At 40.8% G+C, this 128,181-nt stretch overlaps 1 protein-coding gene and 1 long non-coding RNA gene across 2 annotated transcripts; one reads left to right on the forward strand and one right to left on the reverse strand.

Moving 5' to 3' along the window:
• Positions 1–20,027: 20,027 nt before the first annotated feature.
• On the reverse strand, positions 20,028–54,630 carry LOC125094768 (uncharacterized). The gene is made up of 3 exons (XR_007125685.1): positions 54,491–54,630; positions 27,135–27,165; positions 20,028–20,167 (listed from the first exon to the last, which is right to left on the reverse strand). It is a non-coding gene; the product is annotated as an uncharacterized LOC125094768 (long non-coding RNA).
• Positions 54,631–55,765: 1,135 nt separating this feature from the next.
• On the forward strand, positions 55,766–116,540 carry IPO5 (importin 5). Its single transcript, XM_047720269.1, has 29 exons — positions 55,766–55,850; positions 56,248–56,326; positions 65,814–65,924; positions 71,713–71,806; positions 78,038–78,118; positions 80,773–80,965; positions 83,653–83,755; positions 84,866–84,962; positions 85,183–85,287; positions 87,471–87,593; positions 87,684–87,804; positions 89,563–89,650; positions 92,084–92,190; positions 95,840–95,964; positions 96,056–96,145; positions 96,264–96,437; positions 98,765–98,983; positions 100,057–100,140; positions 101,536–101,668; positions 101,755–101,876; positions 104,984–105,080; positions 105,851–106,023; positions 107,469–107,580; positions 107,667–107,722; positions 108,708–108,830; positions 109,959–110,178; positions 110,976–111,204; positions 112,983–113,124; positions 113,986–116,540. The coding sequence occupies exons 1-29, from the start codon at positions 55,799–55,801 to the stop codon at positions 114,070–114,072; spliced, it is 3,540 nt and encodes a 1,179-aa protein (XP_047576225.1). The 5' UTR covers positions 55,766–55,798; the 3' UTR covers positions 114,073–116,540.
• Positions 116,541–128,181: the final 11,641 nt, after the last annotated feature.

Here is a 128,181-nt window from a genome sequence, read left to right on the forward strand (position 1 = left end):
ATTAGAATGACTGAAGTCCAGAACACTGGCAACCACAGCTTCTGGTGAGTCTGCAGAGCAACAGAAGCTCTCATTCATTGCTGCTGGGAACATAAAATGGTAAACCACTTTGGAATACAGTTTGGCAATTTCTTAGAAAGCCACACATAGAAACATGGCCTTACCATGGATCTGTCATGACACATCTGTGTATTTACCCAACTGATTTGAAAGTTTATGGCCATTTAAAAAAAAAAAAAACTGCACTTGAATGTTTAAGCAGCCTTATTTATCACCCAAAACAGGAGGTGCCCAGTGTCCTTCAATAAATGACTGGATGGATATACTACCTTTGGTCCTTTCAATGTATTCATACAATACAGCGATAAAAAAGAATGAGCTATCAAGCCACACTGACATGAATGTGTCTTAAATGTATAGGGCTAAGTGAAAGAAGCCAGTCTGAATTGGCTATGTAATTACATTTATATGAAATCCTGGAAAAGCCAAACTGTAGAGATTGTAAATAGAACGGTGGTTTCCAAGGGTTTGAAGGGAGTAGGGAGAATTAAAGAGGTGAAGTATAGGGAATTTCTTAGGGAAATAAAACTACTCCACAGGATACTGTAATGATGGATTCATGATACTTCACGTTCACCAAAAATATTTTGGTATTCACCAAAACTCTATAGAACTTTACAACACAGAGTAAACCTTAACCTATACAAATTTCAAACATTATTATGGTGGTCAGAGTACTCTAGGAAGGAATGGGGAGTATGACAAAAGATTCTGTATCATAAATGTATAAAACCACCTCCCTAAAATGGGTGGAAGGAAAAGGTCTTTACCTACATTTGGAAAGGAGTCGAGTCTAAGGCAGAAGGCACTGTATACAAATACGGTACTTTAGTTGAAAAACTTATTTTACATGGGGATACGGGTTAGTGGTTCTGAACCCCTATCCATGGGGTACAGACACCTGGGTAGCTCAGTCCAGTAAGCATCTGCCTTTGGCTCAGGTCATGATCCCAGGGTCCTGGGGTTGAGTCCTGCATTGGGCTCCCTGCTCAGCAAAGAGCCTGATTCTCCCTTTCCCTCTGCTGTTCCACCTGCTGCTCTCTCTCTCTCTCACTCTGTGTCAAATAAATTAAAAATAAATAAATAATAAAAATCTTACATGGGGCACAGGAATAGAAAAATGAAGTAAATGGATGGTGGGAGCCAGGTTTCTTGCTGTTGGACTGGGAAATTAGAGATAAGCAGGGGGAGGAGACTAGACTGATCCATGTGGTATCATGATGTCAGCATCAAGTCATGTTTAGCTTAATATAGAAACAGATGGCTATATACAGCAATATTTATAGAAATGTGCATATTCACAGGTTATTACGCACACCTCTATTTTCTTAATCTGTTAGCTGAGAGGACCTAGAAGCAGTGACACCTCAGTGGCCATGAGCACACCCAGTGCCCAGCTCTTGGTTTCTATGAACATTCCCCAATAAAAGAAACCACTTCTTGGACTGATTCCAGGACTAGAGCAGGACCATCTTATAGTGCCAAAAGGCAAGATAGTGCTTTTAAAAACCCCACAATATTAGCAGTACGTCAAAGGGATGTGGGAGCCACAGAAAGAGCTCTTGATGCCCAAAGCTGGCATAATTTGAGCAGCAGTATAAATAAAGTGGGTTTTGAGTATAACCCAAAATCTAAAATAAATATTTAGGATACATATTTAAATATATCATATATTTAAATATTTAAATATATCTAGGAGAAAATATAAATATATTTACATTTATATAAATATAATGTAATATAATATACATGTATAATGTATACGTAATGTATACATGTAATGTATACATGTATAATGTAATAATGTAATATATAAATAAATATATAAATATTTATATAAATATAAATATAAATTTACATAAATATAAATATATTTGTATGTATTTAATATATAAATAGTATATATTACTTGTATAAGTAATGAATGAATGACAAGAGACAAAACTCCATGTAGAAGAATTCCAAATAATTTTTGGAGATAAAATGGGAATATAACTCCTACTCCTTAATTATGGGCTGTGCACAGTGATTTCCTTCTACAGAATACAGCATGGGAAAGGAGGAAGAGTAACTTTATGAAAGAGACTCCCAATAAACACTACCCCAGCCAGGTCGTCAAGGTCAATATCAATATTCCTTTCTTCTTCTTTTTTTTTTTAATAAAAAAGAATTATTTACTTATTTGACAGAGAGAGAGACAGAAAGAGAGGAAACACAAGCAGGGGGAGTGAGCGAGGGAGAAGCAGGCTTCCCACCAAGCGGGGAACCTGATGCAGGGCTTGATCCCAGGACTCTGGGATCATGACCCGAGCTGAAGGCAGACACCCAACGACTGAGTCACCCAGGTGCCCCAATAGCAACATTGCTAAATCATGTTGATAATATGTACCCTTGATGTATGTTTTCCCCCTCAAAACCTATAACCCCAGTGTAATCGTGAGGACAAGATCAGAATTTCAATTCTATAAACTGTCTGACAAGTACTCCTCAAGAACAATCATGAGGAAAACCTATCACAGCTAAGAGAAGCCTAAGGAGACAACAATGACTAAATGCAATGTGGTGTTCTGGATGGAACCGGCAAAAAGAGAGAGAGAGCCATTAGGTTAAAAAAAAAAAAATCCGAATGCAATATGGATTTTAGTTCATAATATGTCAATATCAGTTTGCCAACTGTAACAAACATAGCCTACTAATGTTAAGATGTTAATAGTAGGGGAAATTGAGAGTAGAATATATGGGGAACTCTATGTGCCACTTTCACAATTTTTCTGTAATTCTAAAATGAATCTAAAATAGACTTTTTTTTTTTAAGTCCGCTGGGCTAAAGAGGTCTCTCACTCGCCAGGAAATCTTCCTTTTTCAGAAAAAATATTACTAAACTATTAATGTATACCAATTAACCATCTATTCCTCAAACTTAAACCTACTAATAAAATTACAACTTCTCTAAATCTAAATACATAGGCCAAACCTCTGTTAACAATGTTTTATGTAACATTTGCTAATTTGGAAAAGATGAGAAAGAAAGTATGCGCCTTACATAAGAGTGTTAGCAAAGGAAAGTAAACAAAAGACTTAAAATATGGATGTAATTATAGTAAAGAGTGGGTCATTTGTATTCATTCATCAGAATCCCATAAGATTTTAAATGTCATAGATGGCAATGAAAAGTGACTAATGAATCAGCAAGAACCCCATGTTAATAGTATTAAGGGTTTAAATCAAGTGAGGGAGTATATGTGTATTTTATAGCAGGGACCCAGACTTAATAACCCTTTTTCCTTCCCTGACATATGTAAATAAGGTCAAATAGTCTACCTAGGCCAACACAGCAGTATGCACAAGACCCTGAGTGTGCTGATAGTCCTACTGTGACAATGAAACATTGCTGTCCTTTTGTTTTGCCATGGCTCTGTTTGACTTTATTATAGGCTACCTGATGGATAGGACTGTAGTAGTAGAATTATGCTGCCCTTGGAGGTTCACCTGTGGAATAGCTCATGGGAATGTCTTATATAAGGATATCTTTCAGAATTCTCTCGGATTATATCGCAGAAAGCCTACTTATACAGTGCCAGATTGTTCTCTACAGAGAATAGTTTGGTGGTCACATCCATTCAAATATAAATGACTTATGCATTATAATCCTAAACAATGAGGGAAGTTACAGAGTGTCCTAGGTTAAAACAAGGTTGCTGGATGTCCTCAGATGCAGATGAGTGGAGTTAACTGCACAGACAAGAATCAGCCTCACCTAAGCCATGAATTGGTGTTGTGTAATCTGAAAAACTATGAAAAAAAAAGCTAAGCTACCTTCCCAGAAGAGAAGAGGAGAGAAGGTCAGAATGACCCTTGGATTGCCTAGAATAAAAGAATTGCCTAAGTGCCTAAATATTCCATGGGAGGAAAATGTACAGTTTTTCCTATATCCCCTGGTCAACCATGACTGAGTGAATAGCTTGTCAGTAAACTGTAGGCAATCAACAACACGGGGACGGGTGGCAATGGAGGAGAGAGGGTGCTTTTGGCAGTTGAGATGGGAATGCATCCAGGGAAAGTTGGGTGGAGTTCACTGGGAGCAGCCACATAATGGTTACATATGGTGAGGGAATACCCAAGATGCTTAGGGTTTCCAAAGACTCTGACTCGTGTGGTTTCTTTGTGAGTTGACCGCAACACCCTGAACCCTCAATAAGTAAATGGCATTCACCTCACCACAAAGCTTACTTCTCCACAGTGTCCACCTAAGTCAAAGAGATTACAACACCCCAACCACGCAGGACCTATTTCAAACTGTGAATTCCTTGGAGTTCATGGGTAAGGGATCCATGCCACTGAATGAATGCCCCAAACCACAGCAAAGAGTACTAGATGATAGTTGTTATCTGCCGCGTTGATGAGAACATTCTTTTTAAGAAGAGATTCTTCTAAAGCCAAACGTTCTATGAGAAGCAGGCCAAGGGTAGAACCTTGGGAGACATACTGAATATAGCACAGAGGTCACCAGGGATCTGAGAGCTCTGGGCAGCTGTTCAGCTTTCAAAGACCCGAGTCCTCTTGGATATTTCTGGGCCAGCATTCGTACCCATGTTCTGTGTGTCCCCTTGTGTTGTTTGCCTGACATTCTTCCTGCCCTTTCTGAGAAAGTGGCTGACCTGAGTGAGGGACAGACATTCCAAAGCATGCCATGCTGGGCTCTTTCCCTAAATAGCTGTGGTTTGTCTTGAGACTTGCACGGAACTACGTAGCAATAGCGGATCACAGTTGATCCTAGTAAAGGAAATGACTGGACTAAGCTAAGCCTCTCCCCTTGAACTCTACATCGAAAATTCAATGGGTGATATTAGCACTTTGAAACCTAGAATTGTCCTTGGACTAATGGGAAGAAATAGTGTGGTGGAAAGATTGCTCAACTTGAATCAGAGGACTTTGTGTCATTGTTGCTCCTAACTTCATGACCCTGGGCAGGTCATCTAAACTCTCTGAGCCTTCATTCTTGGAAGCTTTAAAAACAGGAGTGGGAGTGTCCTGGATGGTGTCCACTGACTCCTCTAGCTTCCCTCTCCATTCTTCCTCCATCCTGCCTTCTGTCCTGGGGGACTGGCTTGCGGGAATTCCATTAGTCTCTTTTGCCCTCTACCTTCTGGTTGGGGTCTTGCAACCCAGGAGACAATTAGAAGGAGGACAGTGAGACTGGGTATTTACCTCCTTCTCTTCTCTTTCCTTGGGGTCTCCCAGAGGTCACTTCTCTCTCAGGGCAGCTCTCTGTCCAGTCTTCTCCCTGCTGCTGGTCTGCTGGGTAACCACACCATTGTTACTAGCCCTGAGGGACTCCCCCATCCTGTGTGGCTCCCTAGCCCTGCCTGTGCTTTTGTAAATGCTCTCATTAAGTTAAGTTTAAGCTCCCTGCAAATGCGGCTGTTTCCTGCCCAGGCCATCCATGACTAATACAGTGAGCTGCGTCAGAGGCATGTGAATATCATGGGGTACTTCTGAGGTTCAATTTGCACTTTGACTTGAATCTTATGGATGCTAACTAAGTCTGGTAGAAGAATGAAACCAGACTCCAGAGCCCCAGTTACAAGTTTGGGGATTTTTCAAAATCCCCTTGACTGTTCTCTTTGATTGATGCTATCATAAGTCAGTAGAATACATTTCAACTTAAAGGGACATTTTATTAGCAAAATTCTACTTTGTTTTATATGTCCGTGTCCTATGGAAAAAAAATTGTAAGATTTTATTTGAGAGAGAGGGCCCATGCCAGGGGCAGAAGGTGCAGAGGGAGAGGGACAAGCCGTCTCCACACTAAGCACAGAGCCCAAGGCGAGGCTCCCAGGACCCTGAGCTCATGACTTTAGCCAAAATTGAGTCCGACGCTCAGCCGACTGATCCACCCAGGTGCCCCCTTTTATTTTTTAAATGATTTTTTAAATTTATTTATTTATTTATTTACTTGGGAGAGCAAGAGAACAGAGGAAGGTAAAATTCTATTCAAGAAAAGAGGCTTTACTGCTTTAAAATGTTTGATAACCACTGGTAGATGGCTTCTAGGTCCCTTCCAAGATTCTAAGACTCCAAATATTACAGTTTGAGGAATTGGGCAAGACCGAGCTTCTGGGCAATAAAACAGGATGACAGCCATTAGTGGCCAAGTATAGAGAGAATGCTACAGACCATTTCCACCCTGCCCAGGGTGACAGCCACCGGAGATACCTAGCAAGGGCGGTAGAATGCAACTGTGTCCCTCCCTGCTGCCTTATTTCCTCCCCTGAAGCAGTAAATTCTTTCCTCATCAAGATGTCTTAGTGATAACACAACAGTACGCATTGCCACCTACCATTTAACAGACTATGTGTCAGGCTCTGTATTCTGACTTTTATATTTGCAACTGCTCCCTGACCTCACCACTAGTATACCCAAACATAATGCTCACAGCCCAGTTCCCCTCCCCAGCAGGAAAGTCCAATCCTTACCCCTCCATTCACCAGAGTGTTACCCGCCGCCCCCCCCCCCCCCCCCCGCCTGACCCCGCCCCTTCGGAGAACTCTGCCGAGCACTGGTGGGGGAGGGGCTTCCCACCAGGCCTCCCTGCTCCCATCTCTTCCCAAGGAAACTCAGTCAAAGGTACTTCACCTCAAGCTAGGCAGCATCCTCTTTCAGCTTATTCCCCTGAGCAGCCTCCTCTAAGGTCCAACTCTGTCCTCAGGAGGGCTGAGTAGGGATACTTAGACCGTAGGACAGCCTCCTCAGAGACCAAGAGACACCTGAACCCTGCGTGTGCTCTTCACTAACTCAAGACTGCGGGCAGCTCCCACCAGCCCCCACATGTCACACTCCTTTCTACCCAATTGGTAATTTTAGTTCCGGGTCTTTATCACCTTGTCCCTGCTAGAGTCCTCCTGAACTTTCTGGAAGAGTGTGCTGAATTTTGACTCTTGGGGACAAGGGGTTAGGATCTTGGTCCCTAAGGTCCAATGCAGTTTATGCAGGATGTTAAAGGTTCTATCCAGCTCTCTGTTTTCCACAGGGCAAGGGATGGGAGAGGCCAACCCCGCCCCCATTCCCTGTAGTAAGTTAGGTCTCCTCCAAAGTGACATTTGCAGTCTCTACCAAGAGCTGGCCAAGGTTTTAGGGCCTGAATCACGTAGCACCAAGCACGACACACATCCTGTTGACTCATCTCCCTCATCCCCATGTCACAGGAAGCAGAAGCTCTGAGAAGTGATGGGCCTTGCCCAAGATCCCCCCACAAGTGAGGCCTTAAAAGCAGGCCAGCTGGGTTCCAAAACTCACACTTAGTCCACAAGGAGACTCTGTACTCTAAGTACCTCTCCTTTTTCCTTTAACATGGCTGCAATAATTGCATAATAATGATGGGTGAGCTTCCCAGGCCACCATATAGGATGGCCCTGGCCTGGCCCCCCTGGAAAAGGCTTATCTGCATCTTCTTCTTTTAGGACAGAAGAAGACGCAAACAGTCCCTCCTATTTCTAATTTCTATTATGAGCAGAAATCTCTCGAATAAATCCTACTGCTCTGACTTTAAATTAATCTCGTATTGTCAGGATACCAGACTCAAAATAGAGCACTTAGGGAGCCAGGGGTAATTTTAGAATCACAGTGAATTACAGAGCAAACAGAGGCTCAAAGTCAGAGTAAGGCAAGTGTCTCAGATGAATGAGTTAGCAAAAAAATTTGTTCCACTTCAGTTCAAACCCCTGAAGTCAGACTGTGCTGTTTTTAGAATATGTAAAGGTTCTGCTAAGTTCAACTCAAGTTCAGTGGTATAAAAGAAGTGGCACACTCAGTTGTTACAAGACTGGGGGAAGGAGCTCAGGCTTTGGAGGCAGGAAAGGACTTCAATCCCGAGGCTGCCCTGGGCGCATGATTTCCCTTCTCCAAAGCTCAGAATCTCATCTATAAAACAGGGACAATACTACCTATGTTGTTGGGAAGAGCCGAAGAGATAATAAATCCCCAGTCTCTGACTAATCCTGCCACATTGAATAAATATTGAATATTTAAATGAATAATGAGACAGAGCACTGATACTCAGAAGTACTCAGTGAGCGCTGGTTCTCTAAGTTAAAGCCTTAGGTGTCCCTGAGATCACAGAGAGAAATAATAAAGGCTAAAAGAGAAGGGCCTAGAACTGGACAGCCTTGAGCAGGACAGACCAACCAGGCAAGGTCATGACATTGACCCAGGAGGAACTTCAAGGAGGTGGCTGCCCTGTGAGAAGGACCGGGGAAGGCCCAGGGAAGAGAGATTTATAAATGCAGAAGTGTCGGGGCGCCAGAGTGGCTCAGTCGTTAAGTGTCTGCCTTCTGGTCAGGCCATGATCCTGGGGTCCTGGGATGGAGCCCTAGGAGTTCAGCTCCCTGCTCAGTGGAGAGCCTGCTTCTCCCTCTTTCTCTGCCTGTCTCTTCCCCTGCTTGTGCGCCCAATCTCTCTTTCTCTGTCAAATAAATAAAACCTTAAAAAAAAATAAAAATTAAAAGAAGTGTCCATAGTCAGGTGCTGAAGATGAGCATTGAAATTTGCCCAGCTGATCAGGAGATGGGGAGGTTCTTGGAGAACACGGTCAAGGTTCCCACAGAAGGCAGATGGCAGCTCCGGAGAGGGTTTAATAAGAGACTTTATTAACAAGGCTATGGGCAGACTTCTGGGGATAAGATTCAAATGCCCTGGGGCTAAAAATGGCAGGAAACCCCTACCATCCCCAGGCTTGAAAGAGACCCGGGAACAAGTTCTCTAGGACCCAATAGGAAAGGTAACTGCAGGAGGGGCCTTCTGACAAGAGCCTGGGGGTCTCGGGAGAGGAGGCAGCCACTGCCAAGCCCAGCCCTTCTGAGACAGGTGGGAAACCGGTGCTGTCACTCGCCCTCTCCTCTTTCCTGTCCTACCCTCCCTTCACACCGCCCCCCCCACTCTTCCTCTACTCCACCTTCCCTTCCTCCCTATCTATTCCCCTACTCCCCTCTCTCCCCAAAGGCCATCTTCTCCACTCTTCTCTCTCCTCCCCCTGCCCTTCCTCCTCCCCTGCCCCCTCCTCTCTTCCCCTCCCTCCCTCTCCCCATCCCACCCCCAACAGTGGAAGCTGGAAGTCCGGGGACTCTTGGGGAGGCTATCAGCAGGGGTCAGCCTGCTGAGGGAGAGGGCCTGAGGGAAGGGTAAAGAATAGCTTTAGGGCAACTGAGTAGCAGGGAGGTGGGATGGGGGTTGAGGGAGGGGGAGGTAGACAGGCCCTCAAGGGACCACCCTGTAAACAGCTTCCATCTCTCTCTCTCCCTGAAAGAGAAAGAAAACACAACCGGCCTTTCCCCAGCTGGCCTGAGCCAAGTTTGGCTGCCTGTTCAGTCACATGGTGAGCTGCAGAGGAAGCACACAGTTAAGACCAAACAAAACACCTCTGTGGCTGTCCCACGGCTGTGAGTCCCTGCACTATTGCCTTCAGAAACCGTAATTCCCAAGCCTGAAAACGACTTGAGAAAATACTTGAAAAAGGGAGGGGGGGCGCAGCTATGATGTCTGCTCCGCTTCTCTCTCTCTCTGCGTCACCCCTCTGCAGGGACAAGAACTATTTCAGCTCCTTTTGTGCGTACAGATGTGCCCTGACCTACCTTCCCACCCTGACCTCCCTGAGCTATCTTTGAAACTGGGTCTGCACTGGGGCCCGCCTGTCCTCAAAAGCCTGGAGTGAACCACCAGGGGCTGAGAACCGGGGCATGTGGATTTGTTTTTCAAGCTCGCCTACCACCCCTGTCCACCCCCAGGTGCATACGTGTGCGCACACACATGTGCACACACATGCACACACACACACACCAGGCCACATTTCACAGTGCAGTCTGCAGTGGCCTCCGAACACGGAAACCCTAAGCATGTCACCCCGCCGGGAGAGGAAGCCAGACTTCCAGGAGGAAGCTAGAGCTGCTTCCCCTCTTTCCCACCTGAATGGCCACAGGTTGGAGAGCTCAGACTCACAGATCCAGGAGTCCCAGGGTAGGGAAAGGCTGTGCAGCTCGTGGACACCCCAGTCAGTACAAAAACTCTCCAGGTACTGCCCAACGTGTATCAGCAATTCTGACAGCCCCTGGCTGGGCCCATTTTCCTCCAGGCCTATGTAGAAACATCTTTGCAGTTTCCCAGACCTTCTAAAGGTGAGATATGACAAGGGAGTCTTAGACTTACCCTCCCTCTCCCGGCAGGGTTCCACCAGCTAACTTATGAATTGAACTATATAAAAGTGCTGTTGTTGTTCTGAAGTTAAAAATGGTCCAGTGTTAGCATTCATGTAATTCAACCTGGATCGTCAAACCAATAGTCACAGTATTCATTTTATGAATGGTTTGGAAAAATGCCTAACAAGACCCCCCCAAACAAGTCTCTCAGTGGGGGGAAAACTGGACCAGAAGTGTATAACTGAGGCCCAAGTGGAATTTCCAGTTGTCTTTGCCTAGAACTGATGGCCAGGGCTGTGATACACCTCCCTCCAAAGTATAGGGAGAATGGGGGTCCTCCCCAAACTGGGGTACCACTCACTAAGGCGTGCCTGTGGCCCAGGGGGACTCCCCTGGAGGTGACAGAAACTGGGAGGGTTGTCCCTTTTCCTCATTCTAAACCCTAGATAGGGGCCACCCCTATAGGTTGGCCTACATTATCCTGGGATGTGAACAAAACAAAGTAAATCTGAAAGCACAACATGGTTGTGATGGCTCATTTTAAGTCAACCCGACTGCACCCCAGGGCCGCCAGATTAAGACCATTGCTGATGAGTCTGTGTTTCCAGAGAAGGGTAACTTTTGAGTTGGTGGGCTCAGTAAATTGCCCTCCCCGGTGTAGGTAGGCAGCATCCAATCCACTGAGAGCCCAAATGCAACAAAAGTTGGAGGAAATAAGAATTTGTACACCCCCCCATTTTTTTCTCTGCCTTACTGCTTGGGCTGGGACATCTCATCTCACCTGCTGCCCTTGGGCTTGGATTTACAAATGTTGGCTCCCCTGGTCCTCAGGCCTTGGGACTCAGACTTCTTTTTTTTTTTTTTTTTGAGAGAGAGAGAGAGAGAAAGGGAACACACATGAGCCCAGTGGCAGGGGTGGGGTGCGGAGGGGAGAGAGAATCGTAAAGGAGACTCTACCCTCAGCTGGGAGCCCAACATGGGCTCAATCTCATGACCCCAAAATCATGACCTGAGCCGAAATCAAGAGTCAGACCCTTAACTGCCTGAGCCCCCCAGGCACCCCTGGACTCAGACTAAATTACACGATTGGATTTCCTGGGTCTCCAGCTTGCCGGTGGCAGACTGTGGGCCTCCTCCTTCTCCCTAATCATGTGAACGAGTTTCTCCTAATCTTCCTCTTGGCACTTTTTCTCTGCAGAATTCTAATCCAACGGTTCAGCAGAAGAGCCCCTAGTATTGTGTGTTTCCTGGGTGCTTATGCCTTGCAAGGCATAGGTGGAACTGAAGTTACCGTGGCCCCTAAGTGGGGACTCAGAATGCAGCTGGCTAAGCTAGAAGAAGCATTGGTCCTGCTGTGCTGAGGGGAAAAGCAAGCAGCAGCAGGGGCCTGGTGTAGACTTCCTGACCACGAGTCTGATGGAGACTAATGTAGAAACTTGGGGTTTCTAGAACACCAGCAAGAATCAAGGGCAGGCTCTTAGTCTCTAGATAGCTGTGAGAACAGATAACACATTTTTTAAAAATATTTATTTGTTTATGTTAGGGAGAGAGCGCACGAGAGAGCATGAGTGGGAGGGGCAGTGAGAGAGGGAGAGAGAGAATCTCAAGCAGACTCAGCACAGAGTCCAACACGGGGCTTGATCTCACAACCCTGAGATCATGACCCGAGCCAAAACCAAGAGTCAGGGGGTTACCTGACTGCACCACCCAGGCGCCCCAGAACAGAACACATTATTAACCACCAAGATTAAGGATCCGAATGTGGCAACCAGAGCTACCAGGTCCTAACAAGTTTCTGTAAGTCACCCCACACTCCATGCATGCAGAAACCATCTCAGGCTGGTGAAAGAGACTAGAATAGAGGAGAACCCAAGCAACCTTTGTACAAGACTCACACACTGAAGAAACTGCTTACATTTACTAGCTAAGACAATGTTTTCCCCCACTTCTCTTTGGGCAATGTTTGGGAGGAAGAGGAGGATAGCTAAGGAAGAAAGTCAAGAAACTTTATTTGTTCTGACAGCTGAGGACAGCGTGAGGAAAATCTGTGACCCTGTTACACGCACTTCTTCAATTAATTCTGAAGAAACAAAACTGAAAGAGCCTATACCCCAGTTTTTACTAGAACTTGGCGCAAGCAACTATGGATTTCGATATATACCAAGTATCTATCTCATCTGAAAGGTTCAAGATCCAAGACAGTAAAGGATTCAATTATTGATCCCAACTCTTCACTCTTCCCTGTGGCCATGCCCCTTGTCACGTAACTTCACAGTTAACATCTACACAAGACTGTGTGAGCTTCCCCGCCCCCGCCATTCTCTTTAGCCCTGTGACTTGCTCAGACCAAAGAGCTGTTAGCAGGGACATGGCATGTGGTCAAACTGAAGCTGGTTCTTGATTCTTCCATCACCAGCAAACAAGAGGCTCTCGCCTGCCTGCTGATACCATGGGAAGGATGAGAACCCCATGAAGCAGAGCCACCCCAGTCAACCTGCAATGGGAAACAGAGTTGTCTCAGCTGACTCATACATTCATGTTTATCACTAGATGAGATTGAGAATTTGATGTTGGTGTGCTGCTATGGCTGAGTGATACCAAAGAAGACTTTAATGGGACTGATGTATCAACATGGACCACAAACACAATACTGGAAACCACAGTACATTTCACTGTATCCCTGACCAGCACCGTTGGCGCTGTCAATAGAGGGAAACGATACATCCAAGTAATAGAAATAGAATATAGATAAAATTTCTTCACTCCCCCACCATCACCACAATAAAAATAAATCTTACTGACAGGACTTTTCACTTCACTAGAAAAAGGAAGAACTGTCTGAACTTCAAGTCTTTCCAATGAAGGACACTATTATGGGCGATAAGAGTTATCTCAATGAAATCCGTGATATAAACTCACTTGCAAACTCTTCCCGACTAGGCAATTTCCATAATATATGGTTCTGGTAGGGAAAAAAAAGAAAGAAAGGAAGGAAAGAAACAGGTGGGTAAAACACATTTAGCATGGAGCGCTGGAACCACACACCATCTGAAACAGTGAGCTCCAGAGGGAGGGAGGTCAGGTGCTGGGAAGGAGAGACTCTGAGAAGAACCAGGAGGTGGGGCTGGAAATCTCTACGGCATGGGAGCCATTACCTGGGCTTGAGAGCCTGCTCTATCACCGACTAGGCACGTGATGATGGCAAGTGATAGAGCCTAGCGTTAGATACCTTGTCTGTAAAATAGAGATAACACTTACTTATGGGGATTGTACTGGAAACAAAATAAAAACCATATTTGGAGCAGCTAGCTAGCACACCTAGCTGGCACACCCCACTCCACAAATGATAGTTTCCATTCTATTGAAACATGACTGGGGTAACGCACATGTATTCTTCCTCTATGGGAATGGACAATAGTGAACTGGAGGGAAAATGAGGGAGGAGCCTAATGTTCAATGAGAGGAAATGGTGGAGTAAATCCCCCTACACAAACTAGGTGGGATATGAAGCCATTTCAAAAGAGGTATGAGGTCCATAAAAAAACTTAAAAATGATTTGTCTAAAAACACAAAATTCTAGATGTACTCTGATTATGTAAATACATGGGCTGCACAGAAAAGACATACAGAAAAAAAAATAGAGTTCTAAAGCTATGGATTTTTTGGTAAGTTCATTATCATGCTCAACATTGTTAGTTATTAAGGAAATGCAAATTAAAGGCACAAAGAGATCCCGATTATACACCCACCAGGACACCTAAAACAGGTTACTAGTATTAAAGAATTTAAAAATTTCAATCACACAAAAATTTACAAGAAAAAGTCAAGCAGAATTTATTTTATCGTTTTTCCCTTTTTTTTCTTTTTTCTTTTTTTTTAGTTTGGAGAATGACCTGCTGTACTCAGTGGGAATCCACTTCTGAAACAAAAGCAGTTGGCCATTTTTAAACCATTATGCAAAGCGTAATGCAGTTAAGTCTATTTTTGACCTTTTTTCTTTTTCATTTTACTTTATGACATTGGACAATCTTCTTTAGAGATACTTCTGAGCTGTAGTTTGTAGGTGGAGAATTCTCTGTGCTTCATCTGGGCCGTAAGAATTTATGAACAGGATCCTGCTAGCATTCAAAAACACTTTGAAGAATATTTAAAATGTTTGACGTGGCATTGCAGCCCAAGCTACCCTACGTATTAGATGTGTGTGTAGATTCTTTTATGGTTAATGCAATCTTTTTTGTTGCAAACATCTCCCCTTACTTAACATCTATCTTTTGAGTATAAATCCTTAAAATTAAAGTTTCTGATGATTTGGTTCAAGTCATTGATATGTCTTTAGTAGTTTCTTGAGCTCTAAGAGTAAAATTTATGTAGAATGGAGTTCCAAAGTGACACACTGAGCCTCAAATTGTAGCTTATCTGTGCAGTTTATGTTGCTTGGTAGATGCAGCAAGAGGCTCGTCTGCAGAAATGTCTTCTCTGTGTGCTCAGGACTTGCCTTTGCACAATCAATCCCAAATATTCTTCGATCCCAGAATGTCCTTCAGAATCTGCCACCACCACCTCGCTGATCCCCTCTGCTCCAGGGCGAGGAAAAGTAGGGAAGCGGTCCTCCACATGTGTCTGATGGTTGGGGCACATCCGGACGGCAGTGACCGCCCCATTACGGTCTGTGACAAATTGGAATGGTTCCATAGTGGAGTCATTTCTTCGGTAAATTCAACTTACATCACATCATCCAACACAGAACAGTTACTATCCAGTTCCCCTACTGAGATATGTTTTCCCCTTTGGGGACAAGAAGTCCTAGGAAGCTTTTCCTCTACCTCTGGGGAGGGGGTGGCTGCCCCCCAGCCCTCCTCCCACACTATTCTACCTGGCATCTGTCAGGTCTGGAAATCTCCCCGCCCCTCCCTCTGCCCTCACTGCTGCTGCTTTCCACATTATGTACCCTCTGCTACTTCACCATATGACCTAGAGTCCAAATAATGGTATTTAGAATTCCATACTGATTTGCCATTAAAAAGAATGTAGGCCTATGCCCCTTGGGAATGAGAATTGCTTTTATAGCTTGCCATGAATGTATCAGTCCTGCATTAAGGGAGAATTTCCAAGGTTAAGAAATAATAATAATCAAATCTTTCAATAACTATGATCACAATCGTCAAAGTCAGATCACCAGACGAAGAGACTGATCAAAGAATGGTACTGACGAGTTTTCAATCCCACAGAGCCTCTTCCACAGCTACAAAGAGTCTGGGCTGAAAAGAAGGTGTATACATCACCTCTTTCTGTGGGCTCTTCCTTACACACCACTTGGGCAGCTGACCTAGTTCACTGTCGGAAACAAGGACATGAGCTCGGATGTGGTATTTTTTCAACATCTGTGGGCTTGAAAATAAACAGTTTTGAAAACCTGCAGCTCAGCACTTCGCATGTGACCAGAACTTTCGCAACTCCCCAAAGCCAAATCTGTTTTCTGTTCCACCACGGGGTGCCTCATTTATCTTTCACAGGAGAAAATGTAATAAAAACTAGAGAATTTGGGTCAGAGGATATATAATGGACAGTTAAAATGATCCTCGAATAAGTTTCTTCTGAAAAGTGTATCAGGCCTAAGTTTTTCTAACAACACGCATAGAAATGATATTAATGTAGCACCCCAATTTTTACTCTATTCGATCTCTTTATTAGTAGATTAATAAAATGTCAGAATTTAAATGTTCATAAATTAGTAGATTAATAAAATAATACAGCTGACAGACAAAAACCACCTGTCTTTTAGTATAATTATTTGCAGAACCCTGAGGATAAATTTCATGGTATCATGCGTATCATGCCTCTATGCAAGAGGGGACAAAAAGATCTGATAATACACATCTTTATTTGAAAAATGCATTATTTCTTACCAGAAAAGTGAAAAAAGTTGATTTGATACAGTCTTTTTAATTAAAAAAAAATCTCTACAATGGGGAAAGAACTCAAAATAGTCTTATTTCTATATGCTGAAATCTGAAAGTATAGATTTAGACAGTCCTTGAGTGGTCAGATTTATTTCTATGAGAATAATCTGGAAAACCCCTATCATGGGACCGGGAGTGACAACAGGCCTGACACAAGCCTGTTAATTTTACACATGTGCCTGTATTATTTTGACCAAAACATTAAATGCTAGCAAAATGTTTAAAAATGTTCAAAAGCAAATTGTCATTTCCGGGCAGGCCTGCAAAATGGGATGCCTGGCCACCTTGGTCACCGGGTTTGTCAGTGGCAGAGGCTCTCCTCTGTAACCATCCGAAAGCACCCCACTTCTGTTAAGCAGTTCACCCAGGCCTTGGAGGGGTCAAACAGCTGTTTGGCTGCTTCAGCTGGCCCACAGTGCCGCCCAAAGACAAAGCAAGAGAAGCAGAAGCTGTTATCCCAGGCTAGGAAAAGCTGCCTCCGACAAAGAATGTCCCCACTGACCCCACCACTCCTTTAAGCAGGTAGCAATCTGTCACCGCCTTGTGGAAAACAAAAGGTAATTGCATACGTGTCAGTCCCATTGAGCTAACTGTCCTCCTGCCTGTATTGTGCCATAAATTGTTCTAGTTCATCAACAAGGGGGAAGGACAGACTAGGATGTGCCTTGTCCCTGGAGAAATCTGCACCACTGTCACCTTCCCACAGGTCAACTTGGAAAATGAAAGAGCTTTGGCTAAGCTGGTAGAAGCCATCGGGGTCAATTACGATGACAGATGCGACAAGATCCACCATCACTGGGAGGCAACATCAGAGTTCCAGAAAAATCCAAGGCTGTTACTGCCACGCTGGAAATGCAAGATCTCTGCCCACCAAACTGGGATAAAAGTACAATGTTAACCATTCTGTACATCAAAATAGAAATTATCCTTCAAAAAACTTCAATCTCCTCATGATCTCTTCCCAACCCAAATTCACACAGTACTACACCTAGAATAAGCAAACTCGTGCATGGATACTTATGGCTGCATGTTGTTTTGTTAATGGGATTAATGTGGGTGATGTGTCTTCTCTAGCCAAGTTACAGTCTACAACGTATAATCTCCCTAAGTTTATGAAACATTCTTCACCACTCTACCTTGTACTTTGGTTACTTGATGGGAGTCCTATCTCTCCAACCAGACTGCAAGTTGATTGAGGGGAGAAAGTGTCTGTTACTCATCCCTGGCCTGAATTGATTTAGGGCTAAGATCAATTTTTTGTTGTTCATAGCATCAAAGTTCTTAGAACAATTCTGCTCACACCATCTCATAGTTGGAGGCAACAAGCAATGTCAAAGTACAGCCCCCAGGAACTCCACCATGTGCCCACAGCTAGAGCAGATTCAATCTCCCCGCTTCTGGAATTACCTACCAGTGTAATTCCAGGGTTAGTAATTCCAATTCTACCATGGTCGTCGGATGACTGACAGGAGTCAGCGTAAGACTAGCCTGTGCTACAGCAACACATGCCAAAATTTCAAAGCCTTATCAAGGCAGGAGTTTCTTTCCTATTTTATAAGATGTCTGATATAGGTGTTCTTGATAAAGACCCTGCTTCCATCTGTGGCTCCTCTACGTCAACATGGTCACCACCAAAGGGAAGAAGATTATGAGACCTATGCTTGTTTTTAACTGCCTTGGGTCAAGAGTGACAAAAATCCCTTTGACTCATGGTCCATTGGCTTAATGTAGACCCACAGCCCCTAATCAAGTACAAGAAGGCTGAGAACTAGAGGAACCCTGGGATATTTGGTAGGTATTGCTATCTCTCCCAGGCAGCTGAGTTTTTTACAAAATGGAACCGGGGGACCAGTTACTGAATGACACTTGTAGTGAATTTTTCCGCCTTGTCATTTTGTCCAGATAAGAGTATATGAAGGAGCAAGTAAAATATTAAAAGGTGGCAACAACCCCAGGAAAATATGCTTTCAGAAAGTGGTTGATTTTCTGTTTCTAGAATTGCTGTTCTTCTTCTCTTCGATCTCCCGTTGGGTTTGTAGGTGTTTGCAATCTTTAGATAAGCTATCTAGCTGATCTCCTGCTACCTGAAGTAGTCTCAGCCTGCTACTTCTCCACCATCTTGACTCCTCCCCCTGATGTTCCTCCCGGAATGACACTTGTATAGAGCGATGGCTGTACCAACATGGTCTGTGACAATAGTGCCATGTTTTACGGTAGCACTGAGTCAAGAGCTTCACCACTTTCACATAACAGTAAGACCCGTTTTTATGTAATTGATTTTCTCCATTTTAAAGGAAAGCAAGTCCTATAAAGAAAATGTGTTTTCTACTTCATGCAAAGCAATGAGGTATTATGATTTGGCTTTGGAAAAAAGTTCTTAAAATAATATTTCAAGCTCATCTGTTGAGGCCATCCCTTCTGCAGCAGCTTGCTATTGCCCAGTTTTCTATCGCTTATAATAGTAACCAGCTTTGAAGCCAAAATAAACTCTCTAGTTGTTCTTCAGAACACCCCATCTGCCTCATCCTTCAACACCAGGACTACTTCCAGAGCCCTTAATGGCTGTGGCAGCAAATACTATAAATCAATTGTCATGTGGCTTCATTCCATTGAGGCTAAAAAGTGTGCCTACTTCATCACAGTCGCAAGAATACTTAAACTTTTTAATTTCACACAGCCATTTTTCTCAGATCACTAGCTGAAAGGCCATCTTTGGGATGGCAAGTGGAAATAGTTCTTTCCAAGCAAGAAAAAAAAATCTCATTCTCTAAAAACATCCCTTTGGGATCAAAATAATATCCAAAGAGAATAGCCACAAAAATAAGTTTTGCATCTATTAACAAATGCATTTATTCTATTTATATGCACACAATAATTATTTCCTTATAACTCTTAGTTCATTTCACTAGAAAATAAAAGAGAATGGCAAGGCTCTATTTTTGTAACTTATAATTAATGTTTTTATAACTTATAATTCTAATTCCTTAAAGGCTGTGACCAAAAAAAAGTCATAAAAACCATATTGATGTTCTCCCAATACTCAAAAAATTTTGAAAAACAAAGGTAAACACATAATTAGAGAATGGAACGCAGTCAACTTTGGTTTCTCTTCTTGGTTCCCCCTGGAGAGACGAATGTAATTTTTCTTCCAGAATCTCTTCCAGGTGTTTTGTGATGGCATCACATTCAAATCAAAGAGAGAGGGCTGAAAAATGCCAGCAGCTGGCAAAGGCACCAGAAAGCAACTGAAGTTGTCCTCTTCTTGTGGTTTTTGCAATCACTAAAATTGGGAAATGGTTACCCAGAATCAGAGTGAGGTAAACACACACATACACACACACACGCGCACACACACACACATAGCAGCAGGTATACTCTACAGAAAATCCCTATGTGGGCTCTTGTCTTTTTACTGGATCCACCCCCTGTATCAGTTCAGATGCTTTTGCAAGTGTTTTGAAGAAAACAGAATCCACATTGTTCCAAACAGAAAAATTGACTGACTCGTGCCATTTTACATCTAGAGCAGCGCTTCACCAACCGTGGTGAAGGAGAGTGGGTTGATTGTTTCAATCCAATGCACATTGCTCCATGGTTCTAATGCACGAGATGTGTACACAGTTGGCACTAAACTTGCAACTCATCCCTTTGTTGGACAGCACTCAAACTGGTGTCTAGCCTGTCCAACTACACAAGTCCGCTGGTCACACACTTACATGTCTCGGCCATGTCAAATCACTACAGAAGCTTCTCAACACCACTCTCTGTTTCTGTGCTCATATCAGCACAGAAAGGTGACAACGGTTCACCCTACCTTTTGAGTAGCACTGGTCTAGACATAAGGTAGGCATCTTATGTCATTCATACTCCATCTTCCTGACGCTCTCTAGGCTGCCTTCCTCTGTGTTCCAGCTGCCTGTGGGGGCTGGTAGGTATGGAGCTGTATGCCATGGTTCCCGTCTGTGGGAGACAGGGACCCTTCAAAGGTATACCCAAAAAAGCAAAAAAGAGCTCACCCAGGAAGCCCTAAAAAATTTTCCACATATTTTATTGTCCTTAGCTGAGGCACATTCCTGATCCTGAATCTGTCACAGGCAGGAGAATGGATTGCTCTTGGAGTAATTCAGCCTACTCCCAGAGCTGGGGGTACGGTTCCACCCTTGGGGCACATGGGTTACACAGAAGAAATAGTCTATGAGAAATAAAATTAGGTTTATGTGGTCAAGGAGGGAAGGAAGTATAGATGCTTGATAGGTGATCAACAATGCTGGAAGCATTTAAGCTAGACTATGTGCATAATCAATAGTCAAAGGAGGGTTATTATTAAATAGTCATTAATTTAGTTGCTATGTATTGAGCTTGGGCAAGCAGAGAGACTGACTTGTCCTAGAATGCCAAGCGCCTGTGGAGGGGACCCTGTGGACTCAACTTTCTCCAAACACCTGCAGCCGAAAGATAGGGTTGTTTCATAGACCAAATCTGGCTGCTTAAGAGAGGTGTTTGAAGGAATGGTGTTGGGAGGGAAAGGTTGCCCTTAAGGATTTAGGGGAGGGAAGTTCCCAAGGAATGGGGAATCATATGAACTGGGTAGATACCACAGAAAGTGTCTCCTGAAATTTAAAAATTTTAAATTTAACTTTAAAAATTTTAAAATTTAATTCAAAATTTAAAAATTAACTCCATGACTCCCCTTTCCTTAACTTGCTTCCAAAAAGTTCAGTATGGAAAAGGAGAGGAAAGAAGAGTAACTTAGCAAAAGAAAAACCAAACAAACACTCCTCCAGCCAGATGGTCAATGTCAACATTGATAGTCATAAATAATGTTGATTAGTAGGGTCCGTTAATATGACATGATGAAAATGGTGCTTTATGTTGGTGATCTCCTTCCTTACACTTTCTCTAGTCATGAGAAAAAAAATGTTAGACATATTCCAATAAAGGGGTATCCTACAAAATACCAGTATGCTTCAAAACTGTCAAGGTCATGAAAAATAAGAAAAATCTTGGTCACAGCCAAGAGGCACCTAAAGAAACAAAACAAAAAAATGAAATGTTGTATCCTGAATGTGATCCTAAAGCAGGAAAAAGTTATTAGATAAAGACTGAGGAAATCTGAACGAAGTATGGACTTTAATAATTTATTAACATTGGTTTGTTAATTATAATAGATGTACCATACAAATATAAGGGGTTAACAACAGGGCACAAGGAGATGGGAACTCTAATTGCTCAAATGGCCTATAATCTAAAACCCTTCTAAAAAGTAAAGTCTTTTCATTTTTTTAAGTGCCTGTTCCTAAATAACTGGCTAAAAAATTAACTTTAAGAGACATATCGCAAAGGAGCATATCTAAAATAGCCATTAAAAATATGAAAATGTATTCAAACCTGTTAGTCATCAAGGAAATGCAAAATAAACCACATTGAAGTATCACCCACCCAAATAGTAAAAATTTAAAAGATTGTCAGTTACAAGTGTCAATGAAGATATGGAGAAATTAGAATTCTGATACACTGCTAATGAGAGTATAAAATGGTGCAACCAATTTGGAAAACCCTTTGTCAGTATTTATTAAGGCTGAACCTATGCCTCCCCTATGGCCCTGCAATTCCACTCCTCTGTGTGTCCATGCGTATATTCGCTTATGCGTATATACTCAGCAAAACACAAACATGTGCGCACGATAAGGTAGATAGAGTGTTTGTAAACATAGTCAATCTAAAGAAGTGCAAACTACCCAAAAGTTCACCAACTGCAGAATAAATGAATAAAATTGTATGGTATGCAAATAATGGCATGTGGCAATGAAGTACTATGAAGTAATAAAAACAAACACATTCCTGCTACACACACAACATGGAAAATACTCATAAATGTAGAGTACAGGAAGTCAGACATAAAAGACCTCACACTGTATTTCCAGTAATTCAAAACAGGCAAAACTAATCCAAGGTGACAGAGGTCAGGACAGTGGCTACATTTCAGTTGTGACTAAGAGGGGCTCAAAGGGGGCTTCTAGGCTGATGATAATGTTCTGGTTCTTGTTTGTTTGTTTTTTCAGAGCATGCGAGTGGGGAGGAGGGGAGGGGCAGAGGGAGAGGAAGAGAGAGAATCTCAAACAGGCTCCTCCATCAGCATGCAGCCTTAGGCAGGACTCAATCTCAGACCCTCAGATCATGACCTGAGTCGAAATCAAGATTCAGGCGATGACTGAGTCACCCAGGTGCCTGGATCATGTTCTGTTTCTTAATCTGAGTGGTGATGACCTGAATTTGTTCACTTTATGAAGCTTTACCAGATCTACCATATTGGGTCACTTTTCTGTATGCTTGCTGTACTTCAATAAGGAAGGTTATTTTAAAAATAATCATAATGAAATGTTCACCAGTGGATGATGGATAAGCAAAATATGGTACACGTATATAATGGGATATCACTCAGCCCTTAAAGGGAAGGAAACTCTGACACATGCTACAACATAGATGAACCTGAGGACATTATGCTCAGAAAAGTAAGCCAGACACAAAAGGACAAATATTGTATGACTCCACTTGTATAAGGAACCTAGAATAGTCAGATTCATAAACACAATGGGTAGACAGAAAGTAAAATAGACAGCAGTAAAATAGTAGCCTGGGGGCTTGGAGGGAGAGCAGAAATGAGAATTTAGTGTTTCATGATAGAGAGGTTCAGTCTGAGAGGATGAAGTAGTTCTGGAGATGGGTGGTGGTGATGGTTGCACAACCATATGAATATTTAATGCCACCAAACTATACCCTCAAAATGATTAAAATGGTAAACTTTATATTTTACCACAATAAAAGTAACAATAAAATAGGATATATATTATGGTGGCAATATTACTCAGAAATGAGTAACTGAGAATGAGTAAATGAGAAATGAGAAGAACAAGGAAACTTTCCAGAAATATGCATAACTTGAAGTCCTTCTAGAAGAAAGAGGAGAATTTGGCTGAAAGGAAGTGTGGGCGACATTTGGTCCAACAACACTCTAGGAAGAACTTGGATTCCAATGGATTTTGGATTTGAACCTGCTTGAGTTGGGCAAGCAGAGCTTGTTCCCTAACACTAAGCTTACAGTGGCCCACCGCTCTGCCCACACTTTTGTAAGTAAACTTCCCTGGATTACCTGAATTTGAATGAGCCACCTGTGTCTTGTTGGGACCCTGACTGACCCATGGAATCAAATTATAAGCAACCAGATTTGGGCTCAGCCTTGGGCAAATTAAAAAGGCAACCACAGATCACATGACACTCAATGAGAAGACTTAGAGAAAGTAATGTGTTGACATATAATTTACCAATTCAAAAAGGTGCTGGTTATTAGCCTTCTTGGTAAGATGAGAAGACAGAAATAGTCAATATAGGTCAGCCTTTCAAAGCAGAGAGCAGGACAGGAAAGGTGAAAGGTAGATCTAAAAGGGCAAAGGGAAGCTATTCAGCACATTCCATGAGGAAAACACCACAGAAGATTGTGAGGTGTGTCAGTTGTGATACTCTTGGCTGTGAGGAAGAGTAGACCCAGTTACTAGAAGTTTATAGAAGGTATTTATTATTTTACAGAAAGTCCAGAAGAGAGGTAGTTTCAAAGCTAGGTAAATCCATGGTTCCTCCATGTCATTAAAAACAAGGTGCTTTCCATGTCACACGCATGAAAGCAAAGTCTCCTTTTTGAGCCACAAGATGGCTGTAGATGTTCCAGGTGTCATACAACCACCCAACAATATGTAGTCAAGAATAAGAGTGTTTTGCCTCCATGGTTGTCTTTATTGTAGTGAAGACTAAACTCTTCAAAAAGAATACCCTCAGATCCCATCAGCCAGAATTCAGGCCTAAACTGTTCTGTAGCAATGTAATTGAGACTGTCACTTAAATTCATCACCATCATGATTGACCTCCAAGACTCAGTGGGAGGGGAAGAGGGGGAAGCCATAAACTCAGGGCTCTGTCAATAAAGGGTGAAATTTTCTGAGGGGTAACAGCCAACATGCTCATCTCAGGAGAGAATAACATAACACTCTTTGCTCAAAAGATGGGCTTTCTCATAGCTTCTCCCTTCTTCCCCCAAGAGAGAGAGATCCCCAAAGTCAAGGTAAAACTTTTCAGTGAGACCGAGATTGGAAATTTCTCTTATTCTCTGTACCCCTACCTTTAAGAAAGGGTATTATAGGGTATTTACTTAATCTTCTTCCTTGACTCACTCATTCAACAAACATTTGTTGAGAACTTTTGTCCAACTTTGGGAATACAACAAAAAATAAGACAAAGTCCCTGAATTCTAGGAGTTCACAAGAGATGTCAAGAGAGTGACCCAAAAAGGAGGAGCAGGTGTTTGTTGTCAGGCAATAAACAAATGTGGTCAGGAGCTAGCTTCCACTCTGGAGAGCTGGATAGGCATTGGTTGTAAATAAAAAGAAGCCCAGGAGATAGTTGCTTAAGACTTAGTTTAGACTCCAACACTAGAAGGGAGAAGAAAAATCTTTATTAGGATGATAAAGTGGCAAGGAAGTAGGACAAACTTCTTTAGGCCAAGATTGTGTAGTTGACAGAAGCCCTCCCTGAACTGTATCTCAAGAAGCTGAGCGGGTGATGGTGACTCATGCAGGACAACCCTTCAAAACAAGGCAGGGAGGAGCATGGCTGGACATCTTGGCCAAGGGACATCACAGGAGCAAAGGCCCAGAGGTGGGAATCCCAAAGCTGAATGCATGCCACCTATGAGATTATCCTCCCTTGCAGTAAAACTTTGTGGTTACAGAACAGAGAAAAATGTGATCAGAAACTATTAATCATGCAATTCATTCATAAATGAACAATGTTAATGATGGCTGTAATAAAGGTGACAATGATCGTGGTGGTAGCAATGGTGACCCCAATGGGAACCCTCACGAATGGCCAATTTTAAGGCCCCTAGTTTAGTGTAGGTGTTCCCTCGAATACTCTTACAGTGCCACCTACAGGGAAACTTGAGAAATACCTGACACGTTTGACGGCCCCACAAATCCTGAAGACCTGTTGGATGCTTTTTGAGAAGGATGTTGTTAAATATTAAGCTAAGAACTTGCAATTGGATTTGCACCCATCCCAACATGAGCACTGTATCCTGTCTGAAATGTTCCCACTTCAGAAACTTGTACCACCCCACAAGTTAATGAGCTTTTCTATACATAGTTTCTTCCAGTGTATAATTACTGGCCTGGCTTTATATTATTTTAGGATAGTGTCAGCAGCTAATTGTGGTACAGTCTGAATGCTCTGAAATGAGCTCGGCTGAGTATGAGAATAGCTCAGCAAATTTAGGGCTGTGTGTGCATCATTTTCAAAGTCTATTGTTTAGTAGGACACTGAACATGGCAGATTAATAGTGGCGTCCAATTCAAAGGGCAAGTGACTATAGAATATGACCTGCCTCACATTTCACTTTGAACTTCACATTCCTTGGTACCTACTTGCCACACTCAAATACCATTGCACTTTGGGTTGGCCTAAGTGCATATGGAAGCTTTGGGTCTTTCCATTACCGAGTCCCCAGAAGTACTGCAGGCTCCAGCACAGAAAGGAGCATGCATTCTCCACCTTTCCATTCTCCTGGAGGCAAAAATACAGGAAGAATACCTCTGGCTTCTTTTGTCTTCCTTATAGACTATTCTCTTATCTACTAGGGTATAGGAGTAGAGTATCTGATGATGGTTTTATTTATTTATTTATTTTTAAATGCATGTGCTTTTTTTTTTTCTTTTTAAGATTCCATTTATTTACTTGAGAAAGAGAGCAGAAGTGGAGGGGAGGGACAGAGGGAAAGGGAGAAACAGACTCCCGGCCAAGAAGGGAGTCCAATGCAGGGCTCAATCCCAGGATCCAAGGACCATGACCCGAGCCGAAGGCAGATGCCCAACTGACTGAGCCACCAAGGCAGCCCTCTGATGGATGATTTTAGGGAAAGGAATGAACATTACTGCCTCAGCCACTTCCATTCACTCTTTCCATACATTCCCTTCTTTTGTGATAGATTCTGCTGTGGGAAGCAGCTTCTAAAATGGCTCCCAAGGTCCCCACTACATGGTATTCACTCCCTTGTATAGTCCCTTCTTCTTGTGTAACCAGTGACTTGCTCCTGGCAAAGAGAACATGGCAAAAGTGGTGAGCTATCAGTTCCAAGATGGGATTATAAACACCTATGACCGCCATCTTGCCTATATTCTTTCTTGCTTTCTTGGCTTGTTTGTTTCAGTGAAGCAAGCTGCTGTGTTAGAGATGCCCGAGTGGCAAGGAGCTGAGGGTAGCCTCTGACCAACAGTTAGCATGAAACTGATGCTTCCTGCCAACAGCCCACGAGGAACTGAATCCTGCCAGCAACCGCATGAGTGAGCTTGAAAGGGGATCTTTCCCCAGTTGAGCCTTGAGATAACGACAGACAGCCCCGACCAGTACTTTGCCTGCAGCCTGGAAGAGATCCTGAGGCAGAGGAGCTGACTAAGCCTCCCCAGATTCCTGATCCACAGATTTTTGTGAGAGAATAAGTGCATGTTAAATAACTACATTGTGGGATTATTAGTTATGCGGCATTTATTAACATATATCTTTCTTGCCTCTTTCATCGTTGGTCGAAGCTTTTTTTTTTTTTTAAGATTTTACTGCTCTGAGAGAGAGAGAGAACACAATAGGGGAGGGGGCAGAGAGAGAGAGGGAGAAGCAGGCTCCCCACTGAGCAGAGCTGTGATCCCAGGACCCCGGGTTCCATCCCAAGACCCCGGGATCATGACCTGAGCCCAAGGCAGACGCTTAACTAACTAAGCCACCCAGCCACCCCTAGTCAAAGCATTTTGTGGATAACTTAAATAAAAACAGAGACCAGCGTGACTCACACAAATTTAGGATAGTTTATGGAAACACAGCAGCTACTCACTGTGCAAGGCAGGCAACGTCCTGGTTTAAACCTAACTCAAAAAAAGAAAGAAAGAAAATGTTCATGCAGGTATCAGATTCTAGTATTCCAATATCTTCTCTCCAGTCCTTTCTGAATGCTGTCTGCACTGTCATATACAGAAATGTGTTCCAGAACAAGGTTGTGGGGGAAGAGAGGGGGAGCAAAAGATGCTTAAGATCCCTTCACTACCCACCAGTCATCCCGCCAGCCTCGACTCTCCAGAATTATGATTATTCACTCACCATTTAGGAAGCATTTGCTGTTCTGACACTATTGTGGTTATGGAATTACAGCAGAACACAAAAGAAACAAGGCCTCACAAAGGTCACATTTTAGTGACAGGGGCAATAAACAAACAAAAATATATATTGTAATGTCACATAGAAATGCTATGAATAAAAAGGAAATGAAGTAAAAAGGTAGTGAAGGACAGAATGGCATTGGGAGGAGAAGTGGGTAATCCAAGAAAGTATCTCCACTAGTAGAATATTTTAGCAGAGGTCTGGGAGAAATCACAAAGCAACCCATGAGAAAAATCTGACTGAAGAACATTCTAGTCTGATGAAAACTCAAGTACAAAAAGGAAGGAACTTGGAACATCAAGGAATAGCAAGAACACTAGCAGAACTAGAGCAGAATGAGCAGTTAGGCGTGAGAATGAGGTAGGAAAGAAGGGGAAGGACTTGACTATAGAGCTTCATTGGCCATTGTTAAGAGTTTGGGCTTTGAGCACGAGGAAAGGCTGTAGGGAGTTTGGGTTTAGATGATTCCAGATTACCTAACTTTTGTACAGGGAGAGAAATGGGCTCCTAACAGTCCAGGATATCTCTGGTGGGAGGGTTAGTTGATAGAGAGCCTTTGGTAGGCTCTTAAAAATTGTGTGTACTCTACAAGCTGGCAAATCTATTTCCAGTATGTATCATGGAGAAGCCACCACACATTTGCACAAGGAAACACATACAAAGATGTTCATCGCAGTATTGTCTATAATGGCAAGACTGTTGGAGTAACAGGGAAATTGGTGAAGAAAATAAGGTGCATTCACTGGAGAGCTATTAAAAAGAATAAACTAGATCTATTTACGTGAACATGGATATGTTTGAGAAACAACGTTAAGTGGAAAAATGCATATGTAAATGGAGACAAATAACATCATTTATGTAAATTGAAAGCAATAACCCATTCACAAACCAGTAGTATGTATTGGTTGTAGATACTTAACTATATGAAAAGAATATAAAGAGTTCACTGAATGATAGTGGTGGCAGGAATAAGACTGCAACCTGTGGTCAAACGTCACTTAGGGTTCATCTGCTCTATTTCAATTTCTTACAAAAACAGAAAGACAAACTAAACAAAAATATTCCATGTGAGCTCTGGGTAGTAAGAAATGTGTGCTTTTTAGACTACTTTTTTCTACCTTTCTATCTATGGAAAAAATAGCTCAGCTATTCTGTAACAAGTAGTTGGAGCAAAAGGAAAGTTATCTTGTGGACTTATGGCCATATGAGATTATTTTGCCTTGAGCAGATGAAATCAGATACCTTTTTTGGACTCAAGAAGAGAGAATGTTTTCCAGCCTTTGGGTGGGTAAAGTAGGCCTCTTAGAACCCACATGTGGCTTCTGTGACTTTGGATCTTCACACTCTCCTCCTGGAAAGGCTTTCCAGAAGCCTCAGACCCGGGGTCAATGGTGCTTTCATCATTTTATGTGAAGAGGTCTGTTCACACAGTTCTTAAATCCACATCCGATCAATTAATTTAAAAGGAAAAAAAAAAAAAAACCCTTCCTCCCCATCCCTGGGATGAGGTCCAAGGACTGAGACATCCTGTGGGCTGAGAGAAAGTTCAAACCAAAGTAAAGATTTAAGCTTTTAATCTATTGATTTCATTCAGCGAGGGGGCGTCCATCAAAACTCCCTCTCATCTCGTTGGTCGTGAAGACGAGAAATAAATAAGCTTAATTCCCTTTGCACCACAAAATGGTTGGTCGGTACATCCTCCTGGTGCCTGAGGGAGAGACGTGGGGAGGAGGGGGAGATATGTCTTCCCAGGAATAGGCCTGTGGGTTTGCAGGGCCTCCTGAAAGCTGACACAACTTCACCTTCTATTGATGTTATAAATGGGCGCTCACCTTCCTTTGGCTCCCCTCAGGCCCCTTTTTCCCAGATCTTAAGTTTCTTTATGCTAAGATCTCAACCCCTGAGCCTGCATCTATCCCTCACCCATGAGCCCTCAACCCCATCTTTCAGTCTCAGGCAACAAAAATGTTTGCCTCCTCTTCTCTGTGGCAAGTGAGACACTTCCTCTTCGACCCTCAAATATGAGAAACTTGACATTTCTCTCTTCTTCTAAGTCAAGTGGATCACCTAGAGTCCCATCCAGCCCACTCCCTCAGTGAGCCTGGCGAGCCTAGTTGGGAGAGGCTGTCTCCCAGCTTTCAGAAAAATATGTGAGAATCCCAATTCCAGAAAACAACCAAGAGAGGGGCTGGTCCGGGGCCTTGGCTTCATTGCTGGGGCTCCCTCTGGGCTCCCAGAAGCCAGGGTCTCTTGGCAGCCCGCCTTGGGGAACACAGGATTCCACCCACCCCAACCCCTCTCCGCTGTTGGCCTTGGCCATCTGCAGGCTTTCTGCCGTGATGACCATTTTTAAATGTGCCAACAAGTATCTTCCTCCAGGAAAGAATCCTGAGATATGTTTCTCAAAGCCTAGGCGGTCACCCAAACTCAAACTCCTCATCTTCTACCTTTCTATTGCTGCCAGAGCAAGGGGGAGAGCTTCTGTTTCCCACCCTCTCTGAGACTAAGGAAAAATGAAAGAAATGTGGATGACCAAATCACATCCCAAAATTGAACTTTAACATTTAAATGTCTTCTCTTTTTTTTAAAGACTCCCACACCAGCGGTGATAAATGAAACAGATACAAAATGTTGACATGGGTGCATAAATAAATCTAATTTTTTAAATAAGAGAACAATATATTTTGCAGATTTTGACATGTTTCTATCTGTCCTGGCCTTCTTCCTTTTTCTGACCTTCCTTTTTCCAAACCATGCCTACCACCCTATGTCTGTCTCCCCCAAACAAATAAGAGTGCCACAGTTACGAGACCATTCTGGAGTAGCCTAGGTTGTATTAATTATTTAAATAATTCATTATCAAATGTCAGGGCTTTATTAGAAATGTAAATAATTTGTGGCATGTCTGATGGATACCACAAAGACAATTCAACCACATCTCTCCTGCAATATTATTTCAACCTTTCCCTAACCTCTACACCCAGCCCCAAGCCTGTTTCTCCTTCCACCTTCCCCACAGCCCCCACCTGCTTCCATTTCCTGCTGGGCTACCGTCCCATCCTTTCTCTGGCTCTCTCTGAAATGCCAGTGTGACCAAGTCACTCTCTCGTGGCTTCTGGACTGCCTTTAGAATAACAGCATGATGGAGCCCCATCCCAGGAATGGGGTCTGGAGTGCATGTCCACCACACATACACCAAGCTCCAACCAGCCCAGATTCCCCTAAATTCATTCTACTGTCTAACAGCCCCTATTTCCCCCATGGCTGTTGATTCTGCCTGAAATACCACTTCCTCTGCCTTTGGTCTTCCCAATCCTCTCCCTGCCCCCAGCTTTTGTTGCTAATTTATGTAGTGTTAGCACACCTGGACTCTCACGTCAAACTGCTCGGGTTCAAAAGCCCACTTCTACCTCTGCTGGACCTTCAGCAAGACCCTTCATCTCTCTTTGTCTTAATGTCCTTACCTACAAAATTGAGATAACAGTGGGTTAATAAAATGTTAATTTAATTAGTGATCAATTGATTATGAATAATAATAGCAGCACCTATTCCTAGGAAAGTGTTAAGGATTTGATTAGCTAAAACCTTTAAGTGTTTGAAGCAATGGCTGGTACTAGGGACGACCCTACTAACAACTCCTGTCCGGCTTGATCTCCTCTGAGACAGCCCCCTCACTCCTTCAGACTCCCTCCAGCACTTGCCTCACTGTCCTGTGATGGTTTGCTTAGCATTACACAGTGGGTTGCCTCTGCTGGGTGATTTCTTTGTCATTAGCCCTGTGCCCATAGCGGCTCATATTACAGTGAAAACATATTGGAGTTCAACCAAACCAGTATTTTTCAACACCCACTGCACATTAGAATCGCCTGGGGAGCTTTTAATACGCTGCCTGGGCCCCAAGCCAGACCAATTACAACAGGATCTCGGAGGATGGAGCACAGACTTCAGTATTTTCTAAAACCTTCCCTCGGTGATGAGGATCCACTGAGCTGAACCCAGGTTTAAATCTCAACTCTTCCACTTCCTAGCCCTAGGAGCCTGGGCAAGTTATTTGAGCTCCCAAAGTCTATGACCACATCTGCAAGATGTGAAAGAAAATGTCTAATTGTAATAGTAACATTCAGAGGGACACCTGAGTGGCTCAGTCAGTTAAGCATCTGACTCTAGATTTCTACTCCAGTCAAGATCAAACCCCGCATCAGGCTCTGAGCTCAGCAGGGAGTCTGCTTGAGATTCTCTCTCTCCCTCTCCCTCTACCCCTCCCCCTGCTTGTGCATGCTCTCTCTCTCTCTCTCTTTCAAATAAATAAATAAAATGCTCTCGCTCTCTCTCTCAAATAAATAAATAAAATCCTTCAAAAAAAAAATTGTGACATTCAGAGTGTGTCCCCACCACTCCTATCCCCTTCACCAATCAGACCTCTGCACACAGAGGTCAGGGTATTTCTTTTCCTACCTGCTACCCCAATAGGTTATCAGAAATGCCTTGGGTCCCTCCATCAAAGGCCAATTCTGTTGGGCAGTCCCTTCCTACAGATAGAGCCATGTACTCCATGTTCTAGTAACCGCGACCTTCCCTAGCCTCTTCCAATACAGGGGCCATGCTGGTTTCCTACTCTCTCCTACTCTCTCCTTCCTCACAGCCCTTCAGTTTCCTTTGTTGACTCTCATAACTCTGCCCACGCTTTTATAAATAATTACTTTATTAAAATTTCCCATAAACCCATTTGAGTGTACTGTCTATAATACTGCCTGATGATAATAGGAGACAAAGCCCTAAAGAGGGAAGAGAAAAAACAAAAACAAACACAGGGATGCCTGGGTGGCTCAGTGGGCTAGGTGGTTACCTTCAGCTCAGGTCATGATCCCGGCGTCCTTGGATCGAGTCCCGCATTTGGCTCTTTGCTCGGCGGGGAGCCTACTTCTCTCTCTGCCTCTGCTGCCACTCTGCCTGCCTGTGCTCTCTCTCTCACACAAATAAATAAATAAAATAAAAAAAAAAAAACAAAAACAAAAAACAGAAAAAGAACTGGAATATATGGTTACATTTTAGAAAAGTAGAAACAAACAAAAACAAAAACAGAAAACCCTCCTAAATCCTATGTTTACTTGCCAAATACTCTTATGGCAGCTAAAAAGCTTGAAAAGCACTTTGTGTATCTATAGTTCACATATGGGGAAAAAAAACATAACAAACCAGATTGTATTCCAAGTTTCTTCGATACTCTGTCTCAGACCCTTTTTTTTTGCTACTTCATTATATACTTTCCTTTACAGTTTCTTGTTCTTTTCATATTGAGAGAAGTCATCTAACAAGATTGCAGCAAAGATTTCAATGAGATCCTCCATGAAAAATGTACCTTGAGGGAAATAGGGTAACGGAATATTCTAGTGCTCTGGTCCCAAAGTAGACTCAAATGTGAAACCCCCTCCTGGTTCTGTAACTAGGACAAGCTGCTTATTGCCTCTAAAAATGGGGTCTAAATTTTTATTTCATGGGTTGCTATAAGATGGTACATCATGATAATTATAACAGTTAATATTTTTGAGTGCCTTTAAGGCAATGTGACTAGGACTTTATGTATGTCATTTACTTCTCACAAAAGCCCTATGAAGTAAGTGCTATTTTTAATCCTTAAATGAGGGAACTGAAGACCAGGGAGGTTAAGCAATTTGTCCGGGGTCAAACAGCTAGTAAATAATAGCATTAGGCAATAGCATATGATGTAAGTTGCCTGGAGTGCATATTAGGTACATAGTAATGATATCCTCTGATATTTTGATAATGATTAATTTTCCTCTCCAAGAAAAAAAAAAAAACTAAAACAAACAAAAACTTAAAATAAGTTCAGGATAATCTAGTGAAGTTTCTAAGCTAAATAGTTGAGCACTTTTTCTTAACCTGAATAGTCTGGAACTAAAAACAAGTAGAATGCTTAATGTCTCACTCCTGTGAATTTTCCCAAGAAAACTATAACCACAGAAGGATGTATACAAGAATATTCATAATGACCTTATTCTTAATAGCCCCAAACTAGAAACTTACCAAATGCCCATCAACACAAAAACGGAAAAATGAGTTACAGCACTTGTGTGCTGTGGATACTAGTCAGGGATAAAATGAATTGAACTATGGATACACAATAATATGGATGGGGCTCAAAATACTATACCTATGAGAAAAGACACAACATGTACCTCCTTGCTCCCATCCAACAAGAGACAGTGAGGGGCTACTGTCATGGTCTTAGAAACAGAGAGCTTTCCTAGAGGTAACACTCTCTGCATCTCTTTGGCCAGAGTTGGGCCACTCGTCTATTCGTGAACCCATTTCCTGGTTGGGAGGACTGACTTATTTTTGTAGCAGTCAGGCACGGTGCTGAACTAATAATCCCCCAGATGCCCTGCGGCTACTCAAAGGTTAAGAGCAGCTTTTGTAGAAGCAACCGTAATACCCACTAGGGTACGGGGAAGGTTGAAACTGAGCATGAGGGTTAGCCCAGGTGGTGGAGAACAGTCACAGGCTGAGGAATTTGAGTTTAACATATTAATAGGGAGCAAGAGAGTGACCTAGGGGAAATTAGGATTGTGGCTTTGAGATAAGGGCATTGGATTTGAAGTCATCCTTTCTAAGCCTGGTCCTGCCGCATGTTAATTGCATGAGCTTTGACTGCTAAGTCCCTTAACACTGCAGAGCCATCATCCCTTATCAGTAAAGTGAGAATAATAATGAGCAATTTCAAATATTTTGTTATGAGAATTGCAGTGAAAATGATATTCTTTATCATTCATTCAAACTCTATCAAGAATTGGTTAAACAACTGCAATAAGATATAATGATATAATTTTTTAAAAAAGAATAAATGAGGCAACAAACATGAGCCCATTCAGTAACCACTGCTAAGCTCCTTGCTTTTGACATTCTTCTCTGAAAGTCATTTCTGGCTGGGCAATTCTACCCGTATTAAACTGAAAGCCAGGGACGCCTGGGTGGCTCAGTTGGTTAGGCAGCTGCCTTCGGCTCTGGTCATGATCCCAGTGTCCTGGGATTGAGTCCTACATTGGGCTCCTTGCTTGGCAGGGAGCCTGCTTCTCCCTCTGCCTGCCATTCTGTCTGCCTGCTCGCTCTCTCCCCCCCCCCCCTCTGATAAATAAATAAAATCTTTAAACTGAAAGCCAGCAATCTAGTTTTTCCTGTACCCTTGAAAGAGGCAATGTCCTCATGCCTTCATTCACTCAAGAAACACATTATGGGGGAGGATGAAAGAGTGTTCTGTCTTCACTTAATTGTTCTTCTTGCTTTTGCAGTGTGACTGGATTTAGTTCTCCAGACAGTCTAGCCCCCAGCCTCATAATACAAGCAGCGTGCAGAACAGACAGCACCCTCCTTAGTCCCTCTCCTTTTCCTAGAGGACTTAGGAAGTCTCCATTAGGACCATGGAAACTGAAAGTCATCACATCTGTTCTTTGCTATTTTCAAAATCTCTTTAGGGAAAAAAAAAAAATTGAATGAACGGCAAACTTCTGCAGTTTTCCTTAGGACACTATGCCCTTCCAGAGTTAAGATTATAACTAAACAGAATCTAGCTATTTCTTTGGGATGCTTGCAAAGTTCATTGATATTCAGGACTTAGATATATTTCTTTACAATATAATGGAGTGAAGCAAATTAGCCTGAAGAGAATGAACAGCTAACAAAGCAATAGTTGCAAATGACCAATAAACATACAAGAAATTCCCAGGTCCCTCGTGATTGAGGAAATCCAAATTAAAAGAATAATGAAGCATATTTTGTCACCCAAGTAAATTTACAAAGATGAAAACGAATGGTAATAGCATTACCAATCTACGTGAGGGAACTTTCAAACAGAAGGAGGTCTTTGCATTTTTCTACTTTTCACAAGTACAGCATTTTGCTAGAGCTATAACATTGGGACAAACTTTTTGGAAGGGAATTTGGCAGTAAGCATCAAAATTTTAAATATGCATACCCTTTCTCCCAGCAATTCCATTTCCAGAACCATATAATAAGGAAATACTCAGAGATGTAAGTATATCTCTGTATGTACACATTCATTGCAATGTTATTTAGAATTGAAAAAAAATTACAAACAATCCAAATGTCCAACAGTAAAGAATTTTAATAACATGTAGTTATTAAAAGTCATGTGGTAGAAGAGTATTTTATAATAATATTGAGAAATTTATACAATATAACAAAGTTTTCTTTAAGCCATAACATTGTGCATACGATGATCCTCCTAAAAAACATGTATGTGTTTGTAAGGAGGAGAGCATAATGGCGGGACATATGCAAAATAGTAACCCTTACTATCCTACAGAATTAGAATTAAGGAATTTTTCTTCTTTAACTTTTTCTGCTTGTTTTTCAAGTTTTCTGCTATAATAATGGAAACGCAGAAGAAAACTGTTATTAGAAGCATCTTCTGATTTTAAGATTTCTGTCAAATTGTCTCTTACCTTAATCCAAAAGCACAATATAAAATAAGGTTTAAAATAAGACAACACTATATGTTTAAGTTACATCTTATGGTATATTAGGGCAAGGTCCAATTCTTACTACTGCCACTATCTTCTACCTTAATCCCTTCAAATTTAAGCTGGTCTAACTAGGTATAGCTGGTCTTCTTATCTCAAGCCTCAACTGTATCCTCAAATCCATTGTCCCCACTGCTACCAACATTATCTTCTTTTTCGAACAAGTCATTTGCAGGGGCACCTAGATGGCTCAGTCAGTTAAGCAGCCGACTCTTGGATTCAGCTCAGATCATGATCTCAGAGTTGTGGGATCAAGCCCCACATCGAGCCCCACATTGGTTGCTATACTCAGAGTGGAGTCTGCTTGAGATTCTCTCTCCTCCTCTCCCCCTGCCCCTCCCCCCAATAAATGAATAAGTATTTTTAAAATTTTACATAAGTTATTTGCTTGTTCTTTACAATGGGTAATATATGCACCTGGTACAAAACCCAAATTGTAAAGCAGGTAGATATGCATATAATATTCATATATATACACACACACACACACACAATATATATATATATTTATATTGCTTACATATATATTTATATTTATATATATATATATTATTTTCTTACCTTTGATAAAAAATAGTAGCTCACACTTTTTATTACCCAGATACAGTCTCTTTTAGGTTGATGCAATTGTCCATCTTTATTTTCCCAATTTTCTGTTTCACTTTGTTTTAGATACGTTTCCTTCAGATAGCCGGTAGTCGGGTTTTGTGTAGCCATTCAATCAGTCTTTTTATTGTTGTTATTAGGTGAGGCTAACCCACCGACATTTTTTAATAGGAGCCATAGGTATGGTCTTGGTTCTGTCCAAATATTTTGTTATATTACTAATGTTTTCACTGCCTTTGAAAACATTCTCATTCTATAGGCTGTAATTTCTTTAGTTTTAGTATATGTGTTTCCTTAATAGTTGGAAAACTTCATGTTTTTGTTCTAATGGGCACACCCATAGCTATAATTTTGCTTTTTTCATTGTTTTGTATTCTTCTATTCTTTGTTTTTATAGTAGCTAAGAAATGAACATAGGACAAAATTCAAAAGCTATAAAAGAGTGTACAGTAAAAAGTGTCTCCTTTTGCTGTCTTCCCAGCACCCATTTCTTAATCGTAGAGGCAATTATCATTATAGAATTCTTTACCGCTATAATTCCATACAGTTTACTCATTCATTTTTAGACGGTGTCACTTACTCCCATTATGAGCAATAATAAAATTAATAGACTTCTTTTCTCTTTCACATCACCACCATTGCCTTGTATTTGCTAACTGAAAATCTCTTAGTGTTTATCCTTATCCTTTAAATATATTTTATATGTGTTGACATGCCAGATTTCAATGATTTCAAGTGTTGCAATTCCAGTACTGAGATCACCTCCAACCCTCTTACTTACCATCTGAAATTTTGTTAGTTACATTATTTCTTCATAGTCAGAGTTTATAGTCTATATTTTTCACTCCTCAATCATTACACGAGATCTGGATTACTCGTAATCCTCTGAGTAGGGTTCACGTTCATGCTGTTATTTTTCCATTGAGCTTCCACTGGGCTGAAGTTCATTCTAGAGTAGGTTCTTGGAGAAAAGCTCATTGAAGCTAAAGTTCTTACTTTCTTGATTATTCAAAAGATTTATATGTTTCCTGTATGTTTAAAAACTGTAACTAGGTTTTAAAAAATGCTTGAGTCCCACTTTTCTTTCTCTAGGGCTTTTGTGAGCAAAGCTCCATTGTTTTCTAACACGGAAGGCTCTGTAGAACAGAGGCCAGTCTGACCTTTCCCCCTTACAGGTGGTGTAAGTCCTCCCTCCCTCCCCCAAAACAGGCCAAAGAAACTTGCTTCATCTTTGTCGACGAGTAACCCTACCAGAGCGTGTCCTGCTGTTGATTAGTCTATGTCAAATTTTTCTTAGATAAATGGGTCTCCTTTCAAACCGCAGATTCAGATCTTCTACTACTACTAAATAACTAAATATCTGGAATGTTTTGTTTCTTTTCTGTGACAACTGAACATTCAAATCCTCTTTTAGTCCTGGAGATGTTTCTTTCTTTTTTTTTTTAAGATTTTATTTATTTATTTGACAGACAGAAATCACAAGTAGGCAGAGAGGCAGTCAGAGAGGGGGGTGGAAAGCAGGCTCCCCGCTGAGCAGAGAGCCCAACACGGGGCTCAATCCCAGGACTGTAGATCATGGCTTGAGCTGAAGGCAGAGGCTCAACCCACTGAGTCACCCAGGTGTACCCTGGAGATGTTTCTTAAACATACCTTTAAATATTTCCTGGGTCCCTGATTTCAGTTCTCTTTTTCACATAACCACTTATGCATCATGTTCGCTATCCTTGGTCTTCCATTGCTCTCAATTTCTTTCTAAACCTTCTTAAGTTTGCTTGCTTATATTACATTTTGTTTGCTTTTCTCATATGCTATCCATATGCTACTTTGAGCTACTTTAATGATGCTTTTATTTCTATAATAGTAAAAATTTATTTTCCTCTTCTTCTCTGAAGTCTGTTAGTTTATGTTTCATCTCCTTCTCTTGCCCTGCTATATTTTTCCCGAATTTTGTATATTTCTTCTCTGAGCTCTTGTTTAATAGACACCATCGAATGAAGCATTGCTTCGCTCTGATTTTTAGTTGTATAATGGTGCCCATGTTTGGCCACAATTTTCAACTGCTCTAAGGTAATCCTTTCCTGATGGGTATTTTTTGCCTGCCATTTGTCTTCCCTCTTTCCTCATTCTTCTCTCAGGATCCTTGTATAATTATGATTATAATTTGTTACGTATAATTTGTTATAGATTGCCAACTACAAATTACAGATGCTTGGTATTAGTCATTGTTGGATAATCAGTTGTTTTTATAACATTGAATTGCAGAAATTTCATAAAAGAGGGATGAAATTTCTAGAGTATCGGCTTTACAGTTAGGTTCCTCTGACATAGGATTTTTGTGCCAGCGAGGTGTTTCGCTTGTTTGTTGTTTTGTTGTCGTTCGTTTTGCTTTGGGTTTGGGTTTTTTGGTGTCTACTTATCCACAGGCAATCCAGACTGCCAACTCCTGTGCTACCCATGATAGAGTCTCTCTACAGCTCCTTAGGGGCAAACTGCTCCTGGCAAATGTGGCAGGTCTGTGTGTTTGCCTTTGTTAGCTATCCTTTGCTTCATCTTTGTAGACTAGTAACCCTATCAGAGTGTGTACGCCGATTTAGCTGCGGTTGGTTTCGCACTGAGAACATTCTGGGAGTTTTGCCCTCCAGGTGCTCTGTCTCTTGACACCTAAGCCCGTGTTTTACCTGCCTGAATCCGGCCACCCTACCTGTCTTCTGCTTCGGCATTACAGCTGTCTCCTCGTCTATGCAAATATGGAGTTTTCTTCTCTGTTTATTTTTGTTTTCAGATATTTTTAGAGAAGAGACTGGAGAAAAACTCTCCTCCTGTGCCATTTTAAACACAGATATCTCGTTTTCTTTATAAAACACAGAATGATTGTTGATTTTTTTTAATTATTGCATTAAAATAAAGTGTAAAACCTTGCATATCCCCAGTGTTTCATAATCGGGCCCCAGCCTGCTTCTAGACCTCATCTTTGCTGTTTCCTCACAGTACTTCTGTACTGGCCACAAGACAATTTTATACATCCTCCATGGAAAATATGTTTTTTTCTCTTGAAATACATAACATATATAAATTTTACAAATAGAGGACATAGAACAATCAGAGGCCAGCCTGATCTTTTCCCCCTTAGAGGTGGCTCAAGTCCTCCCCTCCTCACCCTCCCCCCAAATGCCAAAGATTCTTGCTTCATCTTTGTAGACCAGTAACCTTACAAGAAGTGTACTGCTGTTGTCTAGGTCAAATTTTATATAAAGGATGGTAGTCGGATTTGATATACAGTATCAAGATAAAAACAGGATTTAGACCAAGAGAGAAAACACATTTTTTTTTAAGATTTTATTTACTTATTTGACAGACAGAGATCACAAGTAGGCAGAGAGGCAGGCAGAGAGGGGGTGGAAAGCAGGCTCCCTGCTGAGCAGAGAGCCCAATACGGGGCTTGATCCCAGGATCCTGAGACCATGACCTGAGCCGAAGGCAGAGGCTTACTTAACCCACTGAGCCACCCAGGTGCCCCAAGAGAAAACACTTATTAAAAGGTGACCAGAACTGTCACAGAGAGAATATTTGACAAAACAAAACCAGGTTCTCCCCTGAAGACATTGGAATGTATGAATCAAGAAGTCCTAGATTTTGCATAAGAAAAAAAAATAGTTTCTCCCTTTCTCCAATTCCTTTACCAATCTGAGATCCTTGTTTTTATAAAAGAAGCTTTTTTATTGAATTATACATACAGGTAAGTGAGTAAATCATAAGTTTGCAGCTTAATGAGTTATCACAAAATGAATGCACATCTGTAATCCCCACCCATATCAAGAAACAGAGTGTGACTGGCCCCCCAGAACCCCTACATGGGCCCCTTTCCAGCCAGTGCTGTCTCTGTCACCATAGAGGTCTCCAATATCCTAAACTGCTAATAATACCATGTGATTTGGGTTGGGCTTTTTTTACTTAGCATTGTGATTGACATTTATCCATGTATTTGCTTAAAGAAGTGATTTTTTTCATTTTCTGTATGTATAGCATTCTGTTGTGTGAATATATCATGACTGATTGATCCGTTCTATCATTGACATGAACTTGGATGTTACCAGTTTGGGAGTACAAAGATGCTGCTAATATACATTATTTTACATGTCTTTGGGTGAACATATACACACATTTCTGTTGTGCATACCTGAGAGCAGAGCTGCTGAGTTAACAGGCTCTACATGCCCAGCGTTAAGTAGACACAACTCCAGTTTTCCAAGTACAAGTACAAGACTCTTCTGGAAGGAGTTTTATGTTCAGGGTGAATTTGCGTCAGGAACCTAAATATTAATTACTTTGGGGCCATAACAAGCCACACCAGAATGCAATGGCTTAAAACAACTCTTTTGCTGTGATTCATGGTTCTGTAGGCTTATCATTTCAAAGGCTAAGCCAATCGGGTTTTCTTCGAGGGTCATTCATGCGGCTACAATTATTCAGTGGCACTATTTGGGTCAGATGGGATGAAATGTCCTCACATATGTCTTGGCTGAGCCATAAATCTTCAGCAGGCAAACTTGGACTTTTCACATTGGGCAACATCCCAAAAACACAAGAGCTGAACCTGTAATACCCCCCAGGCCTGGGCTAGAAAACCATATGCCCTTACTTCCGCTGCATCCCATAAGTCAAAGCCCAGGATAAGGCCAATCCACATTCAAGAGCAGAATAATAAACTCCACTTCTTGATGGGAAAGCCAGTAAAATATTATGCCCATTGTTTCCCCCTGAGCTCCCATCATCTTTCACCTGAATGCATTATTTACTTTCCTCTCTCACACAAAACATACTCACCCAACCCCAGGAACCACATGTCTCGTCCAACTGGGGCATCATCCTCAAAGTGTAAGATCTCACCATCTGCTTTGGGTCCAAATGAGGCTCCCTGGGTACCTAACCTCAGGTGCAGCTTCTCTAAGTCTGGATAACTACATCAATTTAAAAAAACAACTTTTCTGCCACTCCCCCAAACCCGAAATATTAGCAAAGCAGGATAACCAGAGTAGATATTCCTAATCAAGAGGGGAGATTGGGAGAGGCATAGAAGTCACTGTTCCATGGCAATTTTGAGATGCAGGCACCAGAAGGAGGGAATGTTTCTTGATTGGGGTCCACTGCTGCTCCGTGTGTATTGAAGCATCCAGTCCATTTCTTTTGGAGACTCTTAGCTCTAGATCCTGGGGTCTTGGCTTGGTCTTCTGGAACAACTTCTCTTTTCCATCAAAATTGGCCCATTTTGCAGCAGAGTAGCTTTCTCAGTCTGTCCCCTTTAGACTAAACTGGCAAATGCCTCTGCTGGCAACATTCTCTTTAAAATTTTTTGGATTTCCTGTGACTCTGATACAAGTCTACTCAATGGGGGCAAAAGTCACATTTACAATTCTTTTTGAGAAAGTCTCTTTCTCTTTGGGGTCCTAAGTCAGGCAATGATGAGACAACCCTCTTTGATGTATTGAGGGAGTCCAGCTGGCTGGCACTGCCTTCAATCTTCCAATGATCTTGAGTAGGACAGTCACACACTTAATTTGGATCTTGACCCCAGGCCTCATTGCATTTTGAGAATCTTTTATTGTCTATTTTCTTCTATTGTCTATTTTATTGTCTAAGTTTATTTTCCAGCCCAGCAACTCTTGGACCCTTCATATTGTCCCTAAATTTTGCTGGCAAATTAAATAGTTTGCATTTTGACCCCATCTGTGTCTTCCTCTACCTTAGGTCCAACAAACTGATACTTTCAACATTATGCCTCATGAGTTCTTAAGCCAACTCCAGAAGTTTATTAGCAGCAGGTCCCATCTTCCACGTTCTTACAGACACCGGTTGGGCAAAGTGTGACACACTACATAATGCCACCGGCCATTCACCCAGATTTCACCAGAGGAGTTTCCTCCCGGCTTTTCCAGTCTCCATGATGCTTTGCACACATCCAGCCTTTACCGACAGTTTTTTCACTGCTGTCGGATCTTTCTCTGGGACAGGATTATCTATTCAGCTGGTAAACCTGACAGATGAGGTCATATCTCCCTGGACACAGGAGCAAGCTTGGTTGCTGCTCGCTCTAAAAGTGGCAGGTTCCTAAATAAAATATTCAAAAGGGGGAGGACGCCTGAGTGGCTTGGTTAAGCACCCAACTCTTGATTTTGGCTCAGGTCATGATCTCGGGTCATAGGATCGAGCACCGGGTCCCGCTTGAGATTTTCTCCCTCCTTCTCACTATGCCCTCCCCGCCCCACTCGCACACCCTCTCTCACTCCCCTCTCAAATAAATAAATAAAATCTTTAAAAAAAAAAAATGACAGGTTCCCCAAGCTCTGTGTTTCTCAGCTGCATCTGAAACACACTGTGTGTAAAGCATTCATCTGGGCCATACCACACTGACCCCAGGACGTACAGGCAAGGAGAACCAAAGCGAATGTGCTCATACACGAGTGGCTTGCTCGGCCATGAGTAGAAAGGGTTCATCTCAGCCCCAGCAATCTGTGTGTATTGACATGAACAGCAACAGGTTCACTGCTTGGCTTGTAAATAGGGAACGATCGGGTCCCAGACTGTACAGGCTCCGTCTCCAAAAGGTGTTCTCAGTTTAACTTTCAATACATCTTCTCTCAACACTACTGAAGTCTGGCCATGACCTGCAAAAGATTTCAGTTTCCAAAGCTAAAATTGGAGGCAGCATATTTTTTTTTTCCAAATTCAGGATTATGTCAGAATTCAGTGATTGAAGCAAATCATACTGACGACTCTGTGCTCACATCACTGTATGTCTCCAGAGCTGGCCTGGCCTCGATCAAGTGAAATATTGCAGCACTGTTGAAAATTGTATATTCGGGACGCCTGGGTGGCTCAGTTGGTTGGACGACTGCCTTCGGCTCAGGTCATGATCCTGGAGTCCCGGGATCGAGTCCCGCATCGGGCTCCCGGCTCCGCGGGGAGTCCGCGTCTCTCTCTGACCTTCTCCTCGCTCATGCTCTCTCTCACTGTCTCTCTCTCAAATAAATAAATAAAATCTTTAAAAAAAAAAAAGAAAATTGTATATTCTTGGGGCGTCCGGGTGGCTCAGTTAGTGAAACCTCCAACTCTTGATCTCAGTTCAGGTCTCGATCTCACGGTTGTGAGTTCAAACCCTGAGTTTGGGTTCTAAGCTGGGTGTGCAACCTATTTAAAAAGAATTTTTTTTTTTAAATTTAAAGACAATTTTAAGAAGAGGGAGACCTGGGTAGCTCAGTCAGTTAAGCATCTGTCTTCAGCTTAGGTCATGATCTCAGAGTTCTGGGATCAAGTCCCACGTCAGGCTCTCGCTTAGCGGGGAGTCGGCTTCTCCCCATCTCTCTGCCTCTGCCCCCGATTTGTGCTTGCTCTCGTGCTTTCTCTCTCAAACAAATAAATTAAATAAAATCTTTTTTAAAATGTTTTAAGGAAATTGTGTATCTAGTCAAGAAAATTTTATCTTTTGGGCCACGTGTCAATCTAGTGACAGAAAAAATGCAAACAACTGGCCAACTTCACTGGTTTACACAATTTCTAGACAAACATTGTAATTTTTTAACTCTGTGGTTCCCAAATATGTCTGTCTCGCAAACTAATAAGTCAAAGGAAGAACAGGGATATTAGAAGGGGAAGAAGGATAAATAACACTCATACAAGAAAGAAAATACTGTACGATCTCACTTACGTGTGGAATTTTCAACAGTCGAAGTCACAGAAAGGTCACTGGTGGTGCCAAGGGCAGGGGCATGGAGGGAACGGGGAGATGTTGGTCAAAGGATATGAACTTCCAGTTACAAGACGAGTAAGTTCTAGCGTTATATTGTACAGCATGGTGACTACAGTCAACGATGCCATACGGCATACTTGAAGGTTGCCAAGAGCAGACCTTAAGTGTTTTCTTCACAAGAAATAAAATGTGAACTATGTGAGCTGACAGATGTGTCTACTAACCTTCCTAAGGTAATCACCTCACAATATATGTGTATATCAAATCGCACCGCACACCTTAAGCTTACACAACCTTATATGCCAAGTATACCTCAAGAACCCTGGAAAAAAGACTCATACCATATGCCAAAGAACTGCAAAAAGCACTTTACTGACGTTTAGGTGAAATCTTGTTGTAACTGTTATGGTATTAATGTTCTAAGAAATACTACAGCTGAGTGCCCAGGACCACAGGCTCTGAAAAAAGACCGCCTGTGTCACAGCTTAGCTTGTAGGTAATTACCTCTGAAACGAGGACTAAGTCACCTTCTCTATGCCTTTGTTTCCTCATCTGTAAAATGGGACTATTGGCTCCTATTTCATTGGGTTTTGTGTTATTTGAGTTCAGAGGCTTAGCACACGTAAAGTGCTTGTAACAGGGCTGTTTCGTTTCAATAAATAGTATCTACATCAAAGCCAGTAGGCAGGTGAAGAAGTTGAGAGAAAGATGTTAAATGCGCACGAGCAAGAACGACCATTTGTGGTACACTCTGCAAATGCCAAGAAACCAGGATGAAGAACTAATATACCCGAATCCCTGAATTCCCTGATCACTAAGAAACTAACTCCAGAAACTTTTCTTTCCTTTTCTTTTGCTCCATCAGCTTTCTAACAAATAGGCATTTTATTTTTTTGATCTTGGATTTCTAGCTTCCAGAACTATGAGACAGTATGTTTCTGTCATCCGAGCTGCCCAGTCTGTATGGTCAGTGGTACTCTGTGATGGCAGCTCTAGAAAATAGGTACGAGATACTAGGGCAAAAGTTTTCTTTCTTTTCTGTCTTTTTCTTTTCTAATCAAAGTAAGACATTGTACCAAAGTGCTTATAATGACAAGTAACACCTTCCTGCCTCATCCCTCCCCTCTGTTGCACCTGGAAGAGTTATTTATTATTTTATTTTAAGAATTTATTTATTTATTTGAGATAGAGTTAGAGCATGAGTGGGGGGGGCAAAGGGAGAGGGAGAAGCAAACTCCCCGCTGAGCAGGGAGCCCGATGTGAGGGCTCAATCCCAAGACCCTGGGATCATGACCCAAGCCAAGGGCAGACGCCCAACCGATTGAGGCACCCAGGTGTCCCTGGGAGAGCCTTTTAAAAGACTCTTACATTGCCACTTCTTCAACGCCCTTCCCAACTTCCTGGAAATGAGTCGCTGGGTTTCTCATTTTTGCTCAAGTTATTCTGATATGAACACGCCCCTTTGCAGTGCATGAAACTCCTATGCCATGCCTCTATGTCACGGATATTTTTTTTCCCTGCATTTGAACTACTCCAAGTCAGTCTCCTTTGGAAAGAGATTTGTTTTTTTGGAAGACTGTTTCATGCAGAACGTGATATAGCCAAGCGAAAATAGCACGGGCTTCACACACAAGCACTCCCCACTCCCTACCCTGGGTGCTACTAGCCAGGCTACTTCCATGCCTTATTCATGGTGGCCCCATTTTAAAAAATGGATGTAGGGGACTGATATCTCAAAATATTAAACTCCGTGCTCTTCCTTTCTTCTTTTCTTAATCACTGCATTGTGAAATATGAAGCCATGACAGAGCTGTGTGTCCAGGATAGATGCCGTTCTAAAGTAACCACAACCCAAGTCAGAAGAAAGAACATTGCCCTGTCCCGGTGATATTCAACATCACTAGCCACTAAGAGAATGCAAACTAGGACTGTCATCTATCACCACACGCCCTACAAAACAGCTTGAATTCAAAATAACGGCAATACCAAATGCTGGCAAGGATGCAGAGAAACTGGATTCCCACACATTGCTGTGGGAATGCAAAATGGCACAGCCACTTTGGAAAACACTTTGGTAGTTCCTTATAAAACTAAACATACAATCACCACGCAAGCCAACAACTGCACCCCTGAGCATTATCTCAGAGAAGGGAAAAACATGTCCCCATAAAAACCTGTACACAAATGTTTATAGCATGCTTCTCCATAATAGCAAAAAAAATTGGAAACAACCAAAATGTCCTAGAACAGGTGACTGGCTGACCAAACAGGGATAGAGCCATAAAGTGAAATACTACTGATCAGCAAAAAGCAACAAACTCCTAATAAATAAGAACACCAATGGGGGTGCATCCCAAGAGCATTATGTTGATTGAAAAAAAAAATCTCAAAAAATCATATATGGCACAATTCCATCTATGTAACACTCTCAGAATGATGAAACTGAGGAGAAGGAAAATAGACTCATGGTTGCTGGGGATGGATGGGGGGGACAGGATGTGGGTGGTGACTAGGAAGAGATAGAACAAGGGAGATCTTTGTGGGGACAGATCAGTTCTGGATGGTGTTGGCGGAGGTGGAAACTGGAAACTACAGATGTGATAAAATGCTGCAGAACTATATAAATAATTGTGCCAACATCAATTTGTGCTATAATTAAGTTGTAACTATTAGAAGAGATTTGGTAAAGGGTCTTCAGGACCTTCTCTACACTCTTTGCATCTTCCTGTAAATTTGTAATAATTTGGAAATGATTATTATATGTATAATATAACATACATAAATATAATATATAATGAAGTAACCACCACTGAAGTCAAAAGATAGGACAGTCCCTTCACTCCAGAAGTGTCCTGCCCCACACACTCCTGCCCACCCAGAACCCTCCACATTGATCCTGTGAGTGTCAGTTCTTGCTTTGTGTGATATATTTACCACCTCTATATGCTTCCCTAAAAATATACAGTATTTTTTGCCTACTTTAAACTTGACACATTGGAGGCCACCATATGGAATCTTTTGAACTTGGCCTTTTTCACTAAACATCGTGTTTGTGGGTTTCATCCCTAACATGGGTGGCTGTAGCCCAATATTCCATCTGACGAATATGCCACAATTTATCTGCCCGTTTCATTGCAGTTGGCTTTAGGGGGATGTTTCTAGTTTGGGGGTGTTATGAGCAATGCTGTCGTGAACACAGTTATACCCTGGTGAACATGTGGAGGCGTTTTTCTAAAGAATATACCCAGGAAAGAAAATGCTGGGTCCTGGGGTATGTTTATTTTTGCCTTTACAAAAGAAGGGTCAACTATTTTCCAAAGGGTTGTACCACTTTTCACTTCCATCTGCCGTGGGATGAGTTGTTGTTGCTTTTTTTGCATACTAAAAGACAGACTTTAGCCATTCTGGTGGGTGCCATAATTGTGTCTCTTTGTAGCTGAAACTTGCATCTCAGAGACAGTCTTCCCTTGAGCATTGGTTCATTTATTGGACATTTGGATTTTCTCTGTTGTGAAGTATCTGCTCAAGTTTTTGCCTATTTTCTATGGTGCATCTTTTCCTTACAGATTTGTAGGAATTTTTACAAATTCTGAATACTAACATTTTGTCTGTGGCTTGTCTTGTGTGTGTGGGGCGGGGGGCTTGTCTTTTCTCTTTTTCCTGTTTTCCTTCTCCAGACTCAGCGGGGATGATACTCCTCTTTCCATCACCTCAGGTAAAAAGATGATCAGTAATAGAATTACAGAGGAAAATAAACAGTTTTGGTCTCCTAAACTGATTATGTAAAACCATAGTAGTGGGGATGACTGGGTGGCTCAGAAGGTTAGGCGTCCACTCTTGGTTTCTGTTCAGGTCATGATCTCATGGGTCATGATATTGGACCCCACAGCGGGGAGTCTGCTTAAAATATTCTCTCCCTCTGTCCCTTCCCCCACACACTCTCTGTAAAGTAAATAAATCTTTAAAAAATAAATAAATAAAACCATATTAGTTACACCTGAGTTCATAGCAGCCTTGTTCACAACAGCCAAAAGGTGGAAGAAACCCAAGTGTCTATTGATGGATGAGTGGATAAATAGAGCATGGTGTGAACATACAACGGAATAGAATTCATCCATAAAAAGGAAGAGAATTCTGATACATGTTACAATAAGGAGAAACCTTGAAGACATTGTGCCCAGTGAGATAAGCTAGTCACAAAATGGCAAATACTCTATGATTCCTTCCTAGAGACAGGAAAGAGAATTGTGGTTGTCAGGGGCCGGGGACAGGGGCTAAAAAGGAGTTAGTGTTTAATGGGTATGGAGTTTCAGTTTGGAAAGATGAAAAGAGTTCTGGAGATGAATGGTGGTGATGGTTATACAAGCATGTAGATGGGTTTCATGTCACAGAAGTATACACTTAGAAATGATGAAAACTGTAAATTTTATGTGTATTTTATCGCAATAAAAATGACATTACCTGGAATCATTTTTAAAATAGTGTTGTATTCATATAGAAAGAATATCTGTGCATTGAAAAAGTAGACATGTAAAAATAACTAAAATGTTTATATTTCCACCAGAGACCCTCAGTATAATCTTCTAAGTCTAAAAATGGCCGTAACAGTGTCTTATAATCCATTTAAATGGGTACATGATCTCTACCTTTCTACATCAAACTTTTTCCAAATGACCTAAACACATACAATTGCTTGTTTTTAGAGAGGGGTGGGCAGAGGGGCAGGGGCAGAGGCAGAGAGATAGAGGGAATCTTAAGCCGGCTCCAAGCCTAGCACGGAGCCTAATTTGGGACTCGATCTCACAATCCTGAGATCATGATCTGAGCTGAAATCAAGAGTCCAACCCTTATCCAACTGAGCCACCCAGGCACCCCTGTACAATTGTTTTAAAACAATTTTTAAAACAGCCCAAACCTGTTTTTTTCTTTTCCTTTTTTTTTGTCCCCCCCCCCCTCCTTTTTAAGTCCAAAAGGAAAGCTCTGAAAAGCCACGCCCAAAGTTTATCCTTAAACAAGAGATCGGGAGGACCTAAGACCACGTAGGAGAGCAGGAGAAAACTAGCAATGGTCTAGAAGGCAAGGGAGTGGGTCCCCAGCTCCTAAAGGAGCAGAGCAGCCTCAGGGCAGCCTGGCCCTATCCAGGCGAACGCATTTAGTCCCGGTACTGAAAGTGGGCTGGGGACATCGGCCGAAGCTGACAACTACTGCTGCCATTCACTAGCATGACTTGTTGCTCTGGAGAGAAGCTGCGGTGGTATTGCTGTGTCCCCAGAGGGCCTCCCAGGCGACACTGAGCCAAGTGCCAGGTGACCCCCAGCAGCTTCCTACTTTGCACAGCCTGTCCGGGCTCGTCCAGGACCAAGGACGTGTGCGTATATTCCTGAATGCACCCTGATTCTTGAACAAAATGCCACCTATCTCCATGGTTGTTTTAAGGATGCAGTAACACCCCTGAAAGCACCAGAATGACATCAGTCTCAGTGCTGTGGTTGTCCATCTTCCTCCCTCTCAGCCAGGCCCATCTCTAACCCCAATTATACACCAATTGGCAGAGTGCCAATGTCACCTGGCCAAAGCATCCTATTCTCTGATAACTCAGAAGCTTACAAGAAAGGAAAAAGACACACAATTAGCCACATTGTGTGAGTGTAAGCAATGAGGTGGGTTCTCCTAAACACGGCAGTCTGATGGAACACAATTCCCAAAAAGGAAAATTTCCATACTGTTTTGAAAAGGGTGCGATCACTGGAAAAAGTATAGTGTCCCTACTTTGAAGATCAGCCCTCATTTAGCTGTGTAAACTCTCGTGTCTGTCATTCTGTTTTCTAAGTCTTGTTATTATGTAATTGGCCTCATGAATATCCTATTTGCCATTGCCCAAGGTGTTTTAAGTAGGCTTTAAGGTCCTCAGGAGTCATTAGGCCCACTCACACACACACAAAAATCTATTTGGACTGCAAAATTTTCATTTTTATGTTTACATTCACCAGTTGAATCTCTTCCATTACCAGGCAACAACTAACATCAGGAGTTACTGAGTAAATACCAGATACATGCATTGTTATAGGCACTGAGGTGTTACAAAGGAGACATCAGACACGGTCCCTTGACCTCTGGTGTTTGCGATCTGACCAAAAACACAAGACAGTTTAACAGTGAAATCAATAGAGTGGAGGAAGGGCCAACTAGAGATATCCTTGACAATTTTTACAATTCACATAGATTTTTACAAGGCCAAATTCAAAAGGAAACTATTTTATTATTTTTTTTAGGTTCCTAGCTTTATTCACATTTATCATTTCATTAAGCTTTCACTTTCATGTTTGCTTTAAGTTTTACTATGCCTATTCATTAAGTTTAAGAGGAGATGAGAAGACCAAAGTGAAATGGGTCCAGAAGAAAAATTAGATGATGTAAGTTTTTGTGAAGGAAAGAAGCCTGCCAATGACGGTGTTTTTTGGAACTGGGGATAAACCATTGTTAAAATCTTTGCATTGCAATATTTGCTCATTTCATCATTCAATGGGAACATGTCTTAGAGCAAGTAGCAGATTTTATGATGCCCACTTTACATAAAAGAAAGTATACCTAAAAGGCCATTTCTCCAAAACCTCCCCCATGAGTCATAAAAGCAGAAACCAAGTGTCCTACCTCTTAGACTTTGGCAGTTCACCCTATGTTCACTTATTTCAAAACCTATCTACTTCAATGCATTTCCGGGTTCTTTTCATAGCTGATGAGTTATGCCTACAATGGCTCAGGAAAATATCTTTATCTTAAATGTCCGTGCTTTCTCAAAGGACACTGGCACGCACACAGCTTCAGAGCTGGAAGTCGTCTTTGGAATCTAGTCCAGTGTTCTCACTTTACAGATGAAGGCCCTGAGGCCCAGAGGTTAAGAAGCAGCAAGAGCAACAAGATCACAAAGGCAGTCAACGGTATAAAAATGGATTGTACGAGAAAACGTTAAAGACACATAATTTAATAATGACCTTTGTGTATTAGAATTATGATTCAAGATAAGGAAGTGGCTTTTTGTTGTTTTTTGTTACTTCTCTCTGTCATTACCAAAAGCAAAACAAGAAGGAATGAGTTTTGATGACAGTGAGCAAAAACAGTGAGGCTGAATATAAAAAAAGAATTTCTGGCAGTCAGGATAATAAAAAACTGAGCTAGGAAACCTAGAGATAAAATTTACATAATCTACAATTCACCCACTTAAAGTACACCACTGAGGGCTCCTGGGTGGCTCAGTTGGTAAAGTGTCCAGCTCCTGGCTCTTGATCACAGCTCAGGTCTTGATCTCAGGGCCGTGAGTTCAAGGCCTATTTTGGGCTCCATGCGGGGTGTGGAGCCTACTTAAAATATGATAGAAAGGGGCGCCTGGGTGGCTTAGTGGGTTGGAGCCTCTGCCTTCGGCTCAGGTCATGGTCCCGGGGTCCTGGGATCAGGCCCCACGTCAGGCTTTCTGCTCGGCGGGGAGCCTGCTCCCCTTCCTCTCTCTCTGCCTGCCTCTCTGCCTGCTTGTGATCTCTGTCAAATAAAAAATAAAATCTTTTTTAAAAAAGATGATAGATACCAGGGCGCCTGGGTGGCTCAGTGGGTTAAGCCGCTGCCTTCGGCTCAGGTCATGATCTCAGGGTCCTGGGATCGAGTCCCACATCGGGCTCTCTGCTCAGCAAGAAGCCTGCTTCCCTCTCTCTCTCTCTCTCTCTGCCTTCCTCTCCGTCTACTTGTGATCTCTCTCTGTCAAATAAATAAATAAAATCTTAAAAAAAAAAAAGATGATAGATGGATACATAGACAGAGAGATAAATAGAACAATTCAATGGTTTTTAGTATGTTCATAGTTGTGCAACAATAAACAGAACCCATTTTAGAACATTTTAATCAACTCAAAAAAACCCATATGCTTTAGCTATCATTCCGTGCACTCCTATCTCCCCCAGCCCTAGGCAACTGTTAATCTACTTTGTCTTTATGGATCGGCCAATCCATAAAGACATATTCTTTGAAAGAATTGAAATTGAAAGACAATTCTGAATATTAAGTATAAATACAATCATATAATGTGTAGTCTTCTGTGACTGTCTTCTTTCCTTAGCATAATGTTTTCAAAGTTCATTCTTGTGGCAGGTATCCGTACTCTATTCCTATTTACTGCCAAATAATACTCCATTGTAGGGATAAACCACATTTTGCTTATCCATTCATTGATTGTTAGACATTTGGGTTGTTTCCACCTTCTGGCTTTTATGAATAATGCTGCTATGAATATTCATGTGCAAGTTCTTGTGAGGACATATGCTTTTATTTCTCTTGGGTGTATACCTAGAAGTAGAAATACTGGGTCAAATGGTAACTCTCTATTTAGCTTTTTTGGGAACTGCCAGACAGTTTTCCATATCGGCTGCATCATTTTGTATTCCTACCAGCAGAGAAGAAGGGTTCCAGTTTCTCCACATCCTCACCAACATTGTTATTATGACTTTTTTTTATTATAGCCATTTTAGTGAGTGAAGTGGTATCTCATTGTGGTTTTGCTTTGCATTTCTTTGATGACTAATGATGTTGAACATCTTTTCATGTGCTAACGTTTACTTATATATCTTCTTTGGAGAAATCCACTCAGATCCCTTTCCCATAAATTTTTTTTTTATTTTTAAGATTTATTTATTTTGAGAGAGAAAGAGAGTGCAGTGGAGGGAGGGGCAGAGGGAGAGAATCTTAAGCAGACTTCCCACTGAGCAAGGAGCCTGAGATAGGGTTCGATCCCACAGCCCATGGGATCACAACCTGAGCCAAAACCAAAAGTTGGATGCTCAGCCTAGTGAGCCACCCAAGAGCCCAGAAAAATTTCCTTTTGAAAGGTTAACTGTATACTAGATTCTTAATCTCTGGGTTGCTTCACACCTAATCTTCCATTATATAAACTATATGAGTCCTAATCAAATGAATTTGATTTATTCTAGTTCTTTCTAATTCTATGAATCTCTGGTCTAAAAGAATTTTCATATCTCATGTCAGATTTTCATAGAATGGAAGCTGAAGATAAAATGCTTACAAAGGTCTCCACATCCTGCAGAGATGAACTTTTGTGTAGAGATACATTTTGGGAAGGTCCTTTGAGTGGTGGTGAGTCCTGCAAAACACGCTGTTTATATTAGGCCACAAACTGACACAGAAGGGGCCAGTGGGCAAATAATTGCCCTTCATTTTCTAGGACACTTTGAAATTATTGCCTGAGAAGACAAACCCAGTTTTTGTCTGAATTACATTATGAGGTGATCCATCTTCAACCCCAGCTGAGAGTATAGTTGAGCTGTTTCCCTAAATGAATGATGTAACATGAAATCATGCATCTCAAGATAAGCAATTCAGCAGGGGCTCAGTGCAAACGTGTTCATGAAAGGTACAGCCATGGATGGGCAAAGCCAGCCTTCTGCATCCAGGCCTTTCCCTTCATCTCTATAATAATTTATCATGTTGCTTCATTTAAATGTGAACATTTCAAAAATATTTTTAAGTTTTGTTTTTTTTTTTTTAAGTCTGTAGGCTCAACAGTCCCAAAAATAAGGCTCATGATGATAGGAAGGAAATAAGGATGTACCCACTTGTGAGTGGGTAGAGTTAAGGTTTGAAAGTTAAGAGTAAAAAATTATGACCAGTTCTGGGGCAACTGAAGGCACCACAGTTGATAACTTGAAAACAATATGAGTTCATTGAAGATAGAATTGAAGATAGGATAGAATTGAAGATAGAATTGAGGAGAGGAGTTTTTCTTTTCTTTTCTTTTTAAGACAGAAGGCCATTTATATAATCCATCACTGACACAGACTGCTCACCACCATCCCAAATAGCAGGATAAAAGGGAATGTTATAAAGGCCACATGAACAGCTTGAAGGATCCGAGCTATTATTAACTAAAGAAGGGCAAAATATCTAAATGATCATTAGAAAGTTTACATTTTAAAAAGGAGAAGAAAAACAAGTCACAGAGCTTTTTGATTACCCAAGACTCTTCTGGCTCATCTGTGGCTAGATATTGAGTGGCCTGAAAGGCAAATGGGGCCATAATGCAAAACACCCACCATAGTTCTCCCCAAACCTTCTCCTCTAGCCTACCTTTATCCACTGTGATACTTCCTACCCAACTATTCTTGTGCCTGTGCCTGCTGATGAACAAAACAATAGATGTCCCCCTGAATCCAGTCTTGGGTGTAGGTCTGTCATGCCCAAAGTTCAGCCACAGCAGCCAAGGTCAGCCAGCACCTTCCAAAAAATGAAACGACTGTCAATATCATAGGGGTTGGAGGAAGGGCTAGAATTTTTTCTTTTAATATGTTCTTCATACAGCTTATAATCACCTTATAATTCATTAATGATTCTTTTTTTTTTTTTTAGATTTATTTATTTATTTATTTGACAGAGATCACAAGCAGGCAGAGAGGCAGGCAGAGAGAGAGAAGGGAAGGGAAGCAGGCTCCCGGCTGAGCAGAGAGCCCGATGCGGGGCTCGATCCCAGGACCCCGGGACCATTACCTGAGCTGAAAGCAGAGGCTTCGACCCACTGAGCCACCCAGGTGCCCCTCAATCAGTGATTCTTAAGCTGTGAAAGTTCTGGTTTTGGATTCTTGGTAGGATCTTTGAGCAAAAAGCCACAAGGACACCTCACTGCCATCACCCCTGCCTATGAGCCAAAACATCAGAACATGTGATAGAAATGAGGACAAAGAAGCAAGGAATGGAGCTGAAGAGATTTCAGGAAAGTGCTTAGATGTCACATGTTGCCAATAAAAAATTTGACCCATCCAGAAGGGTCTGAACGTGTTCTATGAAACAATTTTAAAAACCAAAAAGTTGAATTTTAATTAAAGTTTAGCTTTAATTGTCTATGAAAATTATTAAACAGAATGATGGAATGCTAGATGTACCAAAACTAGGTCACAGAGGACCAGGACAATCTAGGCCAAATTTGGTAAGTGAATATATCATATAAGAATTTGAACTATAAACCAAACTGCCAAAAATGCATTTAATAGGGAATTTCTTTTGTTTCCATAGAAATTTATCATTATCTATTTTAGAAATCAGTTGCTCTTTTAGGTATTGATTACTAGAATAGAATTGAAATCCATAAATAAGGAAACCACTCCAGTAGTTTCAAAGTGAAGTTGATGACAACATGTGTACCCAATCAACAGCATGAGTTTTATGTTCTTAAAGGTTAGAGCTCCCTTCGCCTTCTGTGGCTTTGGGAACAAATTGGTTAACCTCTAATATGTGAATGCCTGGATGGACTCTAAAGCTTGGATGGTGGGCAAATTAAAACAGGCCAACAGCATGACACTGCTTGCCTGCAGCGGGTCATAATTGCAGTCAGATGTCTCCATGGTGACCTCTCTGAGCCACGAGGCCAGAACTGTGGGATTAATGACATCCCACGATTGGAGCAACCACAGTGCTGAGAACAGCTTTGACTACTGTAAGTAATTCCCAAACCTCAAATTTAGATGAAAAAATTTAAGAACTTAATCCATACCAAGGGACCGATTTGGGTGGTTCTGGGTGGGGAGGTCTCTCTGTGTGATATCCAGAAGGCCCTTTTAGCTCTCTTACCTTCCGGAGTCCCCATGGTAGTATCAACAAGGAAGGGAAAGGACAGAGAACTTAGTAGACAGAAACCAAGAATGAAAGAATGAGAATAACATGACTGCTCATTGTTCCCTGATACTGTGTCTTCTTAGATCAGCTGCCAACTGCTTTCATTTACTTAAGAAATCACCACTTGATTAGGGTTGCCCAAAAGAATGTAGACCGTAGTCTTACCTGTGTGTGTAACCACCCCAAAATAGTAAGAAATTAGGTTTTATTTCATTTAGGTGGTTCCGGGAGAAACCTTTCCAGGACCCATGTATGGGCACAGCTGTTCTCCCTGATCAGGACCCTTGCAGTACCCAGGTAAGACTATCACTGTCAGCCCTTGTTCTGTCTCTGGCCATTGCTAATTGTATTATTTCCTTTATGACAAAAAGGTCCTACTTTTTCCTACAATTGTGATATTCATGATCATTTCACCACTTATTCACCAACTAACCAAAATCCAATCCACCAGGATTTTCTATCTTACTTTTCTATAGAAGGAAAACCCTTAAAAGTTTGACTTTTAAGGGCTGACTCTTAATTTCTCAAGTGCCTCAAATAAATTCTGTTTAAGATCTTTAGAGGTCCTACCTTAGGCCTCCAAAAATATTGAAAATATCTAAATACCTTATGGTTGTACAGGCTGAGTACATTTTATCTTAATTTTCAGAGATCACTAGTCAAGTAAATGAAGGAAAACATAATTCATTTCCATTGTGGGAAAATTAAATCAACCACTAAGTAGCAAAAAGACAACTAACCTAATGGCTTATCTTACTTAACTGCTTCTCTTAGAGTTTAATCCCCTATCTAGGTATAAAAAAATTGGGGGCACCAGGGTGGCTCAGTCAGTTATATGTCTGGCTCTTGGTTTCAGCCCAGGTCATGACCTCAGGATCATCTCAGGGTCATGAAATCAAGCCCTGCTTTGGGCTCTGAGACTCCCCCTCCTTCTCCCTCTGCCCCCACTCACGCACGCCTTCTCTCTAAAATAAAAAAATAAGTAAAATCTTTCTTTTAAAAAAAAAGCCAAAATTACAAAGAAAACTATTAGATGTAGGGGACTTGTCAATGGCAATGCCTTTATTACACAGAAATTAATTTGGACCTTTCTAATCAGTTTTGCTCCATTGTTCTGTCACTTGTTTATATGTGTGAAAACATCTGTAACTCTAGTAGTGGGACACAGCTTTGTGTTAGCGTCTTAGGACAGTTACACAACTGGAACATACTTATGCACTCTTAAATTAAAAATACCTGGGTGACCAAATAATAATTGTCATAAAGCTCATGTGGGCTATTCTATATGCTCTGCCCTGTCCTCTGCATCTATTTCATAGCCTTTTAATGCACGTTTCCAAAGCATGCAGCAAACCAGATGATGAGAGCAGCTGACAAGTAGAGGCAGCCATCATTTTATGTTGGCAGTTACATTAAGTGGCAGATGACTGACAGGAAAAAAAAAAAAAAACTTGGAGAAAAGTAGTCAGTGATATAAGACACCAGATCTCAGAGACCCAGAGTAAAATTTGTTTCAGGATGAGCAACCATTAAGTGGCTTCTGTACTCATCACCCTATTTCAACACAGCGTGATAATTGCCTTAATGACCCTCAAATACTGGGGCTGGGAAGATACCCCCAGGAATCAAGTCCAATGCTCCCGATTTACAGATGAGCAAGTGGAGGCCTAGAGAAGACTTCAGGGCCAAGTTCAAGATCATAGCTGGTTAGGGGTGGAATTCCCCCTGGAATCAGGATCCCCTGACCCCAGTACTTTTTTTTTTTTTTTTTCATGGAAAAGTGGTTGAAGCTTCATTGGTTAAACAGGACAATTGAATGAGATAATGTACAGAAGGTTAGCATTCAGACACAGAAGAGAGCCAAGTCTCCTTGGCTAGGATATCATGAATAACAAATCTGATACACAGAATGGTGGAATATTCAAAAATATTCATCTTTGAAATAACTTTGCTTTTTCAGAAAACTAATTTCCATGAAGCAGCCCCTTTTCAGATTGTTAAAATATCCACTCTTCAAAAAGGTCTCCCTTGACTTCCCTGTTAAAAATAGGACCAATTTCACTTTCTATCTCCTTACCTTGACTTAATACACTCTGGATGCCTTTCCTCTAAAGCTTCTTTTCAAGTTAACAGCTTAAGTCTTGTCATTTTCTTCTAGTTTTTAAATAGTTCTCTTTCCTTAGAAGGGATTTAGCCCTGATCTGAAGCTCAAAACCACTAAACAGTCAGTGTGTAATGGCTGAGCCCCCAGAAGAACAGAAGTCCTTGCAGCTGATTCTGCTTCAATCCAACCAGAATAAGAAACGATGGAATCCCTTTATAATGATGGTGTTTACACAAGAACCAATCAATATTTCAGTTTTAAGCTGTGCTGTATCAAGATTCTCTATATGCAGTTCTGTTTTAAAAGAAAATACTGGACTTACATCTGAATTGAAGTAGCACAGGCCTTTTTACAACAGGGTTTCAGTATCATGCTTATTTTATGTGGCACCGAGAACTTAAAACACATTCCTGCTTTTCCCCAGTCCCTTCCCACATTTTTTAAAAGGGTGGAACTATTATCTCTCTGATAACCGAGCAAAAACATCAGCATAAAGAAAGCTAATTAGATACACACTTCTATTGAGATGGGAGGAAGACAGCATCTGACATCTCAGTATTAGTTTGAAATAATGTCTTTAAATAATTATTTTAATTCCATATTGTTACAGCATTGTTTCTAAGTGAGAGGTAGAGAGGTAGATTAGATGGTAAGAGAGCTGAGCAGATGAAGAAAATTTAGAGAAATAGTATTTCTTTAGCACCAAATAAATACCATTACTCCTGAAGTACAAAAGAAAAAAACACAAATTAAAAATAATCCTTTCAAATAAAATGTTATAGGATTGACTTTTTAACATCTGTGCCTACTTGTTCTTCCAACTACCTTGATATTCATTAGTGGACTCCTAGGTATTAATCCCTTGCCAACCAGAGATCAAAAGGGAATTAGAATTTAAGATGACTAATCATGCTCGATGTACTACCATCAGTTCCCTCTCAGGATTATGTTTATATTATGTGTGAATTACAAACCTCCACTGCCTGGCCTCTTAAGTGTGGGGATGTCTCAGGGCTGAGAAAGCTGTCTCTTTCCCAGGAGACGCCATCCACTTCCACAGCCTTAAATGCCATGAACGTGATGCCTCAATGGGTATTTCCAGTGCCACCCTCTTTTTGAGCTCCAGACATCCCCATCAACCTGCTTGCTGGACATTCCCCCACTTGGATGTCTCCTATGCATCTCAAACTTGCCATGAATGAAATTCACCTATCAATTTCTTCTTGCCAGAACTTACCCCAACACATCCTCGCGTTAGAGGCATTGCCGTTGTTCAGACCAAAATCCTAGGCAGCCTGGACTTCTCTATCTTAACATCCTCTAGAGGATTCAGCTTGGAGCTCGGAGAGCTTAAGCTTCCAGATCATTCGCTCACACAGAGCCCCCCCCATGTTCAGTGTTTCAGTTTCCTTACAGAGGGCCCTCGAATTGCTTTAAGTGTCAGGTCCCACAAAACTCAGACCTGCCTCAGCACCCTACACCCTGCTCTATTTCGGAGAGCGAACTAGCTCAACCCGCCCACTCTGGACACTGGCAATGGCTGTAGTCCGACACCTTATTCTCTGGCCAGGAGTGCCACAGTGACCCGAGGCTCCCCCAGCCTCCTCACTCCCTCCTACTGATTTCAATATTGCACCCAAATTACCTTTTATAACTGTTTACATGTGAAATGATCTGTTAAAACCAGTCCTATCCCTTACTTAAACCATTCGACTTAGAGTAAGTCATACTACTGAAGGATCACAATGCCCCCTCAGTCTGGCCTCTGTTTGCCTCTCAGCCCTCCCCTCATGGCTTTCTCCTCTCTGGTTGCATCCTTCTTTCCTCCCTGGAACACACCAGATTCCGTTTTGTCTGGGGGCTTTTGCACTTGCTGTGTCCTCTGCTGGAAATGGGAATTTCTCCCATTTCTTCAACTTGTCTCATCTTTCAAGTCTCTGCTCAAAGAGCTCCCCCAACAGAGCACCCAACTCCACCCAGTCATTCCTGACCCATTATCTCCTTTTCACTGGTTATCTTAGGAGTTATCTAATCTACTCAGTTGACTTTTTTCTTGTCTGGCTTCTTCTAAAAGATCAGCTCCATGAAGTCGGGAACCCAGTCCCGCTCACCACTGAATCCCCACAAGGAGTACCCACTGCAGAGTAAGGGCCCAATAAATATTTGCTAAATAAGTGAATAAGTAAAATGTTAAAAAAAAAATGCAGACACAGTTAAGTGTGTCATAAAACAGTACAACACAAAATGTGGATGGAATTAAAGAGTATGAACTATATTATGAGGCTCCTTTTGTTTCTACCTCATTAACTACAGACACCTAAATATCTCTCCTGCCAGTACAAGAAAATCTGAGCTGTACATTGATGTCATAATTGATATTCCACTGTGAATGCCATCATAATGCATGAGGTAAAATGTGCTGCACATCATAGTATCCAAACTGTGAGATGCTTGCTATAAATAACAAATGCATGGAGAGGGAAATATATAGATATGAGTATCTCCCTAGTCCCTTTCCTCCAAAATAATGGCTTAGGAATGCTCAGGTTTGAAGGTTAAAAATGCTGTCCTCCATGTATTCTGAATTGAATTAAAAACAGTGTGAAAATAGAAAATAAAATAGTAATTGAGGTCTGGATCAATCTCCTTCAGATCACTCAGGAAAAACATTTTTTTAAAATTACACCTTTATTGGGGGGCATCTGGGTGGCTCAGTGGGTTAGGCCTCTGCCTTTGGCTCAGGTCATGATCTCAGGGTTCTGGGATCGAGCCCCGTATTGGGCTCTCTGCTCAGCAGGGAGCCTGCTTCCCTCTCTCTCTGCCTGCCTCTCTGCCTACTTGTGATCTCTCTCTCTCTCTCTGTTGAATAAATAAATAAAATCTTAAAATTACACCTTTATTGAGATAGAATTCACATCCCATAAAGTTCACACTTTTTAAACGTACAATTGTTTAGTAGTTTCACAGAGTTTTGCATCCATCGCCACTACCACATTCCAGAACATTTTCATCGCCCCCCCAAAAAAACTCCATACCACGAACAGTCACCCCACCTTCCCTACTCTCCCCTCCAGGCCCCTGGCAACAACAAATCTACTTCCTACATCTATGGACTGGCTGCTTGTGCACATTTCACAGAAATGGAACCAGAAACTGTGTGACTTCTTGTGTCTGGCTTCTTTCACTTAGCATAATATTTTTAAGTTTCATCCATGTCACAATATGTAACCGTACTTTGTTTCTTTTTATTGCCAAATATACCACATTTTGTCTATCTATTCATCATTTTATGGATATTTTGGATTGTTTCCACATCTCGGCTATTATGAATAATGTTGCTATGAACATTCACGTACATGTTTTTGTGTAGACATATGTTTCCATTTCTCTTGCACACGTATTTAGTAGACTTGCTGGGTCGTATAGTAACTTTATGTGTAACTTTTAAGGAATTGCCGAACTGTTTGTCAACTTGACTGCACCAATTTACAAATTTACTGCAATGTACCAGGGTTCCAGTATGAGGGGTCCAATTTCTCCACATCCTCATCAATACTTGCTATTGTTTTATTATAGTTATCCTAGTGGTATATCCTTTTCTTGGTTCTGATTTGTATTTCCCTAATGACTAATGATGTTGGACATCTTTTAACCTACTCACTAGCCATTTGCATTTATGTATCTTCAGTGAGGAAAGGTCTATTCAAATGTCTATTTCGCTTACTTTTCAGTCGGGTGTCTTTTTGTTATTGAGTGTTAACAGTTCTTTATATATTCTGGATACAAGTCAGATACAGGTTGAGCAAATATTCTCTCCCATTCTGTGGGTTGTCTTTTCACTCTCTTGATGGTTTCCTTTGATGCACAGAAGTTTTTAATTTTGATGAAGTCCAACATATCTTTTCTCTTTTTTTTTTGTCTTTTATAATTTTGGTGCCATATCTAAGAAACCATTGCCTAATCAAAGGCCTTATGCTTTCTTCTAAGAATTTCACAGTTTTATCTGCTATATTTAGGTCTATGCCCCATTTTGATATTTGCATATGGTACAAGGTACCAGTTCAGCTTCATTTTTTGCACGTGGATATCCAAATGTACCAGAAACATTTGTTGAAAAGACTGTTCCTTCACATGAATGGCCTTGGGACCTGCATTTGTCGGGGTTCTCCAGAGAAAAAGAACCAATGGGATATATATATAAAGAGATCTATTTTAAGGAACTAGCTCATGTGATTATGGGGGCTGGCATGTCTGAAATCCTTAGGGCAGGGCAGCAAATGGAAATTCAGGCAAGAGTTGATTTTGCAGTATGGAGTCTAAAATTTACAGAGCAAGTCAAAAGACGTTTCTAGGTCCTGAGGCAAAATTGTTTCTTCCTCTGGAAACCTGCCTTTGCTATGAAGACCTTCCACTGTTTAGATGAGACCCACCCATTATGGAGGGTAATCTACTTAGAGTCAGCTGACTTGTAAATGTTAATCTCACCTACAAACACTTTCACAGAAACATCTAGTGTTTGACCAAACAACTGGGCACCATAGCCTACCCAAGCTGAAACCTAAAGTCAACCATCATAGCACCCTTCTCAAAAATCAATTGACCACAAATATAAGGCTTATTTCTGAAGTCCTCATTCAAGTTCATTGATCTTTACGTCTATCATTATGCCAGTATCACAGAGTAGCTTTATAATAAACTTTAAAATCAAGGCATGAGTCTTTCAATTTTGTCTGGTTTGAGATTATTTTGGCTATGTGTAGTCTTTTGCGATTCATATGAATTTTAGGATCAACTTTTTCCGAAGAAAAAAAAGCAGCTGAAATTTTGATAGGTATTGCTTAAATCTGTAGAATAATGTGGGGAGTATTGCCATCTTAAGTCTTCCAAATCATGCACATAGACTGTCTTTCCATTTATTCAGATCTTTCTAAATTTCTTTAGCCATGTTTTATAATTTTTGGTGTATAAGTCTTATGTTTGTTAAACTTGTTGAGCATTTTATTATTTTTGATGCTATCATAGTTTTTTTTATTATTCATTGCTAGTACATGATACATGATTTCTGTGTATTCATCTTGTGTCCTGCAACCTTGCTGAATTCATTTGTTTTAAGAACGTTTTTGTGGATTCATCAGGATTTTCTCTATACAAGTTCACACCATTTGTGACTCTTCAGTATAATGTTGAATTGAAACAGTGAGAATGGACATTCTTGTCTTGTTCTTGGTCTCAGGAAGAAAGCATTCATTTTTTATCCCAGCAAGTATGATATTAGCTGTGGGTTTTGCATAGATGGCAATTTGAGGAAGTTTCCTTCTGTTCCTAGCTTGTTGAGTATCTTTATCATGAAAGGGTGTTGGATTTTGTCAAAGGCTTTTTCTGCATCAATTCCAATGATCATGTGGTCTTTATATTTTTTTCCATTAATATGGTGTATTACATTGATTGATTTTCTTTTGCTATACCAACTTTGCATTCCTAGGATAAATCCCACTTAGTCATGATATATGGTTCTTTTTATATATTGCTGAATTCAGTTTGCTAGGATTTTGTTGTGAATTTTTGCATCAATATTTATGTTAGTATGCAATTTCCTTGTGATGTCTTTGATTTTGGTGTCAATTTAAAACTGGCCTCATAGAATAAATATTCACTCTGCTTCTAGTTTTTGGAAGAGTTTAGAAAGGATTGGTGTTAATACTTCTTTAAATATTTGGTAGAATTCCCCAATAAGGCCATCTAGCCCTGGAATTTCATGGGAAATTTTATTACTAATTCAATCTCTCTACTTGTTATGAGTCTATTCAGATTTTCCTTATTCTTTTTTAAGATAGCAAGCAGGGGAAGGAGAGGAAGGAGAGGGCCAATAGACTCCATGCTGAATGGAGAGCTTGATGGGAGACTCCATCTCAGGACCCTAAGATCATGACCTGAGCCAAAATCGAGAGCTAGACACTAGCCATCTGAGCCACCCAGGCACACCACTATTCAGATCTTCTATTTCTTCTCAAATTCATTTTGGTAGTTGTGACTTTTTAGGGATTTCTATTTCATCCATGTCGTCTAATTTGTTAGCATACAATTGTTCATAGCATTTCGTTGTAATTTTTTTTATTCCTGAAAGTTTGGTATTAATAGCCCCTTTTATTTTTAATTTTAGTAATTTGAGTCTTTTTTTCTTGGTCTAGTTAGAGGTTTGTCAATTTGGTTGATCTTTTCAAAGGAACAACTTTTTTCCTCTTGGTTTAATTCTCATTTCACTTTTTTTTCTTTCTTGGTTTTATTATCTCTTCTGCTTGCTTGGGTTTAGTTTGCCCTTCCTCCAGATTCATAGACACTAAGCGACATTATTGATTTGAGCTCTCTTTTCTTTCTTTTTTTTTTTTAAATTTTTTTATTTTTTATAAACTTAAATTTTTCCCCAGGGGTACAGGTCTGTGAATCGCCAGGTTTACACACTTCACAGCACTCACCATAGCACATACCCTCCCCAGTGTCCATAACCTCAACCCCCTCTCCCAACCCCCCTCCCCCCAGCAACCCTCAGTTTGTTTTGTGAGATTAAGAGTCACTTCTGGTTTGTCTCCCTCCCAATCCAATCTTGTTTCATTTATTCTTCTCCTACCCCCTTAACCCCCCATGTTGCATCCCTGATATGAGGAAGTCTCTTTTCTTTTTTACTGAAGATATTTGCAACCATGAATTTTCTCAAAAGCACTGTGGTCCACTGCATCCCATGTAAGTTTTGGTCTCCTGGGGTTTTGTTTTCATTCGTCTTAAAGTATTTCCTAATTTCTCTTGTTATTTCTTCTTCAGCCAATTTGTTATTTAGAAGGATGCTGGTTAATTCCCACTTATTTGTGAATTCCTCATATTTCCTTTTGTGCTTGGTTTCTAATTTCATTTTACTGAGGATTGAGAACATTGGTATGATTTGGGTTTTATTAAAGCTACCAAGACTTGTTTTATGGCCCAATATGTGATCTCTTCTGGAGAATATTCCATATGGACTTGAGAAGGATACATATCCCACTGCTGTTGGATAGAGTGTCCTACAGATGTCTGTTAGGTCTAGATGGTGTACAGTGTTTTTCATGTCTTCTGTTTGTTCATCTTCTACCTAGAGGGTCCTATCCATTATTAAGAGTGGATTGTAGTCTCCCAACTATTTTGTTGAACTTCTTCCTTCAATTCTGTCAAGTTTTGCTTCATGTATTTTAGGGCTTTGTTGGTAGGTACATGTGTTTATAACTGTTGTGTCTTCCTGACTGACTGACTCTGTTCATAATAATATACCCTACTTTGTCTCAGCTAATTTTATCTTAAAATCTATTTTGTCTGGTATAGGATAGCCACTTTGGCTCTCTTTTGAATTCTGTTTGCCTGGCATGTCTTTTTCCACCCTTTTACTTTCGTGCGTTCTACAGAAAACAGCTTACAACTAAATTCTTCTGCTATGTATATTTTTATTTCAGGTGTTAAAATACGGTGAATGATGGTTTTTAAACCATTTGCCACATTTAAGTGAAAATAATCAACATTAAAAAAAAATAAAAGGTGTTCTTCTCCCCCGCAGTTCTTAACTGGTTCTTGACTTGACTTATACAAGGGTTTATTCTAGAAGATCAAATCTGAAGTCTTACTTTCTAGAGGTTCACAAAGCCCTTTAATGTCCAACAGCAGGGAAAGGAAATTCCTAAGCAAGGAACACTGCTCAGGAAGTACTGTGCCATGTCTCCAAATCCCTGAGAATCAAGTCAGAAAACTGGAAGCAACAGAACGCCCTATAAGGTAACTGATTTTCACTTTGTTGACAAGTCATTTCCTAAATCTAAATTAACAAAGTATGTAGGACACTTGTGCAGAGCTAGTTGGTAATTTTACTCTCTAGCAAAGTACTTTGAATAGAACCAAAATTAGAACCAAATATAGAACCAAAATAGAACCAAAAATGCAAGTCACATATGTAATTTTAAAGTTTCTAAGAGTCCTATTTTAACAAGTAAAAACAGGAAAAATTGTTAATGTAGTTAATAACAATCACTTACTAATAAGTATAATTAACATGTTATTTAACCCAATATGTTATCATTTCTGCATGTGATCTTTTTTTTGTTATTCTTTTTTTCAAGATTTATTTATTTAGGGCACCTGGGTAGCTCTGTCGGTGAAGCATCTGCCTTCGGCTCAGGTCATGATCTCAGGGCCCTGGGATTGAGCCCCAGTTTGGGCTCCCTGCTCAGAGGGGAGTCTGCTTCTCCCTCTCCCTCTGCCCCTCCGCCCATTCATGTGCAGGTGGGTTCTCTCTCTCTGAGAGCAGGAGCAGGAATGGCAGTGGGTGAGGGAGAGAATCTTAAGCAGACTCCCCTCTGAGTATGGAGCCAGAAACTTCAGGTTCAACCTCACAACCCTGAGATCGTGACCTGAGCTGAAATCAAGAGACAGACGCTAAACCGACTGACCCAGCCAGGAGCACCAAAATTGTTATTCTTAATTTTCTACTAAGTCTCTTAAATTTAGTCTATACCTTATATTTAAAGCACACCTAATTTCAAACTAGCTACATCTCAAGTGGTCAATAAACACAATGGCTATTGGCTATCACTTTGGACAAAGAACTATAGAATTTTAAACTGAAAATGGCCTTAAAATGCTCTATGAGGATCACATCAAACTTAAAATTTTTTTTCTTAACCATAGTTTATTATGCATTGTTATAACATGACTGCTTATATGAGTATAAAAACATAATAACAAGTGGATGTGCAATCAGAATTAAATTTACAAATCTTGGAGGTTTCAATCTGCATCAGTAATGACAGCTAACATTTATTAAGCATCTACTCTGTACTAGGCACTATGCCAAGTATTTTAACACATAGTGGAAGGTACTTCCATTATCTCCATTTCATGGAAGAGGAAACTGGGGTTGAGAAAGTTTAATTAACTTGGGCAAGGTTACAGCATGCACACTGTAAAGTCATTATCTGAAGTCTCATTTTGGCTGGCTCTTAGAACCTGTGATCCTATCCTCCAAACTCTACACCTCCCTAAAATGTATCCAAACACCTACAGACATTCGGTGAATTTCATATATAAAGCTATAAGAGAGAGAAACAGAGAGAGAGCAAAAGAAACTAAAAGAATCCAAATTTCCCCTGCCTGTGTTCAATTCAACAATTTGCTGACTATTGTGTGCAGTGTCCTTCAGGAATATGAAGGTTTCACTTGCCCCTGATTGGCATGCTCTGATTGCAGTAGACTGGGGCCTTGAAAGTCTTGATAAAAAGAAGCTGAAGAAATGTAAACAGTTCAGCATTTTATTTTCAGTAAACAACTTTTCTCAACAGTTCTCATCTCTTTTGCTGGCTCTTATCTAAGCAACAAAGAGCATCAATATTAGAAGGAGTTAGAAATCTTATTTATCAGCCCAATGCCTATTAACTATCCTTAATCCATCAATGTACAATTTTATTCTGCATAACTGGGAGGAGACTAATAAAAAATATACAAATACACTTTCTACACACACAAGTGTGATGCATACATCTATATCACATGCAGCTTTAACAGTAATTACTTGTCTAAGGTCTATTTCGTATTTAACCCTAAAATCCATCTAATTAAGAATAGCTGATAATTACTGAGTACTATGCAGACATTTGCATGTAATATGCCATGAGCATTTACAAATATTATCCTAACTTTTACAATACCCCTATGAAGAAGTGTCATTCCCCTTTTACAAATGAGAAAAAAAAGCCAACTTTTTTTCATTGTAACATGTTAACTATTAATACAAACACCTGTAAAGAATACCATCATCTCACATTTGTATACAGTTATAGATTATAATATTCTCGATTATATTATTTAAAATGACTCTCATAATAAGTTATGATAGGGAGAGCACACGTGCTTACAACCACCAGGACAAGTAGGTGAGGTTCTTTTGGGGTCCTGGGGCAACTTTTAAAAATTTACAGATTGCTCATTTGGGAGAGTCTTATTTTATTTACACTCAGCATCCAATAAACCAGAAATGACAGACAAGACCAGATTCTACTCCAGCTGAGAGAAGCCTTCACAGAGTTTTTTTTAAAAGCCTAACTTCTCCAGCCATTCCCATCAATACAAAAACCCATAAAACCAAGAACAGTACCTGACGAAGATACTGATACTGATACAAAGATACTAATGCTGTCTCGTTAAGGAGTTTTGCCTCCTGCATTATGATAAATAGGTCATGACCAGATTGTGCAGTACCTTCTGAGGAACATCAAAAATGCCTAATTACCAGAGCAGTGGGTGGCTCAATCAGTTAAGCACAGACTCTTGATTTTGGCTCAGGTCATGACCTCAGGTTTCTGAGATCGAGCCCCAAGCCCCCATGTGGGGCTCTGCACTTAGCAGGGAGTCTGCCTGAAGATTCTCTCCCTCTGCCCTACTTCCCCTCCCCAATCTCTAAAATAAATCAACCTTAAAAAACACTAAACTAAATTACCTGGATTTCATGTCACAGTTGAGAGAAACTTCAAGTCTTCCATTTTCCCAACCTTACCCTTTTTCATAAGCGGTTATAAATGTGCTGAGCAAATATGTCTCCAGAATTTAATAGAGGTAGGTCAGGTCTAATAAGCCGAAGTGAAAGTCGTCAGGGGCTGGCTGTTCGGAACTAACTGGCCCAAAGCAATGATGGCTAATCAGAGTGAGCAAAACTTAAGATTTTCCACTCCTCCATTTCATTTCCAATTATAATTTAATGTCAGAACTGTTGTGATTAATATCATATCTTAACAGCCATTATTATTCCATTTTATAGATGAGAAATTGAGACCTAGAGATATTAAGTGCTCACTCAAGTTCCCATAAGTAGTAAGAGACCAAATACCCAAATTCACTCTACTCAAGTTCAAGGTTCTTTACCTTCCACCATCCAATCTCCTTGGGAAATAAACCTATATTCCTGCGGGCTGCAATTATACAGTATCTGAGCTATTCTCTTATGGGGAGATAATGTTCATAAAACAAACAGGACTCTCTCCATGGGAAATGGGTTTCTAAGTGCAATAAATTCCCAGAAGGCTGAGCATTAGGAACTCTCCAAACTGGCCGGCCTGATGTTGAAAATGCATTTCCTACTTTGGAGGCTTCCTGGACACCAGAACTAGTCTCAGTTATCAGGATGGCTGATTTCCACCTCCAGTTTACAGGAATTTCTCCCACTTGGGGATCTCTTTATTCATTACCCTAAAAAATCTCCTTCCCTTTTGATTGGATACTTACAATATTAAAATAAGGCTAGGCTGACATTTCATATTGTAGCAATTGTTAATTTGTTTTATTTGTAAACTGAAATAAGATTATGCTTTGCCTTACCAATTAAGAAGCTTCCTATCTTGACATATCTGTAGACTTAAGTTGGAATTTCTATTATTTAATAATTATTAAACAAATATATGTAATCTACAGGGTCATTGCTAATAAAAACACATACCACTGATGTTAAAAAGTAACTGGAGGGGGCGCCTGGGTGGCTCAGTGGGTTAAAGCCTCTGCCTTCGGCTCGGGTCATGGTCTCGGGGTCCTGGGATCAAGCCCCACATCGGGCTCTCTGCTCTGCCGGGAGCCTGCTTCCCTCTCTCTCTCTGCCTGCCTCTCTGCCTACTTGTGATCTCTCTCTGTCAAATAAATAAAATCTTAAAAAAAAAAAAAAAGTAACTGGAGGTCAGGCCATACCCTAAGCAAGCTTCATCTTCCTTCACTGGTAACCTAGTCACAAAATGGTTTTGGCAAGTAATTTCCAAAATCTTAATAATCTTGGGTGAGGAAAAATCCTCCTCACAATCCAGACATGACCACCGCTGACCTAAATAAATAAATATCAAGGAAAACACAACAACAACAACAACAATAAAACTACCCCCAAATTAATTTACATTAATGGTCTATCTTTAAAGAAATAATGTGTCATAAGAACAAATGGTGACATCTAAGAAACATCAATTCTACAAAGATAGGTCTGCAGACCTCTTGTAGAGAACTCATCACTGACACAGCTAAAACTTTCTGAGGGAGTTTTCTCCACCAATGGGTTAGAATCCTTTAAGAGATCTTGGCTGGCAATCACAATTGAATAGCGATCCTGGGCCTCCGCCCAGAGATTCTGGACCCACTGGCCTGGATTCTAATATACAGCTAAGGCTTAAAATCATTCACTTAAAAGCAAATTTTTAAAGTAGACTTCCAGAGAGGAGAACTTCAGGACAATCTATAGGAAATTAAATTCCCTATGGTCTGCCAGAAGTTTAGTACTCTCCATCTCACCCAGTGTGGAACCTCATCCCTAACAGTGTCCTTTTGAGGCAAAGATAAATTATTATTTTCTCCACTACCACCCTTAGCTCAAAACACTGGACTCGGTAGGGGCTCAAGAGAAGTACCCTTTGATTTCAACACTGCTTTCTCCGATTTGGGCAGCTCCAGCTGTAAAGGAAGATTGGGTGTATTGTCTATGCCATTGAAATCAGGTCTCGGGGCCCCTCGGCACCGGTAGGAACCAATAAACATTTAGATCAACCCTGCAAGCCAGTGTTGCTTTAGGAAGGGGTTCTCTCTCTCTCCACTTCTCCCAATCATTGAAAGAGCGGAACCCCGAAACAAGGGATTAGAGGGAACAGTCTCGGATCCTGGGTGGGGAGGGGGTGGAGGCATGTGTGCTACGTGGACAACTCAGGGCGACCCTGGGCTGGGGAGGGGAGGAGAGGCCTGGCGGGAGAGCCTAAGGGCTGAGTAACTCCTCTCCCGGACAAGCCGAAGGTGTGAGTCACTGGTGAGAGCGGCGGGAGAGAGGGGCGGCCTGAGTCACAGTCCTGGGGGAGGTCGGAGGGTCTGACAGATGGAGGAGTCTGGGATCCCGGGGGTGGAATATAAGTGGGAAGTGGGTTTCTAAGGGGCCCACTCCCTGGGGAGTGGGGGTTTCGGGTCCAAGGGACCTAGGGGGCTGGAGCTGGGGGGCACTCCTCGGGCCGCCGGGAGGCGCTAGCAGGCGGCAAAAGAGGAGGCCGGGCAGCCCGCGGCGCCGAAATCTCCCGCGCTCTGGAGCTAGCCCCACCTCCCCAGCCGGACCTCACGCCCCTCGGCGCGGCGCTGCCAGCCAGCCAGCCCGCCCCTCCCGCCACCCTCCCGACGTGACCCTAGGCCGCAGCTGGCCGGCAAAGTCCCCGCCCCACCTCGTCCGCGACCAGCCCGGCTGCCCGCCGCGAGTCGCCAGTGACGGCACTGCAGGGTGCGTGGCCAATCGGCGCGGCCCCGGAGGAGGAGGCCTCGGCCCCGCCTCCCGCGCCCAGAGCCAATGAGAGGCCGGCGCTGGGGGCCGCGGCGGGGTGAGGGGTCACGAGGCCCCGCCCCATCCTCCCCTTTCCCCTTTGCCCGGCCCTTTCCCGCCCGGCCCCCCCCCAGCCCCGCGCCGCCGCTGGTGCAGGTCCCCGCGCTGGGCCCGCCCCCACCCCTCCCGCCGGCCCGCCAGCGCGCCTCACGGCTCCTGTCTCCCCTCCCTCCTTCTCTCTCACACGCCTAGCGCAATGGCGGCGGCCGCGGCGGAGCAGCAACAGTTCTACCTGCTCCTGGGAAACCTGCTCAGCCCCGACAATGTGGTCCGGAAACAGGCAGAGGTAACCGAGCTCGCGGTCCCCGACTCCGCGCCGGGCCCGGCGCGCCGCCCTTTCCCCGCCGCCGCCCCGCCGGGCCTCGGCCGCTCAGCCGTGGCGGCGCAGGCCGGGCCGGGCGGCGGCCGCGCAGCCCACGTGTGAGGCAGCCCGCGGCTCCCGGCCGTGCCCCCGGGCCCTTCCGGCCCTTGTCGCCGCGGCGCAGGGCGCCAGTTAGCACCCCGCCACCCCTCGCACACACGTGCGGCTACTCCTGACACGCTGCCCCCGCCCAGATGGGGAAGCCGGGCGGCGGGGAGGGACGTGGGGTGTGGGGCGGGCCCCCAGGCTTCCCGTTGCCCCTTTCCCGCTTTCTCCCGGTGGGAGGCTCCGCCGTCCTTCGGTCCTCGGTCTCCGCCTAACCTAGCCCTCCTGGTGCCCCAAACCCCGGCTGCTCCCTGACCCATCACCCCTATTTCTCTCCCGTCTTCTCATTCTTCGGTACCGTCTTTCCCTCCCCCATCCCCTGCTTTTGAAATGTGTGTCTTCTCTTGCCTTTCCACTTACTTCCATGTAGTCCTCTTTCTCTTGTCTAGTTCTCAACATCGGAAGCTGGATTACCCTCCTCCCCACCCCCACCCCCCCAATTTTGTGAAGTTTCCTTTAGGGTTTCTTTCTAAGCACCTTCCACCTTTATTCTTCCTTTAGACAAATTTTCTTTGATCTCTAGAGATTTGTGGTCTCATAACATAACTGCGATGTCCTGGGACTTCCGTTGTTTAAGTGGGCCAGTGCCACCATATGTTTAAGTCTTTAATTTCATTTAATCTAACCTGAATCTCTCTCTTTCTCTCTCTTTTTCTTTAAAACTACCTCTGGCTCCTGGCCTCCAAATTGGGGAGCTGTAGATACAAGAGACAGTATTTCAAGAGACATTATTTTCAGATGTATCTTCAAGTTCCTTTACCAAGTAGCAGCAAGACACACTTAGTTCAGTGTAAGACTGAACTGAGGCTGTCAATGCCCAGAACTCGATGTATACGTGAGACACTAAAAGGGAAGGGCAGAAACTTATCTAGATTCTTTTAAGTGCATCATAAGAACCTGTCTTCAATTTTTATTTTATGTAGAATTCTCTACCTCCAGGAGATTAAAGATTTTTATAAGATTTAGTGAAGGATGTTCAGCTAGATATTTTTACAGAGCAGAAATTAATTTTGTATGTAGCTAATGAAATTGGGGGACAAGTCCTCTTGTCCTCATGAATTTTATGGATGTCTTTAGAATCACAGTGTTAATATTTACTTTGGTTAGGATATGCTGGCTAAGCTTAGTGGTTTTATAATATGTGAAGTAAATACACGGGAAGGTCAGTTCTGTATGAAAAACACTTTAAACAGTTATTAACGTTAGTCTAATGATTTTTGATTCATGTATTATACATGTGATGTGTGTTCAGGGTAAAAATTTAAACAGTGCGAATTGTTTTTTATCCCATTCCCCAGAGATAACTACTTTTAAGTGACTTGTGAGTAGTCCTTGAAAACATCCTTACTAGTGCAAATGTATGCATTCATTTTTACATGAATGGGCCTATCATACACATACTGTTGTGCAACTTGGATTTTTCACTCAACATATTTCACATTGCCACATATAAGATTCTGTTAAAGCAGCTACGTAGTTTTCCATCATATGAGTGAATTATTCAGCCAACCCTCCTATGAATGGACTTTAGATTTCCAGTGTCGTCTTAAAAATAGGAATACATGCATACTATCTTTTCAGGCTTTGCTGGTTTACTTGTGGAATACTTAAAAGTAGCATTTGTCCTTGGAAGTAATGTGCATTGATTAGTTGCATCAATTTGCACTCCTATCAGAGGGATGTGATGATCCTATAAAACCATTTTAATGCATTCTGCTAACTCTGGAGGTAATTTTTCACCAAAATAAGTTCTTAATCCTAACCCATAATGGAAATTGCCATGTGTTACAAAGCAGAACAGCATTGTAATTAGTAAGCGAGTTTAATTCTCCCTCTTCCCTCCAGTTGCTTAAGTCTCTATTGTCAAGCCTAGTGGGGAATCTCTCTTCTATTGAACTTAATACCAGTGTCTGGTTCAGCTTGAATTCCAATTGGTGCCTGTTGTAAATCTTTTATCACTTCCATCACTTTGGGGATATTAGCAGCGTTCAGCACATTTTCTCATAAAGAACAGTTGAAACGTACAGTTGACCCTTGAACAACTCAGAGGTTAGGGACACTGGCTCACATACCCCCCGACTCCCCAGAAACTTAACCAATAGCCTGCTGTTGACTAGAAGCCTTACCAGTAACATAAACAGCCAATTAACACATATTTTGAATGTTATACAACTATGTACTACATTTTTACAAGAAGCTAAGCTAGAGAAAAGACAATTATGAGGGAAATCATAAGAGAAGATACATTTCAGTACTATACTGTATTCATTTAAAAAAGTCCATGTATAAGTGGACCCATGCAGTTCAAACCCATGTTGTTCAAGGGTCAACTATACTGTTAGTCTCTATTTTTACTTTCTTTAGACTCTATTTTACTTTGTGTATCCTGGAAACATATCAATATGTAAATTAGGTATTATAAAGTGAAATATTATTTATTTGACACCCAAAGAAAGGTAAATGTTAAAGGGGTAGTTTCCTGGTCTCACATAACACAAAGCTGGACTGTAAGTAGAGCTTCTTAAGAAAGGAAAACACTTGAAAAATAAATTAGCTGCATATAATATTTTTGCCTTATGAAATGAGCTGTTTATAAGTAATCAAACTAAATTGAGTATTACAGTCTGATATAGCAAATACAGGAAATGTTTTTAACTAAAGAATTGGCAAAGAGTCAGTAGATATCTTTGTAATTTACTCAGTCAAAATAAAAATACTTAGTTGACACAAATACCAAACTGTTGAGTAAGGTGACTTGTTTTATATTCAAATGTGAAATCAAGTACAGTAGAAGACTTTTATTGTAATATATTAAAAACATTAAAGGTCTTCAAAACTTTTTTTTTGTTTTTTAATTTTATTTTTTAATTTATTTGACAGACAGAGATCACAAGTAGGCAGAGAGGCAGGCCGAGAGAGAGGAAGGGGAACAGGCTCTCAGCTGAGCGGAGAGCCCGATGCGGGGCTTGATCCCAGGACCCTGGGATCACGACCTGAGCCAAAGGCAGAGGCTTTAATCCACTGAGCCACCCAGGTGCCCCTCTCTTCAAAACTTTTAAAAGTTTTTAAAATTTCCATTGTATAAACCATTTGGTGGGCTTTATATTTTCTGTTAAATCTTCAAGGATTTTTTTTTCTTTAACTTTACAAAAAATGTTTCTGATGCTTGAAGAAAATTTCAATGCCCCTAAGTCTCAAAACACAATAACATGAATAAACAAATAAGTAGTTGACAGATAATACAAAGTTGAATGGCCATGGCATTCATGATGAGACATTTTTATGTGACATAAGCTTAAGTATTTTTTATTAATCATATGCATGGATTTTACATTCTTATTTTCTCCATTGACTTTGTTTTTGATTAATTCTAATATAGAACTTCATTAATGAGATTTTAATTGAAGGAAGACAACATATTGAAAAATGTACTTGATTTTTGAGGAACCAGGGTGTTTACTAGGTAAAAGTTGCTGTACTGGGTGAAACTTGTCCCCCCTTAGTATGCAGGCTCACGATAAATATTTATGGAATGAGTGAGATAAGTACTTACTAACATTTCTTCTTTGTGGGCAGGAAAGGGGGAGGTGAAATCTGCTTTACGTTGTCTGATTGCGCATGGTGAAGTCAGATGGAATTGAAATTTTGTTTGCCATGACATTGGCAACATTAACTGAACCTGCCTGGCCTAGGAATATTCTTAGAAAGAATAGTTGTATTTTTATATAGTCTTTATATATATGTTCTTTGTATTTGCTACACTCCAATGTGATAGGTGCTAGGAATACAAGGAGAAAGAGATACCATCCTTGTTTTGGTGAAACTCAGCCTATTTTGGCTAATAACTTGATTTTAAGGCTGTGTTCTTTTTGCCAAACTATTATCCTTGACCGGTGTTATGGTGTGAATGTAATACTATATCTGGATTGCCACAGTGGAACAGAACAAATGGGGAGAACCCTCTCTCAGGGAGAACCCTGACTCAGTGAGTCAGATGTCACTCATACTAAACTCTTTTCTCCTTTGACTTCTAATTCTTTATGGAATAGAGTTTAGTATTTGACTTATTTTTTATAAGTGTCTATTAAAATTAGCATAGTACAACTGTCAAATCAATAGTCCCAGCTGGGCAGGGTTTTCTGAGAGTGATATCCTAGTAAAGCATTTTTTTCCTGAAACTTGATTTAGACCATTGGAAATTAAAGTGTTAAACATTTATAGCATCTGTAGTGCATGGGGGCTAGGCTAGGTACAAAGACTAAAAAGGCATTTTTATTGTACTGTGAGAGACTGTGTTTAAATGAAAAGGCTATAACCGGTCTTTCAGTTGCATTCGTAAAGATTAGGTGAGAAACCTCAAGGTACATAGCCATTTTTGCAATCATCTTATGAATATCTCTACATAAATTACCTCATTTGTGTATACATAAATTCAGACCATCTCCTTAGCTGTAAATGGTTGAAACCGTTCTTAGCGATGTTGCGTTCTTATGTGCCTATGTACTTGAAAAGAACTTGAGGTTATCAGAAGGTACTGAAATCTTTCCCCTGCATGTATTCTTCGGATTGAGATATGTTTGAGAAGTTTGAAAACTGTGTAGCACACTGCATAAATAGAACTGGTTGGTTGGTGGAGTCAGATGGACCCCCAGGAGTGAAACCCAGAAAGAGCGAGCATTAGTACAGCTGGCCTCCGAAAACCAGAGTTCTTTCTACTGCTAATTGTATGTGACCTTTGGCAGGTCATTTCATTTCTGAGCCTTTATTTCCTTATCTGTCACTATCTCAGAGATGCCAAAGAGTACTTAATAAAAGTTATAATAAGGTAGATGTGGATTCAGGGAGCCCCTTTGTTCCCTCCCTTGTCCTTGTCACTTCTGTCCAGAGAAACCAGGTGGGTTATGGGGTGGTGGTTCTCAGAGAGCAGGCAAGGTAAGCGTCTTCTTGGGGAAAACGATTCCAAGTATATTTCAGAGAATGATGTGTTTTCCACCCTAAAAGACTGCTATTGTTAGAATTCTTTTTTTTTTTTTTTTTTTTTTTTTTTAAAGATTTTATTTATTTATTTATTTGACAGAGAGAAATCACAAGTAAGCAGAGAGGCAGGCAGAGAGAGAGGAGGAAGCAGGCTCCCTGCCGAGCAGAAAGCCCGATGTGGGGCTCGAACCCAGGACCTGGGACCATGACCTGAGCCGAAGGCAGCGGCTCAACCCACTGAGCCACCCAGGCGCCCTATTGTTAGAATTCTTATACGTGCACATAAATCTATACTTCTCTTCAACTTTTAGAGAAAATGCATATCTTATATTTTGATCCAGTTTGACGATCATCTTTTGATTGGTGTCAACTTTTTATTGTTAACCAATGTGCTCTCACTTTACATTATTCATGGAGAAGGAATGAAGTGCCCTAATTCACAAAACCTAGACTTCTAGATAATTATTAAAGCGATATTAAAGAAATTATAATAAAGTCTCCTGGCCATGTTCGCTTATTTATGTATATAAGTTTTAGTATTATCTTTGCTTGAAAGAAAAATTAGTGTAGAGAATTTGAATGCTTTCTTTCCCTTTCTTGGACTTCCTTCATCTGAGATGTATCTCTGATGGTTGTTAAGTAGTGGTAACTTGAACCATTCTATATCATCTGATCTAGAAAATGATGACAAGATAAGTAGTATTCCATGATATAAAGGGATATTAGGTGAACCCTTAACTAACAACATGGTAGCTCAGGTGACATTTAAGAATTTTTTGGCCCTCTTTTGCCTTAAGTTTTGTTCATCATAGAAGTAAAAGTTTGGAAGGTGTGCACATACATTAGAGAAATTTAAGAGCTAAAGGTGGAAGGGAGCTTGAAAGTCACTCTCTAGACATGCTTTCTTTCCGCTGAATTGTATTTTGTGTCTCACGGAGGAATCTTACCACCAGACCTAGATGACATGGTTTCTTGTGCATGGACCTTGCCCATTCTTCATTGCACTTCTTTTCACTCATGTGCTTATGACATTTTTTTAACATATTCTAACCTTAAACTTTTTTTTTCCTGTAGGAAACCTATGAGAATATCCCAGGCCAGTCAAAGATCACATTCCTCTTACAAGCCATCAGAAATACAACCGCTGCTGAGGAGGTATACTTTAGTATTTGAGAGTATGACATTCTAACAAAACGAGTTGGGTATTAGATGGTGGTTGGGTAATGAGAACTGTTGTTGACTGCATAGGTGTTACCAGAACTTTGAACTTAGTATTTGCTAGAAGCTATTTTCCAGTTAAGAGTGTTCTTTGAGTACCCTATATTAAGAATGAAATTTCTTTTTTCTGTGTCAAATGATGTGTCCAGGATACTTTAAGTTAATGGTTTTCAAATAATTACATAAAAATATATTAAATTTAAGTGATTTCTGTAGCTGTAGAAAAAAAAATTTTCTTCCATGAAACAATTCATTCTAAAGGAGGATATTAATTCATTTGGTGTTTTAATGTGTTGCCAGATGTTTTTAAGAAAATATGTATTGTCTCTCTTCAAAATTTATATGCTTATAGTCATCTCTAGGTAGTAAAGAATATGTGCTAAAGATGTTTAGGAACAGAGACACTTTGTTGAATCCTTTTTAAGTCATGGTTTTTAGCAGATGACCTTGTTACTCTACCAAATTCAGATTTACTGTTTCTTACTGCTTTTCTATGTATTTAGCAGTGGATTTTTTTTTCCTTTCCAGAAGTAATACCCTTATATATATTAAATGTTAAATGAATATTTTCTTTATTTTGGAAAAGGTATCAAAATACCCCAAGTCTAGAAAACCAATCCCACCTATGAAACATGGAATTGAGAATTTGTAAAGTGAGGAAAGCCTGGCCGGCTCAGTTCATGGAGCATATAACTCTTGATCTTAGGGATCATGAGTTAGAGCCCCACGTTGGGCACAGAGATGATTTTTTTTTTTAAAGTTAATTTGTATAGTGAGGCTTATTTACTAATATTAAAGCATGAGGGAAATAGAAGTCATACTAAACTTCCCCATAGTATTACACCTGCCTTCTTATGGTCACTTAGTTTAAATTGGCAGTTTGATGTTCTTTGGTGATGCTTAGAAAACAGTATAAAGTGCTCTAGTTTCTAAAAATAGCTGACAGAAGGCACTTCACCTTTATAATAGATTCTTTAATTCAAATATGAAGAACAAACGTAAAGTAACATCTTTTAAAAAAGTTGGCTATTTTAATTGTTAAAGATTGAATCAAGTTAGTCGTGAAACAGATTTTTTTTTTTTTTTAGGATTTTATTTGAGAGAGAGCGGGCTCAGAGAGAGGATGTGGATAGGGAAGAGGGGGAGGGAGAGAGGGTGAAGCAGACTCCCCACTGAGCCCAATGTGGGGCTGGGTCCCAGGACCCTGAGATCTGACATCAGCTGAAGACAGACACGTAACCAACTGAGCCACCCAGGTGCCCGCTATGAAACAAATTTTAAAGCCAAGAATGAATACTACTAAAAACTATTGAATTTTATTTTTAAAAACATATATTGAACCCTTTTAAAATCTTGATTTGATTTAGGAATTAGATGATTGTGAACTAGCCTCAGGATCTTGATTGTGGCTTCATAGTTGTCAATGTAAGTGTGAGAACTGCATAAACTTGAACTACTTTTACAAGGATTTTAACCACTTTGAATCCTTTCTAGAGCATTAAAGATTTCTTTAAAAGTTTGCTCTTTGCCAAAAGTAATAAGATAAAAAGATCCAGTGGAAAGTGACTTGAGAAAAAAATTGGCACATTTTATTTGTGTAGCTTAACTCCTTTGTGTTGGTCATCGCCCCAAACTGATTATAGTGATAATGAGTAGTTGCCATCCAGAAATGAAACAAAGATGAAAAATTGGGTTTTATACTTTCAATGGCTTGTTGATTTAATGTGATAAAATTTTAAAACGGTATTTATCTTAGAATAATATAAAGGAATATTATACAGAAAATGCCAGTCTTAAATATATTTTACAGATTTTTTTTTTAAAGATTTATTTATTTATTTGTTTGTTTGTTTGTTTGACAGAGATTACAAGTAGAGAGTCAGGTAGAGAGAGGAAGGGAAGCAGGCTTCCTGCCGAGCAGAGAGCCCGATGCGGGGCTGGATCCCAGGACTCTGGGATCATGACCTGAGCCGAAGGCAGAGGCTTTAACCCACTGAGCCACCCAGGCGCCCCTATTTTACAGATTTTTAAATGGGATAAGAATATACACATTGAGATTGATTAGCGCTTTTAGGCATTAGAAACTTGTAATGTTTGTTTGCTCGAATGAAGCATAAGGATAAGTGGATTTGATAGCATGTTATCTAAGAGGCTAATGAAAGGGCTGTGATACAGCGAGATAGGCCAGGTTAGGAGTCAGGTTAGGTACACTAGAATGAGAGCCAGATGGAGAAGTAGGAAAGGAGCATCCTAAGGGTATATTAATTTCTTTTTCTTAAAAGAATGTATTAAAAGTAGAAATTAAAGACAGGTTGATCATTGCTAAGAATTTTCCTATTTGTAATCTGTGTTCAGGGATTTTTCCTTAGCTATGAACAAAAAACAGATTGTGGGTAGCATTTTCAATACAGTAGGCTAATGTGACTAGAGTTTTGTGTATTTTACCTTTTTTTTTTTTAATCTAAGTGCTTTTGAAATGAATTTTAAAAATAGAATAGTAAAATACATCAATGGTGGAGTGAATGTAGTTTGTTGGAAATTTTTTTCTCTCCTAAGACACCCAAGTTATTAACCACATTATCCATTTATAGGCTAGACAAATGGCTGCTGTTCTTCTAAGACGTCTTCTGTCCTCTGCATTTGATGAAGTCTATCCAACTCTTCCTTCTGATGTTCAGACTGCTATCAAGAGTGAACTACTGATGATTATTCAAATGGAAACCCAGTCCAGCATGAGGAAAAAAATTTGTGATATTGCTGCTGAGCTGGCCAGGAATTTAATAGGTGTGTATGCAGATACATTCATTATTATGTTCTAGAAGAAAATGAATATAGCTTCTTTTTTTTTTTTTTTTTGTCAGTTGAATCTTCTTAAAGGAAGATTCTTAAGTACCTGAGTACCATTTATTCTCTTCGAAATGAGAGTGATTATGGATTCTGCATTGAGAGCCAAAAATTACAGATGTTTGTGAAGTATAGTCATAGTACCTATCTGTTGGTCTTCAGAACATCTGTGTGGAGAAATAATTTTGTAGTTTGCTTAAAAATTGTCAGTTTTATTTCCTCCTTAATCTGTAATGTTTTGAAAGCACAGTGTAACTTACAGCCTACTTTGTAGATTAAACTTGCCAACAGAAGCAAAAATGTGTTGACTCTAGGAGTTTTTGCTATTATATTTGTATTTTAGTAAATTATGCACATAGGCTATTATACCACTATACTGTGTACTTTATGAAATACCCCCAAAATGTTTTTAAACAGTGAAATAAAAGGAAAATCTCTAAAAATGCATTTTACCAATAATCAAAACCCTTTTTGGTCACACTAAAAATATTAATGTAATTGAATATGCTTTTTTTTTTCTGACCGATTCAGAGATAGGATTTTTTTAAAAAGATTTATTTATTTTAGAGACACAGAGTGGGGGGAGGAAGGGCAAAGGGAGAGGGGAGAATCTTAAGCAGACTCTGTGCTGAGCACAGAGCCCAAAACAGGGCTTAATTTCATGACCTTGAGATCATGACCTGAGCTGAAACCAAGAGATGCTTAACCAACTGCACCAGCCTAGCACCCCATTCATAGATAGGATGTTAAACTCAATTCATTTAGGCAGTCTTTTTAAAGGTTGAAAAGGATGCCTTACGAAGATAAGGGCTAAATGGGAGAATATTGTTGTTTGTGCTTATTAGTAAATCATGACTAATATTTTTTTAATTTAATACTTAGCTAACATACAGTATAGTATTGATTTCAGGAGTAGAATTCAGTGATTCATCACTTAAATACAACACCCAGTGCTTATCACAACACGTGCCCTCCTTAATACCCATCACCCATCTAGCCTATACCCAGCCCACCTCCCCTCCAGCAACCCTTGGTTTATTGTCTATGGTTAAGAGTCTCTGATTTGCCTCCCTTTATGATTTTATTTTTCTTTTCTTTGTCCTGTGTTCATCTGTTTGGTTTCTTAAATTCGATGACATTTGGGCTCTTCCCATAATTTGGCGATTGTTGATAGTGCTGTTACAAACATTGGGGTGCACATGCCCACTTTGAATCCACTTTTTTTTGGTATCCTTTGGATAAATACCTAGTAGTGCAGTTGCTGGGTGTTAGGGTATAACACTAATTTCTTAATCTCCACTACCAATAATGAATGCTAAGTCAGTTGTTCAAGTCAGCTGCCTGATATCAGCCAATTCTTAAAAATAGGAAATGTGTTAAATTATTTTAAATAAGTTCAAAACCCCCTGAAACCTTTAAATTTGAATTTTTAAAGTAGCCTAGAAAATCTATTTTCAAGTTTAAGTGTGCAGATAAGAATTGTGTTAGGTGTACATATCATTTCTAATTCAAAAATCACTTAATAATGGAAAGGTTTCCAAAATGTTTCGAAGTATGCTCTCCATAGTTTTTTTTTGTTTGTTTGTTTTTAAATAGCGATTTCATTCCCCCAGTCCCCAAGCACGATCTTTATGTTAAAGGGACTGATTAAGGGTGTTCTGGTTTTGTTTTTGTTTTTTTATGTCAGCTGAGTAGCACATTTGTCATTTCAAAAAATTTCAGAAAATATGGAAAGGGAAATTTTTTAAAAAGGAAAAGTGCATACGTAACTCATCTGTAATTTCTACAACTTTTAAAATTCTTTGTCACAGTATAATTTGTGAGTCTTTTAACTAGTACAGATTTTTGTGGTCACTCATTTTTATTACAAAGTGCCACAAAAATTCTTTATTTTAAAATCTGGTTTAAAAATAAGCACCTTGTTAGCATGAGTACTGCTCTGGGTCCTGGGATTTCCACTCTTGGATCTTCTCCAGTTTGAAGGTAATATTTACAGTGTTTTGGCTTCAAGACCTTAATACCAAATATTAACTTTGCCTTCTTTTTAAACTCTTTAATAGCAATAGTATATATAAATAAATAAAAACTTAAAAAAAAAAAACCACAAGTGCACCTGGGTGACTTAGTTGGTTAAGCATCTGCCTTTGGCTCAGGTCATGATCCCAGGGTTCTGGGATGGAGTCCCACATCGGGCTCCCTGCTGAGGGAATCTGCTTCCCCTTCTACCTTCCCCAACCCCATCCCCCACTCACACACTTACCCTGTCTCTCTCTTGTAAAAATAAATTCTTTTAAAAAATAAACTCTTTAATAGCAATAGTGTAAATAAGAGTTAACCAATCAAATAGTCATGGTGCTGTCTTTTCTCCAAATGCTACTCCTTGGAAATAACCACTGTTGATATCTCTTCTTATGTAACCCAAAAACACGGTTGCTTTTTTTACAAGATTAGAATGCCCTCTTTATGGTTAAAGAACCTAATTGTATTAGGATTTTTTTTTTTTTAACGTAGAGCATGTGACATTTTCTACTGCTACATACTTTGAGGCTTATAAAATGAAAAGAATAACCCTTCATTTTTGGAAGTTTTGACTTACACGCTTTGTGCCTGGATTTCTTTACTTTTAGATGAGGATGGCAACAATCAGTGGCCTGAAGGTTTGAAGTTCCTTTTTGATTCAGTGAGCTCTCAAAATATGGGACTGCGGGAAGCTGCCCTTCACATTTTCTGGTACATACATTTATCTTAATGTCCTGAAAAATTGAATGTCATGAATGTGCAAAACACATTTTAATTGATTGTTTTAGTCTGACTTTTTAGACTTAAATAATGCCTCTAGGTGAACTTTGTATTTGTGTTGGAAGTAAAATTGATTTAAAAAAAAAAAGCTATTAATTTCATTTTATAATCCTTTTTCGTACACAAGGGTTCTCTCCATTTTTCTTAAAAATCCTTTTTCTTTTATGATTCCATGAAAGATATTTTCTTCTTTATTTGGAGATTGACACAGTATATTAGGATAAATATATCTTTTAAAAAGCCACTTGAATGATGAAATCTTGAAGAAGAAAGAAAAGGCTGGTGAATCCCCATTGTTTTCTGGATCTTCTATAACCAAACTTTATACAGTATTTTAATAAACTTCTTTATACTTATAAACAAAGGGTCGAAGTTGAGAATTATGATTATCTGCACTAAGAAAAATATGTCCATGTTACACAGTTCTATGGTAAAAATATAATTGGATTTATAACTTTCCAAGATTGTATATTTTTAAAAATGATATCTGCCTTGAACATCAGAGAAGGATAAGGGTAGATACTCCACCATTTTCTACCTCAGTTTTCAGATGTATCTCACCAATATTGGTAATCCAGGGTACAGAGTTAATTGAAAGTATTCAGTGTAATTGCTAACCACAGTTGCAGTAGAGCAGAACTTGGACTACCTGGATTACTGACCGAGTCTAGGAGCAGATTGTCAGGCAGCATGGTTACTGCAGCTACCATCTGAAACCTTGTACTTGCTTTTGTCCCGTCCTGTACTCCAGGTCACCTTCCTACGGAGGCAGAGTGATAAGGATAAAGCATGGGGCTGGGATTGGCTGCCGAGTAGCATGTGAGCGCCTGGATTGCCCCTGCTGTCAGTCTAATCCTCTCCACTCTGTTTGTTGCCGTTTGCCCAACCCCAAAAGAGGATTGCTTGGAGGATGGGCAGATGATGTTCAGCCTTCTAAGTTAATGCACCCTTGGGTCAGGCTGATGTTTAAGGTTAGATTAGAGCATTAGATGCTCTAGCTGATGCTTCACTAAAATATAATGTCATTTGGATCTTTTTTAGGAATTTTCCTGGAATTTTTGGGAACCAACAGCAGCACTATTTAGATGTTATCAAACGGATGTTAGTTCAGTGTATGCAAGATCAGGAACATGCATCGGTAAATACTTTCAATTCCATTAATACTAACACCTAATTTAATAGAACATTTAACTTGGGGAGGAAATGTATGTATTTGGTGATTATCTTTAGTTTTAATACTTCAAAATATAAATACTAGTTTTACTGATGAAGAAAAATTTCATCTTGAGTAAGAAATCTTAAACCTGCATCCATCAAAAATGTCACACGTTTGACATATTTTACTGTCTTCATTTTAGATCAGGACATTATCTGCTAGAGCGACAGCTGCATTTATACTCGCCAATGAGCATAACGTTGCTCTGTTCAAACATTTTGCAGACTTGTTACCTGGATTCTTACAGGTAGGAAAACAGTATAAAACAAGTGATAGTTGTATCCTACTGGTTTTCTGTAGTTTAAGGTCCCATCAGAGTTCTCTGTTGTATTCATTTATTCACTATATTTGTTGCCTACTGTGTGCTGGCACTGGACGCTAGGGATTCAGCAGTGAACAAAACATGCAAGCCTCTGTCCCCACTGAACTTTGATCTCTTGCCTTTCATAGACTCTTGGTCTTTTAAAATATTTAGGGTTTCAAATTTTTCTAGAACGTAAATGATAAAAGCAATTTATGGCTATTGAATATATAACCACATAAGTTATTACCATAGGATCCGCCAAATAACCCATGAAACATAATGCCCATTTGACATAAGGAGAAGCTAAAGAGGAGAGGTTAAGAAACTTGCCCAAAATCACAGTGTTGGTAAGTGACAGAAACGTGAACCAAACCCAAACTGGACAGTAGTCCTTACTCTTAAGCCCAGGACTTGAAATGGTTTGTACTATAAAGTGAACAGATTATGGTTAATTGTCAGTATTGGATCCCAAAGGTGTTATTACTTTAGGAATACTTTTCTGCCTTAATCAGAAAGTAAAAGAAGATTGTATAAGTTAGAGCAGCTTGTTAGACCCATATTTTGTAATAACTGCATATTCTATTTTGAAATGCATAGGTAACATGCTTATGTACACATACAAGTTTTAAAAATACAAATATATTGCCCTAAGTTAACCCAAGAAATAAAAAGAACGGAATAAACTGTAAAATGGCATGCTTTTCGATCTGTAAATGGTAGGGCATGGCTACAACAAAAGACATAGACTCGGTGATTTTTAATTGACATATACAAACATGGTGGCTAAACATGTGGACTGACAGATGTCCTTGACAAGGCAAACACCGTGAATGCTGTTAGTATTGATGATTTGATTTCCAGAAACGGTAAAAATCTGGACAGAACAAAATATGTATCCATTCTTGATTTATACAGTATTTGTACTTCTGGGTGGGAGAAATCATGGTACATTAAAAGCAGTCAAAAAAATAATTTGTGAGTTAGGTTTTAGGTTCAGATCATTATAAACGAGTTTTTCATTTTTAGAAGTATCTGACTTTTATTGTCTTGTGAGTTCCTCGGAAGCATTTGTGTCACAGATATGGGCTATCTAGAAACCCTGGACTTTGCCCTTCCTCAGTCATTGTGACAACCAAGAAAACTGGGAGAAATAGTGTCCCCCTTGAGAACCACTGGGTTAGAGAGGATTTGGAGGAGTTAAAACTGATGAAGTGTGTATTCTGCGTATTTCAGAGTAATTTTGCTGGGTCCAGTAGAAACTTTTCTCCCTGTGCTGTCAAACTGAAAAGATAGTTTGAGTCAATGACAAACATGAACTTTTCCATTCTGTCATTTTAGTGGTTTACTACCTAAAAAATTTGGGAGTTACTCACTGCTTAAGTCTAATCTCAGATTTTTCTTCTCCCGAATTTAGAGTAAGTTAAAATGTTAGCCAAAACTTCTAGTTGTCGTCACTCTGAAATAGGCAATGGTACATACAAATATACTCTTAAATACCACAGTGAGCTAACTTGATGTCAAAGAGAAATAAACTGAGTAATATTGGACACTTTTTTTTTTTTCAATTTTATTAATTTGTCAGAGATAGAGCACAGGCAGGGGGAACAGCAGGCAGAGGGAGAGGGACAAGCAAGCTCCCTGCTGAGTAAGGACCAGGATGTGGTACTCGATCCCAGGACTCTGGGATCATGACCCGAACCGAAGGGAGACGCTTAACCAACTGAGCCACTCAGGTGTCCCTGGACACTTTAAATGTATCATACATAAGGTCTAGTATTTACTGCATGTCTGAAAAAGACGAGGATATGGATATTGGAGGGACAGAGGAAAGGGATTCCTTCTGGTCATGAAAAGAATTCCTTGACAGCCTTAAGTTTATTATGCTAGTTACTATAATTCTGACTTAGATTTAAATATTTGTATGTTTCTAGTTAATTTTAGTCAAAAGGAAGGTATACATGTGGCTGTGAATTTGCTTCTATAGATTACTAAGTTGTTATTTAGTGAAAACGCTCTTCAGTAATATTATTCTGTTGTCTGCGTCTTAACCAATGTTTTGACAGTGAGGCATCACATCTGTAAAGTGACTCTTGGACATAGACCTTTTCTCTTTTCATTTTTTCCAGGCGGTGAATGACTCGTGCTACCAGAATGATGATTCAGTCCTCAAATCCCTTGTTGAGATCGCAGATACCGTTCCAAAGTATTTGCGTCCTCATTTAGAAGCAACTTTACAGCTAAGTCTAAAGGTAAATTTGGTATTTCGGTAAATGATCTGTTTATTCTTCTTAGTGAGTAATCTAAACTATTAAACACATACAAATACATCTTCTCTGTAGTTGTGTGGAGACACCAGCCTCAATAATATGCAACGCCAGCTTGCCCTTGAGGTAATCGTGACCCTATCTGAGACTGCAGCTGCTATGTTAAGAAAACATACCAACATTGTTGCACAGACCAGTAAGTCAAAGGCCTTTTAATAATTTGTGTTAAAAGTAGAAAAATTGTTGGATGAACTTGCTGAGACTTGTGTAAACTCACAGATTTGCTGAGAATATAATGAATGTTCTTTTACTATCAGATGAATGTGGAGAAATGTCTTTTTGTACGTATCTATGTGCATGGACCCAGCACGGTGGCTGTGCCACAGATATTCTGAAATCCCAGTGTTGTAGGCATGACTTGTGATACCTGGAAATAAATCAAAAGATGTGGAAGATTTTTATGGGAGAAATCGGGTAACATGTTGAAAGACTGATAGGAGAACTAAATATCAGTTCTCCTCAAACTAATGTATAACCTATTACAGTTTTGGTCAGAATCCAATGAAGTTGGTCATAAGGTTGATCCTAAAATTCATGTAAAATAATATAGGTCCTGAAGTAGCCAAGACAATTTAGAGGAGCAAAGTAGAGATCTTGCCTTCTCACCTGTGAATATTTAGAAATTGTTGGTGATAAAGGGAGACAAATGGATCATAGGAAGCAGATGGATCTATGAGTGGATCCATTCACCTGGAAATACAGCGGACTTTAAAAGATAGACAGTTGACCAAAGGTCATTCTGTGGCAAAAATCTATCCCAACCTCAGATACCCTATAAAAACCAGTTTGGGGTTGATTAAATACCTAAATGATAAATACTTTTTAAAAGTAAAGCTTGAGAGTAGAGAAAGTTGTTTTGTTTTTTAAGAGTGACTCACAAACCATAGATGCAAACATTGCTAAATTTGCGAATACTAAAACAGTTTTTTGACCAAATATACCGTAAGTGAAAACAAAGGATAAGTTGCACACACTTCAGCAAGTTCAGGTCTGTAGCAAACAGGCAATGCAACAGGTAGGAGCCAGAAATTCATAAGGGAGGAATTGGAACGAGCTAATGGGGGCTGCTCAGCGTCAGTAAACACCAGTGCAGTTGTGGAGTCCCAAGTTGCCACAAAGTTCAACAGTTATCAACTGTTGATGAAAGGTGTGGAGCAGAGGACTCTTACAGCTCCAGAGCATCTCACACATGGTAGTGAAATAAGACAGGTCTTCTTTCAGACTTCTGGAGCAGTGCACGTTTATGCAACCACTATACTGAACAGCTAGTCTTTCTTAGATAACCTGTAACAATTTCATGCCCTGAACTCAAACTTGTCAAGGATGTGTGAATAGTAATCTCGTCAAAGCAAATTTTATAATAGGGAGAAAATTAGAAACAACTAAAATGCCAATCAGTAGAATAGTGTGTTTATTTAATAGAACACCATGAAGGAATTAAGTTGAAATCCATGTGTATTGAGAAGAAAGCAGATTGCCCAAGGATACATGTAATATGGTATTATTTATTGTGTAAAAATTAAAAGCTTGAGCTAGTCCTATATTTTGTATACAGAGAAATCTGTAGTTCAAGTGTAAAAACACTTGGGAATGAGAGGCATAGATTTCAGGTGGTGCTACCCTCCGGTGACTAAAGGAAAGAATATAATAGTATCTGGGAAGTTTGACTTTTATTTTTAATGTGACTTCTTAAACAGAACAAGATCTAAAGCAAATTTGGCAAAAAGGTTAAAAATTAACAAACCAGATGTTGAGGGCACAGGCAAATAATTTTTCTGTCTTAGAGACAAAGTAAATCCTTTGGTTTTTATTTAAAATTCTTTTTCGTAAGCAGTGATAGTAATAAAAATAAAAAAGCCACAGTATTTGGGTATGAAGCGATGATTTGCTTTAGTTCCTCAGATGTTAGCGATGATGGTTGACCTCGAAGAGGATGAGGATTGGGCAAATGCAGATGAGCTGGAAGATGATGACTTTGACAGGTAAATTGCGCATGACGGACACTTTGTTGGAGGCACCCTCGGCGGAATGGAGTGGGTACAGGTTGCAGCAAGAGTTTCAGGTTCTAGGGCCTGTCTCTTTCTGCTGCATTCTGTAAAGTTAAACTTAAGTTTGGAAACTGGGACTCTTGGGTTTGTTTGTTTTTGTTTTTGTTTTTGTTTTAGTTGAGATTTTATTTGAGAGAAAGCATGAGATGGGGGAGGGTCAGAGGAAGAAGCAGACTCCCCGCTGAATGGGGAGCCCAATGTAGGACTCTCTTCTGGGATTCCAGAGTCACGACCTGAGCCGAAGGATCATGAAGCTTAACCGATTGAGCCACCTGGGCACCTGACACTTCGGCTTTGTGTCACATTCTGTAAATATTTTTAATAAAGTAGATATCTTTTCCACCCCATCTTACTCTAAATTTTTTTTTTTTAAAGATTTTGTTTATTTATTTGAGAGAGAGAGAGAGAGCATGAGAGGGGAGAAGGTCAGAGGGTGAAACAGATTCCCCGTGGAGCTGGAGCCTGATGTGGGACTCGATCCTGGGACTCCAGGATCATGACCTGAGCTGAAGGCAGTCACTTAACCAACTGAGCCACCCAGGTGCCCCTCTTACTCTATATTTTCAAGATTTTTTTTAGTGTAAGAGTATCTTAAGCTATGTGTAAAGAAGCTTTATTGTGAAAAATGCTTTTATATGCGTAGACCTCATTTCACATAGTTGTTTCCACACAGTTCCTGGCAAAATGCCCTGATTTCCCAATTTCGCACAAGTTAACCTTGGGCTAGAGAGGAGACAGTGGTGGCAAGAGTTGTACCCCAAGGTACAGTGACACTAGAGCTACTTTTTAACTCACTCAGATTTAAGAGGCCGTCATGGTTAGAGATTCCTATGGCAGAGACCGCCAGAATCTAATTCACTGCCCAGTGGTGTTGATGGTCTCCTCTTAAATGCAAATGAGACGGCAGCACTTCAGAGCTCAGTTACTTTCATGGATTCTTTCATTGGCCCTAAAGGTACAATCTCAGGTAGATTCAGAAATGGAGGGGCGAGGTTGAGTGATCTCTCCAGGTTTTGTTTAGCCAGTCTGTAGACTGGGGTTTCATACCATTTCTCTTACTCTTTCCAGTGCGTCATACTACCTCCCTCTCTTAAAGAGAACCGAGGGGCGCCTGGGTGGCTCAGTGGGTTAAGTCTCTGCCTTCGGCTCAGGTCATGATCTCAGGGTGCTGAGATCGAGCCCCGCATCGGGCTCTCTGCTCAGCCAGGAACCTGCTTCCCCCTCTCGCTCTGCTTGCCTCTCGGCCTACTTGTGATCTCTCTCTCTCTCAAATAAATAAATGAATAATCTTTTAAAAAAAAAAACAAAGAATCGAAAATATTCCCCTGAAAGGCTGGTAGTTGGTATAAGCTACTGTAACAGGTATTAGGTGAAATTAAAGACATTTGCCTTACAGAATATACAGTGTGTTTTGCAGCTAGTCCCATGATTAGAAGTGCCTACTCTGGTTTAAATGCCATTTTGAAATATATGAAAGTAATCCTTCACTGGAAATTAGGGAATTTCCCTAATTTTGGGAAGACCAGGCTCAGATTGGGTTTCCTTTCTCTGGTTCAGTTACTGTAATGTGCTGCTCCCTGCCCTTTCATTTTCCCTGTACAAGGCACTTAATTTATGTGACTTAATGAAGCGATTTTTTTCTGGTCTAAATGAATAAGATTTTCTTATCTGTGAGTAAACAGGTCTTAAATATATTTCCAAGATGAATTTGAGTAATCCTCAAGATATTTACAGCTCCCTCTTTATTGTCTGCTCCTCCTGACAGTTTGAGACGATGCACGTGACAGACTCCCTCCTTCAAAACAGTGCAGAAAGCTCTTACGGCCAGGTTTCTTCAGTTTTCAGTGAAAACACTGGAATTGAGTTTCCCCTGTGCATAATTAGTGGCAGTGCAGTTTGCACCCCTTTGAAAGCAAATGCGCTCACAGCAAGGAAGACAGTCTCCAGAGTCTCAGCACGGCTTTCAGTTTCCCGGGTTCTGTCCGTTGAGGAGTTTGAAGGGAGGAGATAACGAGGCTCTTCTAAACACTCTGCTCATACCTCTGAGTCTGGAAAGCATCAAAGCTTGCGTGTTAGCCAGTGAGGGGTGTGTGCAGAAGAGGGAGAGAGAGAGCATAGTCTTGAAAGTTAGGATTGAGACACAGGACTTGTTACACCATGATGAAAGAATCACAGAGATGTCGTGTGCCCTCCCCCTTTTCTTTAGTTCTGGATTTTTAGCTCACAACTTCATATATTTGGAAGACGGCTTGAGTTGGCTTTCTCAGCCTGAGTTGAATGTGATAATGTGTTTAGATGTACGCGTACGCAGTGCACAGCTCTTGTGTCTGTTGAGCGAGGTGAATCCCTTCTCTGGTCTGTGTGCAGCAATGCAGTTGCTGGGGAAAGCGCCCTGGACAGAATGGCGTGCGGACTCGGTGGGAAGCTGGTGCTCCCGATGATCAAGGAACACATCATGCAGATGCTCCAGAATCGTAAGCCGGGTCTCCCTCAAATGCTCGAGGGGTGCAGCGTGGCTTTCTAAATCCTAAAGTTGGACAAGCACTGAGACTTTCTTTCTTTGCCGTTTTTTTTTTCTTTGCCTTTTTTATCCTGTGCTTAGCCCAACTTTTGTATGGTCCTGATAAAATCCTACTTAGTCCTCTTTGGAACCACTCAGTCTTCTGTGGAAGAATGCTTTTTCTCACTACTGCAAACGTTCATTCAGTTCCCTCCCTAGAATTGGCTTCAGTGCATAGGAGGAAATTGTAATTCCAAGGAAAAACTATAGATTTGCTCCCTAGGCAGAAATAATCTAGGTTTTAATTTTTAAATAAGACATCGTTATTTATTGTTTATGAAATATTAGCATATTTGATTCATATCATCTTCCTTTATCCACTCCCTTTTGTTTTTAAAAACATATAATCGGAAGAGAAGCCACTTCTGTATTTCTGCTATTGTTTTCATAGCAAATATTTGGTCATTTGTCAGCCTCTGTACCTGTAATTTATAGCAGTATCAAAAATTGTTGTATAGGTGTTCTATTTTTGTCTTTTTTTTTTTTTTTTTTTAAGATGTTAATTTTAGGTAATCTCTGCACCCAGTGTGCTCCACCAAGCCAGCCAGGTGCCCCCCTCCCTTTTTTTGTCTTTTTAATTACGGAGTTAAGGTGCTTAACTTTTTAAAAAAATTCAAATACAGAAATGCGGCTTAGATTTAGAGATGGCCACTGTTAATTGGTCTCTGACACTTTGTCTGACTTCCTTTGTGCATATATGCAGTTTTTAAAAAGTTTGAACATACCTTATGGACACCATACTCAGTTTAAGCTTTTACCCCAGGGTATATTGTATCATCACATAAACAGCTCCCCTCATTTCTTTAACAACACATAGCCTTCTACAATACTCCACTAAATGTTAATAGTTTTTGTTGATTACAAATAATGCTAATGCATTCACTTTTCTACAGAAATCCTGGCTTACTTATATGTGTATTTATATCTATAGGGTGCATTACATACAGGATAAACACTTAAGGGTCCGACCATTGATTCAGCATCTTAAAGTAGTAAAACGGAGTTGTAACAAAAGACTACCTTCAAATCAAAGTGAATCATTGAGAACTGGAGGCCTTATGCAGTTTACCTAATTCTTTCTTATCCTGTATAAGACTCTTCTCCTGAAAAGGCATGGCCCAAAACCGTTACTCCTTTTTAATGATGTGATTGTGTATCTGGATCTTGGATAATTATCTTCCCCTTTTTTTCCCTCCTAAATTTATTGACAGTTTCTTTGCCCCTTCAAAGGGATGGAGACAGCATCGAAGATTGCTTAAGTTATAAGAGCTGTTAGGAAGTATCTAGCTTTTCCATTTTTAAAATGAAGAAAGTAGCCCAGATGCACAGGGTCACCCCAGCTGCCACTGTCTCCCCATTGGTTCACACTATTCTTCAAATCAGTGTGGATGTGATTGTGACTTGTAGTTCAAGAATTTGGCTTTTAAATTTCTGCTACAGCTTACTAGCTGGATGCCAGAGGCTTTATATATATGGCAGTGAATTCTTAATAAGATTTGTTACTGTTAACTGTATGGCTTTGAGCAAATCTTCTGCCCCTTAATTTCTTCATCTGTAAACGAGGAAAAATGATGCAGAGATGTATTTCATGTGTGCAAAGAGGGCTTCAGCAACAGCAAACAGTATGTATGTCCTAGTAACTTCACATGTGCCCCACTTATTTTTAAAGATTGTTCTACTGGCTTTGCTTTAAATAATAAAAAGGAAAATTTAAAGGAGAAAAGCCATTTCCAAATACCTATACCATAGCATCACATTCTGCTGAACATATTTTCAGGGACTCTGCCTGTTGGAGATGTGTAGGCATATTTCTCTCTTCTCTGAACCAAATATGGATACCTTCAGTAATTATTGCCTCTCTTCTTTAAATTAGTAAATTCATTGTGCAAAGATTAGCATCTTATTTACCAGTTCCCTACGATGATTACTCCTCAATTGAAAAATTTTGGCTTACTGATCTGTTGAGTAATTGAAACTCACTAAAAATAAATATTGAATGATGTTATAAATAATAGGTTTTAATATGTAACAGCAAAATTAGGAATTTCTCAGAAATTTTTTTCTAGTAGAAAAGTTGACCAACTTTTTTCTTGACCAACTCAAACCATCTTTCAAATGTATGAAGTTGTGAGCTAAAAATCCAGAATTAAAGAAAAGGGGGAGGGTAATAACAGTCACAACAGAGTTCATCTTTATGTGAGTTTTGGGCTCCCCAAAGTGAACAGTTAAGTCTGATAAAATATCAGACTTTACTACAACTTTAGTTAACCCTTAAGCCAGCAGTTTTCAAACCTTCTGTCTTCAGGACCCCTTTACGCTCTTAAAGATTACTGAAGATCCCAGAGTGCTTTTGTTTATGTGGTATATCAATGTTTATACCATTAGAAATGAAAACAAACATTTAAAATGTGCACTTAAAGATAACAGTATTAAACCCATTGCACATTAACAAATAACATTTTTCATGAAGAATGACTCTTCCAAAACAAAAACATGTTAGTGAGAAGAATGTTTTATGCATTTTTGTAAATATTTTCTAAATATCTTAGGATATTTAGAAGTAGTTCCTATTTCTGCTTCTTCCTTCGGTCTCATGGGATCTTACATATTTTGTAATCCTTGGAGTACTCCACTGGACCCTCAGAATGAGAGTGAGAGAGCATTATCCGGAGAATAGTTTTGATTCAGAGAATCCCAGCGTTCTTGGGCCCCACTTTGAAAACCATTGCTTTACAGATACTAGCTTTCTGTATTTATGTATCTCTTGCTTTTTGCCACAAGTTGTGTGAAACACCTCAAAGGGAACAGTAATATAAATACAAGTATTTAGAATTGAGAGTCAGGGAAATTATATATTACAATGTAATAGGAAGGTTTAGTAAAATAAATATTATCTAGCTAATTTGTTATTCTAAAATCACATAGCTATTAGCAATAGAATACAAATGAAGTTCATGTATGTTCATGTATCATATTGTTAAATAAACATTCTTTAAAAGCAGCATCTTCCCTCCATGGCTTTTTTTGCTTTTTAAAGAAATGTGACTGAGGCACCTGGCTCGCTCGGTTCAGTAGAGCACGGGACTTTTGATCTTGGGGTCCTAAGTTCAAGCCCCATGTTGGGTGTGGAGATTGCTTAAATAAATAAAATGATAAACTTTAAAGAAAAAAAAAAAAGGAAATGTGACCGGGGATGGAGATAAAGTGACTCTTTATTCAGTAAACAGCGTATGTGACACACAATCCAGGTACTTGTGGCTTACGGTAAATCTTAGGGGTAAAGCCTCATTTTCAGCAGTTGCTGAAAATACTAACAAGCTCTTTGCTTCCATATTGCCTTTTAACTACTTCTGGAATAGAAGTGCTCGTGTGACGGAACTGTCACCCCAGTGAAATAGTCCCAGTCAGGCACTTTTCTCTGTTCATTTTTCTAATTAATGTATAAAAATATTTTGATAGTCTTTTCCAAATAAGGAGAACTTGGTGTTAGACTTCTGACTACCAGAGTGACATGTTTGTACTGGTTAATTGCTTTTCTTTCATGTGTGATTATTTTTTTGTAGCTGACTGGAAATACCGGCATGCAGGATTAATGGCCTTATCTGCCATTGGTGAAGGATGCCACCAGCAAATGGAAGGAATTTTAAACGAGATAGTAAATTTTGTTTTGCTTTTTCTCCAGGATCCTGTAAGTACCAGTAAATATCTGACTCATACTTATTACTGTAGTTTCTCATGGGAGCCCATTGCCTTTACTTACACAAAGTTACCCATTCCAGCATCCAAGAGTAAGGTACGCAGCCTGTAATGCTGTGGGACAGATGGCTACAGATTTTGCACCTGGTTTCCAGAAGAAGTTTCATGAGAAGGTAAGTAACAATGCCCCAAACACTCAAATCAAGACTTTAAGAAGAGGGTTGGCATTTTCTGTGTATGCTTTGAAATGTGGCATTTCAAAATGGGTGCTTACCTACTTGCATTTCGCAGGTGATCGCAGCTCTGCTGCAGACCATGGAAGACCAAGGCAACCAGCGAGTACAGGCCCATGCCGCTGCCGCGCTTATTAACTTCACTGAGGACTGTCCCAAGTCACTACTTATCCCATATTTAGACAATCTAGTGAAACATCTGCACTCCATCATGGTACTTAAACTTCAAGAGGTAAGTTTCTGGATCTTTCAGCTCCTTATCTAGAGATTAACATAGGTGAATTTGATGGGTAAGACCTGGAGAAAGAGAAACTTTTCAGCATGGCCATATAGAATAGAAAGTGAAGTTCAGCTATTTGAAGTAGAATAATTCAGTCTTGACAAGAGAATAGGCCAATATTGGAATTGGGGAAGAAGATAGAGCCTAAAGGTTAGGTAAAATCAGTATTTGAATTGCCTTGGAAACAAGGCAGTTATTTTGAATTCTGATTTATGTAAATTTGGAAGAACCATTGTTCTTAACTGCTGCAAGAAATCATGATAATGTGATTGTTGGAAATTAGCACGGTGGCATTGTGAGGCATAAACAAAAAGGGAGAAGATTTACCTCAAGACTGTCAGAAGATTATTGCTCAGAGAGCTTGGGAGGAAATTGGGGGAAGATGACTCTAAAAGTCATTTCTCAGGAAGCAGTAACAGTTTCTGCTGGTTTGAATTTAAAAAGATGAAGAAGTAGTGAAAAATGTTGAACATTCTTCTCACCTGGATGACAGAAGTAGAGAGATGAGAAAAAATTTCCTTTTTGCTTTAAATATGTTGGATTTCAGACAAGGCCCGGCTGTCCAATAGAAGGTTTATAGTTACAGCTTAAATAAGCGGTGCAACCTAAAAACGATTGAACGATGTTTAATACAGCGCTGTGTGAGAAAGAGGATGCAGGAGAGAAAGGCAAAGGTTTAGGCTCAGTTTGTTGTCAAATACCATGAAAATAAATTGCTGTAAAACTGACAGGAATAAAAAGGACAAATAAAAGCCTTTTTTTTAGGTATTATATTTAATAGTCATAAGTTACTGTGAAGTTGCTGTAAAAGTAGCCTAACATTAGAAACTCAGTTCTTTGGGTTTTTTTGTTTTGTTTTGTTTTTGTTTTTTAAGATTTATTTATTTATTTGAGATTGGGGAGGGGCAGGAGAGAATAATCCCAAGCAGACTCCCTGCTGAGCACAGAGCCCAATGCTGGACTTGATCCCAGTACTCTGAGATCGTAATCTGAGCCGGAATCAGGAGTCAGTTGCTCAATCAACTGAGCCATCCAGATGCCCCTGGAATCTTAATTCTTGTACATTAATTCATTGTGAACCAGTGGCAATTTGCCTAACCCTGTTCTCAAGGAGAGCAAGGTGGAAGACAAGATTCAGTGTCTCAGAAGGCAAAGAAAAGGGGTTCGAGACAGGATGGGTATTCAGAGTCAGGGGACAACAGACTGAGAACATGGTAAAGGAACATGGGTTAATCTGAAGACAAAGAAGCAGACCCAAATTGAAAGCAGATGAGTTGGTTAGTCAGGCGTAGATGGACCAAACGTGACTTTACAAGTAGGTTTGGGTAGAGGGTTGAAGAGTAAAGAGAGTTTCTATTGCATCCCCTTCCCCCAGATGGGCAACATGTCAGATTTTTAAAGACTGAAAGAAGGAATTGCTAAAATGGGATGGGAAGAGGATAAGGTATGTGGGCAAAAGTTGTACGAAGAGAGGGTAGCCAAGAAAGAACGTTATTGCTCTGCGATCAGAGGTAGGGTCAGGACCTGAAATGTGGAGCAGATGCAGAAGAAGGGAGAAGGTTACCCTCTTATGGGGCAGTGGAAGTGGTACCCTGAGTTGAAGACCTCTGCGGAGAGTGGCTAAAGTTGCTAAGGGGAATGGAAAAATCTGGAGTACTCACTGGGTCAGGTATTCATATGAATCCACAGGGATTATAAAATAGTATTACTGGTCACAGCATGAGCCCAGCTGCAAGTACCCACTGCTCGTTACCGGCCAGGTCCGAAAACACCGCAGGTCTTCAGTGCAGAAGGAGGGTGCGCTCACCAGTCTCACCACACGGCGAAACTGTTTGTGAGGGAGCCCTGGCACCTGTGGTGCTGTTAAAGGGGACCTTCTAGGGAGAGTCAGATTAGAAGAAAAAGGGAATTCTCTCCACATCTGGTAGGACAGCACCAAGTACACAGTAAGTAGTGGGAGTAAATGAGGAAAAAGGACAGAGAAAGATAGGCATTAAGCTGGGGATACAAAAATTGGAAGAGGAATCAGATTTGTGGCCGAGCATGAGCTGCTCTGAGACATGAGCAGACATGAGAAGCGAGCGCTTTGTTGAATGTTGCTAGCTGCTACTCTCCGTAGTTCCACGGGGATCCTTCCGTTTGCTCTGGAACCTACAGTCTTCACTCTGGCTGCTGGAGGGTGTTCTCAGCGTGCTGGCGGAGAAGCGTTTGAGAGCTCGCAGCAGGTGTTTCCAGCAGTTTCTCATTTCCATGACTTGTTTTGTGTGTTTTCCTTCTAGTTGATTCAGAAAGGCACCAAGTTAGTGTTGGAACAAGTTGTGACATCTATCGCATCAGTTGCAGATACAGCAGAGGAAAAATTTGTCCCCTACTATGATTTATTTATGCCATCACTAAAGCATATTGTCGAGAACGCAGTTCAGAAGGAACTCAGACTTCTCAGAGGAAAAACTATTGAGTGCATCAGCCTCATTGGTCTGGCCGTCGGGAAGGAAAAAGTAAGTGACTTTTCAAAGGTTGAATTTACTGTATGTAATTTGGCTGTGGAGGCATTGAGGGGTTCTAGAGGGCTTTTCCTTCTGATAAACAGTTTTCTGATTACTTGATTTTTTCCATCGTCTTACTCTCCTATCACTGCTACTTTGTATATAAATTCATTTTATCAGTGTTAATATTAAGGTTTAATCTTAATTCAGTTACGTTCTTGAAACCTCCTCCTTTTCTTAGCCCATGTACAGTCTGTTTCCTAGGATGCATGTGGAGTTCAAGATCCATATGTGTAGTTTCACCAATTTCAGCATGTACTTGGAAACATCCCACTTATTTTTTACTAATCCAAAAGCATCAGGTGTCCTGAGAAATCCTATATGCATATAGCTCTTCAGAAAATAATTACCAAGGACCATGCCCCAGTGTATTCCCCCCGCCCCGCCCCGCTCCCGCCCGGCATCTCAGAGTTGTCAGAGCTGATCCAAAGGAAGTCTGACCCCTCAGGTTCCAATTCTCAGAACTATCAACATTCAAACCTCTCTGGTGGGTCTTTCAAAACCAGCATCAGCTTTAACTTACCTTATAAACTGTTTTCTGTGGGATACTGAGAACCTAACCAATAATTTATGTTCCATACTCTGGTTTTCAAAACTCTCTTTGAAACACTGCCTGTTACACAATGGAGATTGCCAGAACTACACAGAGTTAAATGAAAATCATATGGTTCTAGGGAGCAATCCAAAATTTTCTTTCTGGATTTGGATTATCTTTTTACTGCTGGAAATACATAAACTGTTGACCAAAACTTGATGTCATTGGAGATACCTCTGTACTGCAGTTCACACTGACCTTCCCTGGAGAATATATTATTCTAGAGAGAGCACTAAGTCTGCAATATATAGATGAGAATTTTTCCGTGTAAACTTTAGTCTGAGGGGTTGTGACCCATGTGCGAAATGTAATAGATTTTCTTTTGGAAAGTTTTGTTGTTACACAGGAAACAAAACTGGGTAACAGTAAGCACCTCTCTGATCTGGGAGCCACAAGTAACACTGGTGTTGATTTTCCTATTTCCTTCTAGTTCATGCAAGATGCATCCGATGTGATGCAGCTCTTACTGAAGACCCAGACGGACTTCAGTGACATGGAAGATGATGACCCTCAGGTAACGCAGCTTGCACACATTGGCCTCGATCCATTTAGGAGTTGTGGCTAGTGCAGGGTTAATGAACTCAAAAAATAATGAGTAAAAAAAAAGGAGTAATGCGCTCCTTGAGATAACCCCTGGTTTCAGAGACATTCTTCACTGGCTTTCCTTTACTTCTCCTGCCACCTTTTGCTCAGTCTGCTGTAGCTGCCCCCCTCTCTTCTGACTCTCAGTTGATTTTTGGTGCTCTTCGGGTTCTGTCCCAGGCCCCTTGTCTCCTGAGCAGTGTCCTCTACACCGTGGCTTCAGTTTTCCTCTGTATGCTGTGACTTCCAGGTCTTTCTCTGAATTCAGGGTTCATTTATCCAACAACTTACAAGACATCTCCATTTGGTTGTCTCCCAGTCCTCTCAGTGCCACCTGACTTCCTTCCCCAGTCAAAAAAGAAATACAGAAACCTAACAAACTTAGCACCTGCTCTGCTTTTTTCTTTCTGCCTGTAAACAAACATTCGTTTCACTTAGGACTCACCCCCCCACCCCCACTCAGCCTAATCCCTGCTCATATTTCATGTCTGGTATAAGTCATGATAGTGGGTTCTTATGACAACGTACTGTAAATCACAAGTGTGTGTCGTAATCCTGGTAGTATTCACAGTACCTAACAGGGACTACATAAATAATTGCTGAATTACATTTTGACTCTATACAGCCACACTATAATTGTTTCCCATAAACTTAAAATTTGTCTTGTTTTGTTTTAGAATAGGAGTGGGGAGTATTTGTGTGAACACACATGGGGTAGATGTATTGGGGAGTAAAAAAATCACCCTGGGTTACCAGGATGATGAATTAAAAACTGGAATCTCTGTAAGTAATTTGCGGGTAATTAAGACTATGTAAGTACAGCAGCAGAAGAGGTGTCTTCAATGTGCCCAGCCACTTAGAAAATTAAAACAGCTGTGAGAAAGGGACGCTTTGTTTCTTGGGTGTAAATAAATGTTTAACAAATGGAATGCTAGGCAGTAGAGATACCGTCAGATAAAATAGGTTCCTGCCTTCAAAAACTCAGTGCCATACCAGGTACCTTAACCTGGTATAGTTAAGTGGGTTTTATTTATGTAGTCCAGATGCTATTAGAGAAAAACTAAATATTGCTTCTTGAAAGTAACAAAAAATAAGACACGGTCCTGGTCTTTCTTGCCTCACATGCTGTCTGTATCCGAGGGTAAAGGTTCACAATGATTTTGTTGTTTCTGAATGTTTTAAGTATATGACCTTAGAAAATGGACTTACCTCTTAAAGAGGGCTGAGTGTAAAATAAAACATTGTTTCTATGAAATAGGGAAATGGCTTTCTTTGTGATGTCTTTTTACCCATTGTTTTAAAATCAGTTTTAATTTTTTCCCCCCAGATCTCTTACATGATCTCAGCATGGGCCAGAATGTGCAAAATTCTTGGAAAAGAATTTCAGCAGTACCTTCCAGTGGTTATGGGGCCTTTAATGAAGACCGCTTCAATTAAGCCTGAAGTAGCCCTTTTAGACAGTAGGTGTCTTCATGAAGACATAGGAGTTGTAAAATTCTTCTCTGTGATTATTTTTAATGTAAATTTGTTTTCTTCCTGTTAATAGCACAAGACATGGAGAATATGAGTGATGATGATGGTTGGGAGTTTGTGAACCTTGGGGATCAGCAAAGTTTTGGTATTAAAACTGCAGGATTGGAAGAAAAGTCTACTGCTTGTCAGATGCTGGTGAGTGCGTCCACTGTTTAGCAAACTTAAGTTGACAATCTCCCAAACACCTGCGTACACATTTCAGAGTTCTTTTCATAGGTGCTAAAGAAATTATTTTAAAGAGCAGGAACATATTCTTTAAAATGTAGAAACCTTGTGACCCATTTACTTTTGGATAAAGAAATCCTGTAGGTGCGGTGCCTGGGGGGGCTCAGTCAGCTAAGCCACCTACTCCTGCTTTGGGCTCAGGTCATGATCTCAAGGCCCTGGGGTCAAGCCCCACATAGGGCTCTGTGCTCAGCAGGCAGAGTATTCTCTCCCTCTGCCCCTCCTCTTGATCATCCTCTCTCTCTTTCTAAAATCTTTAAAAAAAGAAATCATGTAGGTAAACTTCATTATTGGTGCCGCTTCTAACAACAGCAGCAAAACACAAGCAGCTCGAATGCTTGTTACTAGCAAGACAATAATAACGTACCCTAGAACATTATACAGCTGATAAAGCTACGTGGGGGCAAGGACTTTTGTCTGTTTTGTGCTTAGTGTATAGTAGATAAGATAGCCAAAGAACATTTTTTTGAATGAATGAACAGAAATGTGCTCGTGATACTGAAAATTGCATGGTTTCACTTGTTAAAAAAAAAATACATAAACATGCTAGGGACATCAAAAAGTTTGCAGTGATTATCTCTTATGGTATTTATGGGGTCTTGTGTGTAAGTTCTCTTTGAGTTGTTTTTTTCCCCTTCATGAACTTGTGTTATAGGACAATAAATTTTTATAAATTTATAAAATATAGGGACAATAAATTTTTTAAGATTTTATTTATTTATTTGACAGAGATCACAAGTAGGCAGAGAGGCAGGCAGAGAGAGAGGAAGAAGCAGGCTCCCCGCTGAGCAGAGAGCCTGATGCGGGGCTCAATTCCAGGACCCTGGGATCATGACCCAAGTTGAAGGCAGAGGCTTCAACCCACTGAGCCACCCAGGTGCCCCAACAATATATTTTTTAAAAGAATTTTAAAATTATGGTTTTGGATAATAAATTAAGCAATTAAATAAGCCTAAATAAGTTAATTGTTTACATTTTATCTTGTACTAATAAAGGACTATTGTTGTGTTTTCTAATTCATTAAACTTATATTTCCTAAACTTAGCTTATCAGTACATAATATATTTTATAAACATTTATGTCCATAATTTATGAACATCTTGGATTTTTGTGGTATCTCTCAAGCAGAGAGCAATTATAAATGTCACATCTCTAAACAAAATTATCAAATCTTTTAATGTAATGGAAGAAAGTAAAGAAACTATTTTTAAAACAGCAGTGTTTGGGGCACCTGGGTGGCTTAGTCATTTGGGCATCCAGCTCTTGGTTTCAGCTCAGGACAGGGTCTGAGGGTGGTGAGAGGGAGCTGCACCAGACTCTGCTCTGGGCGTGGAGCCTGCGTGGGATTCTCTCTCTCCCTCTCTCACCCACCCCACTCCTCCACCCCACAATCCCCGATAACAGGTGATCTGTCTCTGAATAAATAAGTAAGCAGACAGCACTGTTTTTCTGTTTCAGTGCCGAAATTATTTCTTTTTTAAGATTGATTATTTGAGAGAGAAACTACTCAAGCAGACTCCCCACTGAGCGCAGATCCCGAAGTGGGGGTGACCTGAGCTGAAACCGGGAGCTGGAAGCTCAACTGAATGAGCCGCCCAGGCGCCCTGAAATAATTATTTAAAAAAATACAAAGTAACATAAGCCAGTTGGCAGATATACAAAGTGAATGATATGCCACAATTACATTTTAGAGTGAGAGGATGAGCGTGGAGGAGGGGCAAAGGGAGAGGGAGAGAGAACCTTAAACGAGCTCAACACTTAGCTCGTAGTCCGACACAGGGTTCTATCTCAGGACCCTGAAATCAAGAGTCAGACTCTGAGCCGACTGAGCCACCCAGTCACCCCTATATCTTTTTTTTTTTCCCCCAAGATTTTTTTAATTTATTCGAGAGAGAGCACTCACCCCCGCACAGACGGAGAGGAGCAGCGGAAGAGGGAAAAGCAGACTCCCTACCGAGCAGGGAGCCCAATGTGGGGCTCAGACCCAGGACCCTGGGATCTTGACCTGAGCTGAAAGCTGGGGCTTAACCAGCTGAGCCTCCCAGGCGCCCCTTATCTTTTTAAATTATTTTTCCTTAATTGATACTTTTTTTTTTTAAAGATTTTATTTATTTATTTGAGAGAGAGACAGTGAGAGAGAGCATGAGCGAGGAGAAGGTCAGAGGGAGAAGCAGACTCCCCATGGAGCTGGGAGCCCGATGCGGGACTCGATCCAGGGACCCGGGGATCATGACCTGAGCCGAAGGCAGTCGTCCAACCAACTGAGCCACCCAGGCGTCCCGATACTTTTTTTTTTTAAGATTTTATTTATTTATTTGTCAGAGAGAGCGAGCGAGTGAGCACAGGCAGACAGAGAGGCAGGCAGAGGCAGAGGGAGAAGCAGGCTCCCCACAGAACAAGGAGCCCGATGTGGGACTCGATCCCAGGATGCTGGGATCATGACCTGAGCCAAAGGCAGCTGCTTAACCAACTGAGCCACCCAGGCGTCCCTTAATTGATACATTTTGTTTGAAGTTTCTCACAGTGCTGAAACTTCTGCAAAATTCTCCCAAGCACAAGAATTAAAACGAGTGGTGTTTGAACTTTTGAAGGACAGTGTATACTGCAGTCACGCCATGGCCCTTTCCCATTTTACAGTTCTTTTTTACATTTTTATTTCTGTTTTCCAAATACCCTTCACAGTCCTGCATGCTGCTTTTTTTTTTCTTAAGATATTGTTCATTTATTTATTTGAGAGAGAGAGAGAGAGCAGGGGGAGGGGAAGAGGGCCTCTCGGTGGGACTCCACGCTGAACACAGAGCCTGACACAGGGCCTGATTTCAGAACCCTGAGATCTCGACCTGAGCTGAAATGGGGCATGGGACGCTTAACGAACTGAGCCACCCAGGCACCCGCTGCATGCAGCTCTGAATACATTTCTAGTCTGGATACAGCATTCTGTGGTCCTTATGATTCTATTTATTAACACCTAAAAACTAACATGGATCTTGATTTCTTTTCCGATATTTTGTTTTCAGGTTTGCTACGCTAAAGAGTTGAAGGAAGGCTTTGTGGAATATACTGAACAGGTTGTCAAACTGATGGTCCCTCTACTGAAGTTTTATTTCCACGATGATATCCTACAATTTTTGAACGCAAAACATTTCTAGTATTAGTTCAGTTGTAGCTTGTTCAAGTATTAGACTGTGTTAACTGCACCCTCATCACTGTTACTGTTTGCACTAACTGTAGATAAACTTCGTTTTTTGCATGGTTTTGCATGGTTTTTGCTTGGGCCAAAAACATGAAAAAGAAAATGTTAGCTCTAACTTCTAGTTGACAGCTTTTTCTATGAACCTCTGACAGGTTTTAAGGATTGATATTTTGTAAGCAAATGTTTGTGGTTATATATATAATTGCTACTTTTCTCAAATATCTTTGGGTGATATTAAGAAACTTAAGACCTTTCTTATTAGGTTAGAGACTCACTGAGAATTTTGTGTGGTTGTACATTGGGTAGGAGGAGATCCTCATTAGTTTTCCTGGGAGAATCATAGCTTTGGTTGCATTTATTAGAAACCTATATTGCCTAAAGTTTTGGGATAGGAACATCTCGAGATAGGCTCTAAGGATCCCAAATCCTTCCACATTTGAGACTCATTGCTACTGTATTGTAGATGACGAAAAAGATGGGAGATAAGTCATACGGGTAGGGAGATGTCTGGTTTGTACACATGTTCTGCTTACCACAAGCTTCTGGGTAGCAGTCTGGGATAAACAGGTTACCTGGTGCTTAGTGAGCACTTTAACGTTTACATAAGCAAAGGGATAGAACCATCTTTTGAGGATAGCGATTACACTAAGTGTATCTAAGAATAGTGATTATGTTTTCTTAACAACAAAACGTGTTCGAGTGGCAGCAGCAGAATCCATGCCTCTTCTCCTGGAATGTGCGAGAGTTCGTGGTCCTGAGTATCTCACACAGATGTGGCATTTTATGTGTGATGCTCTAATCAAGGCCATTGGCACAGAACCAGATTCAGATGTCCTCTCAGAAATAATGCATTCTTTTGCAAAGGTAAGTATTTTTCTTTTAAAAACACATATAAGGTGGGACGCCTGGGTGGCTCAGTTGGTTAAGCAGCTGCCTTCGGCTCAGGTCATGATCCCAGCGTCCTGGGATCGAGTCCCGCATCGGGCTCCTTGCTTGGCGGGGAGCCTGCTTCTCCCTCTGCCTCTGCCTGCCATTCTGTCTGCCTGTGCTCGCTCGCTCTCCTCTCTCTCTGACAAATAAATAAAATCTTTAAAAAAAAAAAAAAAAAAAAAACACATATAAGGTGTGTGTTCATTTATTAGTCTAGCTAAATAAATAAAATTGAATCTTTTTGTGCTATAACATTATTTTATTTACTGAAAATGTTTAATCCTCTTTTTTAGTTTAACGCTTTTTGTTTTGTGTTTTTGTTTTTTGTTTTTCTTCAGAGTAGCCGCTCTTATAGTCTAGTCTTGGTTAGTTTCCACCCTCATTTACCTAATAATCCAGCTGCAGAATCTTGGCTCACTTCCAGCCCACACCTACTTGGTCCTGTTCTCTGCTTTATCCCTTTGCTGTTCACACTGCCTGTATCTTTGTGCCGAGATAGCCTTACTTGGTCTGTTCCAGAAGTCTCTGTCCTTTCTCTCCCTCTCAGTTCATTCTGCTTTTCTCAAACGTGAACTTGCTTATTACTTGTCACTTCCCTTCTTGTATTTCTTGGTCAGCTCCATAGCCTGCTTCACACTTCGTTTTGAAAGTTGTTCGTCATCTTTATTTGTCCCCATTTACCCTCCTGCAGTTTGAATTTACTTCTCTTTTTCCAAAGAATGCATGCTGCTGGGCCTTTGCATATATCCTCCCCGCCCAAGCTGTAGTGCCTGCCCTCCCAGCACACGCCTACCCTTTTTCTGGAGCTGGGTCTGTGCAGAGTCTGTGAGTGCTGATTGAGCTCCCTAGAGGCTGGGTGCTGTACTCCGTCTTTGAGACGTCAGCACCTTGCAGTAATGCCTGGCGTTTAAGACCTGCTCAGGATCTGCTTTGTGTAAAAACATTGTTTAAGTTCTTTTCTTTGAAGTACTGTCATTGTAACACACACACACACACACACACCCCAAGCATTATCTACTCAGTCAGTCATTAGTCTTCCAGGGTACTGGCTTAGTGAACTTTTCTCATGCTCCCGTGTGATTTCTTTTTCTTTCTTTCTTTTTTTTTTTTTTTTTTAAAGATTTTATTTATTTGACAGACAGAGAGGGAACACAAGCAGGAGGAGTGGGAGAGGAAGAAGCCGGCTTCCCGCCGAGCAGGGGGCCCAATGCGGGGTTCAGTCCCAGCACCCTGGGATCATGACCTGAGCCGAAGGCAGATGCCTAACAACTGAGCCACCCAGGCGCCCCTTTCCATGTGTGATTCTTAGTGGAATTTAACTAGTGATTCTAAAACCCTTGAATCCCATGGCCTGCTTTCTTGACCCAATTCCATTGTAGTGCATTGAAGTCATGGGGGATGGATGCCTTAATAATGAACATTTTGAAGAATTGGGAGGAATATTGAAAGCTAAACTCGAAGAGCATTTTAAAAATCAAGAACTGCGGCAAGGTAAGTTTTGCACGCTTTTATTTCTGAATGCGATCCTTGACCATTTTGGCAACATTTACAAAGACATTTATTTGGGTGTGTTTTAGTTAAAAGACAAGATGAAGACTACGATGAGCAGGTGGAAGAGTCACTGCAAGATGAGGTAAATCACTCCCTTCGGAACCTAATTTATATGATCGTTTGCATCTGGACGATTTTAAATGCTTAAGTTTCTGATTCATCTGACTTGTCATTCTGATGGTAATTATCAGTAATTTTTAGCAGAAGAATCTGACATGTGTTGCACTTACTAATTTAGAGAAGAAGTGATTGAAGTTAGCTGATTGTGGTTGGGGCGCTGCGGGGAGTTCTTGTGGCAGTACCTCACACACGGCAGCGCTCTGAAGTTCCCCGGGTATTTCTTTTACGTACTCCCGAACAACTTTTTATTTGGTGCTTTTAGCACTTTAAAGATTAGAGTGAGCTCAGATCAGGTGTTGAAGGACTGACTAAGCCACACCCTATTGACGGTCTGGGGCTGAAGGCTCGATCTTTTTGTGACATCAGTTGTTTTTCTCCCGGACCACAGAATACAGATTTTATCACAGATAACAAAGTGGTTGACGTAAGTCAGTTGTCTTTAGCTTGTTGCTCAGTTCTCTCCTCATGCAATCACTTGATGCTGTGAAATCTATTTGCGCTGTGTGTTCAGGGCCCAGAGTGCGGCCTATAGCCATCCTGGTAGACCAGTCAGCCCCTTGCTGTGCAGGGGGCTCACATGCTGACAGCCGCAGCTTGTGAGTAACTGAACCCACGTCTCTGCCAGTCTACTCCCAGGTTAGAAACATTCTTGCAGAAAACAAGAGTACTGAAGTAAAAACACTCTATCTCAGAACTTCGAAACTTATTTCAAGAAAACTCTTCGGAATGAGCACAGTACTTGCCCACACCTTCTCTTTCTGGGCGGGTAGGAGACGCCACCCCCAGTCATCAGTGTAAGCGCAGGCTCCAGACTCTTGCTGTGCCCTTAAGAAAACGGTGACAAATTGAGTTTTCTACACATCTTAAATTTTTAAAAATAAATGTAACTGTCATAGTGGAGATAACTTTTTAATGCATATGGATGTTGTGTGTGTTTTTGTTTTTAGGATGATAATGATGTTTATATTCTGACCAAAGTGTCAGACATTTTACACTCAATATTCAGTAGCTACAAGGAAAAGGTGTTACCGTGGTTTGAACAGCTGCTTCCGTTAATTGTCAACCTAATTGTAAGTGTTGCCTCTCTCTGATAGTTATTTTAGATAGTTGCCTGGGATGTTTTCAGTGCAGCTTTTGAAAACACACTTTTAGGTTAAAATGGATCTTAGAAATCATAGAGAGCTTCCAGAGTACATCTTTAATTTTGTCAAGTTAATTGCATTGCCCTTGATATTTTCTCATTTAATACATGCCTAAGGTTTGCTAATTAGGTTCTCTATAGTTCAGTTAAATTACAGTGCATTCCAGGGACCTACAAATGACTTTTCATTATTTGAGGTTACGTGTGCCCTGCTAAATTAACAAAATTATTACTTATTTTGGTGGACCCTAGAGGATTCAGTTAAAATCCTTGTTGCGTACAACCAGCAATCATACATTGTGGATGATGGCCTTATGTATTCAGTTTTTAAAATATGCATGAAAAGCAATCAGTAGAAGTTTGTCTTGCTTTGGCTTTTACTTTTGCTTTGTATATAAAATATGCAGCACATTTTTTAAAAAGTTTAGGCACATGTGACTTAGCCTGTTGAGTGGATATATAAAGTTAAAACCTGTTCACAGCTTTTCTTGTTGTTTTTTTGTTTTTGTTTTAAAGATTTTATTTATCATTTGTCAGAGAGCAAGAGTGAGAGAGTGAGTGAGCACAAGCAGGGGGAGCAGCAGGGAGAGGGGGAAGCCGGCTCCCCACTGAGCAGAGAGCCCAATGTGGGACTCAATCCCAGGACGCTGGGATCATGACCTGAGCCGAAGGCAGATGCTTAACCCACTGAGCCACCCAGGCGCCCCTCTCTTGTTGTTTCTCAAAGACAGCATTATCATTATCTTTTTTATGAAGCAAATGTACATAAGTTGCTGCTGCTGCTGGTTCTTCCTGGTATGTGCTAATGTGAGATTGTGAGATTCTATAGAAAAATCTCGCAGAGTCTTTTAAACTTGTAGTTCATTAAATCTCTGTTGTAAGTTGAAGATTGTTATTCACAAGAAGTGATTATTACTGTGTTGTATTTCATTGCCTGTATCAGGAATGTCCATGTAAGCTGATAGTCAATAGTGTCTTGGTTTTTTTTTGTTTTTGTTTTTTTTACATTCTTTATGTACTCCGGTATTCAAAGCTTAAAAGATTCTCTCTTTTATAGTGTCCACATAGACCATGGCCAGATAGACAATGGGGATTGTGCATCTTTGATGATGTCATAGAACACTGTAGTCCAGCCTCATTTAAATATGCAGAATATTTCTTAAGGCCGATGCTCCAATATGTATGTGACAACAGCCCGGAAGTCAGGCAAGCAGCTGCATATGGCTTGGGAGTCATGGCACAGTATGGTGGAGATAACTACCGTCCTTTTTGTACAGGTACATTTGTTTGGTTCCAGGCACTCTCTTAATCACTTCCTTGTTCTCTTCCACGCCCCCAAACATTATATCACTATTTTTGCTGTATTCTCCTTCCCTTTCTCAAACTTGTCACCTTTGGTGCATACGAATTGACCTCTTCGTTCTAGAAACGGAAATGAAGTCTGAGTGGAATCTGAGCCTCTCCACCGCGTCCTCCAGAGCACAGTTCATTTCGGGTTTGGGGTTTACACCCCAGCTGTAGGAGAGGACTTTTTTATTTTTAATTTTTTTTTAAGATTCTGTCAGTTTGAGAGAGTGAGAGCACACATGAGCCGGGGTTGGGGCGAAGGGCAGAGGGAGAAGGAGAAGCAGACTCTGCACTTAGCACAGAGCCCGATGAGGGGGCTTGATCCCAAGACCCTGAGATCATGATCTCCGCCAAAGTCAGACTCTTAACTCACTGAGCCACCCAGGCGTCCCGAGCACAGGACTTTCCAGACATACTGAGATCCCTGTAGGGATAGCACAGGAATATAGCTGGAGGCTTTTAAAAGCTGAAGTAAGTGGTAGGGATTGTAAATCTGGAGGCTCCTGACCTTGACCTCGTAGGGTCTCCTTCAGTAGAGTGAGTGCTGGTGCTCCTGGTTGGGGGCAGCCTGCCTTTCCTCACTGGGTCTGGTTCTGCTGCCAAAATGACACAACATGCCTTGCACCTTACTAATTCTTCGCTGTAATCGATAACGGGGCCATAGATAAAAAAATAATGGCATGAACTGTGAGGTTTTAACTGACCTTCTTGCAATTGCCTATTTTAGAAGCACTTCCACTGCTGGTAAGAGTTATTCAGTCTGCTGATTCTAAGACCAAAGAAAATGTCAATGCTACAGAGAACTGTATCTCAGCAGTAGGGAAAATTATGAAGTTCAAGCCTGACTGTGTGAGTGTTGAAGAAGTACTGCCGCACTGGTTGTCCTGGCTTCCACTACATGAAGATAAAGAAGAAGCTGTTCAGACTTTTAATTATTTGTGTGATTTGATTGAAAGGTAAGAAAAAGGACAAATTAGACCTTACTTTCTTCCTCTTTTTATAAAACAGTGTTTCCTGTGCATAGCCCTCAGATGTATAGGTTTCTAATAATGTTGTCTTTATAAATCATGTTAAGCCATATCACAGTTAATGCTGCCTTACGGTTAGATCTAATTTTGACTTACTCTTTATGGAATTAAATTCAGCAGTTGAGGCATTGTAGAATATAATGTTATAAGAAGGTTCCCTTTTAATATTGTCACCCTCCCCATTTATCTGGGTTTTTTTGTTTATTTGGCTTTAGATTTTTATTTTTGAAGATACTTATTTATTTGACAGAGAGAGCACAAGCAGGGGGAGAAGTGGGCTCCCTGCTGAGCAAGGAGCCCAATGCGGAACTCAATCCCAGGACCCTGGGATTGTGACCTGAGCCAGAGGCAGATGCCACCTGGGCACCCTGCTTTAGATTTTTGTTTAATTTCAGCTTTACTAAGGTGTAATTGACATATATCACATACTGGTAGAATGAGATTGAAGAATGTTGATAGTGCCATTATTTGACCCTCTAAAATTCTAGTATTTGGCGGGGGAGGGAATTCAAGAATCAGTGGTGTAAGGAAAGTATTCCGAACCAGTAATCAAGATCTGGCCCCAGGCTCTGGCATTATTGATGCTATTTTGTGTTCATGAGTCTATCTAAGAATTGCAACAACCTGGAGGCCATGGAAGCTATCACATCCCAGGTGTGTTCTTTGGTGTCGGTCTTCCAAATTTTCTTTTTTTTTTTTTTTTTAAGATTTTATTTATTTATTCGACGGAGAGAGAGATCACAAGTAGGTAGAGCAGCAGGCAGAGCGGGGGGGGGAAGCAGGCTCCCTGCTAAGCAGAGAGCCCGATGTGGGGCTCGATCCCAGGACCCTGGGATCATGACCGAGCCGAAGGCAGAGGCTTTAGCCCACTGAGCCACCCAGGCGCCCCTGTCTTCCAAGTATTAATCAGATATAGGCTCTGTCTCTGTTAATTACTGCTTTTATTCATGAATAACTCTTAAGGACTACAACCACTCCTTTCCTAGAAGTTGTAGAAATAGGCCAGTGGGCATATTCCCTCAGGCCTTTCTAAGTTCTTGTTCACACAAATTGTGTGTTTGAGTGTTCCCACGGAGAACTGTCATTCGGGGATGTGATAGCCATCCTGGAGACTGTACACTCCTTATCTGCTCCTGCCTCTGAAGCCACCAGTTCTCCGTTATGCTCTTGGGTCATCTCCCTTGGAAATGACTATTCTGAAAGTCTCTTAATGAAAGGCTAGAATTCTAGTTAAATTCACTATCCTGTTTCTTTCCATTAAACTCGTGTAAAGTTTATTTCCCAACATACTCTTGAAATGCCTCTAAATCCTTTTAAACTTCAAATTTATTTGGAAACCATTTTGCCATATATAAATAAAAATAGTGCTAAGAAACTTATTCTTAGTAATAGATCTTTTTTTCCCTTAACTAAGTCACAAATTATTTATAAAGCACTTTGAACATTCTATTCCTTGCCCCTTAAAACAAATCTAAGAAATGAGCCAAGTATTTTTCCTGATTTACATGGCAAGACATTGAAGAGCTAATAAATAAAATCAGCTGGTTTTCCTCCCACTGAATATGACTTTAGTGAATGTATAATCATCTTAGAACAAAATTGTGTAACAAAATTCTATGTTGGAGGAAGGATATAGGAAAGTATGAGTGCTTGAGTGATTTTTCCTTATAATTTTCATTTATAATGGCTTTCTTCTCTTTGGTCAGTAATCACCCCATCGTTCTTGGCCCAAACAATACCAATCTGCCCAAAATATTCAGTATAATTGCAGAAGGAGAAATGCATGAGGCAATTAAACATGAAGATCCTTGTGCCAAACGTCTGGCTAATGTAGTTCGTCAAGTACAGGTAAGCTGTTGTGCTGAAATTGTGGAAAGGGCAATAAAATTGTTTTTGAGAGGGGTTTGGGTTTGGGTTTGGGGGCTTTTTTTTTTTTTTTTTTTTCTTTTTTCTATATTAGAAAGAAATAGGTACCCAATTTCTTTTTTTTTTTTTTACATTTTTTTTAAGATTTTATTTATTTATTTGACAGACAGAGATCACAAGCAGGCAGAGAGGCAGGCAGCTCTAGAGAGGGGAGGGGGGGGAAGCAGGCTCCCCGCTGACCAGAGAGCCCAGTGTGGGCCTTGACCCCAGGACCCTGAGAACATGACCTGAGCCGAAGGCAGAGGCTTTAACCCACTGAGCCACCCAGGCGCCCCGCCAGTTTCATTTTTATATTCTCTTATCTCCAAGGCTCAAATTACTTAATATATGGTCTGTGTGTTCTCACTTTTTTTATTAGCACTAAAACATCTGTCCTAAACTTGAGACATTTTGAATCTTATAGTTGGTGCTTAGCACATACTCATGTAGGGGTTTTTTTGCATTGTCTGAAGGAAAAAAAAGATGAGATTTGAATAGTAAGTAAGATGTCATCTACCAAAGTCTTTTAAATGCTTTATGCTCCCCGAACTCTTACCTGTTGTTTACTTGACTATGTCCTCTACCAAGTATAGGTTTATCAGATCAGACTAAATGAAGAAAACTTAGCGTAAATGAACTTTAAAGATATGAACAGATTTCTTGCTTTTATAAGGATACTCATGAAACTACTCTACCTTGAAAGAAAGTATTTGGCATTATTACAGTCTACCTAATGATGGTTAGTACAATACTTCTAAATGACCGTTTCACTGAATCTAAATTTCTGAAACTGTTTTTTCCTAGACTTCTGGAGGATTGTGGACCGAGTGCATAGCACAGCTCAGTCCCGAGCAGCAGGCAGCCATACAGGAGCTCCTGAACTCTGCTTGAAGGGCCTTAATATCACCACCAGAAAACTAACTCCAAATAAACGTTTACCCTTTTGTTTAGGTTTCTTTGTTTTGTTTTTGAGCAAAGAGAGCGGTAGAGTTGTCTTGTGTAGGCCGTTCTTCTGCAAGGCCACACCAGCGGGAAGAGAAGCACTGGGTTTCAGAGTGGTGTTTGAAAGGGTTCTCGTACCACAGAAGAGGTTCCCCGTAAGCCCTACAGTAGCACTGAAGAGTATTTTTCTACTGCTATAAGCCACCCGTGTGAACGTGAAAGGGAAGTGAAATTAAGTTCTCTCATTAGACAAAGGAAATTTAAGACAAAACAGCGTTAAGATCACTCAGCGTAGATGTCTGTTAAAAACAATTTGCTATACACCTAGTGTTAATTTTATTAACCGGAGTGTGAGTCTCTTTGTAGGGTAGAAAGAAGCCTTCTACCCAACAAACTAGTAGGTCTAAAAATTGAAAAAAGAAAAAAAAAAGCTGAAGACAAAAACAAGCATGAAGATGTCATATTTGATGTCACTTTCAGTTTTTTCCCAAAAGGCTTATGCAGTGACTCAATTTGGAAAGCTTTTCAGCTTCCAGCCCTTGAATGTGAAGTGTCGTTGGCATGTCTGGCAGTAGTCTCTCATTCACTCCTCAATAAACAACATTGAAATACAAAAGAAGTTTGTGTAAAAATTCAGTACTGTCTGGCTTTGATTCATTTAATGTTTTTAATACAAGAATAAGCTAATATTTTTTTTAGAGTAGTAACAATGGCTTTGAATGTTTTCTTTTTTCCCCTAATATTTTCCTCGTGCAGTTGGAACATTAATTAAAGTGTCTAGTTTTTGCCATCTTCTCCTTTAATTTAAACTAAGTTATATACCTATTCCTTCACAATCAGTATCCTTTTAAAACAGGTTTGCAAATTTCAGCCAATAGTTTTTTAAAATTAGGATTGTCCTGGTAGATGAAAAAAGATTTGGCTCAGTATTTTCACTGCAAATTGTAATTGATAACGGAGCCACGCACGACTTTCAAACTTTTAATTTTATGATAAATATTATGCCTAAAATTATTTACTGGTAAATTCAGTTAAATGTGTGAATTTTTTTTCTTTGTGTGTTAATCTCATACCAGTAAATGACTTGCTGTTGTTTCTTTACGTAATTTTTCTAAGGGATCTTGACAGATTTCTGTTGAAACTTCAGTGTTAACATTTTTATAGTTTGTACTAAATTTAACTGTGATAAAAAGAAATGAATTTTATGCATAGATCAGAATTTAAAATTAAAGATTTTTTCTTTAAGCTATTTGCATTACTTTATTATAACAAAATCTGAAATGGAATAGAAAGAATGAATTATCTTAGATGGTTCACTTGGTAGCAGCTACCCTTCAAATATATTTTCAGTTTTCAGCACAACTTCGTTAGCCCAGCAGCTTTGGGCTCTGGCAGACAGCCCTGAGTGACTTCACCAGCACAGGCATTGCTTTCAGCGGGCACCTCCGCGACTGCTCGCTGGTGTGTCCGGGGCAGTGTTTGGAGCTCTTCCATACCTTGTGTTCCTGTGGGAGTAGAACGTGTCAAGACAACTCCTTTGTGCTTTCTTACGTAGAATAGTGTGAAAAGCCAGTTCATGTACTGATGCCAATCGCAGATTCACTTTTGTTTTGAATATAAATTATTACTACACCTGAAAGAAAGCATGTTAAAAATGTGGCACACTTTTAAGTTCAGATGGACGTGTGGTCGCAGGTTGGCCGCACGTGTTCGGAGAATCTCGTGTCTGTGGAGCTCCGTGCTAAGCACGTTCAGGTACGACTCTTCATAGCTTCTGGTTAAGCATTAATGGGACAGTCAGAAGATGGACGAGTGAAGAGTCCGTAAGATCCCTGAAGGAAGTAAAGGGGTGCAAATCCACCCTTCTGGAGAGACGTTAGAGAAACATGTCATTGAAATTGAATCGAATCTGTTGGGGAAGGTTGGTATTCAAGGCTGTTAATGTTATGTGATCCTGCAATCCAGGGCTCATAGTTCACTGTAATATGTTCATGAATTAACAGTGCTTTGGAATTTTCCGGGGAAACATTTTTAATACCTCATTTTGTCTACACAAGATGAAAGTTCATGTTTTTTCCTTTTGTACCAAATTGAGTTGCCTAGTGGCCTTGTATGTCCACCAGTAATGATATATTTATGAATCCAAGCTATTTCTGGGAGGAAATAATGTGTGTGGCTCTTACATTTTCTGGGTATTTTGTAACAAAGGATTAAGTTACGTGCACAAGTGTTAGAAATTTGTAGCAGAACTCATTTGGAGTATTTTTTTAATGCTGTAAATTTAAAGAAAAGTAAATTGTCTTAAAGCTAATTTGACACTTCTGTAATGGGAAGGCGACGTGATCATGACTCTGGAGTTGTAGTTTGACTGACAGAACCATCACTAAATACATAAGCAAATAAACATTCTTGATGCACCTGGTCTCATAATAAATAAGGGGGGTGCACATTTACAGTGGTGGGAGCATTACAGCTTTATGATCTAGTCTTGAATGATTTCCTATTAAGCAGTTCAAAAGACTTAAGGGGCTAGTTAAATGTTTTACTTAGTATAGCTTCATTCTCTGAAGTACCAAACAATCTTTTGGCTCTTGTCTTGTTCCATAGAAATCACCTCACACCTTGTATCCCTCTTTGCCTCAAAGGAGCGATGGCCCAAACCTGCCATCTTTCATTTCCCTTCACTCTAAACGTTCTGAGGACCGCTGCTGGAGAGCGGATGACCTGCGAGGAGTAGGCTTGGCTTTTTACTTCGCACTCTTGAACTTCTGAAGCACAGGGGCAGGGGTAACTCTTAAGACCTTCCGGGATTAGACTTGCCCCCCCTTTTTTACACAGTTCTATCAGCCTGACACTCATTTACTAGACAGTATTTGACCTTGTTTTACATGCTACTTTTACTTGAATATGACACTTAAATTATAGCTCAATTTTTACTTTATAAAAAAAGGAACCCAAAAGCAGTGCAATGTGTATGGTTTTTGTGCGAAACACCACAAAAAGTTTTTTTAAAGATCCGGTGCCACTGATGGGGGTAGCAGCAGTCCGGAGGAGACTCCCTGCCCTCCTCCTGGCCCTCCCCCCTGCTCGTGCTCTCATGGGTGCTCTCTTGAATAAATTTTTAAAAAATCTTAATAAAAAGTTTTTTCAAATTTATTATTAAAGATTTTAAGAAAAATGCAACATGCCAATTTTTAGTGTTCTTGAGTTGGGTCTTGAGAAAAGGTTACCATTTATAATAAATAAATGATCAATAAGCCGTAGGACCAGAAGCTCACATTGTAGCTGGTGGTTTTTTGGTTGGTTTGTTGGGTTTTTTGGGTTTTTTGTTTTTAAGATTTTATTTATCTGATAGAGGGAATGCAAGCAGGGGGAGTGGGCGAGGGAGAAACAGGCTTCCTGCCGAGCAGGGAGCTGATAGATGGTGGATCGAATCCCGCCTCCATCTCCCTGCTTGTCTCCCTGCTCAGCAGGAAGCCTGCTTCTCCCTCGCCCTCTGTTGCTCCCCGTTTTGTACTGTGTCAAATCTTTTTAAAAATGAGTAGAGAGTAAGAATATAAAATAGCAACACTAATGTGGAGACATTACAATGGGTTGAAATTACAACCGTTTCCTTGAAGAGCAATGACTCCTGAGTGACAGTAGGAAGGATTCTGAGGTTCCTTGAAGACTGCATTTGAAGATATTAAGGGGGGCTTTCTGGTTTCGCAATGGAGATCACCCTTTGCTCCCCTCCCGAGATGGAAGCCTCAGGGTCTGTCACCAGAGACTGTGAAGCCCTGCTTCGGCCTTCAGGGACCCCAATCACCCCAAAGCAGCTTGCTTTCCTAGTGCAGAGGCCAGTTCCCAGGAGTCCTTCCTGGAGGCCTGCAAGGCCGGGGGCTGGCCAGTGGGGTCTGGATCCACCATGCCATCTAACTCCAGTCCACAGCCCTCCAGAGCCCTGCCTCCCCAAGCTCCCACCTGGCCCCACAGGCTGTTTGGAAAACTGCTTAGATGTGCTGGTCAGGGGCTGTTTCTCTTCAGCCCCATTCCACGTTGGTGTACGAGACCACTGGTTTCTTGCCTGGGCCTGTTTTCTTTGCAAACCTGGCCTTTACCTGAGCTAGCTAGAATAGACAGCATTATTTCCAAATAGTATCTCTTGGATGCTCCAAATGCTTCCTCTGATCTGTGTGTGGTGGGGAGTGCTGGTGGCAATTTGGTGGAATGTTGTATAACCCAAGTGCCAGGGGTCTCAGGGTAGCGGCCTTACTGGGACAGCTCCATTCAGTCCCCGTTCAAACATTCCCAGACCAACCAAGATTGAAAACCTCCTGATAATCTGAGCTTTCCGCTCCGGGACTCACCTGAACACTTCACTGGAAATACTTTAATTATTTATGAAAAGATCCTTGACATATTTTCTGAAACAGATGGCAATAGATAAGTAAGGAATGCTCTCTTCCTCAGTTCGTACGTGGGTATTTTGAGAAGAGGCTCAAATTCTGCTAAGTCTTTTTTTTTTTTTTTTTTAATTATGTAACGTTTTACACAGAGGGCCACCTGTACCTGGTTCAAAATTCAAGATTTATAAAACATTATTCAGGGAAAAGTCTCTTCACTCTCATGCCTCAGCTAGCCCCTCTCAGCTTTTCTTGTGAAAGAAAAGTTCATAGACTTGGCCCCAACAGAACATTTTTGCTCTGTGTAATTCATAATGTCCTTCTGGAAGGAAATTAGCATTCCTGATGAAAAGCCTCTGTGTCTTAAAAACTGTTCTAAGGGGTTATGGGCTGTCTCAGTAGAGTGTGCAACTTTTCAGCTCAGGGTTGAGTTTAAGAGAGTTCCACATTGGCTATACAGAGTACTAAAAAAAATTTTTTTTTAATGTATTTCTAAGAAAACAACACTGTTCTGAGAAACTACCCACCTGCCTAGTTAACCTAGCCTGAACTCTAACCAGACATTCGGGTTTGTTTGTTTTTAATAAGCCAACAGTGATTAACCTAACCTAAATTTTTTGTCTCTAAATGCCTCTGCTGTGAAAGAAATCTTTGAAATTGGCCCGCTCAAGGTCTGTGTTCCTGCAATAAATTTTAAGTTCCAACCTACTAAATCGTCTGAAAAATATTTTTTAAACATCTCCCACAGAAGGAAAATGATCTGTTCGTATGTTTCCTTCCAGGGTGATAAATATTCAAATGGCTTTTTGGAATAAAATTTACATCTTTTGGGCCAGGAGTTATCAATAACCAGCTCTATCAAAGATGGAGGTTAAACATTTTTGCCTTTTAAATGGATATGCTCAGTACTTGTTCTCATCAAATTGTTAAAACTAGATCATCATATTGATTTAAAACCATTTCATTTTAAACTAAGCGGCATCAGGCTAAATAGCGTTTTATTACTAAATTGGCATAGAAAGTCTCATTCCCATTAGGGAGCATATTTTCAAGTGTGCATTTTCATAAAATAATGATCTTTACTAGCATTTCATTTTATTTTTTAAAAATTTAATATCAGAGTTGTGTGTTTAATGTGTTTATTTTTGTGGTTGCCTGCTATTTATAGCAAATGATACCAATTTTTCGTTTGGGGTAACGATTTAAAATTTTAAAGTGCTTTAAAAAGTGAATTGATTTTTTTTTTAAGATTTTATTTATTGAGTGCAATTTGAGAGCACAAGCTGGGGAAGAGGCAGAGGGAGAGAGAGAGAGAAGCAGGCTCCCTGCTGATAGGGGGCTGGATCCCAGGACCCCGGGATCAGAACCTGAGCCAAAAGCAGACGCTTAACCAACTGAGCCACCCAGGCGCCCCGGTGAGTTGATTTTTAAAATTATAATGTAAATAGAGGAACAGTTGCTGTGAGGGTACAACAAAAATCATGCAGATGGTACTCATGATTGAAGTGTAGTCTATGAGATGCTTTTTCCTGACCAAAGCTCGCAGTGCAGTCCTACAGGATCAACAGGTTTTGTTCGCAGTGATGAGAAGTGTGACGCACTGAGTACTCTGTCAGGTTGGACAAACAAATCTCGGCAAGAGTATGGCTCGGCCAACAGACGCTCAAAGGCATGAACCAAAAACTAAAGAACTGTACAGGTTTGGGGTTTTAAAATTTTTTATTTCAAAGCAATTTCAAATTCACAGGTAAGTGTAAGAAATAGCACAAGGAGCTCCTATATACCCTTTCTCCAGACTCACCACCCACTACCTCCAGAATCCCTTGAGAGAGACAGAGATTGCCTCCTTGAGCGAGCTCTGATCAGGCTCCTCTGAGCTCTTTGCATGGGCCTCGGCTTTTGGACTCCCACGGTCCTCCCTGCCTTGTCCAGCGTGCGAGAATCGTGCTGTCGGGAGCCCCCTCCACCTCCAGTCAGGTTCCCTGTGCCCCACCCCATCCCCCTGGCGAGGCAGCAAGGGTCCTGCCAGGTAGGTTCAGCCAGAACCCCAGCACCCCAATGTCACCCCTTCCCAGTTTCCCACACACCGAGCCCCACCTTGCCCCGAGCTAGAAATCCCCACTTGTCCTTGTGGGGGTGACTATTGAGCCTGTCTCTGACCCTGCAGAGCGCCATTGCTCTGGACCCTACACCTGTCGCCATGGTCTCCCTAAATACAGTCTGTCTTGCCCTCCTTGTGTCACAAACAATCTTATCTTTAGCGAAAGTTACAGAATCCTAACCCCTCATTACTTAATATTGGAACATGCATTTCCTAAGAATAAGGACATGTCTGTAAATACCACAGTATCCTCACTGTTGGGAAACTTTCCATTACCACCCTATTACCTAACAGAACACCCAGGCTGCAAATCCACCAGTTGTGCTGGTCCTTCCAGTCCAGTCTCTTGGCTCCAAGGTCCACTCGTCCACTCTCTCTGCTCTCCCACACTGGGGCTGGGACTTGGCCCCAGTGCCTTTGCAGGACTCCCTGGCCAGCTGGCCTCTGTTTGGATCCTACAGATGGGAGGCCCCAGTAGGAGATGGGGCAGGGAGAGGAGAAGGGACATCCTCCCCTTCCCAGCTCCCAGCACCCCCTGAGCTCTGGTTCTGGCTGGCCCTGGGCAGCCACCTGCTTCCCAGAGCAGTAACATCTCTTACCCCCACCCCAGGCACCGTGGCTCATTTCTGAAAGTACCGACATTTCAGTATCCCCTTTCTTCCTCTTTCAGCCTTCCAACATCTCTACATAACCGATATTTTATTCTGTGTCTCGTTTTTTTCTAATTTTGTTTTTTTAGTTGCGGTAAAATCTCAGAACGTCAAAGTTACCATCTGACCCATTTTGCAAAGGGTGTAGTCAGGTAGTATGACGTGCATTTACGCTGTCCTGCAGCCTTCCAGACCGGAGGGATTTCAGCTCTTATCTTGGCAGCCCCCGAAGAGCAGGTGCTCCATGAACTGCTTGAAAGCAGGCGTGGATGGATGGAAAACCAGAGCCTAAGAGGAAGAGGGAATGGATGCGGGTTTTCTTGCAGGACTAGCATGCCATGTGGGAAAGAGCGGGGACTTTGGAGGTATTTGAATCGCACACACACTGTTATTAAGTGGCGGGACTTGGAAAATGTACTTGGCTTGTGGATGCCAAGTCTGCTAACTGGTAAGTGGGAAAATAAAGACCTAGTTGGCAGGGTCCTAAGTGAGGTCAGGCGCACACAGCGCTGGGAAGTCACAGGTGCATAGTGGGCCCGCCCATGCCCCCACCCGCCCCCCTGCCCAACCCCAGGCCCTTCACGCCTAGTACAATTCTGGAAAATTCCTTTATCTCAGAAAAAAAAAGGAGTTGATAGGTTGATGGTGGACGCAGTGAAAAAATAATCAAGTTGGAATCTGTGACTCATTTGTACTGTGGGTGTCCTACAACTTAAGATATCAGATATCCAAAAAAACGTTTTGCTCTTTAACCTTAAAATGTATGCAAAAATATCGTGTAATTATATATCTTAAAGGTTCGTCATCCTGAAAGGTGCGAGTAGGAAGTACATAGCCACCCCACGAAGTAAGTCAGTGAAAGATAATATCACTGGTTTTTAAGAATTGAGACTATCAGTTTGCCTTATGAGCAGCTTACGGGTGATTTTTATATTCTATTTTGGTGGGTGGTGTATTTGGTTATTTAAAAATTTGTCTTTCTAGAGAAAAATCTGAGAACCTTGAGGGGGCAGCAGAGGAACATCATGACTTCAAAAGTTAAAACAACAAGGACTCTGAGTTGCATCATCTTGGGGGAGAAATACTAAGGTATTTGAAGCTGTTTCTAAAGAAACTACCAATTCCATGGGTGCCTGGGTGGCTCAATCAGTGAAGTGTCTGCCTTTGCCTTAGGTCATGATCTCAGCGTCCTGGGATCAAGTACCATGTTGGGATCCTTGCTCAGTGGGAAGCCTGCTTCTCGCTCTCCCTCTGCCCCTCCCCCATCCTTGTACTCCCTCATGCTCCCTCCCTCTCTTTTTTTCTAAAATAAAATAAATGAATAAAATCTTTGAAAAAATAAAAAAAGAATATATCAATTCTATTAGAAATACCTCAACATGAGGCCTTTTCTTCTCTTCAGACATCAGGTATACCAGATGGCTGCCATTTCCTGTGGCATCAGAATTCTACTTTCATCCTTCCATGGCCAACTTTCAGAGGATAAATAGGCAAGAAATACAGGCTAATGTGAATAATTCAAGCCCTTGGGGCCAAAGGGATAGCAGGTAATTCTCTAGTGGAATAGTCCTCTCCTGAGCTCATTGAAAGTACATTTGGAGTGTATCATTTCTGATCCTTCTTCACTGTTGGGACAAATGATCTGATTAACAACATAAACTTGGTAAAGCTTGAGGCCTGAGCTGCTACTTATGCAAAATTATTTTGAAAATTTTCCACATTGGAGGATTTCTTAAAAACCCTTTCCATATAGTCAGTGCATGATAAACACCAACTAATTATTTGACCTTCAATAAATATATGGCAAATAATTCATTGCTATTTGAATCGCACATACACTGATTATTAAATGGTGGGATTTGGAAGATGTACTAGTATTATTCTCTAAAGGAATGTGGGTTTTATGGGGGAGGTTTAAAAGATTTTATTTATTTGGGAGACTCAGAGAGAGGGAGACAGCACGAGCAATGGAGGAAGGGCGGGAGAAGAGAAAGAAGCAGACCCCCTGCTGAGCAGGGAGCCCCATGTGGACTTGGTCCCAGGACCCTGGGACCAGGACCTGAGCTAAAGGCAGATGCTTAACTGACTGAGCCACCCAGGCACCCATTAAAGTAATGTTTAGATCAAGGGTTCTGTCCATTCCCATTAGAATTGTGGCCTGGCCTCTGTCTTCGGCTCAGGTCATGATCCTAGGGTCCTGGGATTGAGCCCCACATCAGGCTCTCTGCTCGGCGGGGAGCCTGCTTCTCTTCCTCTCTCTCTGCCTGCCTCTCTGCCTACTTGTGATCTCTGTCAAATAAATAATAAATAAAATATTTTTTAAAAAGAAGAATTGTGGCCTGGTACAATATGGTTAAACAAATAAGTCAGAAGAAATTGGAGAAACCACGAGAGTTTTATGATCAAAATAACAGCATAGTAGGATTAAGGGGGTCATTAGGGATAAATATTAGAAAATATGAAAACTAGCATCTGCTACCCTACAAAACAGGTTAAACTAGCTCTTATGTACTTAACACATTTTTGAAAAGGAATATATGTACCACGTGGTGGATAGTTTTTACATTGTTATAAATTTGGCATATGCCTCTGGAGAAAACAATACAGCCTTTCTATGTGGTAAAAACACACCATTTTGACCGGACACTGGATTTGTTTGATTCTATCCTTTGTCGTCAGTGGCCAACATGAACACATCTAATTCTCCCACACTAAGCCGTCAGCATGAATGCTCAATTTATTAATGTCTGTGCACGATCCAAGCTTGTGTGTACTAAACTATGATGTGGCTAATGACGGCGAACATCTTTCTTCTCGTGCTTATTTGCCATTCGCACTCCTGTTTGGTGAAACATCCACTTATATGTTTTGCCTAAGTTACAATTGGATTGTAATTTGTAATTTGTGTGGTTTCTTTTACTGTCAAGTTTTATATAGCACAGTTGTAAGATCTTTGTGAGACCTGTGATTTGCAAATACTTTTCCCAGCCAAGAACTTATCTTTCACCCTCTTAACAGAGTCCTTTGCAGCGCAAAACAGGATAGGATCTGTATGCTAAAAATCACAACACGTGGTCGAAATAAGTAAAAGAATATCTAAATAAATGGAGAGGTATTAGGTACTAATGAATTGAAAGATTCGCTATAAGGAAGATATCAATTCACCCCAAAATATTTGTAGATTCAACATAGTTCCTATAAAAATCTCGGCAAGATTTTTTTTGCAGATATAGACAATCCAATTCTAAAATTTATATGGAAAGACAAAGATTGTATGGAATGACTAGAATTATACGGAATTACTAGAGTAGCTAACACCACTCTGAAAAAGAAGAATTAAGTGGGAGGAAATACCCTTCCTGATGTTAAGACTTAGTACATAGTCTTTGTAACCAAGACTGCACAGTACTGAAAGAGGAAGAGGCACGTAGATTGATAGAAAAGAGAACCCCAAAATAGATCAAAGCAATGCATCCAATTAATTTTTAGGAAAGGTACAAATCAATTCAATGGAGGAAGAACAGTGTTTTTAACAAATGATGTTGGAAAATTGGACATCCAGAGACAAAAAATGAAGTTCACACTGAATACAAAAATTAATTCAAAAACGGATCATGAATTTAAATGTGAAATGGAAAGCTCTAACACTTGCAGAAAAAAAAAAAAAAAAAAACTAGGAAAAAATTTTTGGATCCTAGAGCTAGGAAAAGAGTTCTTAGATATGACACCAAAAGCTCAAACCATAAAAATTTTTAATAAATTAGATCTCATTAAAATTTGTGTGTCCGTCTCCTTTTGAGGAGGCATTCTTTCCCCTTCCCCCCCTAAATATGGGGGCTTCCATTTTCTTAAATGATCTCATCTTTATGGTTACAAGGGATGGAACAGCTGACCCAAGCTAGGCTGGTTGATATACCCAGTGTCCTGGTCTTGGGAGTTGGTGGGAAACAGGAACACATGATGCAAACCACGCTAATCTGACTATCCCTGGTATTTTTCTCCCTGTGTCCTGGTAGAATGAGCCTTCTTCCTTCTCTACCCCTGGGATGGTGAGGATAGGAGCCTATGAGAGCCACTGGTCACATGAGATAGCATATCTGTAATGGGAAAGCAGAGTGACCAGTTTTACACATTCTATGTCAAGGTGCCAGCCCCAGCAGACCCCACCCCCTCCCCAGGGCCAAGGGGAGGAGTACCACTGCCCACCTATAACCCATGCACAACAACCTCTTTGGGAAGCTCTGCCATAGTCAGCAAGTCTCCTTTCCTTTGCTTGGGCTGTTTGAGTTGGGTTCTTGTCATTTGTGGTGGAAGGAACTGTGACTACTTCGAAGCAAAGCTAGTTTGAAGACCCAGGACGGTCTGGTTTCAAAGGCTGTGCTTTTTAACACTGTGTGGCACACTGCCTCCACCATGGGCGCCCTCTTTTTGTTGAAATCATACTTTCCAGAGATGTGTTGTCTTCGGAAACTTTCCCTTTCAGGGGGGATCATCATTCGTATGTCCATCTTGGTTTCCACTACCTTTTCAACTACATTGAATGCTCCTGTTCATAAAGGATGTTGAGGTTCAGTCAACTCTTATCTACCCTATGCCAGCAAGTAGCCTTCTCATGTTTTCTTCACTTAATACTCAAGCACTCTGTAATGTTGTGGTCTCTGTGTTTCACCAGTGAGGAAACCGAGGCTCCATGTAACTCAGGAATTGGCCCAAGGCCAAAGGTAATTTTCATCCCACTGACATCGTTGTGCCTCCTGTGAACACTGCCCTTAATGAGCTCTGAGAATTTATGACCTCTTTAGCGCCTTTCCTTTTTTTTTTCTTTATTTTTTTTAATTAAAAAAAAATCCTGTTGGGCCACCCTATATTCCTGGTGGGAATGTGAAATGGTTCAACCACTGTGGAAAACAGTTGGATCATTCCTTAAAAATTAAACATAGAATTGCCATATGGTCGGAGGAGAGGAAAAAGTAAAACAAGATGAAATCAGAAAGGGAGACAAACCATAAGAGGCTCAATCTTAGGAAACAAACTGAGGGTTGCTGGAAGGCTGGGGGCTGGGGAGATGGGATACCGGGTGCTGGACATTAAGGAGCACTCATAATATAATGAGCACTGGGTATTATATGAGACTGATGAATCACTGACCTCTACCTCTGAAACCAATAATACATTATATGTTAATCAATTGAATTTATTTTAAATAAAACAAAACTGAACTAAAACTAAAAAAAAAAGAAAAAAATTACCATATGACCCAGCAATTCCACTCCTAAGTATTTACCCCCCAAAATTGAAAGCAAGTTCTCAAACAAGTGCATGTACGTACCTGTTCAAAGCAAAACTTTTCACTGCCAAAAGGTGGAAACATCCCAAACATCCATCAGTGAGTGAATGCATTAATCAATTGTGTGTATTCATACCCTAATAATTCATACCCCTAAATAAAGGAATATTATTTAGCCCTGGAAAGGAAGAAAGTATTGATACATGCTACAGTGTGGATGAATTTCAAACACATGCCACACGATCAAAGCCAGACGCAAAAGTCTGCATATTGTATGACTCCATCTCGATGCAACGTCCAGAATGGGTAAGTCCTTAGAGACAGAATGCAGCATGGTGGCTGCCAGCGGCTGGTGGGACGGAGGAATAGGAAGAAACTGCTTAACGGATACAGAGTTTTATTTTGGAGTGATGGAAATGTTTGGGAACTAGACAGGTGTGTCTGCACAAATTTGTGAATGTACTAAACGCAGCTGAACTTTTCACTTGAGAATGTCTAATTTCATGTTATGTGAATTTCGCTTGAATCCAATTTTTAAAGTTCTCACACACAATACATATCATTACACCAAAATGCATGAAATGCAGAAATGTCATCCTGCTATACCAGGATGGTTAGTTTTATGTGTCAGTTTGACTGGGCTAGGGACACCCAGACAGCAGGTAGAACATGATTTATGTGTGTGCCTAGGAGGGTGTCTCCGGGAGAGAGAAGCATTTGAATTATTAGACGGAGTCAAAAAGATCCACCCTGGGGCACCTGGGTGGCTCAATGGGTTAAGCCTCTGCCTTCGGCTCAGGTCATGATCTCAGGGTCCTGGGATCGAGCCCTGCATCGGGTTCTCTGCTCGGCAGGGAGCCTGCTTCCGCCTCTCTCTCTCTGCTTACTTGTGATCTCAATCTCTCTCTGTGAAATAAATAAATAAAATCTTTAAAAAAAATAAAAAAGACCCACCCTCAGCAATGTAGGTGGGCATCATTCATTCCCTTCGTTGAGGGCCTGAATAGAACAAAAAAGCAAAAGAAGGGCAAATTTGCTCTCTGCCTGAGCTAGGATGTCTGTCCTCTCCTGCAGCCCAACATTGGCACTCCTGGTTCTCAGACCTTTGGACTTGGACTGAATTACACCACCAGCTCTTCTTTTTCTTCTTCTCCTTTTCCTCCTCCTCCTCCTCCTCCTCCACCTCCTTCTTCTGAAGATTTATTTATTTATTTGAGAGAGAGAGCATGCACAAAATGGGAAGGGGAAGAAAGAGAGGGAGAAGTTTCTGCACCGAGCAGGAAGCCTGACACAGGGCTCAGTCTCATGACCCTGAGATCATGAGCTGAGCCAAAACCAAGAGTTAGATGCTTAAGTGACTGCACCCCCTCAGCGCCCCCCCCCCACCAGCTCTTTGATTCTCCAGCATGCAGATGACAGACTGTGGACTTGGCCTCCATAATCCTGTGAGTCAATTCCCATAATCTCTCCCCGCACCTCTCTCTCTCTCTCTCTCTCTGTGTATATATATATACACACACACATACACACTTATATTTTAATGTATGAATATACACATGTATACACGTGTATGTATATTTACATCCTATTATACATGTACATATGTTTATAAGTATATATGCTGTTCCCCTAAAG

This window comes from Lutra lutra, chromosome 3 (genome assembly GCF_902655055.1).
Source record: "Lutra lutra chromosome 3, mLutLut1.2, whole genome shotgun sequence".
NCBI classification, from domain to species: Eukaryota; Metazoa; Chordata; class Mammalia; order Carnivora; family Mustelidae; genus Lutra; species Lutra lutra.

Coding starts and splice junctions, on each gene's coding strand:
- IPO5 (XM_047720269.1), top strand. CDS start 55,799: ATGACATCCCACGATTGGAGCAACCACAGTGCTGAGAACAGCTTTGAC. Junction 96,146..96,263: donor AGAAGAAGTTTCATGAGAAG/GTAAGTAACAAT, acceptor TGCATTTCGCAG/GTGATCGCAGCTCTGCTGCA. Junction 113,125..113,985: donor ATGTAGTTCGTCAAGTACAG/GTAAGCTGTTGT, acceptor GTTTTTTCCTAG/ACTTCTGGAGGATTGTGGAC.